General features: G+C 45.8%; 2 protein-coding genes across 2 annotated transcripts in view; one reads left to right on the top strand and one right to left on the bottom strand.

The window, feature by feature from the left end:
* Positions 1-5,487, bottom strand: part of LOC148479060 (serine/threonine-protein kinase PLK2-like) — a 6,253-nt gene extending 766 nt beyond the window's left edge. The window contains exons 1-7 of the mRNA XM_088455014.1: positions 5,341-5,487; positions 4,832-4,970; positions 4,032-4,112; positions 3,841-3,939; positions 2,405-2,485; positions 1,250-1,409; positions 1,035-1,164 (exon numbers count right to left, since the gene is read on the bottom strand). Of these exons, the coding sequence (XP_088311140.1) occupies positions 1,035-1,164; positions 1,250-1,409; positions 2,405-2,485; positions 3,841-3,939; positions 4,032-4,112; positions 4,832-4,970; positions 5,341-5,487 (837 nt within the window). The remainder of the gene's footprint in view (positions 1-1,034; positions 1,165-1,249; positions 1,410-2,404; positions 2,486-3,840; positions 3,940-4,031; positions 4,113-4,831; positions 4,971-5,340) is intronic.
* A 43,349-nt stretch (positions 5,488-48,836) lies between these two features.
* On the top strand, positions 48,837-110,343 carry LOC148479059 (protein kinase C delta type-like). The gene is made up of 9 exons (XM_088455013.1): positions 48,837-49,332; positions 60,696-60,796; positions 81,366-81,536; positions 86,041-86,132; positions 89,907-89,969; positions 92,541-92,679; positions 99,873-100,016; positions 106,566-106,694; positions 110,182-110,343. The coding sequence occupies exons 1-9, from the start codon at positions 48,837-48,839 to the stop codon at positions 110,341-110,343; spliced, it is 1,497 nt and encodes a 498-aa protein (XP_088311139.1).
* The last annotated feature ends 33,836 nt before the right edge of the window (positions 110,344-144,179 follow it).

Raw genomic sequence — 144,179 nt, 5'->3', positions numbered from 1 at the left:
TAATATGTATTATGGAAGGGACTGTAGACATGACATGTAGCCATTCATTTATCGGAATCAGTCTGTTTAGCCGCTGGTTCAAATCTCGACACAGGAGATCCCGACGCCATCTGGTGAGTACTCCTCTCCCCCCCTTAGAGGCGCCTAACCCTAAAACTCCTGAGGGTGCCTAACCCTAAGTCCCCCCCGGGGGAATGCCTAAACCTAACCCCCCCTTCCCGCACCCTAACCTAACTCTCACCGGGGGAATGCCTAACCCTAACCTTCCCCCCCAAAACCTAACCCCACCCCCGCAGCTAACGCTAAAGACGCCCCGGACTCACCTCATTCGGGTTGTCATCCTTCGGCGTTCCGCCGTCGGGATTCAGATAGGCGTCGGTATTTTGATGCCTGTGAAGTCCCCCGTCGGGCTTGTCGTGTCGGGATATAGACCGGCGGCATTTAGTCCGCCGGTCTATAAACGGCATCCCCATTTATCGTGTTATGTAAAGGGTGACAGCATTGATATAGTGAATAGCTTAATATTTACTCTAATTAAGTATCTAGCCTCTGCTGGTTCCAAATGGACATGCAGAATAGAATTATACTTCAGATCTTCTCACATAATCACTGACATATACTTGTTAAGGTGCATACACACGGGACGATTTGCTCCATGAACAATACCATCCCGTGTGTCCACGGCAGGGGTGTGATCAGTGTCGATAATGAACGATTATCGTTCAGTCCTGGGATACCTTTCTCATCCCCGAACATGTTCAACTTGACATTTTCGTCAGGTTGGAGAGGTTCGGGCGATGAACAATAACTACCAACTACAAGTGGGAGCGCACATTGGTAGTTATCGTTCATCGTTTTGGGGCAGAAGCTGAACGATTTTTTGACAACTGAACGATAACGACATCGTTATCATTCAATCGTCCAAAAAATTGCTGCGTGTGTACGCACCTTTACTCATACTTCTCATACAATGTGGAATAAAATAAAAATGTTACACAAACAACATGCTTCTCCTATGGCTGCTAAGTCCTCACCTCCAAGATATTTTCCTGCATGTACTCAGAGAAGAACCTCAATATCTTCATCTTTACATCCAACTTGCAGGGCGGACTCCATTCAGGGAATGTAATGTGCTCGTATAAGCTAGTAGAATAACAAACTTTTCTGAAAGAAAGAAGAGAGTGAAAGGATACATCTTAGCCACGCTAAAACCAAGTAATTAAAAATGGCAGTATATTGTTATACTTACTGCAAATGGGGGGAGAGAATAGTGTGTGTTCCGTCACTCAGAAGCACTCCGGTACAGTTGTCTGACAGCTGGTAACTAAAGCCATATTTATTACAGTAATCCACCCACTTGGTCACCCACAGGATGGGGCAAGTTACCTGGTCTCTGGGATCCAATTCACCTGCTTGATGGAAAATGAGAAATCAAAACTAGCAGAAGAAGATAAATATATTGATTATTTACTATTATTTTACGGGTCAGAGGATGAGACCACCACCTCAGCTCAAGCACCAAATCTTTGTTGGAATATGTCCTATTATAGCCCTTTACAAAATCCCATTTGCATAGTGCAAGGGATGAATTTCTTTTCTATGAAATCTCATTGCCTGATGCCCAAAGATGTGTTGGCGTTTGATCTTATGACCAGGCATTGTGACAGAAAAAGCCACACATGGCTCCATTGCGCATATATTGGCCACTGAAAATGTTCAAAAGACTTTTCGCTAATGTGATAAAACAGCGCCCTGGTCCAAAGTGATAGTGTTACATTACAATACACACAAGCAAATGGCCTAATAGGCCTTCCAACCAGATGGGTGTTGTAAGTTCAGCATTGTTTTGCACTAGAAGTGATGCCGGACTTCACTTACTATGTGTAAATGGCAAAGGCCCATCAGGAGAGAAGTAGTCTGTATCTGGCATCAGCACTGATGCATTGTGAGCGATATCTCTTCCTCAAGGCTGTGACACAACGCTGAACTTATATCCTCTATCTGGTACAAAGGCCTATTTGGCCATTTAGAACTTTATTTGTACTACTACTGCTCTATGTTTGAGCTTTTATCACATGTTTTTAGTATTGAATATGCAGAATATGTCTGTAAAATGTTTTATTAGTAATTGATCAGTTTTTATGATATTCTCTTTTGAGCAAATTATTCTGGGATAAAACTTACTCAGATTTATCTCTGAAAATATTTGCTTTATTTGTTAGATTTTAGAATTAGCTATTTATTACGTACAGTATCACACTATATTATTATTGTCTTCTCTTTTATGTTTGGAAACGCCTCTTTATTATTGAGAGAAATTATGCCACAAGAGAAGTATATGTACTCTTTCCTCACTCCCCTGTTTTAGCGCTAAGGGCTTTCATACTATTTCCATTGCTTTCACCTGGTATGATGTTGCAGAGACAGTTCTCTAATATAAGTGTGACACCTTCCACCACTCTCTCCGTGACGGTCTCTGTCTGCACTGCAAGAAAAGAATAGCACATAGAGCAAAGCCTGAGCTTCTGACAGAGCAAAGTGTTAAAACATAGCATGCTACAAAGTTATCAAAGTGGGAACTGTAACTGAATGTGGACATGGTGGAAGTAATCAGTTTTCCAATTGATCTTTAATAAAAAAATCTTAATTGTTCATGATCAATTCTTATTCCTAGTGTTGATTGTACCAAAACTTATTGCAGGTGTTATTGAAGGTGCAGGCAGCATATCTCAAAGCCATCACGTGATACTGTATCTTAGTCTGCTCAGGAGCTATTTATTTGGTACACACCTAAGTCATATCAGAATGACGAATGCATATAATGGAAAATGAGGATTGTATCCATGTACTAATAATAATTGATTATAAATAATCTGTCATTGTCAGGTAGCAGCCAATGGCCTCCAGCACTTGCCACAGAGCTTCTCTCTGGACATTAGCATAGCACCATGAAGGAGTTGCCAAGAGGATGGTCATAATAAGAATGGGGACTGTCCAAGGTAGATGCCCTGCAATCTCTGTGGATTGGCCAGACACATCTACAGAGATGGCACCTAATGGATTAAGAAGGGTACTGCTAAGAGGATGACTTATTCACACTGATAACATAGGAGACTATAGCAAAGGACAAGCCAAGGAAGGTAAGAAAATTGATATTCCTCTTAGCTTTCGCCTGCCCAACCTACATCATTATATCTATTTCACTTCTCACCAAAACCACCCTATGCACACAATGAGATGTGAGGTAGCGTTATCAAGAACATTCTATAAAATGATAGGTAGAAGCAAGGTGGCGAAAGCAATGCAGTGACAAACAGCTGTAATCTTAGATTATCAAAAATATAGTAGGGAAAGGTTTAAAACATGACACTTAGAAATACATGAGGAGAATAATTGATGGTATCCAGGATTGGATATCTAGGTACTTGATACATACCATTTCAGCTTTACAATCAGCTTAGTAGGAAACATTCTTGATTTCAGTGTTGTCAGAAAAATGCAATATATGATGTAATGTGTATTTACACCATAAATGGTATGTTGTGTATTGTGTTCTAATGTCTGGATTATATATGTGGGTGCATTACATTTCTGACTGGCCTATTTTTATACCTGTTGTTCATACATTTTATGTAAATAAAGTAATTTTCTATTAAAAATGAACAAACATATGCACATTTCTCTCTGTAACCAAACCTGATACCTTACACATTGCTCACAGTAACTTGCACAGTAGGAGATGAGATATAACTGTGAGTCTGTATAATGAAGTATATATAGCCAGCATGGTGTCATACAAGGCACTATTAGCATTATCCCACTTGTAAAACTGGCGCTCACTCTGGGAGGCCGACCTGCTCCTGTGGCTCATTCTTCCTTTCATGAGAATGTACAAAGATTCATGACCAGGTCTTGTTGTAACATCTCCTTTTTTTCTCCCTGACAAAAGACAGACAAGAGGTCTCTCCAAATGTGGAAAACTATGCCTGTAACACATGGCGTCTCCAGCTACCCTCTTCTTCATACCTCACACATCTTATCTGTACTGAGAGACATCAGACTCTGCGTTGGGACAATCATGGAGCTATTATGTCCCCCTGCTTCTGGAAACTCTGAGAAAGCATACAGATACATAGAGATTAATGAGGGCAAACACAAAGGATGGTTTTATCCAAATGTGATATTATGGCGTTGTATAATGTTATTATCATATATTTAGCAATGTTGTTAATTAGCAGGGAATGCATTAGTTTGATTATATTTGCTCCCTTCTTACTATAATATATTTAATGACCTGCACATATTACTGTATCCATTGTTATCATTTGATAATGAGACCTGAACTATACAATAAAAGTCTAATACATTTTAATAACTTTTCAGTAGTGCATAAATGTTAAGAGCTGAATAACTATACAATATATGTATTTTTTAAGTCAACCTTATAACGGATCTGAATTTTTTACTATATAATTGTGCTTAGGACAAACACATACATAGGCTAAGAACTACAGTAGTTTATTTATCTGATTGGTTAATTACCAGACAACTGCAGGTTGTTGTACTATTTCCCCCACCTCTTGGAGTGCTGCCCCCTCCATCAAAAAAGAGCAAGTTTGTTATATAATGCTCCAAGTGAATTAAGAGGAAATATTAGAAATGATCATTATTATTCATTATACAGAGAGGGCAAAGGTACTATTAATATAAACACTGTATGCTATAAAAAGAATGCCAGTTGCACTAACATTTCTAGCATAGCACAAGCATTTGTACAAGATGAAGTTAGTATGCTTAGCTATCTATAGCTGGAAGCTGACAAGTTATATACCTGTGCATAAGGATCTGTATAATACTCCTCTATATAAAACTTTAGCTGCCTTTCTGAAGAATCTGGTGAGGTGGATGGAAAGCGACAGGGTGGGAGCTGTGTGGCAGGTGGTAGATGAGAGCTTCTCGGGTGTGATTTCCTGAATACAAGAAAAGACTCAGTGATGATAAAAGACTCATTTTATGCTTGTCCTATGGCTTTCTATTAGGTTACATACAACTTAGTAAATACATCCCATTGCACGGGTGCAGCATTTACATGTAGCTGCTTATGACAGCCCTCCAAATATGTACTGTAAGGGGTATATTTACTAAAGTACGGATTTATACAAGAGGAGATGCTGCACATAGCAACCAATTAAATTCTATTTATCATTTATCTAGCACCTTCTAGAAGATAATAGCTAGAATCTGATTGGTTGCTATGGGCAACACCTAAACTTGTATAAATCCCCACTTAGGATAGTGAGTATACCCCTATCTCAGTACACCAGTGAGGCCGTTCTATACCTGGGTGAAGAAATCATGGGCCAGGATTTCCTCTATACATGGCCTATTGGTGGGGCAGCTCACAAGTAAAGAGATGATTAGTCTTCTGCCATTAGATGATATGTAAGACAGTACAGGAAAGAATCCTTCTCGGATGAAGTAATACATCTCTTTCTGTGACTGGGCTCTTAAAGGGGAATATTCACACAGCATTGTGTACCTGAATGTGACAGAGTAGAGCTGTAACTTCCCATAGCTTAGTATTGTGTAAGTACAACAGCACATACCCCCTCGCAGAGTCTGCACTCTATACAGAAACAACATAAGCCACCTGTGTACCAAATCCCATATTGGGTTGGTGTCAGATCTGTGTTTTGTAACCAGCAGTGTCAGTAAAAGCAGCAAATATCTATTGATCATCCCTATCACTACAGTCTATGGCATATGCTATTTGCTGGACCTCTAATGTTTCCAAAGCTTCTATAGCTTACTAAGGCTATATGTTGTGTTTTCCCCTAACAGATAAAACTGCTGAAGGTCCAGGACCACTGAAATGAATTATAAATGCTGCAGCCTATCAAACACAAGCTGTAAAAGAAAAAGCTGTTAAAAATGACTAAAGTACGGTGTGAAGTAACAATGTGTCCCCTAGCTGATCCAAAACACACAAACACATGACAATGCTGCTAAAGAGGTTTGTAAGCAGCACAAGTACACAACTTCTAACACACAAGTGTGAGGCCACCACGAGAATGAAATATGATGCTACTACTGTATGTCCATAAATATAGCTATAAGTGGGAATGCCGAATGCTTTATTTCATATATCACAAAGGTCCTGATTCAGAGCTACACGCAATGCTGAAGGTCACATACCTGAGCAACTTTTGATGCTGCGCGTGTGCGAATATCCCTGATATCTCCTATGGCACTTGTGTTACACACACTGGGCCTGATTCAGAGATGGACGCTAATGCGATTTTCATGCAGATCGAGTGATTGTTTACCATCGCGCATGCGTATAAGCCGCACTGTGAGTGACAGGCTGTCAGCATTTGGGGTTGGTGACGGGGGGTGGTCTGAGAAACACAGCCATCTGTACGTGTAAACACTATTACATGGGCGTGCATAAATTATCCACTGCGAGTGTATACGCAGCTCTACATGTCTGAAGAGCTCCCAAGGCAGCGGCTGGTCAGACCTGCCGCAAGGCCAAGATGGCTACTCGATGTGCGTTGATGTTACCGATATTTACACAGGTTTGCGTCGTTGCACGCAGGTAAGAAGGCAGCAGTGGGCGTCTATGCTCAGGAGATCTTTGCAGACATTAACATATTTTTGCAGCTGCAATCGTACAAGAACGCTGTTGCAATCACATTAGTGTCCATCTCTGAATCGGGACTAGCGAGGGTGGTTCTGGCGGAGCATGAGCTCCAGGTGCAAAAATGGACAGAGGGTGCCATCCGGGGTTCCGGATGTCATGGGTGCTACTCAGTATGACGGCCGCCTTGTTAGTTTTATCTCGGTTTGTTTGCTCTATATGCTAAATAAGTTACGGATCTGAGATCCGTTTCTACATTTCATGCTCTCTCAAGCTGCCCAGATTGCCTCCCATCCGGCCCTCCCTTCTCTGTGATTATCATCTGTCACCTCCCCTTTCCTGTCAGATTAATTACATTCACTTCTCACCTCTTTAATTCCCTCCCTTCTCTACCATGTGATTGGCTCTTTGCCCCTGTCCACTCCTTTCTTATTGGCTTCTGTCACCAACCCTCTCTTTTTCTTATTGGCTTCTGTCACCTCCCCTCTCAGATCGGCACTTTCCTCTCTCTTCTTTGATCCCCTCCATCCTCTCCTCATTCATTCATTGTGCTTCAATGGACTTAAAAGTGACGCATCTGAGGTAAAGTCCTAAACTTCAATTATAAGGTATTAGATTAAACAAAGGCACTGCTTTGCTATTTAAAGTAATTAGATGTTCCCAGGCATGACCACAAAGTGTTATTTGAAAGGTCTTTTAAAAAATATTAGGAGACCTGATATAATAATAATGGTGGCAGGCAGAACATGAATAGTAGTACACACATTAATATAGGTGCAATGTATATTTGCTAAGTAGTAGCATAGCTGAGAAGGGAGCTTCCCATAGGTGTTCCCACATCAGTGATAGCTGCTTGGGGCAGTAATAAGCTTTGCACCCTGTGACATTTCACTCTTGCACATATATTTTATCAATTTAAGTTAAATGATCAGAATATATAATACAATCTCCTCTATTGACTAATAACAATGATTCAAAGGAGATAAAAGTCAGAGCCTAGGTTCTATACATAAATAAAGCAGTGCCAAAGGAGCTACTCCTTAATGTCCGACAGTGCCTCACCAAAGCATTCCATTCCCCCAATGGTACCTCACTGCAAAGTGTCAAACTGCCACTGTTTGCTCTTTTTCTCTTCACTTCAGTATTCCCCTACAGGCTGGCCATGCCCAGCTGGCACATTTCAGCACAGGGAAGGGGGAGGCGGTATGACATGCACTTTCTCTGGGCGCCATGGATCCATGCTACTCCTCTGCTCTGAATCAGGCCCAGTGTTCACACAAAGGCGCTGTTGCTAATAGCTATGGAGATGCATGGTATCAGAAATGTTTTGGGGCACCATCTTATGGACGTGTTATGAGAGTGTTGTGGGTGTGTTGTGAAAGTGGTTGCGCACATAGGCGTTCAAATAGACGGCCATACACAGACGGAGAACCTGCCATACCACATGTGCAAGTTTCCATGGTGAAAGATGCACCATAGTAAGTGCTTAATAATAAGTGCTGGCTACCTGGCGCTACAAGCAGACAAAGGACATTAGCAAACATTATGTTGTTAGTGCAGGAAGAAGAAACGCATTGGTTGACATTTGTGAAGTATAGTGATTTTATCCAAAGGAGCACAGTAGAATTCATTAACTAATTAAAGAATTTACAGAATCTGACAGTAGGTGTCTCAGTCCTTGCACCTTCATACTCATGTACACCAGGAAAGGGCTTTGTGGTGGTATTTGCATAAAGTTGCAGATAGGTGGCCGCCAATAAACAGTTTCGGCTGTGTACACCCCTGTATCGGGATGTAGTCTGGAAGCCGACTGTCTAAATACCGACCGCTGGCTTCCAGACTCTCTAATCCTGGCATGGTACTAATGACAGGCGTCGAAAACTCGATGCCTGTCATTAACCATACGCCGGAAGACCGACGCCCGGCATACCGAATAAAGGCGCGGACAGCCGTGGGGGAGGGGGGTTAGGTTAAGGCCTCCCGGGGGGATTAAGGGTTAGGCAGCAGGGAAGAGGGGTTAGGTTTAAGCACTTGGGGGGGAGGTTAGGGTTAGGCACCCCTAAGGCAGGGTTAGGGGGTAGAATTAGGTTAGCGATACTTACCTTAGGGACGATTGGGATCTTCACCCTTGCCAGGCTGCCAGTGATTGGATTTGAACCGCTGGCCATGTGGCCCACGGTAATACTTACTACACCCCCTGTATCAGCCCCAAAGTGCAGAAGTGGATGTTTGCAACTCATTAAACCATTCTATTTTATTTGTTTACTCTTCATGCTTTAAGGAGTGCTGATCCTGTTTCCCATCAAAGGCTAAGGCTACTTTCTGTACAATAAATAGCATTTTGGTACTGCAAAACAAACTTTAGACACAAAGGTGTTATGATTTGATTGTTATGCTTTTAACACATTCTTAGGGGTAAATTTAGAGTGAGAGTTTTTAGAAGTGGAGATGTTGCCCATAGCAACCAATCAGATTCTACATATTATCTTCTAGAAGGTGCTAGCTAGTGCCGACGACCTGACTGTTGGAATTATAACTACATCTCGCCCTGGGACATTAAAGCCAGAGGCTACCACCCTTTTTCACACCTGTTAAAATAACAAGTCTAATTGAATTCCCCCTTATATCTGATGTTATGAGATGTATCAAACGTTCTAAGAGAGAAAAGTGCTGAAGTTGCCAATAGCAATCAATCAGATCTATATATCATTTTATCTATTATATTCTATGAAATCTGGTTGGTTGCTATGGGTAACTTCTCACCTGTCCTGATTAGAAAGTTTGATGCATCTCCCTTTATGTCCCAAAAGAGGTCTGGCCTCGTTCTTGCCCTTGGGTGCATATTTACAGCAATTAATCCTCTGAATCTCAGATATGTACATTGGGAATGAAGATTCTTGACCCTGCAAGGTCACATTCATATGACTTAATCAACAAACAGTATTTATTACAAAAACTGAATTGCTCGTCCCTGGATGGCTTATGATGGCACATGATAGACTATATGCTGCCGTTTTTCAGTTCTGTATACATAAATAGGATGGCGCTCTCAAGGTTTGTAGAGCTGCCAGAGAATTATAGAATGATATAAATACTTGGATTGTGGGCCTGGTGTGAGCAGAACCTACTATTCTAATGGTATTATCATGCTGACTATGTCATGTAATTTAATGCTATGTTGCTTCCTTGACATTTGTAGTACAGGGAAAGGAAACAGAAATCTCAGTACTTTATCATACATCTCTTACATTATGCATCCAAGAGCCCAGATGTCTGATTTGATAGAGTGACTATCCTTGGCCAGAACTTCAGGAGATAGGTAGTTTGGGGTGCCACATATGATGCTGGGGTGAAAAACACATCTGTCTGAGGATGCGGAAATCACAAGCATGCTTCAGCAGTTGGATAACATGGACGGTATCCTTACCCTGGGATCTTTTCACACTGCTCCACAGCCAATCCCAGGTCCCCAATTTTACAACCATGTTCTTGGCAATGAAAAAATTACCTACAACGAGATAATGAACTGTAAACCCTGAATACCAGAATTGGGTACCTCAGTTGTGGATAATGCATGCAGTAATATGTCATAATCCCTATACGTGCATGAGATTTATTTATTTTTTAAACAATATATTTTTATTTAAAACATTTTTCAATGCAGCAGCTGAAATCACTGAAACCACTTGCAATACAAGGTTATCTACACATTTTACATCTTCTCCACCTGCAGTGGTTTTACTAAGATACACAGGGCCTGATTCAGACTTGGGAATAGAGGGTCTGATTCAGAGCCGCTCGTAAGCTGCCGCTCGTTCGTTCCGAGCAATGTTCGCACATCTGCGCATACGTATGGGTTTTAGTACGCATGCGCGAACCAGTCAGTGTGGTCAGAAATCGTGTGCTCGCAATATAGCGAAAGCCTGCTAATTTGAGTGACAGGGTGAGGCGTTTGTGGGTGGTAACAGGGGAAGGTGCTTGAAAACGGGGAGAGGAGATCCGAACGCAGGCGTGCCAAACAGTCAAAACAGGCGTTTAATGGGAGTGCATAATTAACAAAGCAGCGTCATCGACCACGTCAGTTGGGTGTCTTTTAGCCAGAACTGCTCGCATGATTGCGGTAGGAAAATGCAACCACAAGAATAGCGAGCAGTTCATTCGCCTTTCGATGTACTCTATTAATCTAATAAATAGCGGAGATGACGTACGATGCGAGCGGCCAGGGGGCGTGTTTTACAAAAAAAGTCTGCATGTTTTGTTCGCTCGTTCAGACCTAGAGGCGTCAACAGACCGCAAAGAGCGAACGGTCAATTTAAATAGCCAGCCCCTTTTTCTGGACGAGCGAGCGCAAATAGCGTCCGGCTCTGAATCAGACCCAGAGAGCGATATCTCTCTCAACTGATCATCTTGGTGAAACCATGCTGCACTGCAGGTGGGGCAGATTTAAAATGTGCAGAGATTTAGATTTGGGATGGAGGTGTCCAAACTGACATCTGAATTGTAGAGTAATAATAAAGCTGTGCAGTATTTGTGGGCTACATGTAAAAGTAGCCAGTATTTACCCCACATGCAAACAAATGTATGTATTTACACCCCTTTCATTGCAATATGGTTTGTTTAGGTTCACAGTTAAGTGCTATGTCTCTCTCTATTCCCAACTCTGAATCAGGCCCACAGTTACTTGTTCTTTCTCTAATCAGGCCTATAAAGGTAATCTGCATACAACAAGAGAGACAGAACCTAATTATGGATTGGAGGAGGAATGGGATGGGTTAAAATGTTCGGTATAATATTCAAACAATGGGCTCCATTTAACTAAAGGTGAGACGGTAGATGTTGAATATTTCAAGCCTAAAGATTCCTTTTCATTATTTCTATGAGTATTAGCAATAATCTTAGAAAAGGGAGGGAGTTTCCAGAATTGTGTCTACGCCACCCTAGTAGCAATAAGGATATGGCCCATGACATAATATGATATGAGTTGAGGGGGATAATGGTGAAGAAGTGCAATAGTAGTGCCCCTATAGTAATGCTCCTGTATTAGTGCCCATATAGTAATGCCCCTGTAGTAGTGCCCATAAAGTAATGCCCCTGTAGTAGTTCCCATATGGTAATGACCCCATAATAATGCCCCTGTCGTAGTGCCCAAATGGTAATACCCCTGTAACAATGCCACCATAGTAATGCCCCTGTAGTGCTGCTTACACAAAACCAAAAAAACAATACTTACCTTAAACCCCGCTCCTGCGTCCGCCGCCGCCCGGTCCACCTGGTTGCTCCTTGGAACTATGGGAGAGATGTCATGACGTCTCTCCCATAGTGCCCGTGGGTAGAGCCGGAAGCTGGAGTTCAGGAGAGAACTCCAGCCTCCGGCTACCGCAGTGCTGCAGGGAAGGATCCAGGTGCCCGCTGGTGATAAAATAGCAGTGGGCATCTGGCTTGGAGCCTCCCTGCGGCGCCAGGCTGGAGGACACTGGCGCTGGGTGCAGCGTGCACCTCCAGCCCCCCCCCATAGTTGCAGCACTGCCTTAGTTACCTCACTCGCTCCTTCTTCTGTCTGTCTGCTCCAGCACATGCTCAGAGTTCTGACACCAACGGCGGCGGCTCCTCTCATTCAGCGTGCGTACCCGCAATAAAGTTTTTTTTAAGAGCACTGATGTTATGACGTAACGCCGCGCCGGATTCAGTGCTCACATGAAAAACTTTATTGTGGGCACGCCGGACAATGCGGCATAGGTAAGGTGGGATGTGGAGCAAGTCACTTGACTCACTATTATGCGGTGGAGGCGATTGCGCCGGGTGGGGTAAAAGTAGTGGGTGCTGGCAGCTGCAGCACATCGGCAGGAGTAGGCCCTGGGAGGGTCTGTCACTGGCATGTTGTCACAGTCTGCCACCATGGGCCAGGGAACGTAATAGTGGGCGGGCAGTAGGAGCAGGCTGGACCGCAAAATATGTATATTTGAGCCCTCGATGTCGGGGCAGCATAAAATGTACATTTGGGCCGCGAGTTTCACATGGCTGTTCTAGAAGATATTAGCTAGAATCTGATTGGTTGGTATGGGCAACAACTCCACTTCTAAAAACTGCACTTTAGTAAATATACCCCTATGTTTCACATCCTCTCTGAGACAGCCATTTCTCTCACTCCCACCTCCAAAACTTCTCCCATGCTGCTCCCTACTTATGGAACTTCCTACCCCGCCTGACCAGACTCACATGCAGCCTTAATCTTTCAAAAGCTCTCCTAAAACCTTCTAGTGCGTTTTATAAATGAGACCCCCTGTGTGTGCTGGCAACAGGTGCCCAGCAGAGGTTAATACTCTTTGTTCTGTAAAAGTAAAATGTCAATTAAATTGTACAGCCAAGAGCCCGAATGTTAATGGAGAATGGAAGAATGGGTACTTGTTGTGTCACTTTTCATCATTCCATCATGTAACAAAATGGGAAAAATTCCAAATGCGTGCGAATGTATTTCATTGTCACTGTTTGTGTAGATATGTGAATTTTCTTGTGTATGTGTCCAATATCTGTGTTAAATATGTCACTAAAGCATGGTATTGGTGCTTGCATGTCTGTACATTACGTGTTTGCAAACAGATTGCAAAACAGAAGCTGCTCCTTGAACTTGATTTGCAGACAGAGGAATTGGACATCACTAGAATAGATGCCATGTGTTCCTCTGAGGCTCCTGCCAGGAACGGCCATGCTAAGTAACTGTCTGAGTGTTACATTTGTAACTAGTATAATCTGTGACCTGTCTGGTGTGAGCACAAAGGGGTGGAGGGTCACTGGCAGGGTGACAGGACTGCAGAAAAGGGGTTTATTTCTAGCACATCCCATCACTTTTTGTTATTTAGAGCAACATCATCAACATTGTGTATCATTTATAATGTTTAACACAGCAGTAACCGACATGCCAATATGACCTTACATGAGGAAGATACAGTATGTGTCTAGTCTGGTCATTTCCAAATACATTTTGAGTAAATGAATCTGAACTCCATAAAACAATAGAATGCAAGGGGCTAATTTATTCAAAACATAAATATGTATCCATAAAGGCATGTCTCCATTAACAGATATTAAGCTCAGATGAGTAACATAAAATAACCAAACATAGAATGAAGGCTCTAGATGCTAAGAAAAAAAGCTATATACAAACAGCACGGGCATTGAAAAGCTATTCCATTTTTCCTTCCACTATTGTCAGCATGCCAGGTTCTGTGCGACTTGGCATGCACCAAGCATCTTTTTTGCATCTTTTTCACACTGATGTGCCCTTAGTCACAACATGGTGTGACAAAGCCGCTTCACGAGATTGCACTGATTAATTTGATATGTGACACTTGTATATCTGTTGGTAGGGTTTAGGGGAAAGGTTAGATTACCTACCTGCAGGAGTCAGGATTTTCACCATCAGGATTCCGGTGCCTGGATTCTGACCACCTGCATTGTGTGTGCTGGGATTGCATACCCAATCCTCTTGTGAGAGGGAAGGATCAGGATTTTAAGAGTTTCTGACATATAAAATACTTGTTGTTACCAATAAACCTGCAAACCTATTCAAGGACTCATGGTATGGACTAATCTCCTTTTCACATTCTGCTGGTTCCAATTGTAATGACGCAGGTTCTACACAAATAGGTAATTTCAATAACTTTCCCCTTCAGTTGAATGGTCCCATTGATATGAATTTATATGAACTGGAGAATCTCAATAAACTATATATAAAATTATGCTGTTTGTCTCCCCAAACATTCCTGAACCAGGCCCAGTGCTAGATAGCAATGGCCTCCTGCCTCTAAAGGAGAGGGAAACCGAGAGTGTTGTCCCACCGCTAGAGACAAAGCGTAGGGTCTCCTTGTCATAGCCAACCTATTCTTATCAGTGCAGGGCTGAAGTCTATCAATTGGGAAAGGGTGGTGTTGAAGGGTAGACTGTGCAGGATCCATCAATAAAGATTAACTGAATTTCTGTTGAGGTTGTTTTTTTTTACCAATGCTGTGCAGATTCATTCATATTAATAGCACATTCATTTATATTGCTCATTTATATAAATGGAGCTTGTTCATTTAGGAAACAACTGTATTGAAATGAATGGGCCATATGAATAAATAACCACTGACATGAACATAAAAATACAGCACGATTTTGATTGAACCACTTAATTTGACCCGGTTGTGGTGCCACCTGAAGCCCCCTTGAGTGGGTGGCGGAAGTCCTTTCCTTTATTGATCTTATGGTTTTCTTCTATCACATTCTTGGGTGTTGGAAATTTTGATGATCTGAATGGTTTGCAAACTACTAAAACGGTTTTCTTATCATTCCGGTACTTAAGAGTTTAGGATTTATGGTGTTAGTCGAGAGTGTGCAGGGTAGGTGGGGAGTCAAGCTGAGCATAGGGGGCAGAATGGGGAAGGTTGGGGTGGACAAGGTGATGTGTGTTATTAAATTTGCAATGATTTTGTTTTTTTATGTGTTTATGACGTATTGTTGTAAGTTTTTTAAATAAAACAAAGCCGATGACATACTTTGATCACACTAAAGTGGACCAAGCAGGATCCAAAAAAACGAGCCCCATTGTAAACGCATGTAGACACAAGTACGAATGCAAATGGGTATGCATTTTATATTTACATGTCATAAATTCATGTCAGGTGCAGCATATACACATCAGTGAATAAACATTCATAAAAAGTAATAAGTGCTTTGTTCAGTTCATACTGTAGTTTATGATGGGGAGGTTTATGAAGGGAGTTGCAGTACGCTAGAATCTGACTAGACAGCATGACAGACTTACATACATGATCTACTCAGCAGAAAACGGTCTTTTCTAATCATGCCAACTATTTTGCTGTCTATTGGTGATAATTTGCTCTTTATGGCAGGAAAATAAGCAGCTACTGCAATTTTTTTAATACAATTGACAATGTAGATATAAAATATGCTTTTTCTTTAATATTAATAAAGACACATATAGGCTGCTTCTGAGTCCTTTCATCTTTTGCCGCAGTCAGGTCTGTGACTTTATGCTAATGCTGCTACAATGCCCTTCCCTGGTGTACATCCGTATGTATAACTGTGCAAGGTATGAGACACCCACTATCAGCAACTTGGCCACGACATGCCTGTGACACTCCCATAATACGCAAAATCTCTGTGCATCCGTTTAGTCACACACCACTGTTGCCTCCCAGATGCTGCCCAGGAACACCCAACATATGTCAGCAGGGACGGATTGGGATGGAAAACCAGCCCGGGAAATTTATGAAAGCAGCCCAAATGGGGGCGGGGTTTGTCAAGGGGGCGAGACTGTCCTCAGTGTGTTTATGAGTATGACATAGTTGCGACCTTCTTTGTGTCATTTGCAACAGTTCTATCTGCGACTTTAAACTAATGCTGCTACAATGCCCTTCCCTGGTGTACATCGGCCCACTTTCAGTGTCTACAGATCATGCTCCGTGCGTCTTTAGGCGCCACCATCAGTCACATCATTGAAACTTTCACAAGCCCTATGCTAGGTGCAGATCATCCGTCTGAGTATGGCCTCCAGTATCAGTGATTCAGTGTCTCTATACGCAACCACTTTCAGCAACACACCCATACTACATTACATCAGAGTCTGATTAGTCATCCCCCTGTGAGAACCCAAAACATTTCTAATCTACTTCTTGCTGTGCGCATCTGAATCTGTACTGCAACTCTGTATGGAACGCATGCGTGGAGAAACTCAGACGCAAGCACGAGAAACATAGCACAAGCAAACACATTGGCCTCAATAGGAGAAAATAAAACACAATGGCCTCCACGGAAAAAACTAAAACACATCGGACCCCACAGGAAAAAAAAAAACCAAGCATTAGCACTGGGATACAGGGAGTATATGTCCCTATGGACATTAGGGGAGGCAGAGCAGTAGTGTTTGTTCCCAGGACTGAGGTGTAGAGTAGACCAGGAGGGGGGAAGATATAGCGGACAGTGTATTGTCTCTAGGACCAGGGAGGGGGCTGGTGGTGGTAGGGTGTATAATGTATGTCCCTGATCGGGGGGTTTGTGGTTTGGTGGCCAGGAGGTAGGGTGGGGAGTGTATGTCCCTGGGGACATAAGAGTATCGGGAGGGGGGGGGGTTTAGTGTATAGTGTATGTCCCTGGGTTTCGGGGACACTATGTCTAGGAGCTGAGAGGTAAGGTGGGGAGTATGTCATGGGATGGAGGGTGTTTAGTGTACAATGCTTTGCCTCTGCCTGCACACTAGCTTTACTCAAAAGAGGACCAAGGACAGTCTTAATAGAGAAATTGACATTTGTCTACTGTAACAAGAGAATCACAGTGCATACTCTTCCCTTGTTTGCTTCCTGCAGTTTAGAGTGACTGCACTGCTGCAAGTTGTTAACCCCCAGAAGTCTCACAAAATCGTCTCTAGTAACAAGGACCAGAAACTATATACATGGTCTAACTAGCAGGCATCCTGAGGCGGTGAGTACGAAGCGGCTAAATGCTGGGCACAGCTGGCTCGACTCTGCTGCCTTATAGTGTCCACTGCCACTGCCAAGTACCAGAGGGGAGAGGCACTGCTTCCGGAAGCTGCTGACGCCGGCTTGTCAGCAGGTTGAACAGGGGTCCCTGGTGCTGGATGCTATGTGCAGGATGAGACGCTGCCACTATGAAGGCAAAGGAGCAGCAGCGCTAACGCTATGCTGCTGCTCCCAGCTAACGGCACCCGGATGTGCCGGCTAGCCAGGAGCCGATGAGAACTTCCGGTTTGCATTCCACAGTGTGGAACGCAAATCCCGGAACTGTGGTAACCTGTCAGGCAGATACATAAATGAGCCCGGACTGTTGCGTCCTCTGTACAAACACCTACGGCACACATGTGCAGTGCAACTCAGACACATGTGATTACAAAAAACACTGTGTTCAACATCGCAGCTACATACAGCTCAGAACAGACCCATATTTTCAGTCTTAAAAGAATACATAACTCTCTATACACAGCCAGTCTCTAATTAGCATGTAGATATGAGCAAAACATTTGAGTGAATTTACATTTCTACACCTAGGGCCTATTCATCATCCCTTCATTTCTACACCTAGGGCCTATTCATCATCCCTTCATTTCTACACCTAGGGCCTATTTATCATCCCTTCATTTCTACACCTAGGGCCTATTCATCATCCCTTCATTTCTACACCTAGGGCCTATTCATCATCCCTTCATTTCTACAAAGGTAGGGGAAAATTAACATTTCCACCTTATTGTGTATAAATTAAGTTATAGGCTCCTTCATCATTACTGTAACCCAGGAGATAACACTGATATCCAGGGTCGGACTGGGGCATGAAGGGCCCACCAGGGGATTGCAATAGTAGGGGCCCACTGAAGGGGTGTAACCATCTGCCAAAGTGGGTGTACCCAGTGTATAGAAATGCGTGGCATTAATATGTATGTTCCGGCGTCGGGCTGAAGATAGGCGTCTTTATTTCAATGCCTATCTTAAGTCCCCTGTCAGGCTTCAGCCGTCGGTATTGAGACCGGCGGCATTGCGGCCGCCGATCTCATAATTACCTCCCGACCCAGGTATGGGCTCCTTTCGGAATACCTGTCCCTGCCTGTGTTTTTTTTTATACATTCAGGCATTAAATAATTTCTTATTACCGCAACTATCAATGATAATAAATTTCAATTATCAGGTCTAAAACCCAATACAGGTTGAGTCTCCCATATCCAAATATGCCAAAATACAGAATATTCCAAAATACGGAAGTTTTTTAGCATGACTGAGATAGTAAATCCTTTGCTTTCTGATGGTTTAATGTACACAAACTTTGTTTAAAGCACAAACTTATTATATATATTGCATAAAAATACCTTCAGGCTTTGTGTATAATGTGTATATGAAACATAAATGATTTTCATGTATGTAGACAAACTTTGGGGGTCATTCAGACCCACTCGCGAGCGGCAGTACGCTCGCAAGTGGGTCGATGTTCCCCACTGCGCATGCGCACGACGGAGGGAGCTCCGTCGTGCGCATGCGCGAGACCCGGGGAGCGACGGGCTTTCCCTCGCTCCGGGTCTCGCACCATAGGGGGCGTGCTGTCGATGTTGATTGACAGCACGCCCCCTTTGGTGGGCGTGCCGGCCAGACGGAAGCGTTCCCATGGGAACGCCTACCGTCTGAAGCCGGCCCCACTGACCTCAGCTGCTCCAATTTTTTCATAATTTTAGTGTCCACTGCAGTCTCAAACTGTCAGCTCATTTGAAGATGGATTACTGTGGGAAGTAAACGGTAGGAGCTTCGTGAACCCGCGAGTGGGCGGAGCTAAGTGCACCTGTGAGAGGGCGGAGCTTCGGGCACCTGCGAGTGGGTGGAGCTTTATTGGCCATGGGTGTCGCAAGCCTGCTGATATCTCCTGGTTACAATTCTCCCCCGAAAGTTTTCACAGTCCCCATACTTTAGTTATTCATCAAGTTCCAAAAAAAACATTTTTTTGGAACTTGTGAGTGATACTGTACCGCCATTCTGAGATGGCATACAGTCCCCGATACCCATCAGTATCGCACCGCAGTCAAGCTCAGAAAATATTGTGGAGTTTATGAATTTCTGTCTCCATACTAGTGTATGGGGACAGCGGGCCACATCGGGAGAGAAAGGTAAGCAGGAGATATCTGTAATATCTCCCGCTTTGCCTTTTTAATGAATGGCCCCAAAACTTAATTTCTACAAAAGCAGGTGAAAATGTTAAGTGACAATAAATAGACCCCTTGGAGAGATAGAGACATTGCTGCGATCAGAGCTGTTTTCGATCCCGAGTTACTTACAGTTTAGAGAATCTTTTTGTCTACAGAATTCTTTAGGTACCTACAAGTGCTGCACTATGTACAAAGTCTTCTTCTGTCTCATCTCTGAGTTTACAGCGGAGAGAGTCACTATCCTGCAGGGTCAAATTTAAAATCAGATTCCTTTATTCAAACCTTATGAATTCTGCTGGAGATGCAGTGTAGTCACAACTATGGTTGGCATAGTGTTGTAACTTCCCAAATCTTAATGACCTAGGAGTATATTTACTAAAGTGCGGGTTAGCAATCAATCAGATTCTACTTATCATTTATCTAGTACAGTGGTTCCCAAACTTTTTGCATCGCGACACCCTAGTGCATCACAATTGTTTAACGGCACCCCTAAGCCAAAAGTTTGTTAGAAATTCAGAAAAAATGTAGTGAAGTAGTAAAGTGAAGTAAATTAACTAAAAATACGGGGGAAAAACATGTAGGGTTCCCCCATATTTTAGGAACCAGCGCTGGGCTGCTGAGCCTGTCCTGGTTTTAAAAATAGGGGGATCCCTACGCAATTTTTTCCCCATATTTTTTAAACCAGGACAGGCTTAGCAGCCCAGTGCTGGTTCCTAAAATACGGGGAAACCCTACACGTTTTTTCCCCATATTTTTAGGAACCAGGACTGGCTGAGGTGTCCGAGGCTGGTCTTGCTGTTTTGGGGGGGACCCTACGTCATTTAAAGAAAAACAAAAAAAACACTTTACAGTAGGTAGTTAACATGCAGAAACATACACAAATCACACAGATCTGTGTATGTTTCTGCCAAACTCGCAGCTCAGGAGGTGGTCTATTTTTAGCTCCGAGTTTGCTACAATTATACCCATGATTTTAATCACAATTCTTAAATTCCCAAGTTGTATCTTTTTCATTGAAAGTACTTTAGAGTTTAATCGTGTTTGCAATCTCACCCAAGTTTTTCAGTGGAAATAGAGAAAACTCTCCCAAACTCACCCAAGTTTGTCTTTAGTAAATTTGCGAGTTGAAAAAAATGCCTAAACTCACCCGAGATTGTAATCTCGACCAAACACGATTCTTAGTAAAAATTACCCCTTACTGAGTTATATTATAATGTTGCCAAAATGCAGATGTGCATGGTGCTTCTTTTGCCCAATTGACCACTGTGCCCACCAACCTATTTCAATATAACTTTCTATTCCCCCTCACCTCCACAAAACACTTCTCACTGGTGTCTTATTTATTGAATATATTTATTTAATTTTTGTATTCCAAATATAAATAGCTCTTGATGGTGGAAAAGGAGTACCACTGAAAGCATAGACCAATTTTCCACCACCACCAAGGATGTGTAAATATACAGTAATTTTTCTGGGGGTTTAATGACTTTTAACAACCCACAAAAGGACAAATATGACCTGAGCACACAAGATCAACATTCACATAGAAACCATAGATATTTCCACTGCACTGGAGTCTAGATATTTTGATTCATTGCTTTACCTCCCATCAGACACGTCATAATATGATGGTGAATAATACTATTTATAGAGTCCAATAGAGAGGGGTGTTACCAAAGATTACATATAGATGCATAAACCTAACCAGGGAATGGGGAAAGTGGAAAAAGAATCTTAAAGCTAGGTGCACTCTGGCAATGTATCGAATGTTAAAATATAACTTTTATTTGATCATATAATAAAAAAAAATTTTTGATTGCAATTAGCACATGTGAAGCTAGCGAAATAAAAACAGACATAGAAAAGAATGTGAAGAGAAATAAACAAGTGTTTAAAATGTGATTCCGCTGATGTTTAAATAAACTAGCATTCAAGATATTTCTGTGCTTTCACCATGAAATAATAGTTAATTCAAGTTGAGGTAGTGCTGTTCTTAATATATTGTGTGCAGCTGTTTTATAATAGACCAGTGATATAACTCTTACAGAAATTCCTCCTTTGATTGTAACACTATTATGTTACAACTGTCACTTTAGTTGCCAAGTGTATTACTGGATGTTCATTGTATCCAGAAGCTGATGTTACAGCAACGTTCTGTTGCTCTTGGTATAACCACCTAACAAAATGATATTATACACTTATCCCACAGATAATATTACCCTTATACCATCATTGTTGGATGGTCATACATATGGATTGAACAACTCTTATATGGTCAGGCAATCCTATGTATATGTCAGTGAAGATTATGTTACACGGCTCCTATAATTACTGCCGTCAGGGACCTGACATCCAGCAGGATCAGTGTATCACTAGATATGGGTATTACAGTGTAGACATAGAGTGAGGTGGTCTTAGGGAGATTGTCTCTGTTTAACATGTCTAATAAACAGCTCTCGCATCTAACAGGATACACATACAAAATATATCTGGTCTCCCGCAGACCTGCAAACACCCCGCACTGCACTAGCTTGGCGGCTCCGTGTACGGAGTCAATCAGTGTCTATTTGCACAGTAATAAATAATTATACAGTGGTGCGCCCTTGAAGAAGTCCCTTGTGGATGAAACGCATTGGGAAGCTGCCTCTTGCCTCAATGAACTATTAAGATAAGCACCTGATAACAACATATCGCTTTTAGACTCTTGCTTTTACTTTTTACATGTTACATATACATTTTTAAAAAGTATTGTTTCTCCTGTGCCTACTTTTTACCAGACATTGTCTTATTTAATTGATATTAATTTTTTTATTCTCTATTTATTTCTATATCCCTTTGTCAATACCCCACATTTTATCATATGTATAAGGGGCATACTGCATTGTTTATGAATTTTGCACTTTATTACACGCATATTTTGCACAAGGGACCAGTGAGACCTGTGGGTCTATAACAGAGTCTGTTTGAGCATTTGAAAGTTCAATACTTGTATTTTATATTTTATGTTTCTTTTGTCAACTTTTCAATTTAATTAAATAAGAGAAAATTACTACGGTTTTTATGTTTATGGTAACTCTCTGCACTAGACACTTTATTGTATATATTACATTTTTCACAGTGTTAATACGCCAGTCGCTAAAAGACTCTGGGCCTGATTCAGAGCCGGACGCTATTTGCGCTCGCTCGTCCAGAAAAAGGGGCTGGCTATTTAAATTGAGCGCTCGCTCTTTGCGGCCTTTTGATGCCTCTATGTCTGAGCGAGCGTCCGAAACATGCGCTCGCTATTTTGTAAAGATGCCCCTTGGCCGTTCGCATCATACGTCATCTCCGCTATTTATTAGATCAATCGATTACATCGAAAGGCGAATGAACTGCTCGCTATTCTTGTGGTAGCATTTTCCTACTGCAATCATGCCAGCAGTTCAGGCTAAAAGACAACCAAGTGACGTGGTCGATGACGCTGCTTTGTTAATTATGCACTCCCATTAAATGCCCGTTTTGACCGTTTGGCACGCCTGCGTTCGGATCTCCTCTCCCCGTTTTCAAGCACCTTCCCCTGTAACCACCCACAAACGCCTCATCCTGTCACTCAAATTAGCAGGCATTCGATTTCCGACCGCACTGACTGGTTGGCTCATGCGCATTACGACCCATACGCATGCGCAGATGTGTGAACATTGCTCGGAGCGAACGAGCGGCCGCTTATGAGCGGCTCTGAATCAGGGCCTCTATACACTTACACATACCTTCACTAAGGAGCACACCCATTGCACCTATACATTTGGTCTAGCTGACACTCTGTAATATTTAGGGAGAGTATATTTTTAAGATTCTTTGGTATCTAAGTTGGCGCCGATACTCTCTCTCTCTCTCTATATATATATATATATATATATATATATATTATTTTGAGTGTAATAGTAATACAGTTTAGTGAAAATAACAAATCCATACATGGAATTAAAATCTATAATCCATGCTTAATAAAGTTAATACTATCACCGTGTGTGTGTCGTGTGGGTTATTTTGGACTATTTATTTAAAAGAAGGACTACAAGTAACAGCAGACCCATAATGCCTGGGTGTGCTGGTACTTGTGGTTCTACAAGTGTAAGCAAACGGGGCAGCCTTGGGATTTGTAGTCCCCATGTTAAAGACAATAGTCAAACTATTTATCAAAGCATTTATTTATCACCAGGGGTGTAGGTAATAGCTACTGGCTGTCATCCTGGGCCTGGGGTACCCTGGAAAGGGGGACCCCATTTAGCCGGTCCCTACCTCCCCAGAGATCCCCGCCCTAGGCTGACTAGCATGGGGTGATGAATACTTTGGCCGGGAGACCCCGCTAGAAATAGTCCGGTGCTAGTTGTGGATAATATGGGGGACCCGTACTCACCCCCCCCTGCTAGAGTCTAGTGCCAGTTGTGGATAATATGTGGGACCCCCTACTCCTTTTGTCTCCAATATTTCCACAACCAGGACTGGCTCACTGAGCCTGGTGCTGGTTGATGAAAATACGGGGGAACCCTACATTTTTTCCCCTGTATTTTACAAGGACTTGGTCAGAAAGGACTGGTGCTGGTTGTGCTTTCAGGGGGGACCCCACGTCTTTTTTTTTTACACTTTTCAGGGGGTTTTTCACACAGAAGCCTTCACGGGTCTCATTGATCTGTGAAGGCTTCTGTATAACTTGCATCATGTAATGAAAGTGGCATTGCGAGCTTACCGGCAGTTTAACTCATGGAGAATGGAGGAGAATGTGTTACTGCACAGCTGATGAAGGGAAATTGTTGAAAGTGTAGTGCGCCACTCGACAGACTCTATCTTACTGTCTCTCCAGGGAGGCTTCATTACCTGTACCAAGATGGCTGCCAGACTTCATGCTGCGCATACCATCTTGCCAATGTGTAGAATGACATGGTGGGAGAGAGATGTCTCCTACTTAGCTCCTAACAAGAGACCTGGTTATTACCTGCTATTATGCTGTTCCAGCATCCTGCACTGCTACCCGAAAGCATCATATGGCTGGTGAGCTGTATGAAATGCCGCATTGCTCAAGCTTTACTCTATCACCAGTGTGTATACCACAGTGAGTACAGCTGTTCCTGCTATAGCCAAATAAACCATCACCACTGGTTAAGTAACTGGGCTGTTCATAATCTGAGTCATCCACTGGTGTGTGCCTATATAACTCTGTAATATCACCACCTGCACACACATCATTTTTAACAGGTATGTGCAAATGCAGAGCTGATTGAGGGTAATGAGTTAATAAAGAGGTGGAGGTGAGGAGAATAGGTTACCAAGAAGGGGTGAGAGGTAGGGACAATGTGTTACTGCAAATATAAAATGTAGGGGTGCTGGGGATGGGGGGGATTTATTACTACAGAGGTTCTGGCCTTTGAATTGTTACTGCAGGTGCAAAGGACAAATGTGTTACTATAGTTGGGGGGAGTAAGTAAGGGAGAAGTGAGTGCGGAGAAATGTGATGCAGTGGAGGGGCATGGCTCCTATTGCATGTAGCCATACACATCTGTTCCCATGGGGCTTTAGAACAATAGATGGATAGCCTTAAAAAAGCTGCAGGCGAAACGCACATTGGCGTTTCCAATAGTACCGCTGATCACGATCATACTACCCGCCTCAATGTGTCTAAAACTATAACGGACTTAACAGGACTATGTACATTACAATGCACCGACAATTATAATGAAAGTAATAGTGGTCTAGCTTATACGTGAAGCCGCGCACAGCAGCACTAATACAATGACTGATAACACGGCTCTCCATGCTGGCGCTGACAATGTTATTAGAAGGGAGAGCGGTGCATAACATAACAGCATGGAAAGTTATCTAATGTATAAGATTACAGCCAAAGTGTAACCTGTGATGTAGCAAGATATATTGCATTTGTTACAAGTTATTATAACAATTTCTGACACAGCTATAGACAAAGTCACAGCTGTAATTAACAAAATACAGGTTTTATCTAACGTGCAGGAATAAAATCATTTAATTATTAAATAAACTGACATGAATATGTATCTAAACTAGAACAACTAGTAGCAATAATAGGAAAATATTAACTGGGAGAACATCTGTCATTATATCCCATTATTGAATAATCATATTGGAGAATACGTGTGGATATTTGTGTAATCTACAATACATCAGGTTGAGACACTGATACAAATCTATTGAAAGCTACTGTGTATTTGGTAACATTTATATATTGAAACTGCATCAGGCTTGAACAACACTGACTTATTCACTATATTAAGCAGTGCACAGGTTAGGTGGCCACCTGGGATTCATCTGGGTCTAGTGACAGGATATTCATGATACAGTAATAATAAGATAGATATACTTGTAACTAAATCACTATTATTTGAAATGTTGGGAGCATTAACAAATTGACACATTTGAAGAGAATAATAATACATATAACAGATCAGTGGTATATGGAACTTTCTTTTTACTACACTTTTCATATCTTTTTGCACGTAGGAATTCTATCATTTTAACAAACATTTTGCCCTAAATGTCCTGAACAATATATTTTAAGGAATACCAATAAAGATGTATTCATTTTTTATTTAAAATAATATTACAATCAGGGATTCTCATTGTGCCTCCACACACAACACCCCACTTTCTTCTTTTTTTGTGAAAGGCTTTAGAACAGGGATAGGGAACCTCAGCCCCGGGGGCCGTATAAGGCCCCCAGATTCATTTGGTTTGGCCCTCTGAGCTTCTTTCTGCTAGTCTCATCTGGCTAGCATGGTTCTTAGAATAGCGCCCTGCAGCCAAACTCTATGTAGCAGTGCCGCCTCAGACTGTCACACCGCTGCCCTTACAGCTCCCGGAGCATCCTCAGGATGCTCCGGGCATTGTTGTAATCATCGGCAATTGTGGCCCTGCCCCTGTGTGACATCACACGGAGGGGGCATAACCTGCACCAGGCCTGCGAATAATGTTATATCAAAATGGCCCTTGGCAGAAAAAAGGTTCCCCACCCCTGCTTTAGAACAATGTTAAGAGGTATGGCATACCTGCAAAAGAGATTTCTATTACCATTAGTAAATTGAATGTAACATGTTTAATTAAGTTACATTTTATTGCAGCCCATAGAGACTAGCCACCACATTTATCCAGCAGTGGGTTTATACACCCCATAGAGACTAGCCACCACATTTATCCAGCAGTGGGTTTTATACACCCCATAGAGACTAGCCACCACATTTATCCAACAGTGGGTTTTATACACCCCATAGAGACTAGCCACCACATTTATCCAGCAGTGGGTTTATACACCCCATAGAGACTAGCCATCACAGTTATCCAGCAGTGGGTTTATACACCCCATAGAGATTAGTCACCACATTTATCCAGCAGTGGGTTTTATACACCCCATAGAGACTAGCCACCACATTTATCCAGCAGTGAGTTTTATACACCCCAAAGAGACTAGCCATCACATTTATCCAGCAGTGGGTTTATACACCGCATAGAGACTAGCCACCATATTTATCCAGCAGTGGGTTTATACACCCCATAGAGACTAGCCAACACATTTATCCAGCAGTGGGTTTATATACCCCATAGAGACTAGCCATCACATTGATCCAGCAGTGGGTTTTATACACCCCATAGAGACTAGCCACCACATTTATCCAGCAGTGGTTTATACACCCCATAGAGACTAGCCACCACATTTATTCAGCAGTGGGTTTATACACCCCATAGAGACTAGCCACCACATTTATCCAGCAGTGGGTTTATACACCCCATAGAGACTAGCCACCATATTTATCCAGCAGTGGGTTTATACACCCCATAGAGACTAGCCATCACAGTTATCCAGCAGTGGGTTTATATACCCCATAGAGACTAGCCATCACATTTATCCAGCAGTGGGTTTATACACACCATAGAGACTAGCCATCACATTTATCCAGCAGTGGGTTTATACACACCATAGACACTAGCCATCACATTTATCCAGCAGTGGGTTTTATACACCCCATAGAGACTAGCCACCACATTTATCCAGCAGTGGGTTTTATACACCCCAAAGAGACTAGCCATCACATTTATCCAGCAGTGGGTTTATACACCCCATAGATACTAGCCACCACATTTATCCAGCAGTGTTTTATACACCCCATAGAAACTAGCCATCACATTTATCCAGCAGTGGGTTTATACACCTCATAGAGACTAGCCACCACATTTATCCAGCAGTGGGTTTTATACACCCCATAGAGACTAGCGATCACATTTATCCAGCATTGGGTTTATACACCCCATAGAGACTAGCCATCACATTTATCCAGCATTGGGTTTATACACCCCATAGAGACTAGCCACCACATTTATCCAGCAGTGTGTTTATACACCCCATAGAGACTAGCCATCACATTTATCCAGCAGTGGGTTTATACACCCCATAGAGACTAGCCACCACATTTAACCAGCAGTGGGTTTATACACTGCATAGAGACTAGCCATCACATTTATCCAGCATTGTGTTTATACACCCCATAGAGTCTAGCCACCACATTTATCCAGCAGTGGGTTTATACACCCCATAGAGACTAGCCATCACATTTATCCAGCATTGGGTTTATACACCCCATAGAGACTAGCCATCACATTTATCCAGCAGTGGGTTTATATACCCCATAGAGACTAGCCACCACATTTATCCAGCAGTGGGTTTTATACACCCCAAAGAGACTAGCCATCACATTTATCCAGCAGTGGGTTTATACACCCCATAGATACTAGCCACCATATTTATCCAGCAGTGGTTTATACACCCCATAGAGACTAGCCATCACATTTATCCAGCAGTGGGTTTATACACCCCATAGAGACTAGCCATCACATTTATCCAGCAGTGGGATTTATACACCCCATAGAGACTAGCGATCACATTTATCCAGCATTGGGTTTATACACCCCATAGAGACTAGCCACCACATTTATCCAGCAGTGGGTTTATACACCCCATAGAGACTAGCCATCACATTTATCCAGCAGTGGGTTTATACACCCCATAGAGACTAGCCACCACATTTAACCAGCAGTGGGTTTATACACTGCATAGAGACTAGCCATCACATTTATCCAGCATTGGGTTTATACACCCCATAGAGTCTAGCCACCACATTTATCCAGCAGTGGGTTTATACACCCCATAGAGACTAGCCATCACATTTATCCAGCATTGGGTTTATACACCCCATAGAGACTAGCCATCACATTTATCCAGCATTGGGTTTATACACCCCATAGAGACTAGCCATCACATTTATCCAGCATTGGGTTTATACACCCCATAGAGACTAGCCATCACATTTATCCAGCAGTGGGTTTATACACCCCATAGAGACTAGCCATCACATTTATCCAGCATTGGGTTTATACACCCCATAGAGACTAGCCATCACATTTATCCAGCAGTGGGTTTATACACCTCATAGAGACTAGCCACCACATTTATCCAGCAGTGGGTTTATACACCCCATAGAGACTAGCCACCACATTTAACCAGCAGTGGGTTTATACACCGCATAGAGACTAGCCATCACATTTATCCAGCATTGGGTTTATACACCCCATAGAGACTAGCCATCACATTTATCCAGCAGTGGGTTTATGCACCCCATAGAGACTAGCCACCACATGTATCCAGCAGTGGGTTTATACACCCCATAGAGACTAGCCACCACATTTATCCAGCAGTGGGTTTTATACACCCCATAGAGACTAGCCATCACATGTATCCAGCAGTGGGTTTATACACCCCATAGAGACTAGCCACCACATTTATCCAGCAGTGGGTTTATACACCCCATAGAGACTAGCCACCACATTTATCCAGCAGTGGGTTTATACACCCCATAGAGACTAGCCACCACATGTATCCAGCAGTGGGTTTATACACCCCATAGAGACTAGCCACCACATTTATCCAGCAGTGGGTTTTATACACCCCATAGAGACTAGCCATCACATTTATCCAGCAGTGGGTTTATACACCCCATAGAGACTAGCCACCACATGTATCCAGCAGTGGGTTTATACACCCCATAGAGACTAGCCACCACATTTATCCAGCAGTGGGTTTTATACACCCCATAGAGACTAGCCATCACATTTATCCAGCAGTGTGTTTATACACCCCATAGAGACTAGCCACCACATTTATCCAGCAGTGGGTTTGGAATCGGCCTGAAATACTACCAGAATAAAACACCACAATAGAGGTGGCTGTGAGCGCTATGCTGTTTCAGCTGTGTGACCAATAAATACATAATAATTATCTCATGGGGCTGATTTACCCAATGGTTTATGTACAACTCAGATGTCTGCAGATCTGCGCACATGTAGTTATGTATTGTGTGGGTCTCCTTCTACGACATTGCTCTCATCCTGATTCTAATTTGCATGCAAATGTCGATGTTCATATACTGTAGATTGAGCGATTGCTAGCCATTACCCATGTGTGTAAGCCGCACTGTGCATGTGCAGTGATCATATTGTGATTACACTCACACAGAGGATTCATATGGAAAGTGAGAGACAGGTTATCAGTGATTGTGGGAGGTAACAGGGGTGGCTAGAGAAATGTAGGCATGTTAGGTCCATTTAATAACTGTTTTCTGGGCGTACATAAATTAGCCACTGCGTTCTTGCTCACAGCAGGAGAGCCCTCTGTGTGTCTGGAGACCCGCTGTGTCTGCAGCAGCCTAGACATACTGAGAAGCTGCGTGGCTGCCAGATCTGCATCGATGTTACCGATGGTCACGCGCTGTTGCACGTTGTCGGATGGGTATGAGAAGGTAGCAGTGGGCATCCACATGCTGGGGTAAGTTGTGGAGACATTAGCACATTTTCGCAGTTGTGATCCGTGAGATATGGCAGCTGCGATGTCATTTGCATGCGGATCTCAATCAGGCCCTCAGTGTCCGGGCACCGCAACCTGATTGGGAGCAGAGCAGGCGAAGTGTCAGGCAGCTTCTAAGAGAACAGATGGGGGAGTGGTCGGCCCCATTATCTGGGCGTGTTTAAACCACTGGTTTCTGCTGCGTGAAAACACCGGCCATACTGAGTAACCGGAGGGTTCCTCAAATGGCCGGTGGTCACGCAGAGTGATCCATTGCTGCGTCCTCATGTAACAGTGGATCACAGAAAGTGGCAGGGTTGATTTGGATTCGCAGTGGCAGCAACCCTTGAGACTAGATACACAACGCCGCAATCATTCTGGTGCCAGATGCAAATCAGAGCTGCTAATTGGCTGCCGGTCCGCGAGCTCTGATTTTTTGACCGGTGCCACATTAGAAAATGGCGGCGCTGTGTCTATGGTCTCAATGGTTGCTGCGGGATGCTGGCTGTGAGTGCAACTCTCATATCAACACCCTGCCCCTGCGACCGGCCCCTAATTTGGCCTCCGGCACCCCCAAGCCACTGCAATGTCTGCGGGACCATTGTTATGCCACTGAGAACAACACTGCTCATCACAAGTATGAAATCCTATATCATACTATATATACTATGTATCATACATTTTATGGTCATTGTTTAAAATGTCTATTTTGAAATAAAATGTAGCAAATGTTTATACAGTGTTTTTATGCCTTAAACTTGTTATAGTAGATTAAAAACCAGACACTATGTGTAGTCCACCTTCATGATTTACGTACCCCAAAATCTTACTAAAACTTCAATATTTGGGGGGGCGCGGCCTGGACTTAAAGCTGAGCAGTCGCATCTGCAGAGAGCTCCTGCAAAATCAGCCCTAAAAGCCCTCACTGGAGGTACTATTGGGCTCCATTTCTCCATTGGACACCTATTCCTGCTCTCAGGACCCTGCTGTGCTGCCCGTGAGGTAGTTGCTGTTCCCGGAGGCAGTCAGCAGACCCCCGCTGGTTTGAGGCCTGGTTCACGCCAAGAAGCCGGGACCTAGAGTTGGTGAACCGCCCGACGGAGCCTGCGTTATACGCATTGAGGTACAGCCTCCCCTCTACCTAATAGCCCCTGGAAGACCCCAAACACTTACTGACTCCTCTCGTGCCCTGGTTGGAGACAGGCGGTGCTCCGGAAGCTCCTGGCGGCACACTTGCTGCGGGCGCTCCAGACCCCTGTGGTTGTATCGCGGGACGACGCGGGGCACAGCGGTGACCAAGCGGAGGCTGCCCTTATACACCCCTGTTACTGGTTCTCTGGCTCCATCTCCTATTTCTCCCAATCTATTGCCGGAAGGTGAGGCTGCTATCCTGGGAAGTACTGCATTGCTTCCATATGTGAGACAGCCCTCTGTGACATCCTCCTTACACATATGTTCCCTGACTCTGACCACTGAAGCTTCTGCAGGAGTTTACTGGTCCTATGCTCGGTCACTGAGACTACTGACTGTGTCATCTTGCTGTGAGGGGATATTAACATCTTTGCTGCTGTATTGCGGGGACTGTGATTGCCCACCATAAAGAAAGTGAACCAGTGGACAGTGCCCATTAAAAAGAATCGTGCCACTTTGTCGGATAACAGATATAGGCCCTCATTCAGACCCACTCGCAAGCGGGCGCACGTACGTTAGGCGTACGTACAAAAATATTTAAATTCAATGGCTCGCTCGTATTTTCGTTCGCATCTAAAATTCCTCCCTAAACTCTGACGACCCCTCCTCTAACTAACGAGCGTACGAAATAGCGAGCGTACATCCCCGAAATGGCTTGAAAGGAACGCACGCACAAGTATAAACAGGAAGTGGCCTTGTCAGATGTCGATTACCTGCTCCTTTATTCTGCCTACCTCCATCAATCGTATCATGCCAATCAATGTATCAATTAGCTTAATTGTTTGTTTTTTTTCAACACAATGCAAGAAACTTTACTCTTGTCCGTGTTTGTGTTTACCCGCAGAATACGTACGGATGAAACATTCGCTTTTATTGTTCAAAAAACATGTGAACCACAATTAAACAATTGTTCTATTGCTGTGGATCCCCGCATATTTCCCTGGGTTCATTTCTTTATTTAAATTTGCTTACGCATGTCACTGCATCAAGCCTATCATAACTCTCCAGAGATTTCTGGCCCTGTCGAACACATGACTCATACACTAACCAATAAAATTGCTCCTGTTAATTTCCAAAATACATTAGCCAATCAGAAAATTTTTACACACTTTATCAAAAATGATTTTTAAGAAAAACACCATTGCCATCATGAGAGCCTCCGCATTCACCAGGCGCGAGCTGCTGGTGCTTACGGAGGTCATGGATCGCCGGATCACCAGCCAACCTCAACCCATCACCAACCGGCAGAAGCGCTCCGCGTATGCGGAGGCACGGTCCCGCCTGCGGTCCTTCGGCTCACGCCGCAACATCGGGCAGCTGGAGCGCAGGTGGTCCGACCTGCAACGGCGAACGCCCCGCTTGCTGGCATGCTTTCGCATGCAGATCCTGGAAAGTAAGTGTTATGTATTGTGGTTTTAATGTTTGTGTTTGTGGGGCAAACTGCGTGTGCATGTTTTCCTGTCTGTCCTATTTATTATTTGTACTCATATCTGCGTGTGCATGTTTTCCCTCTATTTCTGATTTATTCATTCTACTCCTATTTGGCTTATTTTTTGGGTTGTTTTTTTTTTTTAGTTTTGGTCCCCGGATTTGTCCATAAACTAACCGCAATTTCTTTGACATATTTTAGGGGGACAGCCAAGACTCCGCCGTCACCGTCCATCCAGACGGCGTTCCCGGCCACTATCCCCAACCCCCAGCCAACACTCCACCCCAAATCTTTCCCCTATTCCCCACTCCTCCCCATCCTTCCCAGACCCTCTCCCGGAAATGTCGGGCCTCCTTCCCCTCCGTCCCACTTCCCCCTCTCCTCCACCCACCCCTCTTCCAATTACCCCCTCCCCGGAGTCCATCATAACTCCTCCCCATTCTTTGGGGAATGACGGATCCTCCGAGGAGGATCATGGAGGCATTTCCGGAGCTCCCGTTTTGGCTCCCGGTATGTTTTTATTTTGTTTTTTTTTAAAGCACAAACTGTTTGTATGTAATCATGTGTCGTGCCTTTCTTCGTGTTTTTGTGGCTTGACTTTTGGTGATTTTGCAGTTTGCCTTTACCTCTTCCTGGTGATTTCAACATACACATATCACACCTGTGGGAATTTGTACATAGGCCTTGTATTTTTGGCAGCACCCCCTTTTTTTTTTTTTTTTTAGGTTTAGGAGTGATTTCGTTGTGTTTTTGTTTTTTTAATGTGGATTCCCTATTGTTGTATTAACCCACACACTTTTCTCACCCACAGAGGAACAGAGGCGTCGGCAAGAGGTGGCGGATTGTGTTGGCCAGATGCGCCAACATGTAATTGGCATTCTGGTGGCCCTCGACCGGCTGTCTGGCCTCCTTCGCCAGTAGTTTTTTTATTTTTGTTAACGTTTCAAAATAAATTTATTCAGACAAATATACGTTCTGGCTCATTTTTTAAATCCAAAACCAAGATAGTTTAGCATGACATAAGTAGACTGTTCCTGCAAGGATTTCCCTTTTTTAAAAGTTAGATTGTGTTTTGTCTTTGTATGTCAAACAGACACAAGAAACACATAACAGTAACAATGTCATTTCCCTTTTTGGGTGTAGTGTCAATTACATATTTCTACATTTTACAGGTTCCTAGTTGGTGCGCAAGCTGCTTAGGCCAATCTTACAAATCCCAAGGTTGGGCCAGGCTTCCTTTTGGTGTGGGTTGGGAAGCTGAAAACATATTTCAGTTTAGCTCAACTGGCGTCAGTACTGGATTACCCCTTAGTCAAATGTAACTTGTGTTAACCTGGTTACACTTGCTGTTAACGTCCCAAAAAAGGAAGACCATTTCACTCTCCAAACATTTATTCACAACATAACAGAGAAAACAAAGTGGTCACTCCCAAAAAAAGAACACAGTGATAAATTCAAATACAACACATACCAAGAAATAATTAAATAAAAACAAAAAATCAAGAACTGGTTGACGAAGGACCATGCCAACATGATTCCACAAACATGGCGTTGCAATATGGGTTCCAGAATATATGCCCAAAAGGACCAGATCCAGGTTTGGTAAGGGTAGCAGGAAGTAGTGAGCGTTGGAGTGCCAAAGATTATGTGAACAAACAGAAGATGGTGAGAAAAAAAACACAAAATTAGATGTTCGCAAACAAACACAAACACATTAGGTATAAACACTGTAGTTTTGTTACAACTTACCTAAAAAATCTGGCCACCACATCATCGCGTATGGCCCCCCCACATACTGACCTCCGACCAACCTCGGGGGGGCCATCCTCAGGTAAGGCATCCTCTGGCTGCATTGGGACACCACTCCTTATGGCAATGTTGTGAAATATCCCACACAGGACCACAATTTTAGACACCATATCCGGCACATACATGAGCTCGCCACCAGAGCGGTGGAGGCATCTGAATCGGCCTTTTAAAAGGCCGATACAGCGCTCCACCACTTGCCTGGTGGCTGTAAGTGCGGAATTATACGCACTTTGTGGCCCTGGTGTGGGAGCCAAATAAGGAGTGAGCAGCCAGGACATGCAAGGGTATCCACTGTCTCCTGTGAAAAAAAATAGACAACATCAGGAACACTGTGTATCAAGCTTAACATTGTTATGTACTAAAGGTCTCCACTTACCCAGAAGCCACGCATCACCAGCTTGTAGGTTGGTTAATTTCTGCCATATCCCTGATTGCCGGATGACGAAGGAGTCATGAGCACTTCCTGGTAATTTAGCATTCAGGGACAGGATCTGGAGGGAGGCATCACATACCACCATTACATTCAGGGAGTGATAGTGTTTCCTGTTTCTAAATATTGCCTCCAGCCGTGCTGGAGGCTGAAGTGGTATGTGAGTACCATCCACAACCCCTATGATGTGTGGGAAGCCAGCTATTTGGTAAAAATTGGCCTTGGCCACACTAAGGGCACCCATATCCAAAGGCATTTTAATAAAATGATGGAGGTGCTTGAAAAGTGCCTCCATCACTGCCCTCAGGATCCGGGAAAAGGAGGATTGGGAGATGCCCGCCACTATTCCCACCGTTGTTTGAAACGATCCTGAGGCACAGAAATGTAACACCGCCATAAATTGCGTCAGTGGTGGTATTGCTGTTGGACTGTCAATTTGCCGCTCAAGATCACTTTCTATTAATGAGAGAGTGTCTATGATGATTTTGGGAGGTAGACGGTAGCGTCTTAAAACCTCATCATCGGGCATTCCAAAAAGGGTGACACGTGTTCGAAATATCTGGGGCCTTGCATGCCTACGATGCCTACGCCTGGGACGAGTTTGAGGTTGGTCGTCTTCCGGGAGCAGGGCCAGAACAATTCGCCCCAGATCTACCTGAAATTCAAAGTTTACAATGTAAGGCTTTTGAGCCACCCCAAAAGTAACATAAAACAACTTAGCTTTATGATACCATCCATAGCTGCTTACATGCCGGGGTATTGTCATGATACGTATAAACTGTAAAAAAGCCAAAAATGAGACATCAAAAATTTAGAGGGTGATTTTATGTTTGTCAAATTGGTGCAAGCCAACACATAAAATAGGCGAAACACACATTTGGCCATCGATGAAAACGACATTGCACACCGTACGTCAAATAGGGGTCAAATGGACCCCAAAAATGGAAAAGGGAAAAGCAAAACTGGTTTACATGATGAATAAGCCTCGAAAAATGCGTTAATTAGTTCGCAAATGCAAGTCACTACACCAACAGTCAAAAATGCGTTAATTAGTTCGCAAATGCAAGTCACTACACCAACAGTCAAAAATGCGTTAATTAGTTCGCAAATGCAAGTCACTACACCAACAGTCAAAAATGCGTTAATTAGTTCGCAAATGCAAGTCACTACACCAACAGTCAAAAATGCGTTAATTAGTTCGCAAATGCAAGAAAAATAATGGACTTACCAAAATCGAATATATAAGATTTCCAACAAAAAGGTCTTTGGGTCCGAAAGCCAAAACAAACTAAAATAGATGAAATTAGTGTAAAAAAAAATATATAAAACAAAAAACCAGAAGTAGACACCAATTGGCCACAAATTAGACTGCACAAAACTTACCAAATCAGGAAACGATGGCAAAAAATAAACCAAAAAAATGCGAACGGAAAACCAAAACAACTGTAGCAAAACAAAAAAAATACAAACACCGCCAAATCCTCCAACCGCAAACAACCAAATCCAACCAACTTAACCGCCAACAATCCAACAACGCAACCTCGACTCCACACACACCAAGCCATAAATAGTGTTTATTTTCCCGCACAAATTAAGGATGAATCATAGGGACGCACAATCAATGATGCGGCCGCAAACTAAGGACGCATGTATAAATACGTCACGAAATCACATTTAATTTCTGGTTGATTTCATTCTGGAAGCAGAGACATGGCTTCAGACCAGGGAAACAATGGCCAAAAATCCGGCGGTAAGGCCTTCATGCATTTTGTCTCAATGATTCTTTTAAAACATAATATTGTGCAAGTTGTGAAGTGGCTAAATCTGCATATTTACCCAAATAGGTGAGGAGGATGACATGGAAGAGACTGCTGGCCCCAGTCAACCCGCCAAAGCTGCCAAAAAAAAAAGGCAGCCACATTTCACAAGCAAGGAGATGGAGGTTTTGATCCAGAAGTGCGTTGACATCCTGCCCCAGGCAGCCAGGAATATGAGCCAAAGCCAGAAGTGGAGAATGTGGGAGGAGGTCGCCGTTGCTGTCAATAGGGTGGGTGATTATGTCCGTCTAGCCCGGGATGTCAAACGGCGGTAAGTAAACACTTTCCCATCCTATAAACAAACCCCATTGTAAAAAAAAGGATAATGGTTCCAATTTCATTCCACAGATGGGCAGACTTCAAATATCGTCTCAAGCAAAAACTTGCCGACAGGGCTAGGCATGCAAGGGGGACAGGTGGGGGTCCCACCCCTGTGTCATTGGAGTTGACAGACTTAGAAGAGCTGGCACAGGGGTGTGTGCAGGCTGTGGAGGTGTTTGGCGTGTCCAACATGGATACGGACATGCCAGACTTTGCGGCTCCTCATGTTGGCCAAGGTAAGTCTTGTGATGTCACCAACTCTGAAATGCTATTGTGCCAATATGTAGATTCTAATGTGAGTCTTTTCGCATTTTTCCTAACAGAGACAGAGGCGGATGAGTCTGCTCCAGAGGGGAGCCTTGGCCGCAGAATTTCTGCTGGCTCTGCAGGGGAGGAACCAGTACATCCGGCTGAGGACCCTGCAGAAGCCAGTCCAGGGCGTGCCCCCTCGCAGGCAGTGGGCCTCCTCACAGAACTCAATTTTAAATCGGATTTCCATATGGAGATTCTGCAGAGGATGGACGCCAGTCTGATACGGGTGGCTGAGGCCCTGGAGCAAAATGCTGCGGCCAACGTGACCATTGCTCAGGCCCTGGCGGAAAATACCAGGGCCAACATCCGCATCGCCGATGCCCTGGAGCAGCTCGTTCGCCAGCACATGGTGGAGCCGACCTCCCTTCCTGCCGGAACATCCGGATCCTCCACCTCTGGCACAACATCAGCCAATCCTCCAAATGTGCCTAGCCCTGTGCCTAGTCCAGAGGCCACAACATCTGCCTCTGGACAGGCCAGCCCGATGGCATCCCGGACCCGGTCTGGCGCCCACCCTCACCCAGCCAAACGGGCGAGAAAACGGTGACAGCAATGGCGACTTTTCCCACACTCCTTCTGTGCTTGGCTCATATTCCTTTCTGGTCAAAACTTCCCTCTCCTTTCTTGTGAAATTTTTTTAAATTTGGTATTTACGTTTATGTTACCAGTTATGGCTTTTTTTTTTTTTTTAACAAATATCTTTGCCACAAAAAAAAGGCAACAAAATATTAGGCCAATTTGTTTGTGTTTAAACAATAAATTTAAAACAAAAAACTGACATTGTATTGTGACATTATTGTACAAATGGGTTACATTTAATCCTGGCCCTAAAGGCAAAAACTGACCCTCTTAAAAAAAAAAAAAGGCCTCTTTAAGGAACGTTTAAAAAATCACATAGCGATGCAAATTCCACAGTAAACCAAAAAAAAGGGGAGCTAATTAAAACATGATGACATTATTGTTACAATAGGCCATAACCAACAAATTGTGGCCAAAATAAAACACCAAAAATGTACGCTAATTGATTGTGTAATCATGACATTAGCAGCTCTGATTTCCACCTGCGTACGCTTTTGTGCTATCCCAATAAACTGCTTTCCAAACACATACCAAGCCGGTTTTCAATCCAACACTAATTACTTTACTGACCAGCCGTGATTAATCGCAGCACCATCCTTGAGTCCCGGGACGGAGGAGAAGGCCATCGCCAATGTGGTCGAGTAATCCTGATCCTAAGCTGTGCGAGCATTTTGAAGGGAAAGCGGATGTTCCAGTGACGTATGAGACGGTCCGAACACATTTGACGTTCGCATCTGCTAATGTATGTACGCCCCAAAAACGCCTCGCCACGCCTGCGTTTTTTCATCTCCACCCCCGTCAACACCCAAAAACGCCCTGTTCTGTCAATCACATTTGACATGTCACTTCCTGTACGCTATTTTAGGAACGAGAGAAAAAAAACTCGCAATCTGCCGTACGCACATGCGCAGTGTAACACCGACGCATGCGCGGTTAGTCAACATCGGAACGCAACGAGCGTACTGTTGTTAACGTGCGGCTCTGAATGAGGGCCATAGTTCTTCTGCAAGCAAACTCTTATGTGTTTTTCTTTTCCTCCAATATATCCTTTCATTCCTATGAGTGTGTACTGATATTATAACATATTTGGGCTTGGAGCTCCCCCATGTGTCCACGCTTGTAACTTTACATCTACCTATTTATAAAAGTCCTTCTGTTTGATCTCAGAGCGGGTGTCTATAACATATTGTATTGCCTAATATTACTATTACATCTCCTATATTTCGTTGTGGAGGTAGATGTTGATTTCCATGGGCTGACAAGTACGCTGCGAGATGGCCATGACCCCCTGATTCACCCGTATACTATGGGGAGGAGTGCGTGGTGACCGCACCCTGGGAATATACCTGCTGAGGCTATACATGTATTAATATTTTTGTCCTACATATCTGCTGTGTTTGTTCTTTTCCCTTTCTCCATGTGTTTGTTTTCTTTCTTGTCTCTCTTGTCTCTATCTCTCTGATGGGAAAAACTAAGAGGACAGTGCGGACACCTAGTGCAAAGAGGACTGTGGATACATCATTGCAACCCAACTTATTCTGCTATCTTACCCCTGACGGTGGTGCTTTTGAAGATAACGCACGTTCTGATTCTAACCCATCTACGTCGTCTGATAATACTGGACTTATGGCGTCACCAATTCATACTGGTTCCGGAGATATATCGGATACCGCTATGGCTGAGGTTCTAACGCACTTACGTTCTCTCCCTACAAAACAAGACTTTCTAGATCTTGATAAGAAAATTGGGGCCACAGTCAAGGCGGAAATTGCTACTCTTCAGAAAGAAATTTCTCAGGTTGCCCACCGGGTGTCTGACATGGAGACACACATGGAGGAAGTTAGTTCTTTTCAACAAAAAGTTCGGGACATTGTCTCTACGCATGCACAAGAGATGAGAATTATGCAGCGGAGATTGGATGATCTCGATAACAGAGGGCGTCGCAATAATTTACGTATCCGAGGAATCCCAGAGGACGTCCAAGGTCCCGGTATCGTTGATGCACTAACCAAAATGTTCAATGAACTCACGGATGCAGAACCAGATAATATAATTCTTTTTGATCGTGCTCACCGGGCCCTACGACCAAAGGGTCTCCAATCTGAGCCTCCCGGAGACATTATTTGTCGACTTCACTACCATCATATTAAGGAAGAGATTCTCAGCAAAGCACGCAAACTGGATGGTATTGAGTTTAACGGCAGTAAAATTCAAATCTTCCCTGACCTCTCCTGGAATACACTCCATCAAAGGCGCCTTCTTAAGCCTCTTACTGACATTCTTAAACAGAAAGGTGTCCGTTTTCATTGGGGATTTCCTCTGAGTATTCAAGTCATGCATGATGGTCGCCAACTTGTCTTGCAGACACCAGAAGACCTGGATAATTTTTGTGACGCTCTCTCTATTTCAATACCTCCTCTCCAAGATTGGTTCCACCTGTTCTCACGTCTAGATCCACCCGTCTCACCTGTTGCAAAAGTTCCTTGGGCAACGGTGAGGGGACAGAGACATAATTCGACTTCTCCACGATTTGAGAGGACGGCCTCTGGCACCTGATCATCTAAGATATTTAAATGTGATGATCTTTTTGCTTCTTTGTTGAGCTTAGATAGGATGCATGTCCGGAATTGTATCCTTTTGATATTGTTGGGGATCAGCTCGCTCACTGATCATTTGATGATTATAGATTTTTATAATTGTCTTAGCTCTTGCCTGACAGTTTAATGCTTTATACTTGTCGTTTATACGAAAGGAAATAATTTATTTATGCTTTTTGTTCTCACTATACAGCAGATTTTGTAAGGTTGTGTTTGTTCTAGCAAGTTTCCTTCTTCTTTTTTTTTTTTACGAAATTCTTCTAGAATTGCTATATAGTTATGCCTCATACATTTACGATACTAATGTAGATGGTACTGTTATTATTATTATGTAGATGATTTGTTGATATTATCGTTTACAGGATATATGTTAGTTCTTTATTCCCGGGGGGGGGGTTTCTAGCTGCCTTACCCCAGTTGGGTCGTTCCGCATTTTTTGACCTTGGAGCATGGGCCGACTATCGTCTCCTGCCTGCTCCAATAGCGGAAATTTTTTCTCATGGATATATTTTCCTGTTTATTCTAATAAGACTATTTTCAGTTTTTTCTTATTACTTTATTTCTTTTTTCTTTATTATTTTTGTTTTTATTTTTTGTTTTTATTTTTTCCCTTTCTAGTCGCTATACCTCTGCTGCCCATGTACACCTTTATAAGATTCATATAATGCCTTACTCTCTATATATGATTACCCTTTCCCACAGTCACTGCCATAGCCCCTCTTAAGCCAGAAAATATAATATTATGTTCCTTTAATGTTAAAGGTCTTAATATTCCTGAGAAACGTTCCACATTACTACGAGAACTTCACCTAGAGAGGGTAGATGTGGCTTTTGTGCAAGAAACCCACTTTAAGCAGCTGGTTGCTCCTAAGCTTGGGAATTATTATTACCCTCATGTGTTTTGCAGTAATAACTCTCAGAGTAAGTCCCTGGGAGTGGCTATACTCCTTTCTCGTAAGCTCGCCGTTACAGATATATCTCATCATATCCTCGTGGAAGGCAGATGTCAGATATTGAAATGTAAGATATATAATCAAGTATACACTATTGTAAATGTTTATTCTCCGAGTCAGAAACAGAGGCAATTTTTTAATAAGGTCTTAAAACTTTTGGAACCATTGAGAGAGGGGTGTGTAAAAATAGGTGGAGATTTTAACTGGTCCTTAGATCCTGTGTTAGACTGTTCTTTGGGATCGCCCCGAGTCTCCTTGCGGGACCATCGTAGAGTACGTCAACTCTTTTCTGAGTACCAATTGATAGATTTATGGAGGACTCAACATCCAACGGTTAGGGATTATACGTTTTACTCGAACCCGCACTATGTATATTCACGTATTGATTACTTTCTTGTAGACCATAGAAACCTTCAATATTTCCCCCATAGTCAAATAGATCATATTACTTGGTCTGACCATGCCCCAATCTTTGCAAATATATGTTATCCCAACTCGATGCCCAGACCGTGGACATGGCGCTTTAATGAGATTTTGCTTAGTGATCCTCGTACTAAAAATTACCTTCTCAAAGCCATTACTGAGTATATCGATATTAATGACGCTCCAGATGTGTCTAAGATAACGGTGTGGGAGGCACACAAATGTGTGATTAGAGGACACTATATCCAGTTAGGCTCTAGATTAAAAAGGGAGAGGATGGCTCAAAGGCAACAACTTCTAGCCCGTATTAAATCCCTGGAAACATCCCATAAATCTTCTTTAGATGAAAATACATTGAGAGAACTTACTGAAGCAAGACAGGCTCTTAATAAGCTTCTTCACGATAAAACTAAATTGGATTTACAGAAATGCAGGCACAAATTTTATCAATGGGGTAACAAGCCTGGCAAAATGCTTGCTAGAGCTTTAAAAACTCAGAGGCTAAAATCTTACGTTTCTAATGTTCGGGATTCAGGGGGGAATGTTGTCCACACCTTTCCTCAGATTGCAGCTGCCTTTCAAAATTACTACATGAAACTTTATAATTTACGTAAGGAACAATCACCTACCCATTCATTAACGCATCAGGAAGTGATCAGAAATGACCTCTCCTCGGTTGATTTCCCACAACTCGATGAGAGTGATCTGACCTCTCTCGATCGCCCCTTTACTTACGAGGAACTAGATCTTGCTTTGTCAAATACTCCACTTGGGAAAAGCCCTGGCCCTGATGGTTTTCCTGTAAGTTATTATAAGTCGTTTAGATCTATGTTGTTACCACTTTTTTTGAAGGCCTGTAATGAAGTTTCAGATGGGCTGGGTTTCTCTCCTCAGACACTTGAAGCACATATTTCAATAATCCCCAAAGAGGGGAAGGATCCTGCCCAATGTGCAAGCTATAGACCTATTTCTTTATTAAATAATGATTTCAAATTGTATGCTAAAATGCTGGCAAATAGGTTGAGTTCTCTTCTCCCTGGCTTGATACACGAGGACCAAGTGGGATTTGTTCGAGGTAGAGAGGCTAAGGACAATACTTCTAAAATTATTGATATAATTCATTTTGTTAAAGGAACTAAGTCCCCTGTTGTCCTTCTCTCAACGGATGCAGATAAGGCCTTCGACAGGATTGATTGGCGGTTCATGGAAGGTCTTCTCAGATATATGGGGTTAGGCTCTCACTGTCTTCATCGTATTTTAGCCCTTTATAAATTTCCCATGGCCAGAGTACGGGTTAATGGGGCCTTTTCAGAGCCTTTTGCGATTAATAATGGTACACGTCAAGGATGCCCACTGTCTCCTCTTATATTTGTACTCTGCATGGAGGCATTGGCGAGGGCTATCCGGTGTAACGGGGATATTAAAGGTGTGCAGATTGGAGACCATGAGTATAAATTGGCACTATTTGCTGACGATCTCCTTGCTACCATCTCTTTGCCGGTGACCTCTCTCCCTGCCCTCATGCATGAGTTTGATAGGTTCAGTGGGATCTCTAATTTTAAAATCAATTTTTCCAAATCTGTTGCCATGAATGTATCAGCCTCTGACAGTACTGTGACAAGCCTTAGAAGTGCTTTTCCCTTTGTTTGGACTTCTTCTAGTCTTAAATATTTGGATGTTCTTCTATCCCCTTCAAATAATAATTTGTACCAATTAAATTTTCCCCCTCTTATTCAACAATTTAAGACAGATTTCCAGAGATGGTCTCTACTGAAGCTATCCAAGTTGGGTAAAGTCAACACGGTCAAGATGTCTATTTTACCTAAAGTCTTATATCTGATGCAAGTGTTGCCTATTACCATACCAGTTTCCTTTTTTAGGGAATTACAAAGCTTAGTGGACCATTTTGTTTGGGGCTCAGGTAGATCCAGACTATCACAGGCTGTATTAACGCAAAGTCGTTTGAAAGGTGGTCTGCAATTACCCCACTTTCTTACTTATTACTATGCAGTCCACTTGTCTAGGATTGTTGAAATGTCTAGACTATCTGCAGTCAAACAATGGACATGTATAGTAGGTCACACAGTAGGTAAACCACCCCATGTCCTTCCTTGGATTGTTAAATGTCCGTCTTTATCTCACCCGACACTAGGCCGCACCCTCCACTGTTGGAACAAATTTAGAAGCTCCCCCTCGTTTAGCCCAGGCGCTTCATTACCTACTCCACTGGTGGATAACCCAGATTTCCCCCCAGGTCTCATGGCGTCTAATTTATCTGATTGGTCCACAAAGGGTATTACATGTATATCCCACCTAGTTGCACCTAGTGGATTGCGATCCTTTACAGATCTCCGGCAAATATATAATCTCCCATCCCGTTCATTCTGGGTATATCTCCAATTAAGACACTATGTTAACTCTCTTAAGGCTAGTGATCCTCGCTGGACTCCAACTAAGTTTGAAGTTTTATGTATGGCAGTAGATCCACCAAGACACCTTATTTCTTCCTTATATCGAATGTGTCTTGAGTACTCTAACCCATCCTTACCGTCTTATGTCTCTGCTTGGCATAGTGAACTAGGAAGGGAACTAACTGAGGATCAGTGGTCACAAATATTTGATTTTACTTTTGCTAGTTCCTCATCACTCCAAGTTCTAGAAACCCAATATAAGATTTTGGCTAGATGGTATAGGTGCCCTGTTCACATTCATCGGATGTTTCCAAATTTATCTGATTTATGCTGGCGTTGTCAACAGGCTGTGGGCACCCCTTTTCATATTTGGTGGCAATGCCCAGTGTTAGCTGACTTCTGGAGGAAGGTTCGACACTTATCGGAATTGATCACTGGTCTTTCTTTATCTGATAAACCTGAATTTTGGTTGCTAAATTTGTCTGACCTTCCATTATCTATATATAAAAAATCCATGTTGCGTCATCTGATGAATGCTGCGAGGGCTACTGTACCATGTTATTGGAGGTCTTCGACTTGTCCTCCCATATCTCGATGGTTCCAAAGAATAGACCAGTATATGTATATGGAAGACCTCTCATTATCTAAACCAGCTCCCCTGAGATTTGCAGACACTTGGCATTGCTGGCTGAGTTTTAAAGAGACTACTGAGTACAAAGTACAATACTTAAATGCCTCTTAGGATATAGCGACATCCTCTTTTAATTTTCCCCATTCTTTTGCTATCTTTATATAATATTTTCTTTCTTAATTTTTATGTATTTTATTTTCTTACAGCACGTACAGAACCATGCGATCTGAGACTTACTCTTTCTTGTTCTTTCATTTCATGCCTCATGATTATATTTGTCCATTGAATTCTTATTGTTATTTGAATTTATTTGATGTTTCTGTAGGCCATTGCGGCCATATCTGTACCGTGCTGTTTTCGTTTGCAATAAAAACAGATTACATAAAAAAAATAAAAAAAAACTTCAATATTTAAATATTTGGATTTAAAATATCTTAATAAAATTACATATAGAAAAAAAAGCTTTATTTAAGTAAATCATTTCTTCATTCACTGTCTCTTGTTATCCCCATCCTGAAATGGAAATAATGAAATGAGCATTTTTTGCTATTAAGGGATGGGGGGCCCCAAAAACATGAGTGTTCTGGGCCCCAAGATTTCTTTTGCCAGGCCCGCCTGCCTATATGGGAGTCTCTTACTAGCAGAGGGTACTATATAGGGTTATATATTCATATGAGTCAGTTGAATATATTTTAATATTAATAATTATGGGAGCCTCCTACTAAGAATGACGCTTCCATTTATTATATATTTATTATGTTATCTGGGTGTGGGGGCACCTGAAGTCTGAGGAGGGTCCTGGGTGACACAGCCGCTAGCTGCAGTACAACCATGTCACTAATATGGTCACATTGCTGGCCCTGCTTGTTGTGTCTCAGGCTGTCATCTGTGACTCACGGAGCACAGCCACAGCTACACACAAGCAGTCTCCCCTGTAATACAGCCGCCAGTATCACAGCCTGTTCTGTAACTAACTTATAGTCTACATGGCTTCTGTCACTCTGCAGTAACAGAAAGATGTAGTAAGATCCGACAGGTGGATAACGGCTATATCAACCACTTGACCACCAGGGCGCTTACTGCAGAGAAGGCAGCCCAGGACTCTAGGTGATGGTGCGGCCTGGGGGGCACCTGGCCTCCTGCCCCCGCCCCTGCTTCTGTGTAATTATCACCTGAAAAAGTCATTTTTCAGTATTTTATGGCAATTTTTTTTTTATTGAAACAAAACTCTTAAGGACCTAAATTGCAATAGCTTAGCTCATCTCTAGTAGGAATATATCAGTTGTACTAGTAATATTACATCCAGCTAAGGGCTGTATTCAATTTGAGCCGAGCCGCAATACTTTTTCGCGGCCCGGACTTTCCGCCTACTCTGCCTGTTTTGTAGGCGGAAAAGTATCGCGCGCGTGCCTGCTTTACCCCGTATTCAATTTGAAAGCACGCGAAAACGGGACCCGGCGAAACTTAAACAGGTGGAAAGTGCTGTCAGATTTGGGGAAATCAGCCTGACACCCCCCAAAAGATGCACTGACATGGGGGTTCCCTATGGTACCCCCCGATTTGGCTTGCTGAAGGTATTTGGTGTTTTTAAACGGGCTTAATAGCTGCTAAATTGTATTTTTCTATACGTGATGCAGAAGAGTATTCAGGAATATTTTTTCCAGAAAATAAGTTATCCCATCAAATTTGGGGTACTTGAAAATGGGGGTTAGCATATTTATAAGTTGCTAAAGTGAAGTTGAAAAAATCATGAAAAAACCACCTGCCGCAAAAGCATGCAATCAAAAAAACACTTGGGGCATACTTGGGGACCCCCCAGAGTCAAGTTCGCTAGTTTTCAACTTTGTCCCCCAACATTTTTATTTTTTGCCCCCAAAATGAAAGTGATTTTTTTTTTAGGTGTCCTTAAGTGTTTTTTAAAAAATGTTGACACAGATTACCTTTGGGGGACTGTCTGAAGACTGCACGGGGGTTCCCGCAATATTGCACCCCAAAACCCCAATTCTGCACCTTTTCCGCCTCCCATTCATAGGCGAAACTTTTCTGCCTATTACATTGCATTTACTTTCCGCCTAGGTGGAAAGTCTTTCAAATTGAATACGGGGTAAAAGCCAAACAGGCAAAAATTACGTCATCGGCGATAAAGTATCGCGGATCCGGACTTTTCGCCTCAAATTGAATACAGGCCCAAGTTAAGACCATGATATCCCTGGCTTATAAAAGGTATAGAGAGACCATGAGACTGGATACAGTATGCAAATTGTAAGACACAGTGTAGGACAATGAGGAAAGTGACAGATTGTATCCCAGTAGGAATAATAGTATGTATGAGAAGTGACACGTCCATGGCTGACTACTGCACCTGTGTGTTTTGTGTTTATCTTGTCAATAACTATTTGGTACAGGCTGTCTCACATATCCAAAATGCTTGGGACCAGGGGTATTTTGGATATCGGAATATTCCGTATTTTGGAATAATTGCACACCATAATGAAATATCTTGGGAATGGGACCCAAATCTATACACAGAAAGCATTTATGATTTATATACACAGTATACACACAGCCTGCAGGTCATTTTATACAATATGTTCAATAATTTTGAGGCTCAAACAAAGTTTGTGTACATACATGAAATGTATATGTTTCATATACACCGTATACACACAGCCTAAAGGTAATTTTATACAATATTTTTAACAATGTTGTGCTTTAAACAAAGTTTGTGTACATTGATCCATCAAAAAACAAAGTTTTTACTATCTCAGTCATGCAAAAAAAAATCTGCATTTCGGAATATTTGGATATGGGAGACTCAACCTGTATTGCTATAAACTGTGAGCCCATGTGATAGGGAATACAGATTGTAAGCCAAACCTGCCGACATTGGAGTTTTCTTACCCAGGAGAAGCCTGGGGAGGAGAAGCAGGTGGGAGGAGTTGGGGATGGGTCGCATCATTAAGCCCCGCCCCCTCGCTGCAATTTGCCATGAACGGGGCATATTTAAAGAACACATCATAAGGTCATTAGGGCACGCCCCCTACTTGCTGACCCGCCGGTCTGCAAGAAAAATCTCCTTATTCTGCCCACTTCACTATGAAGTGGGAAGAATGTGGGAGAAGTGGCTACTCTTCCAGGGGTGCGGGGGGTTACCTGAAAAATCGGGAGCCTCTTGCGACTTCCGGGAGGGTAGGCATGTATGTTGTAAGATCCACTGGGGCAGGGATTAATGTCCATGTTTTTATTAGACAAGGACTGCCAGGGACTAATGTCAGTAACTGAAATGTTCTCTGGGAAGCACGGGCTAATATGTGTGTGCACTACATAAATAACTGGTAATACAGAATATATAAATAATACATTATAATTTTTTTTTTATAAAATAGTGACAAACATAATTCTATATGCACCTTAATATAGATACATTTTAATCAGATCAATCCACATTGATAAAATGACTCCCACCCCATAATTTAGGAAAACCCTATTTAATCCAGTGATAATCTCACACATGCCTCCCTATTCATGTTACATGCATATAGGCTCGCCCAGCATACACCATGTATGTAGCACAGGGATATGGGCAGGTAACTGCCACTGATGGCACATGCCACTTTTCAAAGCTGCAGCTGGTGTCAGGGCAGTTTACTTTCAAACCACTGGTGGAAGAGCGACCGTTGGAAGCCAGGGATGAAGAAGGCCACCATGGAGAGGAGCATCAATTCCAGCAAGAAGGGGAAGAAGAGGTGCAGGAAGATATCATCAAGCTCAGAGGAGTTAAGCAACAACGGACGTGACATGAAGAGGAGCATCATTTCCATCTCCTCCTCCGAGGAAGAGGTGAAGGTCTCCATCAAGAAGGGGAAGAAGAGATGGAGGAAACTATTATCCAGCTCAGAGGAGTTGAACCATACTGGACATGACAGCAAGAGGAGGATCCTATCTGACTCCTCCTCCGAGGAAGAGGTGAAGGTCTCCATCAAGAAGGGGAAGAAGAGATGGAGGAAGCTATCGTCCAGCGCAGAGGAGAGCAAGAACGGACATTACAGCAAGAGGAGGATTATTTCTAACCCCTCCGAGGAAGAGGTGAAGGTCTCCATCAAGAGACAGAAGAGATGCAGGCACTTGTCATCTTGCCCAGAGGAGAAGCCTGGAGATAAGAAGAAGAGCAAAGAACATCACGTAGATGCAGAGAGACAGGGTAAGGGAGACTCATACATACAAACTGTTATCATACAAACACCATGAATGACATTTTGGAGGCTGTGCTATAGTAGACAAGTGCTGAGGCCTCTATATCTATACCATTATTTGAAAATACATTTACATGTATTTATTTACATCATGCTGTTTCTTGCATCAAAATCTAATTTAGTGGTATTTGTCTTAATAGTAAATCCAAGAATGCTTATATATGACAATGTTTGTACTTATTACAGTAATAGGGGGTTGCACTATATCTGGGCTGAAATATTGTGCCCCATGGACTACAACCAAACTATTAAATATTGTGGAGAAATGTAACAAATCTTGGAGAGAGATAAAGGGGAGAGAGATAAAGTACCAACTAATCAACTCCTAACTTTATTTTTTCAAACACAGTCTGTAAAGTGACAGTTAGGAGCTGATTGGTTGGTACTTTATCTTTCTCCACTTTATCTCTCTCCAAGGTTTGATACATCTCCCCCAAGAGTATTGGTAATGTGTAAAGCACCATTTACACCACATGTATTACTGTGCAATTAAATGCGATGTACTCCAGGGTGCGAGTCATCATGACAACGGCTGCACTTGACGGCATCCCGAATTCGCATTAAGTGCTCACAGCCTCGTAGGGCTCCAAGCAAAATTATGTGAATCCAGGCTCAGAGCAGGCCGCGAGGGGTGCGAAATGCCGTGCCATTGCTGGTGTTTTAACGCCATGGCAACAGCGACATGCACCCTTCGCAGTCTTTTGGATTGACCCCTTAGTGTGTGGGTGATGTAATTGGATGTGTAGAGGCTAATGGGGAGCTACCAATGACAAGGCGGCTTCAGTCACTTGCAGTGTGGGTACTGGTAGTAATTGGATGTACTGATTAATGTGAATTAGAAGTAAAGATTATGGGCTAAGTGTAATAGCCTGTGGGTTGCAGGCAGCTGCAAGATTTGGTGACTTACCCACTAGAGTTAAAGCAGCAATAATTAGACATTATTCCCGCTTTAAATCTAAAAGCTAAATTGATATCTGTAAATAAAGCTTAATATTAACATTAGTGTCCAGTCATTTAGTAGTCATTATATCTATTGTAATTGTGATGATCACTATCTGTGAGTATGAAACCCATACACATATTTACATACATATTTGTAAAATACAGGATATAGAGACGCCACCTTAATCCTTATTGTGTTCACCTATAAAGCAGACGTCTGATGCAAGATTAAACAAACAAATAAAAATACTTTTTTAACTTCATTTTGCTATCCCCAGAACATGTGGCCCATTACATCTGGGAAATTAGAAGAATTACACTGTACTTTAGGGTCAAAAATGATTTGTGCAGCTCCGTTCCAATTTCCTGCCATACCAATCATGTCTCTTACATTATTTGTCAATAATCAATACCATGATTTACTAATGATCTCAGACTCCACCCAACCATATGATAAATCCTCTGACCACATAACGTACTCTGCCAGTAATTATCTGTTACACCTTCTCCCCATCTGAAGATGGAATTACTCAACTGGACCAAGCAGAGCTGGATTGAGGCTTTGAGGGGCCCGGAACTTAAGGCTGGGGGTCACTAAAGACCAATATTTGAGATACAAAGTTTTGGTCATTGGGCTTGTTTCAGAATTGTACGTCTGGAGGCTGAAAACTCTCACTGCCGGCATCCCAGCTCAGAGTGGTGCATCCAAAGACACAGCATCAAATCACCATCTAACAGCCACGGGCCATCTTATACCCCTTTCACTTTGGAATCTCAGACTGGCAGCATGACCCGGCTTATTGCAGGGTCAATTATGTCACTGGCGTCATGTGAGATCATCTCCAAGCGCCAGCTCTTCCTATGCTGCTAACGGGTCCCAAGTCACATCGACCCAGGTTATCCGTTCACACTGCACTGCGAGCCGGGATGAACCCGTGTTCAATCCTGCTCGTTACCCAGGTTGACATGCCGGGTCACTTGACCCAGGTTATTTCAACTGGGTCCTTCCACACTGCACAATAACCCGGGTTATTGCTTGCAGTGTGAAAGGGGTATAAGTAGCCTAAGTTTACTAACAATGGCCTATGGAACGCCTCTGCTGGGGCCAGGAAATCCGCATCAGAAGATGGAGATCCTGGCCTTGTTATGCCTACAAAATGGGGGCAACATGTCCCCATTTTGTAAATCAATCACTGTCACCACCCCCACCCCCAAATGGCCACAGCATGTCAATCATGCTGCAGCTTAGGGGATACTGCAAGCGATCTCATGGACACTTATCAGAAAATGAGCCGTACAGATCCTCTGCATGCGCCGATCACCCATCATCGAAGCTGTAAGCAAATGATCAGGTTTGTGTACAACTCTGAATCAGGCTCATAGTGTGTGAGCCTTCTGCATGCAAATAAATGGGGACATGGCCATACATCACACACCCATTTTTCTTCACACTGGGGGCGTACACATTGCTTCCACAGCTGCTGGGCTGCCCCCTATGCTCATGTGCACAGCAGGTCCCAGCAACATTGTGATGGTTGGGAGGACATGTATACATATATAGTCATACACATATACACATACAGATATACTGTCACACCCATCATATACACATACATACAGTCACACACATATACACTTACAGATATACTGTCACACACATCAAATACACATCAGACTTGCCTACCCTCCCGCATTCCGCTGGGGGCCTCACTCTATAAGCTGGGAGCTCCCGCTACCCCGGAAAGTATAGAGAATCCCCCGGTATTTCCCACTGACCTGTCAAAGCACCGCACTACGCATGCGCGAGTCGGATATGAAAGGGGAGGGGCCTGGCTTGAGGACATCACGACACGCAACGTCATTTACAGTAATGTAATATGATAGGCCGGCTACCACGGAGTTGTGAGTAACGTTGGCCGCCTAGGTGTCACTGCCTCCCGAGTCTGTCTGATCTCTGACTGCAGGGAGCGGGACTGGCGGCGGCTGCAGCGTCCTCTCCTCCTCCCCGGCTGCTGTCCCAAGTCTGCTCACCTCGTTAGTAAAAAAAATATAAGTAGAGGGTGAGCTGTGCAGGAAGGCATCTTCCCCCGGGCCGGCCTGGCCGGTACACTGTAAAGGATTTGGATCCGCGGCCGCGATGGCAGAAGCCAAGTAACATTGTCTGCAGCCTCATTGGTGGATGGAGCTGGCCATCCACCAATCACAGTGATAGGAGTATCTGAACACTGATTGGTGGATGGCTGGAGTATCTGAACGCTGATTGGTGGATGGCTGGTGGAAGGCTGCAAACGGCCATGCAGACTTTGAGAGAGAGCCGGAGATAGGAGGGACAACAGCAGCAGGAGACTGGTGAGTATTGGACTTCCCCCATTGATTTGAGGTCTTATTTTTAAAATGCATTTTCTTTTATCAGATTTAAGGCAGTTAGTAAATGATTTTTATTGAAGGTGAAGGGGGAGGGGGGCAGGGAAGGGAAGAACAGTTTTGGGCTTGCTATTAAGGGAGAAGGGGGGGTTGCCAGGTATGAGGGGGGTTACTTCTGGAACATGCTATTAAGGGAGAAGGGGGGGGGGTTGTCAGGTATGGGGTTTGTCACTTCTGGAACATGCTATTAATTGAGGGAGAATGGGGGGTTGTCAGGTATGAGGGGGGGTCACTTCTGGAACATTCTGTTAATTGAGGGAGAAGGGGGGGTTGTCAGGTATGAGGGGGGTTGTCACTTCTGGAACATGCTATTAATTGAGGGAGAAGGGGGGGTTGTCAGGTATGAGGGGGGGTCACTTCTGGAACATTCTGTTAATTGAGGGAGAAGGGGGGTTGTCACTTCTGGAACATGCTGTTAATTGAGGGAGAAGAGGGGGGTTGTCATGTATGAAGAAGGGGGCCACTTCTAAAATATGTTATTAATTAAGGGGGATAGGTTGTTAGGTCTGGGGGGCAGTTCTGGGATGTGATTTTAATTGAGGGAGTTGTCATGTTTGAGACTGATTATAGAGTACATTGAGAAAGGCCGGGAAGATAATCAGGACTGGGGTATGTTTCCAATTGAGGGAGGGGGTTTGTCAAGTGTGGGGTACCATATGATCATAATTGAGAGAGGCTGATGTGGGGTCTGATTTTAAACTATGGCGGAAGGGTGTATCAGATCTGTGAAATAATTTTTAATGAGGAGGGGAGGGGGCGTTTCTCAGACTTGAGATTACCACTTGCAGTGATTTAGGGTGTTCCATTTTCTAGAACCCCTTTTTCATATCTATTCTGCTGACTTTGGTTATGTATACAGTACACCCGAGTTCCTGGTAGTATAGACTGCAGGACAAATGGCAATCCAACCACTATCTAAAATCTCCCTGAAATTAGTTTTCAAAAGTAGGCAAGTATGATACACATACATACAGTCACACACATATACACTTACAGATATACTGTCACACACATCATATACACATACATACAGTCACACACATATACACATACAGATATACTGTCACACACATCATATACACATACATACAGTCACTCACAAATACACTTACAGATATACTGTCACACACATCATATACACATACATACAGTCACTCACATATACACTTACAGATATACTGTCACACACATATACACATACATACAGTCACTCACATATACACATACAGATATACTGTCACACACATCATATACACATACATACAGTCACTCACATATACACTTACAGATATACTGTCACACACATCATATACACATACATACAGTCACACACATATACACTTACAGATATACTTTCACACACATCATATACACATACATATAGTCACACACATATACACATACAGATATACAGTCACACACATCATATACACATACATACAGTCACACACATATACACATACATAGTCACTCACATATACACATACAGATATACTGTCACACACATCATATACACATACATACAGTCACACATATATACACTTACAGATATGCTGTCACACACATCATATACACATACATACAGTCACACACATATACACATACAGATATACTGTCATACACATTCATACAGTCACTCACATATACACTTACAGATATACTGTCACACACATCATATACACATACATACAGTCACTCACATATACACATACAGATATACTGTCACACACATATACACATACATACAGTCACTCACATATACACATACAGATATACTGTCACACACATCATATACACATACATACAGTCACACACATATACACATACAGATATACTGTCACACACATCATATACACATACATACAGTCACACACATATACATATATACTGTCACACACCTACATATGTAGTTACACGTACAGGGGTAGATTTACTAAGCCTTGGAGAGAGATAAAGTGGAGAGAGATAAAATACCAACCAATCAGCTCCTGTCATTTTATAGGCAATGTTTGAAAAATGACAGTTAAGAGCTGATTGGTTGGCACTTTGGGCCTGATTCACTATGGATCGCTATAGCTGCACGCAGATCTGCTGCGAAAATATGCTAATGTTTGCAATCGCAAAGCCAACATAGAGGCACCTACTACCGCTATCTCACCTTTGTAATACCTTGCAGACCTGCGTATACATCGGTACCATCAAGTAACATTGGACCCTCATGCAGAATTACAGCTACTCGGTCCTTACTCAGAAATTTTAGATGTCATCACACGTACTCAAGCTGCGTATGCCGTCTGGAGTGGCTTATTTATGCACGCCTTGGAAATAACATTCAAATAGACAGACAGGTCTGTGGTTCTCCAACCACTCCCCCGTCAGCACCCCCAAACGCTGATGTCCTGTCCCTCTGTCTGCGATGGCTTTATATCTGTATAAGTGATCACAGTACGATCGTAATGCTAATTCATGCACGTGCACTGCAGTGCATACAAGTGACTCAAGTCCTTTATCTCTCTCCAAAGCTAAGTACTACATCTGCCCTTATACACATACATACACACTGTCACACATACATACATGTAGTCAGAAACTTATACACACACATATATATCATACTGGTACACAAAGTCATACACATACATTCATTCATTTACACACATACAGATAATCACACACTTAGGGCGGGATGTACTAAGCATTGCATTAGCAATGCGGTACATCCCGCCTGTCTTCGTGTACACACTGCAGTTCATTACCGTGGTATGTACCTAGAATATCGCAAAGGACAGCTACCCCGATAAGAGCTGTCCTTTGCTATGCTGCCCGGCAGAGGGATTTCCGAGTTTAATACCCAGAAGTGCCTCAGGCGTCCTTCTACGCATGCCCAGACGGCCGCGGGGGCTCATGGGAGAGATCCGATCAGATCCCTCCCAACTAGGAGTGTCCTGAAAAGAAGCCCATAGGCTTCCATTGGGTAATGCCACCTAAAGGTGGCGTTACCCATCGGGTTGATGCTTGCCGGTGCTTTGTACATATGGAGAATGCGGTAAAAACCCTGAAATCTGCATTTTCTGGGGTTTTACAGCATTATCCTATTTAGTAAATCTTGGCCTTATTCATATATACATATAGATAGTGTTCCTCCTCATCCCTCTTACCTTACATCATCACTTGGCACACTGGACCTCATTCAGAGCCGCTCGCAAAATGTGAGCACTCGCTCTGAATGAGGGCGGCCGCTTCTATGTTCAAAGCCGGCCTCCTGGCCGTTCGCTATTCTGTGGGTGACCACCCATAGCTTTAGCGAGCGGCCAGGTTGATGGTCGCGATGGTCAAGACCATCGTGACCATCGGGGCTTGTGACGAGACCGTTGTGGTAGGGTCTCGTCTGCTGCAAGCCCCAGTGAGCTTTCAGCTCTAATAGAGCCGGAAGCTCACCACTGACATCATGAGTGATGTCAGTGGGGCCGCCCCCAAACGGCAGGCGTTCCGTCAGGAATGCCTCCATTTGGCCAGCCACCCCCCACCCTGCCTACAAAACAGTGCGAGCTGTCGATCACCATCGACAGCCGCCACTTTTGTAGTGAGCCCTGGAGCGAGAGAATCGACCCGCTTGAAAGCTAATAGGTGCTTGCGAGCGGGTCTGAATGAGACCCACTGTCTGTATCTGCTCCTGCTGCCTCTCCTCCCCTCCCCTCCTCTCCCCCATGCTGCTTCTACCACTGACTATCTGTATAGTGCCATGTAGCCCCGTCCCCCTGCTCAGTCCCCCCCTCCCCTCCTCTCCCCCATGCTGCTGCTAGCACTGACTGGTTGTATAGTGCCATGAAGCCCCGTCCCCCTGCTCAGTCCCCCCCTCCCCTCCTTTCCCCCATGCTGCTGCTAGCACTGACTGGCTGTATAGTGCCATGCAGCCCCATCCCCTGCTCAGACCCCCCCCTCCCCTCATCTCCCCCATGCTGCTGCTAGCACTGACTGGCTGTATAGTGCCATGTAACCCCGTCCCCCTACTCAGGCCCCCCCCTCCCCTCCTCTCCCCCATGCTGCTGCTAGCACTGACTGGTTGTATAGTGCAACGTAGCCCCGTCCCCCTGCTCAGTCCCCCCCCTCCCCTCATCTCCCCCATGCTGCTGCTAGCACGGACTGGCTGTATAGTGCCATGTAGCCCCGTCCCCCTGCTCAGTCTCCCCCCTCCCCTCATCTCCCCCATTCTGCTGCTAGCACTGACTGGCTGTATAGTGCCATGTAACCCCGTCCCCCTGCTCAGTCTCCACCCTCCTCATTTTCAACTTCTAGTTGTGGTGCTCTTTTGTACTGAAGCTGTAATCAAAGTTGGGGGGCACCCTGAGACAGGAGGGCAGAGGGAAACTTTAAACTGGATCTGGGGCCAAGATACGATTTGTGGAGCTTGTTAGCTATATCTCCTTCCAGAGCTTCACACTTGTGTATATGACAACTTCATCAATGCTCGGCAGAAACTGACTCGATTAAGGGAGGGGCGACAGGGGTGGTCGTCCAGGGGCCCCCACACAAAGCGACACCTGTTCCCGGGTTGAGGGTCTCATTCAGACCCACTCACAAGCGGAGCGCTCGCAAGCGGGTCGATGTTGAGGCCCTGCGCACGTGCAGCGTCCGCACTGCGAGTGTGCAAGCCCCGGAGCGAGAGAGAAATTCTCTCACTCTGGGGCTCACTACAAAAGGGGCGGCTGTCAATGGTGATCGACAACTTGCACCGTTTTGTAGGCAGGGTGGGGGGTGGCTGGCCAAACAGAGGCGTTCCCGAAGGAACGCCTGCCATCTGGGGGCGGCACCACTGACATCACTCATGATCATCAACCTGGCCGCTCGCTAAAGCTGTGGGTGGTCACCCACAGCTTAGCGAGCGGCCAGGAGGCCGGCTCATTACAGAGAAACCACCGCCCTCATTCAGAGAGAGCGCTCGCATTTTGCGGATGCAGGGGGGTTTCTGCGTACATAGAAACCCTCCCTGACACACAACATTGGGGGGCGGAGCCAATATGACAAGCCCCGCCCCATATACCCGCAAATCACTGCATTACATTGAGGGGGCGGGGCCTAATGGATCGAGGTGCTCGGTCTTGTTGCAACCAGGACTGGTCCTGTAGCAGCTGCTGCATTAAGTGAAGGTATGTTTGTGTAATGTTTCGGTTTGTGTGTATGTATGTATGTATGTATGTGATTCTATTCTATATGGATATATGTCATGGTGTATACAGTATGTTATGTGTATACTGTGTATGTGTTAGTGTGTATATGTATATATGTTCTAGTGTCCATGTGTTAATATGTATATATGTATTAGCGTGTGTATACTGTTTATGTGTGAGTGTATGATTTATATATATATATATATATATATATATATATATATAGTATCCAAAGTGTAGCGGCACTCACGGGACTTGTTTAGATCAAGAAATTATAAACTGCTGATAGCAGGCTTGAGTTCCAATGTTTCAGATATTTAATCTTTTTTCAAGGATATAGCACCGTGCTATATCCTTGAAAAAAGATTAAATATCTGAAACGTTGGAATTCAAGCCTGCTATCAGCAGTTTATAATTTCTTGATCTAAACAAGTCCCGTGAGTGCGGCTACACTTTGGATACTATTTGGACACAGATTTGGACTCGTGTGCGTAGAGGGCACCTGGGCAAGTACAAATTTTTATTATGAGTGCCGGATTCAAATGGGTTCTATATATATATATATATATAAATTTATTTTCAGGGCCCCCCCCCTCAAAAAAAATCCTACGTTTGTCCCTGTCTTCATGTGGCGGGGGTAGGCTCTGGGTGGGTCTTTCAGGGAGGGGGGTGGGCTCTGTGTGGTTTGGAGGGGCCCCCACAATTTAGTTGCCCTGGGGCCCCCACAAGCCTTAATTCGGCCCAGATAGTAGCAGTGCTGTCATGTGACCACACATTATAGGCAAATGTAATGCAAACACAAATGTTGCAGACAGTCCTGTTTGTCACAAAAGGAAATATTTAGTTCACATACTTTAGATTTCTGATGCTATTGGATTAACATAGTTGATGAGATTAGAAAAATTTGTGTGTATATACTGTTATTATGAGCAGAATTATATACTATAGGGGCAATTTAATTGTTTTGTGGGCAGCGATAATTAGTGGGCGCCAAGTGTTGCAATTTAATGGTTTTGGGTACCCATTAATTAGACTAGATGAGGGCTGCATAGGCATGAGGCTATATAAGAGTCCTCAGTTTTTGTGATTGGTCAGTAATAGGGAATTTGTTTGCTAGGCAGTTTTCTCCTTTTTGAGGCCCTTTTTTCATTAGTTGACAGTTAGCCAATTAGAGTTTCAAGGGGCTTGCATAATGAGTTTTTCTATTTAAGGCTAAATTTGAATAGGTTCAGCCTCTTTTTCAGTTGGAAGCCCCTCGCTCCCTACCCAAAACCGTGTGTTTGTCCTTTACTAAACAATTTTAAAGCAGTAGGCGGGAAGGCGATACTAACCAGCGGGCACATGTGGCATAAGTGGTTGCTGTGGGGCACTTGCCCCTTTGAAGGACAGGGAGTGTGTCCTACCTATACGGGGTGGACAATTGGGCGCTTTCTTTGCGGAAGTGTCTGGACTGTGCCATAGTAAGGGGTGGTGAGACTTTCACAGCATATTGAAAGGGGGGCATCTTAGTCATCCCCAGTTTTTGGTGAGAAGTATTTGGCTAGAGCTGGGTTGTGGTAGCGCCTTCGTTTGCCACCCTTTATTAAAATAAATTCATGCAATTAATAAATACATTAATTTGATTCGAACCAGCACTTGTTGTCAGAGTCATTATTTTAGAGTTAAGATTAGCATAAAATGGTTTTAATGTTTTTCACAATAAATGAATGGACGCCTTATTGCGGTCATCAGGCCTTATTAGACCAGGTTTAGACATGTAAAACGGATAAACCCATCTACAGTCCTGGTTAGGGCGCCCAAACTGCTGTTTGGACACTCTAACTACCGGTTTATTGCACATTTTTGCTCGCATCATCCAGAGGGTGCAAGCAGAAATGCTGGCGGCTATAATGCCCACGTGGAGCAACAATTGAATTGCTCCATCTGGTCCCAAAACATATAGCTGACCAAAAAACCCCTAATGGCCGGATTCCATGATCGGCGAAAAGCGTCCTGGAATTGAATAGGGCGATACTTCGTAAAGTGGCGAAAACCGCACATCGGTGAAAACTTTTTGGCGATCTCGGCTTTTCAACGCTAATTGAATATGGGCCTTAGATTGACTGCAATTGGCACACAGTAGGAAGTAGGATATATGAATGGAAATATTCATGTAACTTGGCTGTCCCTGGTTGTCTGCTGTAATAAATATGTGAGCTCAATTAGGCACTGCCACGATTATTAACACTTCATATCACGGCAGAATTTTTTTTATTTCAAATGAAAGTAGCCCCACTATGTACTAAACTGAACCCGCAAGGACAGCGGTAGTGATAACCGCTGTCCCTGTGAGTTATTTCCCCAGCATTTTGGAGCATTCTTTCACATTTGTGAAAAACTCCTCCAGGGGAATCTGACACTGCATTGGAAGATCTCTCTCCTGAGAGTAAAGCCTCCATAGACTTAAAGCGGTTTACACCATCTGAAAATGATGTAAACTAATGGGGCCAAACTCCAAAATGATTTGCCTTTCGGAATTTGGGACATAGGGGTCAGATCATAGTCCTCATTGATAATAATGGGGACTGCGATCTGCAGTGTTAATTAGCCTTCTGCAGGAGATTTCTATGAAATGCCATGCATTAGGCTATTAATACATAGCAACAATTCATAAAATTATGTAGAAACTGCAGTTTCTACATAATTATATGAAAATAAAAACATTTGATAATTAGGCCCCTTAATGTTCTATAATATATGGGAGTTATTGAAATGTTCTCATCTCACTTTTCCATTAGGAACCAGCAGTGCTCAGTCATCCTGCCTCAGCAATGAAGTCTCTCACACCATCCAGAGACTAACGTTCTTCCGTCAGCTAGGCCAGGGTGGCTTTGGAAAGGTAAGTAATGAGGTTTTATTTGTCACAGGGGAATTACTGTATGTCTGAATTTGGATGTTAGTACAGATGTACAGAGCTACAGCACAATTTCATTCAATGTTAGTTTTGATTTGTCACTCCACCTAATGTTATTCCACACTGTACTTGCTGCATTACATGTAATTTATAGTGCTGGGTCTGTGATAGTGTCAATTCATTGTGCGCTGTGGTGTTGTTGGTGTATTATTAGGAGACAGCATTTGGGGTTATAGAAAGCATCTAAAGATACTGTAGACACATAATGCAAAAGTGTAAAGTTTAACCTCATACCACTTTAAAATTACCCTGAAAGATATAAAGGGCCTATGGTCTGACTAGTGATGTCATGGATGTGACCTAGGGATGGCCATCGACCATTGATGATTCATAATCATTGATGGTTTATGGCTGATGTCGAATGCTTTTACCATCGATGGGGGAGAATCAGACGGTTTCCCTTCATCGATGGCACAGCATAAACTATTTATTTTTTTTACAAGGTGCCAGGACACGGAGCACAGCACCTCCCCTACACCTGCGAAGCCCTGTCCCCAGGTTCTGATTGGCCCACCATTGCATAGTTGGTAATATATATATATATATATATATATATATATACTACCATTCAAAAGTTTGGGGTCACTTAGAAATTTCCTTATTTTTGAAAGAAAAGCACTGTTTTTTTCAATGAAGATAACATTAAATTAATCAGAAATACACTCTATACATTGTTAATGTGGTAAATGACTATACTAGCTGCAAACTTCTGGTTGTTAAAGGAATATCTACATAGGTGTATAAAGGCCCATTTCCAGCAACCATCACTCCAGTGTTCTAATGGTACATTGTGTTTGCTAAGCGCGTTAGAAGACTAATGGATGATTAGGAAACCCTTGTACAATTATGTTAGCACAGCTGAAAATGGGTTTGCTTGTTAGAGAAGCTATAAAACTGGCCTTCCTTTGAGCTAGTTGAGTATCTGGAGCATCACATTTGTGGGTTCGATTATACTCTCCAAATGGCCAGAAAAAGAGAACTTTCATGTGAAACTCGACAGTCTATTCTTGTTCTTAGAAATTAAGGCTATTCCATGTGAGAAATTGGCAAGAAAACAAGAGATATGGTAAGAACTTACCTTTGTTATCTCTGTTTCTACGAAGTCCATAGGGTCCACAGGGTTGACCTTGGGGTATAGCTGGATCTGGATCCATGGGCACCACGCAGTTAAAGCTTTGCTGCTCCCAGGATGCACTTGGGTCCGTCCTCCTCTATACCCCGCCCCGGCCACAGGCACCTCAGTTGGTAAGCAGCTAAGGCCGGAGGAGGAGACTAAACAGAGAGAAGGAAGACTGGAACACACAAGAAACCATACTCACAGAAATGGGAGACGGAAAACCGGTGACCAGCCACACAGCCCATTTGAAGCCAGGTGAGTCAGGGCGGGCGCCCTGTGGACCCTATGGACTTCGTAGAAACAGAGATAACAAAGGTAAGTTCTTACCATATCTCTTGTTTTCTACTTCAGAGTCCATAGGGGGTCCACAAGGTTGACCTTGGGGATGTCCCAAAGCAGTTCAACTAAGGGCGGGGATGCTCCTGTGCTGAAAGGAGTACCCGGCGCCCGAAGGATGCATCCTGAGAGGCGAAGGTGTCAAACGCATAGAACCTCAAAAACGTTTGAATTGAAGACCAAGTGGCCGCCTTACACAGCGGAACAGCCGAGGAACCACGTCTAGCAGCCCAAGAGGGACCCACAGAACGAGTGGAATGAGCCTTAACAGAGGCTGGCACAGGTAAACCCTCCTGTGCATAAGCCTCACAAATAACGGAACGAAGCCAACGGGCTAACGTTTGCTTGTTGGCAGGCCAACCCCTCTTGTGAAAACCGAAGAGGACAAACAAAGAATCCGACTTCCTAACCGAAGCAGTCCGATCCACATAGATTCTAAGTGCCCGGACTACATCTAAGGAAGCCTCACCAGCTGAAAGATCAGGCGACTGAAAAGCTGGCACAACAAGTTCCTGATTAATGTGGAACTTCGAGACCACTTTGGGCAAAAACTCAGGACGAGTGCGGAGCACCGCTCTGTCCTGATGAAAAATCAGAAAAGGAGGGCGACAGGAAAGCGCCCCCAACTCTGACACCCTCCTGGCAGAAGCAATTGCTAGGAGAAAAACGGTCTTGAACGTCAGCCACTTGAGGTCCACCGCCTCAAGAGGCTCAAAAAGATGACCCTGCAAGACCCGTAGCACCACCGCCAAGTCCCAAGGAGCCACAGGAGGCACGAAGGGAGGCTGTATCCTGAGAACACCCTGGAAAAAGGTGTGAACATCCGGTAGTGTAGCAATCCGTCGCTGAAACCACACGGACAATGCAGACACATGAACCTTCAGAGAGGCCAGGCGTAAGCCGAGGTCCAAACCTGATTGAAGGAACTCCAAGATTCTGGAAACCCGGAACACCTGAGGATCATAGTTTCTGGATTCACACCACTGAAAGTAAGTGCGCCACACCCTGTGGTAAATCCGTGCGGAGGCAGGCTTGCGTGCCCTAAGCATGGTACCAATGACTGAACTGGAGAAACCCCTAGACCTCAAGACGGCTGTCTCAAGAGCCACGCCGTCAAAGACAGCCGACCCAGATCCGGGTAAAGGCAGGGCCCTTGAGACAACAGATCCCGACGCTGAGGAAGAAGGTACGGAGCGTCGATGGAGAGACACCTCAGATCGGAGTACCAAGGACGTCTGGGCCACGCCGGATCAACCAGCACGAGCGTGCCGCCGTCCTGCTTGAATTTCCGCAGAACCCGAGGAAGGATATCGGAGGAAACAGATACGCCAGGTGAAACGTCCATTTCACCGACAGCGCGTCTACCAGACTGGCGCCTGCGTCTCTTGTCCTTGACCCGTAAACGGGCAACTTGTGATTGTGACGGGAGGCCATCAAGTCTAGCTCCGGCAGCCCCCACCTGTCCATGAGTAGCTGAAACACCTCTGGGTGAAGCGACCATTCCCCGGGATGCACGTCGTGATGGCTGAGGAAGTCCGCCTCCCAATTGAGGACTCCGGGAATGAAGACTGCCGAGATCGCTGGAATGTGACACTCCGCCCAAGCAAGGATGCGAGACACCTCCGACATTGCTGCCCGACTTCGAGTTCCTCCTTGGTGGTTGATATACGCCACCGTGGTGGCGTTGTCGGACTGCACCTGAACCGGCCGTCCGTAAAGAGCGGGACCGGACGACTGCAGGGCCCGATAAACCGCCCGCAGTTCCAGAATGTTGATGGGAAGAAGAGCTTCTTCCGCAGACCAACGACCCTGAAGTGACAACGAGCCGGTCACTGCCCCCCAACCCCGAAGACTGGCATCCGTCGTGAGCAGGACCCAGTCCGGGATCCAAAAGGGACGCCCCTCGACCAGATGAGCTGTCTGAAGCCACCAAGCCCAAGACTGCCGAACCTCCGGGGACAACACCAGCAACTGAGAGCGGATCCGGTGAGGTAACCCGTTCCATTCCGATAGAATCAGCCCCTGCAGAGGCCGGGAATGGAACTGGGCAAATTCCACCATGTCGAATGTTGACACCATGGAGCCCAAAACCCTCATAGCCGAATGGACCGACAGGCGGCAACTGCTCAGGCAACTGTGTATCCTCAGCTGCAGGGAGGAGATCTTCTCCGGGGTCAGGAAGATCCTTTGCTGCCGAGAATCTAGCAGGGCTCCCAAATGAACCATCCGCTGAGATGGAATCAGGGAGGACTTTTTCCAATTTATCAGCCACCCGTGCGCTTGCAGGCAAGCGACCGTCAAGTGGAGATGATGAAGCAGTACCTCCGGGGAACTCGCCAGCAACAGGAGGTCATCCAGATACGGTAGTAGCCGTACATTCTGGTTCTGAAGATGTGCGGCCATGACCGCCATAATCTTCGTGAACACCCTCGGTGCCGTGGAGAGACCAAAGGGTAGCGCCCGGAACTGGTAATGGTGTTGAAGGATAGCGAACCTCAGATACCGCTGGTGCGAAGGTGCTATCGGAACATGGAGGTAGGCGTCCTGGATATCCAGGGACACCATGTAATCCCCCGGTTCCATCGCCAGAATGATGGAACATAACGTTTCCATCCTGAACTTGGGAACTCTGAGGAATTTGTTCAGAGACTTCAAGTTGAGGATAGGGCGATGAGAACCATTGGGTTTCCGCACCAGAAACAGAGAAGAATAGAACCCCGTCCCTCGTTGTAATTGAGGAACGGGAACAATGACCCCTGCTGTCAGCAAGGACTCTATAGCTTCCTGAATCTGTAAAGACTTTGTCGTATCCTGAGAAGGACTCGTGCAGAAAAACTGGTGGGGCGGTCTGTGCCGAAAAGACAGGGCGTACCCCTGGGAGACCACTTCTCGAACCCAGGCATCCGTGGTGGTATTGTGCCAGCACTGGGCAAATAGAAGAAGTCGGCCTCCCACTCTGGGGTCCCCCAGAGGGAGGCCCGTCCCATCAAAGCAGAAGGTTTATCTTCCTGCTTGGAAGAAGGGCGCCTGGCACTCCAGGGCTGCTTCTTGGGCTTAGAAGCGGCCTTGGTCGTCGACTGCCTCGGGAAGGACTGACCTTTTGCCTTGCCCTGAACCCGAAAGGACCGAAAAGCAGAGCTCCGTACCTTGGTAGGAGCAGAAGCCGAAGGGAGGAAGGCTGATTTAGACTTAGCCAGAGTGTCCACAATTTTGTCCAAGTCTGGACCAAAAAGCAACTCCCCATTAAAAGGTAAGGCCTCCAGTCCCTTTTTGGAGTCAGCGTCAGCTCTCCAAGACCTCAGCCACAAGGACCGACGCGCCGACACAGCTGCAGCCGACACCCGAGAGGTTAGCAGGCTTGCGTCTAACGATGCTTCCCCAATGTAGGAAGCCGCATCCCTCATTTGACCTATCAACGCTCTCTGGATCTCCGGAGCATCTTCCGGAAAGGTATCCTCCAAAGCATTGGCCCAGCTCTCGATGGCCTTAGCCACCCAAGAGATGGCCATGGACGGACGGGCCACCGCCCCCGAGAGAGAGTAAATAGACTTCAAACAAGTCTCCACCTTCCTGTCCGTGGGATCCTTCAGGGAGGAGATCGACGGCAAAGGCAGCGTAGCGCTTTTAATTAAGCGGGTAACGTGGGAATCCACCGCTGGAGGAGTTTCCCACTTCCTGCAATGAGCCTCCGGAAACGGATAGTTCGAAGCCAACCGCTTCTGCGGTTGGAACCTCTTGCTGGGCAACTGCCAGGCCCCTGCCATATGATCCGTCAATTGATCGGACAGGGGAAAAACCGTCGAAGCTACCTTGGCCTTTTTAAAATTTGGGTATTTTGACCTGGGGGCGGGCACACCTCCTCAATGTGAAGGATGGCCCGCACCGCCCTAACCAATGCCGGCACATTAATGGAAGACTTAGCCTCCATCTCCTGGGCCCCGGCATCCGAGTCAGAGTCTTCATGGATCTCCCCGTCATCCGAAGACACGTCCGTGTCCGTGAACTGAGCCGCCAGTGAAGCCGGAACGGAACGCTTGGACGCCCGTGGGGGCAAATCACTGTGCAACATATGTTGAAAAGCCGATGACGAAGCCGCCAGACTCTGAACAGAGCTGGAGAGGACGTCCACCCAAGGCGGGGGTACTGCCTGAGGATACCCCTGAAAAGGTACCATCGACTGCTGCGGCACTGTGGGGGTTTGCACATATACCGGCAAACCCGCATAAGGACCCACAGTCTGAGACCCGGGAGGAGACTGCACCAGACGAGTCACACCCGGGGAACGGGGCATGGTAGGCTGGGGCAACGCCCTAGAAGGGGCCGCAGTCGGGACCGCAAGTCGGTCCGCGATTGACGCCAGCACTTGCGTAAACATTGCCCACGGAGGATCCTGCGCCACCGGGGGTTTAGAGGGTCCAGGTACCAACTGGCACCGCCCGCACAGACCGTCCTCAGACAATTCTGCCCCGTCAACCCCTGCCGAACAGCGTCGGCAGGAAAACAACACAGGAGCCTCGGAGCGCTCATTCCCCTCATCAGACATGACACAAACTTTTTTGCAAAAAAAGTGTCTCACCGAAACGAGGTAAGGCGTATAACACCCACGCACTCCCAAGTATGCAACCCAAACAGCCCACAATATGGTACTGAGGAGCACACCGCAGTATGTGACGGACCTCACAAATACGTAGATTTATATAAGTGAGGTACACAGAAAGAACACCCCTCCCCCACGCACCTGCGGGCCGTAGGAGAAGGAAAGGGATAGGTAAAAAGCTGACAGTAAGTAGAAAATAAGCACAGACAGCAGCACTAGCAAAAGTCACATACCATGCAGAGAATTATACTCACTGCACCTTCTGCTACAATCAACCTCCCAGATTGAGTGTCTGGGAGGGCTATAGCGCTGCGAACACTGTCCTTTGCAGGGGGAGAGGTACGCAGGGGGACTGGTCCACTGGAAGCCCGCCTGGGAGCTCTGCTATGCTGCCTGAGGAAGATGGCCGCCGGGGAGCTCTGAGGAGGAGTGGCCGAGTGAGAACAGCCCAGCGACGCCAGCACACATGAGAGAAGGCGCGCTGGGCTGAGGGGAGGAGCGCTGAAGCAGGGAAGGCTGCCTCCCCTGCTAGTACTAAACCCCCGGGGAAGCCGGTTACCCGCCGGTACTTACACCCCGGGGGCCAGCGGACACGCGGGGTATTCCTGAAGAGGGGGAGCCCGCCGCCGCTACTAGCGCCGCCGGTCTGTCCCCATGAAGACTGCATTTTCCCCGTGTGCAGCGCTGACAGCGCTGCACGCGGCTTACCTGGCCCCTTCAGTCCGGCAGCAGTCCTTGGGTGGTCCCGAAGCCACGCTAGCACTGACTCCGGGGTCCCGCTGTGATCCCCGGATCAGTACCGGCATCGCAGCGCCAGCGGGGCTGTTGGAGCGGCAGCATAGACGCCCAGATGGACAGTCTGATGCTGCCGCTCTGAAGACAGTAAAAATAAAATAATAAAATCTTCTTTTTTTTTTTTTTTTTTTTAAAATAAAGAATAAAGCTTAGGGGCTGCTTATGCAGCCCCACTGCGCAAGGTGACCCGACTCCGGCCGGGCACCAACTAAAACTGAGGTGCCTGTGGCCGGGGCGGGGTATAGAGGAGGACGGACTCAAGTGCATCCTGGGAGCAGCAAAGCTTTAACTGCGTGGTGCCCATGGATCCAGATCCAGCTATACCCCAAGGTCAACCCTGTGGACCCCCTATGGACCCTGAAGTAGAAACTGAACATTTCCTACAACAGTATGTACTACTCCCTTCAGAGAACAGCACATACAGGCTCTAACCAGAGTAGAAAGAGAAGTGGGAGGCCCTGGTGCACAACTGTGCAAGAAGACAAGTACATTAGAGTCTCTAGTTTGAGAAATAGACGCCTCGCAAGTCCTCAACTGGCAGCTTCATTAAATGGTACACGCAAAACGCCAATGTCAACGCTCACAGTGAAGAGGCGACTCCGGGATGCTGGCCTTCTAGGCAGAGTGGCAAAGAAAAAGCCATATCTAAGACTGGCCAATAAAAGGAAAGATTAATATGGGCAAAAGAAAACAGACATTGGACAGAGAAAGATTGGAAAAAACTGTTATGGACAGACGAATCGAAGTTTGAGGTGTTTGGATCACACAGAAGAACATTTGTGAGATGCAGAACAAGAGAAAAGATGCTGGAAGAGTGCCGGATGCCATCTGTCAAGCATGGTGGAGGTAATGTGATGGTCTGGGGCTGCTTTGGTGCTGGTAAAGTGGGAGATTTGTACAAGGTAAAAGGGATTTTGAATAAGGAAGGCTATCACTCCATTTTGCAACGCCATGCCATACCCTGTGGACAGCACTTGATTGGAGCCAATTTCCTCCTACAACAGGACAATGACCCAAAGCACACCTCCAAATCATGCAAGAACTATTTAGGAAAGAAGCAGGCAGCTGGTATTCTGTCTGTAATGGAGTGGCCAAAGCAGTCACCAGATCTCAACCCCATTGAGCTGTTGTGGGAGCAGCTTGACCGTATGGTACAAACAAAAAAATGTCAGCTGCTCAATCAATCTGGTAGTACTTTTACAGGTGCATGAAAGGGAGGGGTCATACCAAGTAGAAAAGAGAGGGGGGTTTAACCCCCTATTGATCCTCAGCACACTAAACCATACCAGCAACAATATATGAAAACTATATGGTAGTAGAATTTCAGAGATATTAGTTGCATGCATTTGCAAATACATGGGATGCTGCTAGGCCTCGTCAAGGCTTCTCTGTCACTAGCAGTCCCTACACTAAACGGTTCACATCCGGGGCGCAGAGCACCCCAAATTAAGTCCAGCCCAGGACCCCCCAGGGCATCACACGAAAAATGGAAAAAGAATGACAGTGCGGTGTAAAGTATAGAAGTGTGCGAGTAATTACTAAGTGTTAAGGGGTTAAAATATATGTGAAAAATTACATGAATAATAAACAAACATAAAAAGGTGATGTGAAAAGTAACTATGAGTATTAAGTGGTGATGCCCTCAGGAGGCCCAGCCAGAGCAGCCTCGGGGTCCCTACGCCCCAAACGCTCACCCCAAATGTAATGTATGCCAATTAAAGCCTCATAATAAAGGCACATATATATTTTTTGGCAAATGTAAGGCCTCACGATAAAGGCACATACATAAATGCATCCGAATTGAGAGCCAGCTTACCTGGGAGTCACCCCTTTTTCCATTTTTCGTGTGATGCCCTGGGGGGGTCCTGGGCTGGACTTAAGTTGGGGTGCTCTGCCCCCCGGACGTGAACCGTTTAGTGTAGGGACTGCTAGTGACAGAGAAGCCTTGACGAGGCCTAGCAGTTTCCCATGTATTTGCAAATGCATGCAACTAATATCTCTGAAATTCTATTACCATATAGTGTTCATATATTGTTGCTGGTATGGTTCAGTGTGCTGAGGAACAATAGGTGGTTAAACCCCCCTCTCTTTTCTACTGACCGTATGGTACGCAAGAAGTGTTCATCAAGCCAATCCAACTTGTGGCAGGTGCTTCAGGAAGTGTGGGGTGAAATTTCTTCAGATTACCTCAACAAATGAACAGCTAGAATGCCAAAGGTCTGCAATGCTGTAATTGCTGCAAAAGGAGCATTCTTTGGAGAAAGCAAAGTTTGAAGGACAAAATTATTTCAAATAAAAATCATTATTTCTAACCTTGCCATTGTCACTTATGTGTCCATCACTCCTATTGCCCAGATGCAATCGGCACTCAGGGAACTGTTAAACAGATGAGTCAGCAGTAAACACTTGCATTCCAATCTCTCAGAGTGTAATTATCTCCTCAGGGAACAGTGGGCCTGATTGAGAGATGTACGCAAGCCCGATAGTTTACGTACATCTCCGATCTTTGTCATTCTGCACATGCGTAGGATCTGTACTGCGCATGTGCATATCTGTGTCTGTGACAATGGTCACAGTGCTCTCTAAACCGCAGTATGATTGACATTCTGGGCAAAATTTACTAAGCGGCGGGTTCTAACCTCCGGCGGTTTGGTGGCGGTTTTGCTATCCGCAGATTTACTAAGGCCAAAACCGCTGCAAAACCACCGTCATAACACATTTTAGAATAGAATAGAACAGGGCTGTCATTTAGAAACCGCCGCAAAACCGCCACCAAATTCCCGGCGTTTAGAACCCGCTGCTTAGTAAATTTTGCTCTTTGTGGTTGTTTGGGAAAGGGGAAGTGGTTTTTACAGAAAGTGGTGGCGTGTCAACCCCGTTTTTCTGGGCGTACCAAGGTTAGTGGCTGCATCCTTGGACGCAGCTCCACTGGCCCCGGAAGCGTGAAACTCACGGCCATCTTGGGTAACCTGAGGGTTACTTAGATGACCGATGTTCATGCAGGTGATGCCATGCAGCTGTGGATCACAAAAGCATCCTGCTACTTTTACATATTATCGCAGAGCAGCTGCGTCCAGAGACTGTGTACAACTCTGAATCAGGCCCAATGTACATCATAAAACACTAACCTTATATATTCAAATGTGAGTTTCTAGCATTGGACCGGCAGGCTACAATTGGCGGCTGTGTCCACCTCGGCACATCCTTTTCGGAGTTTGCTTGGTTACTATAGAAACAGAGTGTATACATAAATAGAAATAATCCCAAGTACATGCAAGTAGGTAATAGCACATATACAAACATAATGATACTGTGAGCATGATACACTAATCATAATAAGCCAATAAACCACATATATAATAAAGAGAATGTAACAACTGCATTAGAGACCTAATCATAGAAAATGTACAAATCAACTAGATCTAAAAAGAAAAAAGTCTCAATAAATCTGCAGCACATATAATTGGTACCCCTGAGCATCCATCTACATAATGTAATCCTGCATTATATTGTTAACATCCTGAATGTCGTCATTCAGAACATAATGCTGTCGACATTCTCACTGTTGACAAAATATATCACACCTATCAGCTCAGCAGGAGTATGCACAAAACTAAAAGAATAAAGCTCACCTTATATCCTATGACACCATGTCTGATTCCGAACGCTGCCCATCATCCTATCATGACTGCAGTACGCTGTGATGACATAGTAATAATATATATAATTATATGTATATATACACAATCATTTATGCCTGTACACACACACATATATACTTGCAGGTGTCCATCAAGTGAACCCACAATACAGATTCCAATGACAACGGCACTCATTAATAAATGATGCTTAACTGCAGAAAATATATACCAATGTTTCCATACTTTATTGCATCGTCTTCACGGTACCTTGAAGACAATACAATAAAGTATTGAAACGTTGGTTCCTACTGTCTGCAGTTAAGCATAGTTTTATTACCGAGTGTCACCATCATTGACATATATATGATCCGCCAAGATCTGTCCCATGTGATATATATATATAAAAATTCTTTAAAAAAAAATAAAATATATATATATGCAGATAGTAGGAATAGCGCACTCATGAGAATAGTATAAAAAGTATAATTTTACTTGTAATAATGCTCACATACATCAAGGCTAAGAACTATGGGGGCGATTAAATTCAACGCGATGTTGAATAGCCACGGGAGGGAGCTCCCACAGCCATTCAATTCACCGCACTGTTTGGGCTGCTAAAGGATTTCTTCTCGCACCCCCCTGGGGATGTGGAGAGAAATCCGACCAAAGTGCCGAGCACGCAGCTGTTTTTCTGCTTTGGAATTGAATCGCCACCTTTGTACACAGCCCATTAATCAGCTCTTCTCAGCTGGCAGATCTCTTAGTCGCCACCGCTATAGGAGCCTCCGGGTCAGCGCTGCTTCTGGAGATAGCAGAGGACCTCAACTTCTCACATCAGTTTAGACCACGCCCTACATATATAATAAAATTAATTAAAAGTCTAAAATTAATAGCATAGTCATAATGGGGGCAATTCAACTCAGCATGATGTTGAATAGCCCCAGTAAGGAGTTCCCAAAGCTATTCAATTCACTGTGTTGTTAAGTCATACTACAGGATATCTGCTCGCACCCTCCTGAGTTGCAAACAGAAATCCAACTTCAGTGCTGGCTGCAATGCTATTTTCTGGCTTAGCGCGGAGCTAACAGCCTCGCGGCCGGCACTTTAGTCAGAGAATGCCGGTTACCACGACTAAACACCAAGCTTATGGCGCCGTAACCCGCATTATTCAACTTAAGGCACACATCCACTAGCAGACCTCAAAACGACTGCAGGATTGCAACATTGTAATCGTGCACTCGTTTGACAGTATGTGCTGTGCCCACACTGAACGAGCAGTCGGTCAGTGTAGTCACATCAATCATCCCCTAACATGCTCAACCTGACCTTATTGTCAGGTTGTTCAGCATGTTTGCCCGATAGATGTCTAAAATGACCAGCGGGAGCGCGCATTGCTGGTCGTTTTAGACATTTTAATGAACGATTTGACAATGATTCATCGTTATTGTTCAATCGCTCATTTTAATCGTGTAGTGGATGTGCGCCATTTAGTGATTCTAGTTGGACCTAACAGCGTGGTCAATTGTATAGCTCTAGGAATTCCTTCCTAGGACTATTCAACATTGCGCTGAATGGAATTGCCCCCAATAAATGAGATAGAGACAGTAACAGGGAGTTACTAGTAGGCGGTAAATACAAGGAGCATTTCACACCAATTCCATCACATAAGAAAAACGTATGTAACATGTATGCATATACAGGGAGTCACACATGCAGCAGATCACATATGCAGTCACACATGCAGCAGATCACATATGCAGTCACACATGCAGCAGATCACCTATGCAGTCACACATGCAGCAGGTCACATATGCAGTCACACATGCAGCAGGTAACATATGCAGTCACACATGCAGCAGGTCACATATGTAGTCAGACATGCAGCAGGTCACATATTTAGTCACACATGCAGCAGGTCACATATGCAGTCACACATGCAGCAGATCACATATGCAGTCACACATGCAGCAGATCACATATGCAGTTACACATGCAGCAGATCACCTATGCAGTCACACATGCAGCAGATCACCTATGCAGTCACACATGCAGCAGATCACATATGCAGTCACACATGCAGCAGGTAACATATGCAGTCACACATGCAGCAGGTCACATATGTAGTCACACATGCAGCAGATCGCATATTTAGTCACACATGCAGCAGGTCACATATGCAGTCACACATGCAGCAGGTCACATATGCAGTCACACATGAAGCAGGTCACATATTTAGTCACACATGCAGCAGGTCACATATTTAGTCACACATGCAGCAGGTCACATATGCAGTCACACATGCAGCAGGTCACATATGCAGTCACACATGCAGCAGGTCACATATGCAGTCACACATGCAGCAGGTAACATATGCAGTCACACATAAAGCAGGTCACATATGCAGCAGATCACATATGCACTCACACATGCAGCAGGTCACATATGCAGTCACACATGCAGCAGGTCACATATTTAGTCACACATGCAGCAGGTCACATATGCAGTCACACATGCAGCAGGTCACGTATGTAGTCACATATGCAGCAGGTCACATATGCAGTCACACATGCAGCAGATCACATATGCAGTCACACATGCAGCAGATCTCATTTCTATGCAGATAAACATACAGGGTCACACATACAGAGCATCATACATGCACACATAGGACCTCATTCAGAGCTGCTCGCAAAAAGCGAGCGCTCGCTCTGAATGAGGGCGGCCGCTTTGTTTTTTCTTGCCGGCCTCCTGGCCACTCGCTAAGCTTTTAGCGAGTGACCAGGTGATGGTCGAGACCATCGTGACCATCTGGGCATGCGACGAGACCCTTGGGGTAGGGTCTCATCTAACGCAAGCCCCAGGTAGCTTCCTGCTCTAACAGAGCAGGAAGCTACCTACTGACATCACTGTTGATGTCAGTAGGGCCACCTACAAACGGCAGGCGTTCCTTCAGGAACGCCTCCGTTTGTCCGGCCACCCCCCTCCCCACCTACAAAATTAGACGAGCTGTCGATCAACATCGACAGCCGCCCCTTTTGTAGTGAGCCCCGGAGCAAGTGAATTTTGTCACTCGCTCCGGGGCTTGCGCACGAGCACATCGGCCGCTGCACATGCGCAGGTCCTCACCAACGACCCGCTTGCGAGTCACACATAGTTTGAGACACTTACACACACATACTTAAACAGTAGTTAAACTCTCTCTTATCTTGTAGGTCAGGTACTGGTTGTTCTAGTTGTCACAGATAAGCCCTCTGCTCCATGATACCAGAGCAGCCAGATAAGCAGGCAGGAGGCAGTACAATGGTCCATTTAGCCACGCCCCCTGTCCTCAGAACACACCCCCTCCCTCTGCTTATCCTACAGCACTAGCAGCAGCACTTCAATTTAAAGGTGCCCATCCACTAGCAGACATGAAAACGACTGCACAATTACGACATTGTAATCGTGCAGTCGTTTGTCAGTATGTGATGAGCCTGCACTGAACGAGCAGTCGTTCAGTACAGGCTCAATCATCATCTGCAAACATGCTCAACCTGACGTTATCGTCAGTTTGATCAGCATGTTTGCAAGATGATAGATGTCTAAACGACCAGTGGGCACGCACCTCGCTGGTTGTATTAGACACTTTTGCAAATGATTTGCAAACGATTGTTATCGTCCAATCGCTCAACTTAATCGTCTAGTGGATGGGCACCTGTAGTTAATGTCCCCCCACAGGCAGCACAAGGCAGCTGGCAGCCTGTGACAGGATTTTTTTTTTTTGTCAACACTACCAGCTAATCTTTTGGGTGGCGAGACAATTTTCACGATGGGCCTGCAGCTCCACCCGCCCCATTTATTAATCCGACCCTGGAATTACACCTTTTATTAAATTTAACATTTCCATTGTTTCGATAAATTTGCCACGCAACATAAGTTATGGTTTAAATTAATATTGCCTTTATTACATGTGGCACTTTTGTATGTGTGTGATGTTTGTCTTTACACTGTACAAGAAATGCTGTTTCACTGAAATGCAACCTGCAAGGTACAAATCTGTGGCATTAAAGGTATTACAAGAGTAAATGTACTAAACTGTGGATTAGAATGCAGTTTGCAAACAGAAATCAGATGAGGGGTTTAATATCTAAGCTTCCAGGCCTCTCCTTTTACCCCTGGCCATTGGATACCAGGATAGTACTATGAAAATATATTACAATAAATATTGCATCTATAAACGAATAATAACTATGGTCTAAACAAATAAAGTATGCTCTTGAGCCTAAAGATATAAAGCATGTCCCTGATTACAAAGAAATAAATCATGTCACTGATTATAAAGAAATAAATCATGTCACTGATTATAAAGAAATAAATCATGTCCCTGATTATAAAGAAATAAATCATGTCACTGATTATAAAGAAATAAATCATGTCCCTGATTATAAAGAAATAAATCATGTCACTGATTATAAAGAAATAAATCATGTCCCTGATTATAAAGAAATAAATCATGTCACTGATTATAAAGAAATAAATCATGTCACTGATTATAAAGAAATAAATCATGTCACTGATTATAAAGAAATAAATCATGTCACTGATTATAAAGAAATAAATCATGTCCCTGATTATAAAGAAATAAATCATGTCACTGATTATAAAGAAATAAATCATGTCACTGATTATAAAGAAATAAATCATGTCACTGATTATAAAGAAATAAATCATGTCACTGATTATAAAGAAATAAATCATGTCACTGATTATAAAGAAATAAATCATGTCACTGATTATAAAGAAATAAATCATGTCCCTGATTATAAAGAAATAAATCATGTCACTGATTATAAAGAAATAAATCATGTCCCTGATTATAAAGAAATAAATCATGTCACTGATTATAAAGAAATAAATCATGTCACTGATTATAAAGAAATAAATCATGTCACTGATTATAAAGAAATAAATCATGTCACTGATTATAAAGAAATAAATCATGTCCCTGATTATAAAGAAATAAATCATGTCACTGATTATAAAGAAATAAATCATGTCACTGATTATAAAGAAATAAATCATGTCACTGATTATAAAAAAAAGCATAACTAATAATTAGTTGTTCAAGAAAACAATGCTGCGCCCATAATAAATACCTACCTAGCATCTTCTTTCTTTCTTATGCTGGGGAATATGGTAATCCATATGGGAAAGAGAAAAAACATATGGGCCAGATGAAATTAGCCACAGATTGAGTCTTGCGGTCTGTCCCCCTACAAATGTGCTCAGAGCTATTCAATTACAAACCCACAAGCAGCCCAGGAACAGCAGCTAAAGCTTGTTTATACTTCCAGCATCCAGAGGTACAAGGAGAAATTAGCATTAACTGCCAGTACCTCTTGCTGTCTCCATAATAGGTCCAGGGTGCGCGGGGCACACCCTGCACCCATAGTATTATTTACCTACCGGAGTCCACGTCGGTGCAGGGATTCATCGTTGTAAAAACGACCGGAAAATGGCAGGCGCAGCCATTTTACAATCGTTTGCACAGTACAGAGAAAATGGCCACCGCGGCCGTTTTCCCGGTGACTAGCGCATACTCTATAGAGTCTGGGCCCAGAGTCTATAACTCCGGTGCTGACTGCACACAGCTCAGTACGCTGCCGGTCGCCGGACAGAGAGGAGGGGGCCCGTGTCGGAGACTGCACATGGGCCCCCTCCTCTCTAGAAATGCCCCTGGGTCCTGGGGGCAAATTAAAAGATACACATCCCCTCACACATCACTCAGAAAGAGGATGCTGGTGCTGCTCAGTGGGTGCGATCTCCAGAAATGTTACAGGGGAAGGGGGCAACCCTGGGCCCCTACCGGGTCCCTCACACAAGCCCAGGCCCCGGTAAACAGTACCCGCTCCCCCTTTTGGCACCACTGCTACCTGCTGGCTCTGAGCTGCTCAAGTGTCTATAATTGAATAGTTCCGGGTACTTTAGCTAACAAAACAAACTTAATGACTCACGGCTAATTGAATCTGCCCCTTCGAATGAATGGTTCACTCCCGAGAAGCACCTGACTGTCCCTACACCAAATGATTTAAGCTCCAGTGAGTAGGAAAAGGTAATAGGTAGCTAAGCAGGAGCGATCTCTTACACTGCTCAGCCAATCACATACAGTATGAGAGCAGCAGCAAATCCTTTGTTAAAATAAATAATAGATAATTCAAGTCTATATGTGCAAAGTGGGAAAACTAGGTACAATACTGCATCTAATGCACACTTAGGGCCTGATTCAGACCCGGTCGCAAGCGCTGAGCGCTCGCAACCGGGTCGATGGTGGCCCAAAGCACATGCGCAGGCCAGGGCCGGCTCAGTCATGCGCATGCGCGAGACCCGGATAGCGACGGGCACTCCGTCGCTCCGGGTCTCGTACCAAAGGGGGCGTGCTGTCGATGTTGAGTGACAGCACTCCCCCATTGGTGGGCGGGCCGGGGGGTGGCTGCCCAAACAGAGGCGTTCCCATATGAACGCCTACCGTTTGGGGCTGGGCCCCCCTGACATCACAAGTGATGTCAGTGGAGAGATTCCGGCTCTGTTAGAGCCGAAATCTCTCTGGGGCTTGCGGCAACGAGACCCTACCACAAGGATCTCATCGCAAGCCCAATGGTCGTGATGGTCTTGACCATCGCGACCATCTTCCTGGCCGCTCGCTATAGCTGTGGGTGGTCACCCACAGCTATGCGAGCGGCCAGGAGGCCGTTCTAAAAGCGCTCTGTCAGAGCGTCCGGCTCTGAATCAGGGCCTTAGCACAGACTGATTTACATTCATACAACTCCTCACATCAGTGGCTGCAAACTTTTTCTCCAGCAGACAGAGAAGCTGAGAGGGGGTGGAGGGAGGTACATATACAAAGTACCTGTCCCAGGTCCACTTGGAGCCTCATCCTCACGTCCGCGGCCTTAGCTAAATTGTATTATGGGTTGGGGAAAATGACAGTGCAGACCAAAAGCTTCTTATTGTTCTGTCTTATTTAATAAAATAGTAAAATCCTTGTTGGCAGTGGGGTAACTAGGGCAGGGTGAGCGGGCACGTGCCCTGGATGCCGTGGGACCCATGGCGCAGGGGGGCACCGCCAACCACGGTACCGACCTGCCCTAGATAGCCAGTGTAGCGCTGACCGCAGTGAGTGCGGTCACTGCTACACATTTACTCAGGACCGGTGCTAGGCTTCCATGCGCCCAGCACCGGTCCTGTGCTGCACACACAGCCGAGCCCCTTCCCTCCCCCTAAACGCCTACCCAATAGCGCCAGGCGGAGGGTGGGAGGCGGGCTCCGGCTGGTGTATTTACACACATATCGCCGCCAGCGCCAGTGGCGTAAGTTCATCCTAGACGCCCGGAGGCAAGTTATAATTTGGTGCCCCCCCGTCACAGCCGCTGACACTGTAATGTAGCAATTCTCATGCAGACAGGCTATAGATAGACTAAGACAGCAGCTGATGGTCTGACACGGAGTTCTCCACTAGTGTATGGTGGCTTATCAGGTGCCATGAAGGGCCATGATGGTACATAGTTACAGCCCTAAGTGGGGTGAATATGTTGTGGACAATGGAGGAGGTGCCCTCTTTAGAGCTGGAGCCCGGCGGCAGGCGCCTCCATTGTCTCCCATAGTTCTGCCCCTGTATCTGTCACTGTCCTATAGTATGTATCACAATACGTCCTGGCGCACCCAGAACAGTTATATTTGGTTCTCCAGTATAAAGATTAATCATAACCCTGCCCATGATATGTATATATATATAATCTCCGTGCCACACATATAATATATAGTAAGTATAGATCATCAGCCTGTCCTGCACATACAGTAGATAGCTATGTGTGCTGCTGCTGCTGCTGCCCGCCCTCTCATCTTCTCCTCCTCTCCAGCCTTTGATGGATTTTACACTACGCCACGGATACAATATTCCTTCCCTCGCAGAAAGGTGCTGTCCCACGTCCCCGGTGCAGGTAAACAGCTATTCCGGGCCGCCTCTCCATCCATCCTGTCTCCTACCGCCCCCTCCCAGGTTTAGGGGACGCATAGAGAGGAGAAGACAATTCCAATGGGGACTGCTGGTAGCTGCCAGGAGGGTGATGCAGGACTGTGACTGGCAAGAGGGTGCGAGGCAGGGGCTTGGCAATAGAGGGGGCTTCAGAAACTTATCATGGACTAGCAGAGAGAGGGGGCATTGCTAATATTCGAGGACATGCAAAAGCTGAGGTACAGGGTAATAGGAGTGGGCAACATGGCAGAACCCAAAGGGAGAGGGAGGTGATAGTTCTGGGGGGCAAAGGGAGGGGAGCTCTTACCTGTGGCTGAGCTCTCAGACAGCAGGGGCTGCCGGCTCCCGATCAGCCAGTTTTATTTCTCCGGGAGGTGGTCCACCACGCAGATCCTGTCTCCCGGGTCCCAGCCGCACTCTCCACAGACAGTGTCTCCACCACCACGGTCCGTCTGCACTCTGCAGTGTCGGGCGGCTCTTCAGAGGAGCACGGGGCAGGTGCAGGATGAGGTCGCGGGCGGTCACATGATACGTGGTGACGTCCGCGGCCCGCCGAGAGCACAGAGTGTGTAGTGGAGCCGGAGGAGGAGCGCCGCTGATGCTGATTGGCGCTCAGCTCAGCGGCTCCTCTCTCTGGCTTTCTTTTATTTACAGACTAGTGAAGCCGGCGGTAGCGGTATAGGGGTAGGTATAGATGCGGTGGAAGGAAGTGGAACGGCCGGGTCCCTGGAGACAATGGAGCCAGATGCCCCCTTCAGGGCTGGGCGCCCGGCGGCAACTGACTCCATTGTCTCCGGGAGTTCCGCCACTGGCCAGTGCGGCGGCGATGTGTGTGTTAACCAGCCAGCAGCCAATGAGTCAGACAGACTCTCATTGGCTGCTGCTGCTGCACACACATCGCCGCCGCCCGGCAGCAATGTGTGTGTTAATCACTAGCCAATGAGAGTCAGACAGACTCTCATTGGCTGCTGTGCCCGCTGCAAGAGCCGGGCTGGAGCTCACTCATGAGCTTGGTCTTCCGGCTCCTGCAGTGGCTAACGGGAGAGACGTCACAACGTCTCTCCCATAATGCAGAGCGCGAAAGCCCGGTGGTTTGGACGGCAGTGGGAGCAGGAGCCGGGATTAAGGTAAGTGGTTTTTCTTTAACTCGTGTGTTGCATCGGGGTGGGGGGGGGACCACTACTGGGGAGAGGGCTACTACTGGGGCACTGCATCGGGGGGAGGACCCACTACTGGGGGCACTACTGGGGAGGGGGCTACTCCTTTGGGCACTGCATGGGGGGACTACTGGGGGCATTGAATAGGGAGGACCACTACAGGGGGCACTGTGTAAGGGGCACTGGATAGGGGGATCACTACTGGGGGCCTGCAGAAGGGGGAACACTACTGGGTGTACTGTATAAGGGGCACTGGATAGGGGGATCACTACTGAGGGCCTGCATAAGGGGGACCACTACTGGGGGCACTGCATGGGGGGGACTATTGGGGGCATTGAATAGGGAGGACCACCTCAGGGGGCACTGTATAAGGGGCACTGGATAGGGGGATCACTACTGGGGGACTGCAGAAGGAGGAACACTACTGGGGGTACTGTATAAGGGGCACTGGATAGGGGGGATCACTACTGAGGGCCTGCATAAGGGGGACCACTACATGGGGCACTGCATAAGGGGGATCACTACTTGCATGCATACGGGAGACCACTACTGGGGGCACTGTATAAGGGGCACTACTGGGGGTGCATATGGAATGGAAAGGAATGTTCAGAGTGATGAGAGAGAGCTGTGTGTCATGTTGACATGCCCCATTTTTACGTGGCCATGCCCCTTGTGACCACGCCTCTCTTCTCTTCGCGCCACATAGGAGGGGGGGCTCCATTTTAAAATTTGCCCTGGGCTCCATATACCCTAGTTACGCCACTGCTTGTTGGACAACAACACATTTGCCTTCATGTTCCTGTGTTGTTTATGAGGCTGACACTGTGATATTTCCTCTAGGTCCTGTTGGCAGCAGACTCACGTAGCAGCCAGTTGTTGGCTGTCAAGGTCATCAAGAAGAGGGATCTGCTCGCCGAGGGCAAAGAACTCGCGTTTGTGGAACGGAGGGTGTTAGAAGTTGCACATGGGAGCGCCTTCCTCACACATGCCTACTTTGCTCTGCAGACCAAGGTACTGCTGTGATTGCTTCTTTATTGCTTAATATCCATACGTACCATATACAGTCAAGTGCATAAATATTGGGACATTGACAGAATTTTCATATTTTGGCCTCTATTCACCACCACAATGTCTTTGAAATGAAATAAACAAGATGTGCTTTAACTGCAGACTTTCAGATTTAATTTGAGGGTAATTACATCCAAATCAGGTGAACGGTGTAGGAATTATAACGGTTTCTATATGTGCCTCCCACTTTTTAAGGGGCCAAAAGTAATGGGGCAAACTAAACAATCCTAAATCTAACTTTCACTTTTTAATACTTTGTTGCAAATCCTTTGCAGGCAATTACAGCCTGAAGTCTGGAACACATAGACATCACCAGACGCTGGGTTTCATCCCTGGTGATGCTCTGCCAGGCCTCTACTGCAAATGTCTTCAGTTCCTGCTTGTTCTTGGGGCATTTTCCCTTCAGTTTTGTCTTCATCAAGTGAAATGCATGCTCAATCGGATTCAGGTCAGGGGAGTGACTTGGCCATTGCATAACATTCAACTTTTTAGCCTTAAAAAACTCTTTGGTTGCTTTTGCAGTATGCTTCGGGTCATTGTCCATCTACACTGTGAAGCACCGTCCAATGAGTTCTGAAGCATTTGACTGAATATGAGCATATGATATTGCCCGAAACACTTCAGAATTCATTCTGCTGCTTTTGTCAGCAGTCACATCATCAATAAATACAAGGAAACCAGTTCTATTGGCAGCCATACATGCCCACGCCATGACACTACCACCACTATGCTTCACTGATGAGGTGGTATGTTTTGGATCATGAGCAGTTCCTTTCCTTCTCCATACTCTTTTCTTCCCATCACTCTGGTACAAGTTGATCTTTGTCTCATCTGTCCATAGGATGATGTTCCAGAACTGTAGTGGCTTTTTTAGATGTTGTTTGGCAAACTCTAATCTGGTCTTCTTGTTTTTGTGGCTCACCAATGGTTTACATCTTGTGGTGAACCCTTTATATTCACTCTTGTGAAGTCTTCTCTTGATTGTTGACTTTGACACATATACACCTACCTCCTGGAGAGTGTTCTTGATTTGGCCAACTGTTGTGAAGGGGTTTTTCTTCACCAGGGAAATAATTCTTCTGTCATCCACCACAGTTGTTTTCCGTGGTCTTCCGGGTCTTTTGGTGTTGCTGAACTCTCCGGTGCGTTCTTTCTTTTTAAGAATGTTCCAAACAGTTGATTTGGCCACACCTAATGTTTTTGCTATCTCTCTGATGGGTTTGTGTTGATTTTTCAGCCTAATGATGGCTTGCTTCACTGATAGTGACAGCTCTTTGGATCTCATATTGAGAGTCGACAGCAACTGATTCCAAATGCAAATGTCACACCTAGAATCAACTCCAGACCTTTTACCTGCTTAATTGATAATGAAATAACGAGGGAATAGCCCACACCTGTCCATGAAATAGCTTTTGAGTTGATAGCCCCATTACTTTTGGCCCCTTAAAAAGTGGGAGGCACATATAGAAACCGTTGTAATTCCTACACCGTTCACCTGATTTGGATGTAATTACCCTCAAATTAAATCTGAAAGTCTGCAGTTAAAGCACATCTTGTTTGTTTCATTTCAATGCCATTGTGGTGGTGAATAGAGGCCAAAATATGAGAATTCTGTCAATGTCCCAATATTTATGCACCTGACTGTATGCTAATATTCTGCTGTGACTTTTCTTTTTAAAAATTAAATCTCATCTAGATGTAAAGCACAACAGAATATGCTGGCACCATATATATATATAATACATTTTCAAAACTGCTTGTAAACGGTATCTACATCACTTGGGGGTCTATTCATGACGTTAATTATTGGGGACCCCCGATAATTAACATTCTAACTTGCCGATTCAGCATTGCTCCGGTGCGGTGACAGGTGACCTGAAAATCAGCTTTACGGCGAGCGGCATCACTGCTCCTATCAGAGCCGTGAATCTTTTCACTACTCCTTTTGGAGCAGTGCTGCTAGTGCGCATGTGTAACCTATAGGTCACGCATGCGCACAGGAGCCCCGACATCTGACGGAAGGAGTGGACAGGGGCGGAGGGATACAAAAGGATCCTTCTTCGCAACCCAGACCTCCTTTCCATAGGGAAGGAGCAGGTTGTGATACACAAGATGGCGAATGCTCCCGCACTCAAGCTCCGAAAATAATGTATTTTTGGAGCTTGATGAATTCTGTCCCCATACTAGTGTATGGGGACAGCGGGCCATTCCGCCAGTGGAAGGTAAGTAGGAGATATCTGTGATATCTTGATGAATGGCCTGATAAATTAATTTTTACAATTACAGGTAAAAAATTTCATTTTCATTTGCTTTTGTAATAATTAAGCGACGATGAATAGGCCACTTGGTGATAAAGGGATTATTGAAGATAGAGAGGAAAACAGAAATGAATGCTGTACCTGAGTGTATGTCAGTAACATCTCTCCCATTGTGTGCTGCCTTCTGTATTACATTCATTTTTATTTATTTATTACCAGTTATTTATATAGCGCACACATATTCCACAGCGCTTTACAGAGAATATCTTACCATTCACATCTCCCAGTGGAGCTTACAATCTATATTCCCTACCACATGCTCACAAACATACACACTATGGTCAATTTTGCGGGGAGTCAATTAACCTACCAGTATATCATTACAGCAATATCTCCTGCCCCGTCTACTCCTCCACTGCTAGAACTGGGCTGTTTACTTGATTTAAATATAGCACAGATCTTAGCCGATGGTCATTTAATAGTGGGGTAATCTGAGGGGCGGCATTTACTGGACTAGTACATGGGAGTATATAGGAGGTCATGAGGATGGGATATCCTAACCTGGAAATACTGTTAAGAACTAGCTGGCCATAATTCCTTTTATCATATTGTTACTGATATACAGGGGTAGAAGTATAGGAGACAATGGAGGCGCCTGCCCCGGGCGCCAGGACTGAAGGGGCACCTCCTCCATCACCAATAATATATTCACCCCACTTAGGGCTGTAAATATGGGGGATAAGGGGGGCACTAAATGATATCTTGCCTCCAGGCATCTGGGATGAACTTCCGCCACTGCTGATATATGATTATAACACCATCACTGCTGTAAAATATTCCCCTCTAATCTCTGTAATATATTTACCCTCTCACCTGTAGTACAGTATTTCTTCCCCATCCCCCCACCTATACAGTAATACATTCCCCTACATATTACTTGTGTCATGTGCTCCGTGGATTGAGGATCAGCGCTACAGATAACAGCTTCTAGTGATAATACAGTTGTGCAGCTCTTTTGCAATTATTCATTATTTTTGTTTTAGATGCAAAAATTACTATTAATCTTTGCATGTAGGACAATTATAATATTCTGGTATAAAAATAAAAATGTTACTGGTGTTATGTAATAATAACTGGACTGTAATAACATTATAGAACATGTTCTATAAACTGTAATACTTATTTTTCCCCCTTGTGTCCCCTGCCCTCTCTCTGCTCTCATAGGGGCCTATTCATCATAACTTAAAATTCTCTGGAGGTAATTAGGTTTAGAACTCGCATGGAGTTCTACCTAATTACCGGAGAAATTCATCAGTCCTCCTCCCCATAATTATCTATTCCGAAAAGCTGTCATTTTTGCGATTTCTATTCTTTTGCAATTGCGAGAGTTTTCCCTCTCTACACTAACTTACCGCATCTGGAATCTGTGCTGCACATGCGCTGTTACATTCGTAAAACCAGTGCATGCACAGCACTACCTACAGCTGCGGTAATTTTGTGTGTCCCTCTTAACCCCCCTCCCCCTCCGCATACCTTCCCCATGTCCCACACTTACCTGCCCGCTGCAGCGCCTCTGGCTCCGGTGGCTGTTCAGACGTGTTCTCCCGGCAGAGCACTGTACAGTTTAGAAGAAAAAAAAAGTTTTTTTTTTTCTAAACTTTATTGTGTTCTGCTGGGAGAACAGTGTCCGAGCAGACACCGGAGCCAGAGGAGGGACCAAAGCGCCGGATGAAGATGCCGGGGGACCTGCCCATGCTGACACAGGTAAGTGTTACCTGCTATTTGCCACCTCACAGTGGCGGACAGTAACTCCATCAACTTTGATGAATACCATAATTTCTATATCCCCATACTATTGTACGGGGAGTGTGGAAATTAACGCAGGGGGACTTAACCAGGAGATATCAGTGATGTCTCCTGTGTTAAGATACTTCATGAATACTAAAATAACGGTATTTAAGGAAAATGTCCTTAAAAACATTATTTTAGTGTTGATGAATAGGCCCCTTTGTCTTCCCCATGACCATCCATTATATTCCCATGAAGAGAAAATAACCGAAGGACAGTTTTTATGAATTAATAATGTATATAATTTATCTTTACTTATTTATGGTCTAAAGATGACATTCCCCATGTCCTCCTGGCCTCTCTGACATGTATACTGATACTATTGCTTCTACCATACACAGGAGCATTTACTACTCGGCATGGAGTATGCATGTGGCGGAGATTTCCATCGTCTCCTGCAGAGGAAAGGCCGCCTTACCATCCCCAGTGCAAGGTGAGGATATGGGAGAATATCTTGTTAGAGACACTGGTTAGAGGAAGGACTTTATGATATGTGATATATTATAATGATCTATTGTATTCAGTGGAAAGGGTTCTCCTGATGTATAGAAATAGATAACACAGTATGTAATAGCATGGACTATATGCAGCAGCAGCTCCTCCCCTCTTGCCTGAGGGGGCTGCCGCTGCTGCTGGCCTGGGTCCCGGCGCCTGCTCATTGAATCAGGACCTGCGCATGCGCATAAGCGGTGGTGGCGTCGCGCATGCGCATATCACCAGTTTCTCGGGGCTGCATTGGTGGCAGCCTCAATAAGCCCTGTAGGGCTGCCCAAAAGGCAGAGCATCGGCTTCCACTGCAAGCAGCTCTCTGCTGATCGCAGCACGGACCGGCAGTCCCAGGGGGAGGAGACACCTTCCCCTGGGGCTGCCTGTCTTTAGCGTGACTGGCAGGAGGCACCTCTAATAGGAAGCCACCTCCAGTCACAGTGAAGTCAGTACAGTCACGGAGTGCACTGGCTCATTGAAGTTGCTGATTTTACTGGGGGGGCGCAGCCTCGCAGCCCCTAGGTAACATCTGCCACTGAGTATAAGTCTTATACTGTAGCTTAGGATTGGGATATCAATAGTATTAGCAGTGACATACATTAGTTGTAACAGAATTGTGCAGCTGCTTTCATCAAAGTGGGCAAACACATCGCCGGTCACAGCTGGGTATTCTATACATATAATGGTCAGTGACATGAAGGTGGACTTTTACAAAGGGGCAGTTTTGTATGTGGTTGGGAAACCGCCACACATCAAATGTGATTTTTAGATCCAACCCATTTACTAATCTGTGTTTTGAAACAATTTGCATCCAGATTTGTGGTGGTTTTCAAACTCTTAAATTGCATTAGGTCCTTATATTCTGTAAGAGCCCAGCCTACACAGGATTGGGCCCTGTCCTCTAAGGGGGAACTTGAAAAACTGGTCTTAAACGTGTTACTATTTCTTTTATTTCCCCTAGAGACGCTACTTTTTACTTTATTTATCACAGGGTACTACTCTTTATTAATTATGGGGTACTACTCTTTATTAATTACGGGGGTACTACTCTTTATTAATTACGGGGGCACTACTCTTTATTAATTACGGGAGTACTACTCTTTATTAATTACGGGGGCACTACACTTTATTTTGTTAATTACGGTGGCACTACTCTTTATTTTTGCTTATAATAGGGGCATTACTCTATTTTATTTATTGCATTGCTCTACTAATTTATTTTTTATGGGGGTGCTACTCATTAATTATTATAGGGGCTCTCTTCTTTAGTTTATATACTATAGTGGTGCTACTTTTTATTCATTACAGGGCACTGCTCTTTTTATTTTATGGGGGCACAACTATTTCATTTAGTGCAGGGTAATACTTTTTATTTTATTTGTTACGGGGACATCTGTAGAGCACCAACTGTGCATACTGTTGCTTATAGTTCTACAAGAGTTTCCATAATGTTATAGTATTTTCCTGGCCCCTAATGTTGTGGAGCCCATTGTCCCTAGGACGGTACTCTTAACTTGCGGGGGCCTGATCATTTTTTCTCCATTTTTTTTTTCAGTCTACAGACAAAATAGCACAAATGGCCTGGGGTCTAGCCTCTGTCAGAGACACCTTTCTTTTTTATGACTAGTCTTGATTGGCTATATGGTTTGAGCTGCTTAATACTAGCCTAATCTATATGGTTATTATTTGTAAATATTAGGGTTATAGTTTCAGATTGGGCAGATTGATGTCTGGTTTGGGGAATGGGTTCGATTCCCGTCAGCGGCAGGCCGACATCAGCAGAGTTCCGAGCAGCGGAAGCCCGACAGCGCTGGAAATCCCGATCGTGGATAGGTGAGTATCTACTAACCTAACCTAACCCTCCTTAGGGGTGCCTAACCCTAACTTCCCCCCCAAGTGCCTAACCCTAACCACCCCCTTCCCCGCTGCCTAAACCTAAGTCCCCCGGGGGGGTGCCTAACCCTAAGTCCCCCCCGGGGGTGATTAACCCCAACCCTCCCTCCCTCTAGCCTAACCCTAAGTCCCCCCCGGGAGCCCTAAACCTAACCCTCCCCCCCGCGGCTACCGCTCGCGGCGCCCGGCATCACTACGATCGGGATGCCGGGCGCCGGTCTCCCGGCATCGGGGAAATGCGGGCGTCTACATCTAGATGCCCGGCATTTCACCCTTGCCGGGATATGACAGTCGGGAAGCCGGCTGCCGGTATTTAGGCAGTCGGCTTCCCGATTGCTTCCCCTGGATTTGAGTTAAGGAGAAGAAATATTGGGTTTAACACCAGAAACTTAGGATAGAGCTGCAGTGGAGATGAATTTCTATGAAGGTGCTGTTTTCCTGTGCACATACAAGCTCACCTATCTAATTGAGAGATGAACACCATTAGATTAGTGATAGAGCTTGGTAAAAGAAATTGATTCCATACGTTGCCTTCCATTCTGATAAATAAAGGTGACTGTAATAAAGGTGAGTGTTATAAGAAAATGACTTTCTGAGCATCATCTTGCTGGCATCAGTATAGATTGTAAGCTTGCGAGCAGGGTCCTCTTACCTTTATGTCTGTCTCTTACAACCCAGTCTTTTTTCTATTAATGTTGTCTCAAATTGTAAAGCGCAACGGAATACGCTGCGCCATATAAGAAACTGTTAATAAATAATAAACATAAATAAATAATACTCCTCTTAATATACTCCGGGTACACACTGAGCGATGTGTACCCAGCTGCTATGTCGGTCTGACGGGCCGACGTATCGGATCATGGGTACACATCAGAACGAGGTAATGAAGGACGGAGCAATACCTAGTTCTGTCCTTCATTAGCTGCAACGGAGCTGCTTGCGATATCGTCCGGTTGAACATGCAGCACACCAACCGGACAGTGTAGCAAGTGGGCGCAGGAGCGCACATATTGGCCATACACACTGAGCGATGTGGCCGATATGTTAATCCGATTTGCACAAAATAGTCATATCGTGCCGACATCGCTCCTGTGTGTACCCGCCGTTATAAGCTATATTCAATATATAGTAATTTGCAACAATGCACAGAGGCCCTGATTCAGAGTCGGACGCTCGCTCTGAATCAGGGCCGTCCCTCCTCCTTTTTGGAGCGGCCTCCTGGCCGCTCGCATAGCTGTGGGTGACCACCCACAGCTATAGCGAGCGGCCAAAATGATGGTCGCGATGGTCAAGACCATCGGGCTTGCGACGAGACCCTTGCGGTAGGGTCTCGCTGCCGCAAGCCCTGGAGTGCTTTTGGCTCTATCAGAGGCAAACGCACTCCCAATGACATCACTAGTGATGTCAGTGGGGCCGGCCCCAGACCGTAGGCGTTCCCATGGGAACGCCTCCGTCTGGGCAGCCACGCCCCCGGCACGCCCACCAAAGGGGACATGCTGTCAATCACCATCGACAGCACTCCCCCTTTGGTGCGAGACCTATAACAACGGCTTGGCCGTTGTTATTCGGGTCTCGCGCATGCGCACGACGGAGCCGCCTCCGTCGTGCGCATGCGCACTTGGGTAACATCGACCCACTTGCGAGCGCTCAGCGCTCGTGAGCGGGTCTGAATCAGGCCCAGAGACAGAAACATCATATTAGGCAGTTGGCAAATATGAAACAAAGAATGGGGACATTTGCACAAATTGTGGGGACTGTTGGCTGGAAATCATTCATCCATTATTTAAATGTCCCAACAATGTAACTTTACTTATTTTCTATCCACCAGGTTCTACAGTGCAGAAATTGTATGTGGTTTGCAATTCCTCCATGCTAAGGGCATAGTCCATCGGTAATTATATAGTTACAATTTAGCAACAGTATAATACAGTGATATTAGTATAGAGTCTAATATACAGAATGTAATATTCTTATCATGCCTGTTCCCAACTTTCTATGTGCAGGGGTGCCCGAGGGAAGGGGGCAGTGGGTACTAATTGCTAAGGCCCAGGCTGTTGGAGGAGCCCAGTGGGGATCCAGGTCCACCACCCTCCCAGCCCCCTCTTACATATCAGCGCTGCCGCTGAGCTGTAGTCTCCTCGGCCTGCACCTAATGTGGAGGTAGGGGAGGAGCAATCAAACTGACCATGCCCCTCTCCTTGATCTGCCCCTGGCAGAGGGGCGCACTGCACCCCGCTGTGTGGCACACAGCACCACTTTGACACACCACAAATAATATTTTGCATAGTTTGTTGTAGGGGACATGGCTGCTCCTGCACATTTAGGCCCCTACAGTAACAGGGCCCACCACCGCTCTCTATGGCCCTGTCTATGTGTTATACTTTTATCATTGGCACATATTCCCACTTATATCTTACACACGCCCTCCCTTCTGCAGTGTTTTATTAGTTTCATATCATTTTTGGGTGAGGAGAGTTTTAAAAATTTGTACTTTTCTGTGCTACTAGCAGCTCAGTTCTCTGCCAACAACTGTGGGAAAAGTGGGCTGAGAAACCTCCCACCTGGTCCTGGAGGAGCTACCAGCATCTGTGATCACTGACTGATAGAGCTTTCTCTATGAAACTAGACTTGGGGGCCTATTCATCATAACTTAAAATTCAATGGAGGTAATTAAGTATAGAACTGGCATGGAGTTCTACCTAATTACTGGAGGAATTCATCATTCCTCTCTCCATAACTATCTATTCCGAAAAGCTGTCATATTTGCGATGACAGCTTTTTGGGAAATAGATAGTTTTCCCTCTCTACACTAACTTACCGTAGCTGGAATCCATGCTGCGCATGTGCTGTTACATTCGTAAACCCAGCGCATGTGCAGCACTACCTACAGCTACGTTAATTTTGTGTATCCCCCAACCCCACCTCCCCCCCGTCCCGCACTTACCTGCCCGCGCAGAAGCCTCCGGCTACGTCCTGCTGGTCTGACACGTGGTCTCCCAGCAGACCACAGTACAGTTTAGAAATAAAACTTTTTTTTTCTTTCTAAACTTTATTCATTGTGTTCTGCTGGGAGACCACAGTTGTCCGATCAACCACCAGAGCCAGAGGAGGGAACAGAGCGCCGGAGGAAGACGCCGGGGGACCTCTCCAGCTGGAAGCAGGTAAGTCTCACCTGCTATTCACCACTTCACAGTGGCGGATACAGTACCTCCATCAAATTCCAAAAATACATAATTTTCGGAATTTGATGAATACCATAATTTCCACATAGTGTGGAAATTAATGCAGGGGGACTTAGCAAGAAGATATCAGTGATATCTCCTGTGTTAAGATACTTCATGTATACTAAAATAACATTAATTAAGGAAAATGTCCTTAAAAACGTTATTTTAGTGTTGATGAATAGGCCTCTTGGGCATACCAATATAGGATAGAAAACTAACCATTAAATACAATGAGCTAATAGTGCTATATTTCTTTTCCTGAACTAAAGACCAAACTGGTACCAAGTCTCTGTAAGGTATTAGAAAAGAAAATGCTCTGAGCCAAAAAAACAGAGGCTGATAGCAGCTATAAGATGCAGTGAATACATCTGTGAGTTAGAACAGTATACACTGGCCAGCAAGGTGGCCAAGGGCAGAAGATTTACAAGGTCAGCAGGCTGGCCACTGTTATAATCACATTTTTTCACATAAGTGCTAAGGCACACATACCAACACCATTAAAATGCATAAAACATGTATGTGTTATACAGATGGGATTAGAGCCTATAGATATGATAATGAGAATATGTGGCCAAGAGGATGGGAAAATAAACCCTGTACACTAGTAACAGGACAGGCTCTACTGGTTATATATTATGTGGGGTCACTGTTTAGGGATAATGTACTGGGAACACTTCTGGTATAATGTGTGGGGACACTACTGAGTTAATGTATAGGAGTAGGAACAATAATGATGGGAATAGTAAATTGGGCTTGCTGAGGGCATGGCAGAGGCATGCTACTAAATTTGTGCCAAAACAGCTTTTGCCACCTCTGCTTGCAGCAATAAATGGAATCCTGTGCAGGGCACAAAGGCTCTGTAACCCCATCACTGCTGAGCATAGTTTGGTACTCTTTGGGCTGCTTATATTAAACTGTTAATATCAGTAATTATTCATGCAGTACCCACACAAATTAGCATTGCAAATGTTAATGGTCTAAGTAGGGCTCTACTTATTAAATAACATTGAATGCTGCTGAACACATACCAATGTACATGAAATAGTGGGATCACAAGGACACTAACCTAACACTGAATACAATAGGAGCTGACACTCTAGTCCCTGCTTCTAACTATAAATTCAAAATTACAGATATTTAGAAAATACACATATAAAGTATAATATAATTCTATATATAAAAGTAAATCATGTTTATATAAAAGCATAGTGCATACAAAGATTTGATTTTCTTTACAGAGACCTCAAGCCAGAGAACATCTTAGTGGCTGAAACGGGCAACATCAAGATCGCCGACTTCGGTCTCGCTATTGAGAACATGCACGGAGACCGGAGAGCCACTGGCTGTGTTGGGACACGTGGCTACATCGCTCCTGAGGTGAGGTGCACATGGGTTTCCTACTGGTTACTACACACGTTGGGCCTGATTCTAATGCTGGGCACACACTTTTCGATATATCGTTGTGTTCAATCAATGAACGATATATCGCGAGTGCATCGGCAGGTTGGACACCAGATATGTCTGTGGACGATGTAATTCACAGGCATATCAGGTCAAACCTGCAGCTGACTGTCCATTCGCTTGCTGCAAGGACCGCTAACACTGACATCTCAACTGGATGGGCAAATTTAAATGCCCACCCAGTTGTGAAAGCAGCCCAGATATGTTGAGCTGCCAATTGGTAAGTGTGTATAGGTTACCAATCGGCAGCTCTGATGGCAGATCGGTTTGTTCACTGACCCGTCATCTCAGTGTGTACCCAGCATAAGTTACATGTAACCCCATATGTGGCCGCATCTAGCCAAATTGAGCAAACTGGGCATGCACTGTAGTACACAATTACATCTTTGCGTAGTTATGGGTGATTTTGTATCTTATTGATGTCGGCCATTTCTCTCCATACAAGAATGAGTGTATCTGGGTGATAACTGGGTGGAAGCACAGAAGAGGACTGGCTTATGGGAGAGTCATGGGAGAGTCATGCAAATGCCTGAGGGACACCTATTTTACACCGATCTGTTGCTCTAAGCATAGGGTACAGTAGGTGCAAGTGGCAACACTGATGATGACAGCTACTCAAGCAGACAGAACACAGGGCCTGATTCAGAGCCAGACGCTATTTGCGCTCGCTCGTTCAGAAAAAGGGGCCGGCTATTTAAATTGAGCGCTCGCTCTTTGCGGTCTGTTGACGCCTCTATGTCTGAGCGAACGAACGAAACATGCGCTCGCTATTTTGTAAAGACGCCCCCTGGCCGCTCGCATCCTACGTCATCTCCGCTATTTATTTGATTAATCGAGTACATCGAAAGGCGTCTGAACTGCTCGCAGTGCTTGTGGTAGGATTTTTCTACCGCAATCATGCGTACAGTTCAGGCTAAGAGACAACCAAGTGACGTGGCCGATGACGCTGCTTTGTTAATTATGCACACCCTTAAAACGCCCGTTTTGACCATTTGGCACGCCTGCGTTCGGATCTCCACTCCCCGTTTTCAAGCACCTTCCCCTGTTACCACCCACAAACGCCTCATCCTGTCACTCAAATTAGCAGGCACTCGCTATTTTGCGAACACACGATTTCCGACCACACTGACTGGTTGGCGCATGCGCATTACGACCCATACGCATGCGCAGATGTGCGAACATCGCTCGGAGCGAACGAGCGGCCGCTTACGAGTGGCTCTGAATGAGGCCCACGTGGCTCTGAATGAGGCCCACAGTGTGGTGGCGTGATGCATAAGCATGAAGACACGCATGTAATTGCATTAGCTTTCCGTTATATCATTAGGAATGCAGCCGTCATTCAGCTGCTATTACCACCCAGGCTTACACAGTCTGGGGAGGAGAGTACGCTTTCTTTGTGTCACCTACTAACTGAAAGACACAAAGCAAAGTACATATATAGATTTCCATACATATTCTGGCAATATATTCTTTAAGCACACACAATACACATCAGAATTTTAGTGTAACAGAACATAGAGATCTGTAAGACTTTAATTGTGTAATTACAATACATAAAATTAAGATATAATACAATCTTTTTGGATAAAGCATTATTACCTAATCCAATTAGATTGATCGATGTAACCATCTACATTAGAATGCATTTAATCTATTATTTTCACCACACTCTTGAATCTTTAACAATCCTATAACAACTAAGTAGATGAAATGATTGGATTGGCTTGTGACATGTTTGTCCAACTTTAGTCCAATAGCTGAATTAATGAATTCTGAATTCTTGTATGGAGAGAAATAGCCGACATTCATCAGACTCGGAATTAATTAACTTTATTGTTCATGTATTATTTTTATATTATTTAGCAACTTTTTTATTTGCCAACTTTCAATAAATTCCAATATTAATAAAAATAAACAATTTAAGTAATGCATGGAGCCAAAATATAAGCCAGGATACATTCCCTGGAATGTGACATATTAAAGTTTATAGATTTTAGATATTAAGGCGAAAGAGTAACTAGAAGAGGAAAGGACGATGAGCCCTTCTAGAACTCAGATACAAGGGATTAGCAGGTTGTAGCTTTCATTCCTTAAACAAATGGAGGATTTAGTAACATTATCCATACTTACCTACTCTAACACAAGGTACGGGAGGCTCCCTATTATTCGTGTAGTACCCTGCACCCCCTGAAGAGTGGCCGGATCTCCCGCATGCCCCCATTTCCTAGTGAAGTGGGCAGTATAACGGGAATCACTGGTCTGTACAGGGCCAGTGCAAGGTTTCTTGGCACCCTCGGCAAAGCTTTAGCCTGGCCCTCTTTGACAGTATTATTTATTTATTTATTAACAGTTTGTTATATAGCGCAGCAAGTTCCGTTGCACTTTACAATTTGAATCAACATTAACATTATACTGGGTTGTAAAAGACAGACATACATTCATATACATAAGGGTAAGAGGGCCCTGCTCGCAAGCTTAAGGGTCCAAAGTGCACATGACTGTGCATAGTCACTTTTACACATGTTCATTTTCACAGCATACACAGTGTAACTTCACACAACATATTCTAAACAGGTGCACATTCAACACCGCATCAGCACCATAGTTCATACTGAATATTAGATTGATCATGAAGTTATGATCCATCCAATGTTCAATACAACTTTTGTTGTATTGAACGTTTTTTGTATTGTTTCTAAAAACTCTCACTTTAGTAAATATACCCCATGATGTGGAATAGTATTATTACAAAAGTTGTATTGAACATTGGATGGATCATAACTTCATGATCAATCTAATATTCAGTATGAACTATGGTGCTGATGCGGTGTTGAATGTGCACCTGTTTAGAATATGTTGTGTGAATTTACACTGTGTATGTATGTATGTAAATGAGAGTTTTTAGAAATGGAAATGTTACCCATAGCAACCAATCAGATTCTAGTTAACATTTAACTAGCACCCTCTAGAAGATACTAGCTAGAATTTGATTAGTTGCTATGGGAAACATCTCCATTTCTAAAAACTCTTACTTTAGTAAATATAACCCCATGTGTGAGCTGCCCCAGAAAGTGTCTGACTGTAGTTTGGGCTGAATATACCACAAATGGTTATAAATACCCCAGGTCACCTATGTACTTTCAAAGAGGGGGAGAGGGGAAGAGGATAGACACTGCTACCTGCCTGCAATGCTGAACCAGCCAGGCATGTTATACATGAATAGAAGAAAAGGGGGAAAGTACGGGTGCAGCAGCTGTCTATATAATCTGCTTCTGCTGTCAGTACTAAGTAACAAAAGGGTGTCTCTTTTAGAGACTTCTATCATGTTTGTGCTAGTGACCTCAGTCACCTCAGCGGCGCCCCTCAGGAGCCGGAGCCCTTAGGCAGCCTTAGGCAGCCCTGGGTCTGTAGGAAGATGACTGGGATAAAATGACAGGATTGTGTAATTTTAGCTCCACCCCCTCCCCACAGACCCGCGATTTGTAGCATTTTGGGCAGCTGCGTCTCCTCTCCCTGCTTCTCCCCCAGACAAAGCCTTCACATTAGACAAATATTACTCGTTATCAGGAATTCTTAGTTACGATTCAGGTTCAGACATGGTAATACCTTCTTATAAATGTACCGTTGTTTTATATTTTTTAAGACCACTGGTGACCCAGCACCATACTTGCCTGCACACTGCGGGGGGCGTGGCCAGACACTGATGCCAGATTGGGGCGGAGCCAAGGTTGGGGCCGCACGATCGCATCATCATGACCCCGCCCCCCTCTTCACAATGCCAACATTAAAGGTATTGTGAAGCAGGGGGCTGGGCTGCGATGACTCGATTCAGCGCGAATCGCGTCATTGCCCCCTGCCGCTGCGGGGATTTCTATTAGTGGACGGGGGGCAGACAGCAGCCGGGAGGCTTGCCTGGCTTTCCGGGGGTCCGGAGCGGCACCCAATATTCGGGAGGCTCACGACCAAATCGGAGAGTAGGTAAGCCTGCCCAGCACTGGAGAGAGCTAGTCTCCATACCCAGTCACCCTGCTTTAACAGCACCAAGCACTGGCTATAGCACTGGCACTGGTTACATATTTGTTATCTATTTAGCTTTTCAGCATGAAGTGATTTATTATGTTAGGTCTTAAGATGTCACTAAATAAATATTAAGAAATGTCGAGCAAGGTAGGAGACCAAGACAGTAACTATTATTATATTCCCTAATATTCCAGGCAGGGCCGGCCCTAGCCCAAATTTTTTGGTAAGCAAATATATTTTTGGGCAACCCTAAGCATATTGTTGCGCGCACCCAAAATAATTTAGGGGCTGTGGTCTCATGGGAAAAGCCATACCCACAAGCCACCCCCCATTCTTGTCACACTTGATGCATGCCCAGCACTCCGGGATCTGCTGGACATGCCCCCAGTCCCTATCTCCAGTGATTAGATGCGGCGCGCATGTGTACTGTATTTATTCACAGCTTGCTCAAAGCAGCTACCCGCCTTTTCATTTTACTATGCAGGTGTATAGAGGTCACCCATTGTCACACACACCAGTCAGACGTTGTCTAGTATACCCACAGCAGTCACCAATTGTCTCACATGCGCACACACACACAGCAGCCAGATATTGTCACATACACAGCAGCCATTGTCACACACACAGCACCCAGACATTGTCACATACACAGCACCCAGACATTGTCACATACACAGCTGCCAGACATTGTCACACACACAGCAGCCAGATATTGTCACATACACAGCAGCCATTGTCACACACACAGCACCCAGACATTGTCACATACCCAGCAGCCATTGTCACACACACAGCACCCAGACATTGTCATACACACAGCAGCCAGACATTGTCACACACACAGCACCCAGACATTGTCACACACACAGCAGCCAGACATTGTCACACACACAGCACCCAGACATTGTCACATACACAGCAGCCATTGTCACATACACAGCAGCCGGACATTGTCATACACACAGCACCCAGACATTGTCACACACAGCACCCAGACATTGTCACATACACAGCAGCCATTGTAACACACACAGCAGCCAGACATTGTCATACACACAGCAGCCAGACATTGTCACACACACAGCAGCCAGACATTGTCACATACACAGCAGTTACCCATTCTCTCTCTCACACACACACACAGGTTTACATATAGAGACATACAGGGTTACATAGAGACATACACACACACAGGGTTACATATAGAGACATACAGGGTTACATAGAGACACACACACATATCCAGGCAGGGTCACACACAGAGAGTGGAGGACATAAGCAATATGCCCCTGTAGTCTCACCCCCTCTCACCTTGATGTGGAGCTTCTAGTAGTTCCTCCAGGCTGCCTGAAGCCCTGGACTAAAGGTGCATACACACTAGACGATATGCTCCCTGAGCGATATCGTCTAGTGTGTCCCCGGCAGGCTGTGCTCAATGTCGTTCATGACATTGAGCACAGCCGCTGAACGATATCATTAGCGATATCATTCAGCGCCGGGCTCTCTCACCCATTCCCTGACATACAGCAACCTGACGAGGTCGTCAGGTTGGCCTGCATGTCAGCCCGATGAACGAGGATGACGAACGACCCGCGGGAACGCGCGTCGTCGTCATCGTTCATCTTTTTTGTGTTAAAAATGGACGATAAAGTGGACGACTGAACGATATCGTTATCGTTCAGTCGTCCACTTTAATCGCCCAGTGTGTACGCACCATAAGGAGTTGAAGAACAAGACGGTGTAGCTCCGCCCCTGCCCGAGTCATGTGTACATGGCTCCTCCAATCAGGGCTCACCACACAACCCTCTGACCCCCGGGGTGTCTTACCATAGAGAGAAGCAGCAGGAAGGAGCTGCCTCATGTGAGTAAAGTATGCCAGGGCACCGTTATCGCTCCTTCCCTAACAGAAAGGTATACGCAGACCTGGCCCCCTAGAACTTTGCGCCTGCCGGCCACCCCGTCACATCCACTGTCGGGCTGCGTGATGGCAGCGCCCTCGTCACTGTGGCGCTCTTCGCGGCCGCATACCCTGAGTAATGGTTGGGCCGGCCCTGATTCCAGGCCAGGGAAATGTCCACGCTTTACAAATAATAATGAAATAAAGTCCTTAATAATTATAGTAACACTAAGGTAATATACATGTAGTCTTCCCCAGGAAACACAGCATATGCCAATATGATTACAAGGCGGCACAAAGCCACACATCAGTGTCCTGAATTGACACATTACATTGTATCAAAGACGTGCGGTCGGGGTAGGCAGGGGAGGCAGTGCCTCCCCTGTCATACTCCCTCCCCTATCATACTCCCTGTCATGCTCCAGAGTTTTAATATAAAAACTGAGTTTTTAGACATGTGTGCTTCCCCAGCCATTGACCTCACCGCACATCACTGCATTGTTTTATGATTCTACTTTTGTGTGTTCGGGGGGTTATTCAGACCCGCTCGCGAGTGCAGGACGCTCGCAAGCGGGTCGATGTTGCCCCACTGCGCATGCGCACGACTAAGGGAGCTCCGTCGTGCGCATGCGCGACACCCGACTAGCGACGGGCTCTCCGTCGCTCCGAGTCTCGCACCAAAGGGGGCGTGCTGTCGATGGTGAGTGACAGCACGCCCCCTTTGGTGGGCGTGCCGGGGGCGTGGATGCCAGACGGAGGCGTTCCCATGGGAACGCCTACCGTCTGAAGCCGGCCCCACTGACATCACTAGTGATGTCAGTGGGAGTGATTGTGGCTCTGATAGAGCCAAAATCACTCCAGGGCTTGCGGCAGCGAGACCCTACCGCAGGGTCTCCATCGCAAGCCCGATGGTCGCGATGGTCTTGACCATCGCGACCATCATCATGGACTCTCGCATAAGCTGTGGGTGGTAACCCACAGCTATGCGAGCGTCCATAAGGCCGCTCCATTTTCATGTAGGAGGGCCGTGATTCAGAGCGAGAGCTCTGGTCAGAGCGTCCGGCTCTGAATCAGGCCCTCTGTCTCCACATAAACACATATTATACAGAGCGATGGACTTGGTCAATTAAAAAAAGATAAAATGGAAAAATTATTGGTAACAACCTGATAATGAATATCTCTCTTCTGGTAGGTGCGTTCTGGTGAGGAGTATAATGCCAGTGCAGACTGGTATTCATTTGGAGTTATTTTAACTCAAATGATTACTGGAAGTCTTACATACAATCCCAAAAGACTTTCTGCATCAGGCACTGCGGTCAAAGACATCATTGAACAGGTAAATAAGATTACATTTATACATTGTAACTGTAAAGTATGTGATATTAATGGCTATAGATAACTTTGTATGATATTGTACACAGCAAAAGGGAAATGATAGATACACATCTATATAATAAGCAAAACAGTGTGCCTGTCTGTTTTTCCTTTATGCACAGCCAGAGTTTTGTACCTAGCTCCACCAAACTTGGCATGATGGTGTAGTTTGACCAGCAATAGGTTTTTTCCTAGGTTTGAACATCATCAGAGCCATACACTGTCACAGAATCCAACAAAACTGAGATACTCTTTAATTACACAGGTTCTGGGGCTGATGGGCTGGCTTCATACACACACAGTACCTGGCAGGCTTATGAGCAGCTCAGCACTCAAGATTTTTAGACTGTGGCAAACAGCATAATCAATCCACAATCTTTGATCCTGGCAAGGCTTAGCATACAGAGATTACAAACAGCAGGGGAGATTGATCGCAGCCATACAGTGCCACTGCGAGCGAGCCCCCTTCTGTCTGGGAATGGGACTCCAGTCCCGGCATTCCAGGGATGGCAGCACTGCTAGACATGGTCTTCAATGTTGGACTGCACAGTGATTTCAAGTGGTGATTCAGCTGCAGACACAGTGACAGGGATCAAGCAGAGTCCTGATTATTGTAGATAATTCGATGCTGTGTCCTTGGATGCAGCTGGGTTCAGTAACGTATGCAGGAGGCATAACACCTCCTGCTGCATTATCATATTACAGATATCGCAGCTGTTAACATGTTAGCAGCTGCAAAAGCATATCCATCCATAGCTGAATCACCCCCTCTGTTCTGCAGTGATTTCTGTAACTAAAGTGATTTTGGAAGCTATAGCTGTTCTGTAAGTCAGTCTGCTTCTGATATACCCCATTCCAAAAGGTATGATAATACACCCGCCTGCACTGTCATTTACTCCTAATTTGCATAGTTATCCAGGTTATAGGTAAGGACAATGTAACAAAATGAAGGCTGCAGGTTACTTCACAGTCCAGCCTTCAACCAGAGCAATGCTTGGTATCCCAGCTAGTATAGAATATAATGTAAATGTCCATGAGATCAGGGGAGGCCAGACTGGTTCCTCCTCTCTCCTTGTTATGGCTCTCATCCCGGCAGCTGCCGATGTACTATAATGAGTCAGTCTGACTCATTAATAACACCTGGCTGGCCTGCTGATAATGCTGTCTGGCAACAGCGGGCTCCCTTCATTATGGTGGGCCCCAGTGCTATGCACCACTGCTAGTTTCACCCCTGCTGTTGTTATTATTATTATTATCCTTTATTATCCTTTATTTATATGGCGCCACAAAGGTTCCGCAGCGCCTTACACAGTACATAAATGAGCACACAAGAAAAACAGTTAATAGTAATACAAAACAATGCAGGACAAGGACAAGGTTATAAACTCAGCTGCAAAACACAAGCAGCAGGACATGAGCAACCAGGTGTTAGGTGCCATTGTGGGGAGTTAGGAGTAAATTATACTATAAGTAGGGGGAGGAGAAGCACGTGAGGATGAGGGCCCTGCTCGTGAGAGCTTACATTCTAAAGGGGAAGGGCAGACAGACAGGGGTGACACAGATGGGGTAGATAGTGAAGAAGGAGCATGGAGCAGTGGGTTAGGATATGTGCTGCGGAATGTGTGTGTATAAGATGACCTGATGTTATGTAAAAATTAAGTCCTTCATTCATCTGTCTCTATGATAGAAAATAGATTGTTTGTGTTATTTACATGAGAGATGTACAAAGTAAAGTAGAAGCACTTTAATTTGTGTTACATTTTAGCATCTATATACAGCCTGACAAGAAATGCAGCTATTATGGGACTGTCCCGCCATCCTAATACAGTAGTGACTACTTTAGTTCCAGCTGCTGGGTGCTATGCCATGCTCCTGTGAGTGGGTGCATCTCACATGCTAGACCCACTCACAAATGGGTGCAGCCATACATGATGTGGTCCCACAGGATGTTGCAGTACCCGGGCCCAGAATTTCTCTTGGCAGCCCTGGAGGTGACAGACAGAACGAGGAGGGAATGGGGCTTAGTAGTGGGGTAACAAGACCATGGAGGGAGGTGGTTGAGAGTGGAGGTATAGGAGAGGTGGGGGAAAGAAGCAGAGGGTTGGAAGCAGACTGATGAGAGAAAAAAAGGAAGAACAGCAAGTGGAGGAAACAGGAGGGGGAAGAGAGGGATGGATAAAGTAGAGGATTATGTGGACATAGAATATGGGGGTTGTGTGAAGTAAGTGTGTTCATGCTGTGGACAAGGTAATAATTGAGATGTAAACTGGAGTGGAGGCTGTGAGATATAGAGTCAGTGTGGATTAAAGTTGTTAAATGTTCAAAAATACATGTAAAGAACAGTGCTGCTAATGTATGAGCGCAGCTCCAAAAGTGATATATAAAGGAGAGGTATGTGAGTAGTGGGTGCAGGAATTAGTTTATAAACAAATGATTAAAGTGGATAGATGTGGCGCAATTGGAAAAGGCAATACAAAATGAATGAGGACAAAATTACAATGTACCCGAGCTGATCCAGTCCAAAGTGTTCTGATCAACAAAGATCAATCAACAAGAGCAGTACACAGACAGGGGAGCACTTGCAGTGTCCAAGCAGTGAGTGCAGTAAGTAGTTGCCTGGATATGCATACAGCAGAAGATGTTGATTTTGTTCATTCACATAAGTATGTTGCTTCTTGTTGTTCAGAAAGTGATCTGGTTTTGAGTTTCTTTTCCCTCAGTTTTCCTCCAGTTTATCTCCAGCGTAACTCCGACTTAGTTATCAAATTGTATTTACACTTATAATCAGAACACTTTGAATCTTAACACCGGCTATGCAGCCTGTGGGAGCAGTAATATCTAAAGTTACAAACATGTGTCTCTGTGCTCACTGATTGGGACCCCACCCCGAAAGCTCTAACACACACTAAATTGGGATGCAATAAAGTCTAAGATAAACAATTTGTGAGAAGGGGGGAGGCCAACACAGATTCACAATAAATTCCTAACTTCCTTTAGATAAATTGCTCTTAGTATAGCAGTAGTTGTAATTTACCTGTGGAATGCAGAGAAGAAGTCACATCAGTCTTTGCATGGTGCGCCTTAATAAATATGCTAGACAGCCCTCCAACCCTGTGCCACTCTCCTACATGTTCTAGGTTATGTATAAAGTAATAGTTATGGCTATGTCCTATGGCTGTGTAATGGGGTTAGCAAAGGCACACTTTTATACTGTCCCCCAGGAGAACTACAGGATACACTGCACCAGGACATAAATACATGAAGGGCTCAGCTCTGGTTTCCCAAAGGTGGAACTAAGGAGGAGATGTAAGAAGATTTGGTAAATGTTAAATGCACTATAACCAGCGCTATTTGACACTTACAATGAACATCGGTATGTATGAAAGCAGATAACAGAGAGAAAATTACTCTTCTGTAGGTTATATGCAAATATGTAACGATTTTACTGTAGGCAGAAAATCATTCAGATGTTATTAAAAACAATAAGTGCTCTTTTGTGGCTTATCATTATTCCTTCTATTGGCAGAATTACCTGCTGGTATGGATTCTGTGGAAGTCCGGCTGTGCACGAGATCTCACAATGTTTGGGAAATCTCAGGCACGCAGAGTGATACTTATCAGCAAGCCGTGATAGGGATATTTTAATCCCTCCTTTTTGTTGCATTAGAAAGACAGTATTGATGCAATTTATTAATGCAATATCACCTGGTCAGTGATACTCAGATGCTTCTCAGTACTGGACAGGAGCTGTAAGGCTTATCTTACTTCTTCTCTGGGCCAGTCTCCGCGGCTAGCTGGCTCACACAGGATGCAGTCAATAGACCGGCGGATGAGTTGCCGCTGGTCTATATCCCGACTGCACAAGCCCGGCATGGGACTTAAGATAGGTGTCGAAATACCAATGACTATCTAAATCCTGACGCTGGAAGCCCGACCCCCACCATCCCTATCATCAACAGCTGGGTAAGTATACTACTTAACCTGGGGATGGGGGGGGTTAGGTTATGGCAACCCTGGGGAAAATTAGGGTTAGGCACCCCCTGGGGGGGTTAGGTGTATGCGGCACTGGGGGGAGGTTAGAGTTAGGCACCCCCCGGAGAACTTAGGGTTAGGCACCACCCTGGGAGTTTTAGGGTTAGGCTCCGCTAAGGCAGAGATGGGGGCGGTTCCATTGAGATATGGCTTTTCTCATTTGATAAATATACTTAATAAATATAAAGTGCATTTCAGTGCAAAACATACACAGCTACCTGCATCATCCAACTGTTTTCTCTGCAATCAGAAATACAATTATTACATAAGTAATGGAAGACTTTTGTATAGTGAGACAATTGGAAACATTACAGATAATTGCAGGTATGGTTCTTACAAAGCCCAATAAATATATACTTCTAGTGATCACAGGTGAGGTCATAGAAAAGCTCTGGCAGTGCCCACCTGGCATAGTACACCATCATGCTGCTTATAATTCATATGCTTTGTTTAATAAGAAGTATAGAAGTAATATTCTAATGTCCAAAAAACCCTGAGCACCAGGAGTGGTGTAAGAGAGGAGGGGCCCATGTGCTGACTCCGTATGGCTCCTCCCCTCTCTCTCCGTCAAATTTGCAGAGTAGCCTCTGGGACTGTGCCAGTGTCTACTGTGCGAATGCAGTACTCCGGGAACACAGCGATGGTGCCATATTCCCAGTGATTTCTCTACTGCACATGTGCAGATCTTCGGGAAAATGCAGCAGCACCTTTTTCCCAGTGATTTCTGTGAGGCCGATGCCAGAATACTGTATGGGTGCAGAGTGTGTGGTGTGAGGCTCCCTGGATGCAGGGGCCAGTGCACACTGTACACCCTGCACCCATTATAGAAACACCCATACTGACCTCCCATTGTTACACCCAGGGGCCAGTACTCACTGTACACCCTGCACCCATTATAGAAACACCCATACTGACCTCCCATTGTTACACCCAGGGGCCAGTACTCACTGTACACCCTGCACCTATTATAAAAAAAACACCCATACTGACCACCCATTGTTACACCCATGGACCAGTACTCGCTGTACACCCTGCACCCATTATAGAAACACCCATACTGACCTCCCATTGTTACACCCAGGGACCAGTGCTCGCTGTACACCCTGCAACCATTATAGAAACACCCATACTGACCACCCATTGTTACACCCAGGGGCCAGTGCTCGCTGTACACTCTGCACCCATTATAGAAACACCTATACTGACCACCCATTGTTACACCCAGGGGCCAGTACTCGCTGTACACCCTGCACCCATTATAGAAACACCCATACTGACCTCCCATTGTTACACCCAGGGGCCAGTGCTCGCTGTGCACCCTGCACCCATTATAGAAACACCCATACTGACCTCCCATTGTTACACCCAGGGGCCAGTGCTCACTGTACACTCTGCACCCATTATAGAAACACCCATACTGACCTCCCATTGTTACACCCAGGGGCCAGTACTCACTGTACACCCTGCACCCATTATAGAAACACCCATACTGACCACCCATTGTTACACCCAGGGGCCAGTGCTCGCTGTACACTCTGCACCCATTATAGAAACACCTATACTGACCACCCATTGTTACACCCAGGGGCCAGTACTCACTGTACACCCTGCACCCATTATAGAAACACCCATACTGACCTCCCATTGTTACACCCAGGGGCCAGTGCTCACTGTACACTCTGCACCCATTATAGAAATAACCATACTGACCTCCCATTGTTACACCCAGGGGCCAGTGCTCGCTGTGCACCCTGCACCCATTATAGAAACACCCATACTGACCTCCCATTGTTACACCCAGGGGCCAGTGCTCACTGTACACTCTGCACCCATTATAGAAATACCCATACTAACCTCCCATTGTTACACCCAGGGGCCAGTACTCGCTGTACACCCTGCATCCATTATAGAAACACCCATACTGACCACCCATTGTTACACCCAGAGGCCAGTGCTCGCTGTACACCCTGCACCCATTATAGAAACACCCGTACTGACCACCCATTGTTACACCAAGGGGCCAGTACTCACTGTACACCCTGCACCCATTATAGAAACACCCGTACTGACCACCCATTGTTACACCCAGAGGCAGTGCTCGCTGTACACCCTGCACCCATTATAGGAACACCCGTACTGACCATCCATTGTTAGACCCAGGGGCCAGTGCTCACTGTACACCCTGCACCCATTATAGAAACACCCATACTAACCTCCCATTGTTACACAGATAACCAAATTAGGAGCAATATGAGAAGAAATGGCTTGGTGGGTAGATGTTCTTTGAATGGAGAATGATAATGGGAGACATACTACATACCCCAGATAGAATGTCAGTATAACATGCTGTGGCCATGGACAAATCACTTTATATTCCTCTGTGCCGGGCAGCAGAAATGTTTGTAAAATGATTGTATTGAGCTACTATTATGTATGTCTGTATGTAAGCCATTAAATTAAATGCAAATAATTTTTTCAGCTCCTCCATAAAGACCAAGCCAGACGACTCGGAGTTAATGGTAACATACGCCGTGATCCCTTCTTTCAGCCAATCGACTGGGTCGCCATTGAAGCCCTTAGCACCGCACCCCCATACATACCTGCACCAGTAAGTATAGCACAGAAGTTCCATGAGCTACTGGACAACCTGTCACTAAATGCTGGTCAGCAGATAATACATACATGTCAGACACATGGAGCTAAGGAGATGTGCAAATGTGCATGTATGGTCCAGGCTATAGCTGCCACTCAACCTATTATTGACATTTATTATTGTTTATGGGTTGGATACGGAATCCCAGCAGTTGGGATGCCGGTGGTCAGAATACCGACAGTGCCATCCAGACAGTCAGAATCTCGACCCAATTAGACAAGTGTTCTAACCCTATCTCACCTTTCCCGCAGCCTAACCATAACCCTCCCCGTGCAGCTTAACCCTAACCCTCCCCCCCACAGCCTAACCATAACCCTCCCCTCGCAGCTTAAACCTTCTCCCCATAGCCGAAATCTAACTCGCCCCCTGCAGCCTAACCTTCCCTCCTGCAGCCTAACCCCTCAGCTTATCCTTAACCCTCCCTCCCCGTAACCTAACCCTCCCCATAGTGTCTTACCCTTACCCCCCCCCTCCTAACCCTAATACTTACCATCAGGATGCCAGCGGTTGTTATTTTGGTGTTGGGATTCCAATTGCTGAACGCCGACATCCCGAGCACCAGCATGGTAACTACATCCCTTGTTTACTTATATAATGCCACCAGTTATGCAGAACTATATAGATAAAAGTTATCATTCACATAATTAGGACTATTTGTGCATGCTCAGTACCAAATAATCACAACTGTGCAAACATTGACACTGCGTCCACCTCTGACTCAAACCCTAAGTCCTGTCTACTTCTATGTGTACACAGACACCGCTGTTACTTCTATGTGTATGCAGACACCTCTGTTACATCTATGTGTACACAGACACCGCTGTTACATCTATGTGTACGCAGACACCGCTGTTACTTCTATGTGTACACAGACACCGCTGTTACTTCTATGTGTATGCAGACACCGCTGTTACATCTATGTGTACGCAGACACCGCTGTTACTTCTATGTGTACACAGACACCGCTGTTACTTCTATGTGTATGCAGACACCGCTGTTACATCTATGTGTACGCAGACACCGCTGTTACTTCTATGTGTACGCAGACACTGCTGTTACTTCTATGTGTACACAGACACCGCTGTTACTTCTATGTGTACACAGACACCGCTGTTACTTCTATGTGTACACAGACACCGCTGTTACTTCTATGTGTATGCAGACACCTCTGTTGCATATGGTATCGCATCCATTTGAGCTGGCGTCAGAAAGCCATAGGTATTCCTGGGCGGTTACCGGGAGATGGCCTAAAGTGAACACAAAAAAAGGCTGTCTCAAGGTGTCACAGGCGTGTTATAGAAAGTCACAGGTGTGTTATGGAGAGTCACAGGTGTGTTATGGAAAGTCATAGGCATGTTATGGAGAGTCAGGGGCATGTCAGTGAATGAGGCAGCATTCTCAAAAGCAGATCCACAACCATAGAGGCCATGTTTAGGAGATGTTCAGAAGGAAGCACTGTGCTGCCATAGGCTGTCATTTCGATATTGCAAGTTATGGTGCGTTAATGGTGGAGTGTATACAACCCCTGGCACAAGCAAGGAAAGTGGGCATCTCAGAGCTTGCAGAGTCCGTCATACGCTTGTACACAAGAGGGAAGCTGAAACTAGCATTTGCACAGTACTGCCGCTGTGACTGCAATAACTTGACGCATGCATTAGCCTCCACCTCTGTATATGGGATGTGGTCATAATACTAACTGCAGGGATTCTGGTGGTCAGCTGTTCTATCCCATTATAATTATGGGAAAGGCGATTTGCTTACTAAAAATATGTGATAATTAGGGTTTGGAGTAGAATTTTTCCGAATTCTACTCCAATCGTCCTTTAGAAAATTTATGTGAAACTAAAATAATGTGAAAAGAGTGTGAAAGCCCCTTACTTCACTTTATTTTTAATAAAAATAATGTTAATAAATAGAGCCCTCAGAGTGATACAGTAATTTGGCAATGAGGTAAAGGGGTAGACATGGTACATTTCTTGCTGACCTAAGGGGCCATTGCTGCTGTATAATAAGATGTGACCATTGCACCAGCACCCAGGTGATAGTCTTTGGGTCTTGTCCTACACTGTTATTGGGGCTCCTCTTAGCCTTCATATGGCACATCAGTGGAGAAAGGCATTCCTAGCGTTACTACCATGTGGCACCATACATAATACAGTATTTAAGGAAGGAAACTGTAATTATTTATGTTAATAAATGGGTGTAAATAAAGTGGTTGGAGGTTGGACTTTAATACTCAGTTTACTCTTTTCCATAGTTATCCTCTAGAAATGAATTCTCCTCTATGCACATCAAGGTGCACTTCTAGGTTACATAGACTTCTCCTGAGAGCATAGAGTATGCCAACACCTTTAGTCGCACCAGAGCAATCTCACATCTACTCAGTGCTCAAAGTGGGAATTCAGAGGAGGGGGTATGAAAAATGTAATCCACCCCTCCTCTACTCCCCCCCACACACACACACACCCCACACCCACGCAGCACACTACAGCCACTTCCCTGCCAGACCTGTGACCTGAGGACTGTCCTTCAGGGTCTCCTCAATGGGTAGCTTGTCTGTCCTGAGAATGGCTGAGGCTACTCTAAGGGAAGCAAGAACCGACAGCAGATGTCCACAATCCAACCCCTAAACCAGCTGTCAGAGAGGGAATAGGGATCCGCGATGCCGGTTACCAGCGGGGACGCGTGACTCAGTCAAAAGAAGGAGAGTCTTTTTAAATCCAGCACCGGCCGTGAGCCAATGAGAAAGCCACTTTGCTGCTTCTCATTGGCTGGCGGTCTGCAAGCCGCTATTGGCTAGCAGAAGGTACCAGATTAAAAAATCTGTCCCTTCTTTTGACTGGTAGCTGGTCTGCGAGCCAGGATTGGCTGGCAGCCACTGCTAGCTGTAAACAGCAGTGCAACCAGGAGCTGATGCTCCCGGCTCCATCACAATGGACACATCTCCACACAATGCCACAGCTGTTCCAGCGCTGGTACATTCTCTACTGTATCAAAAATTAAGTGGCAGCAGGAAGTGGCGATATGTCATACCGCTGTATACCGCCCCACTTCGAGCACTGCATCTACTGCAATACTGTTATATATGGTCTGACTGACAGTTCTTTGTGCAACATTTATGCCACTTCCTTCAGCTTTATATAGACATCTTTGGGTATATTTACTAAAGTGCAGGTTTTTAGAAGTGGAGTTGTTGCCCATAGCAACCAATCAGATTCTACTTATCATTTATCTAGCATCTTCTAGAAGATAAAATCTAGAATCTGATTGGTTGCTATGGGCAACAACTCCACTTCTAAAAACCTGTACCTTAGTAAATGTACCTCCTTGTAAGCACCTAGTATTTAAACTATTGTGCAAAATCTGTAAATGCCTCTTTTTCTACCTTACAAATAAAAGATGCAATAGTCATTGGTATAAATGTTATTTCTTCTTTCTTTAGCCAACCGTTCCACCGCCTGCCTCCAAAACTAAACATCTGGAAAGAATGGAGGCAGCAGAAGCCCGTAAACTGCCTCTTACAGCCGAGGAGCAGGAAGGATTTGCAGGGTTCTCATTCGTCACCTCCACCTGGAGAACCCTGCCAAAGCCACCTGGCCTGTAAGAACATAGAGCTGAGGCTTCAGCACTGCTGGGTGCCAGAATGGGAACCTCTGCATGTATGTACATTATATATTTATTATTTTTTAAACATGTTTGATTGAAGATTTCAATTTTAAACCAGGGAAAGATGAAGAAAGAAAAAGGGAGATAGAGCTGGGCATAATAGTAATTTGAGGATCAATAATAATCAGTTTTCATATTGGACAATAAGCTTCTTGCAAGATGAAATGCAGAAATAATTGCAGGCTGGGGATTATTACATAAACAGATATAGCTTAAGAGATATAAAAATAATAGCGGGGGAAATGGAGGAGAAGGGGCATGTCAGGGATGTGAGCAGAGGAAGAACAATGGAGGCAGGGAGGGGTAGGAGGAGTGAGCTGTACCTGCTGCATGCACAGAAAAAGCAATAGAACCAAACATAGGGCCTGATTTAGCACGGATCGCAATCTCAGCTGCGTAATCGTAAGCAAAGTTGCATTGAGAATATGCGAATGCCGGCCACCGCTCAGCCAGCATAGGGACGCCCACTACTGCTTTCTCATATCTCTAATACTTTGCATTCTGAAGCAGGGGGCAGGGCCAAAATGATGCAATTCAGCATGAATCACGTCATGGACCACTCCCGCTGCGGGGGAATCTCTGATAACCGCACGGAGAGGAGGAGTCAGTTTGCCTGCCTTTACGGGGGGCCGGGAGCGGCACCCAATTTCCGAGAGGCTCTCGGCCGAATCAGGAGGGTAGGCAAGTGTGCCTTAAGCCCAGCCTTTGGTGGGTGCACGTGTTTGACAAAGTAAATATGCCTACTATTAAATGTGATCACTCTGTTCGTTAGTTTCCCATATTCCCCTTTTAATAGGAGCATCACGTGACATTAATCATGGGTGAGGAGACTGTGAGGGCTGTGGACTGTCTTTACTGTATGTTTCCATGTTATATATTGTGCTTTTATTACAGAAAGTATTTGTGCACCATGCAAGACACTTATATAAAAGGTGTCTGGGTGATACAAAAGCTGTCCTACTAAAAGTATAGAGCAATTCCCAATTACCGACATCCTCTGGGAACCTGTAAAAGATCCTATAGCAGGGAAGAGACTCTGCGACCACCCGCTAACCAGAGAATGCCTCTGATTCTCAGTCTCCACCCCTTCAGTCTCATTTACATATTTTATCCTGTAAGTGCTAACAACCAATAATTAGCTACAGACACTGTGTTATATCCATCTTCTCCCACCAAGATGTTGCACCACACCACAGAAGTCGCCCCATTGATGTACAGGTCCAGGTGCTTACTGTATAAATGATCGCATTAGTGCAAAAAGAAATGTCACAAAGCAGCTTATGCTCTGTGGACTCATAATGTTACACTAGTAAATAATCCAAAGGTTTTAAAAAGTCTATATTTTTTCTACATAGAAACAAAAATGTATATTATGTTATATATATTTTGTTATAAATGATACTAAGTGCACATGGTGTAATCGGTACAATGTACTAATATTGTTTTCTAATTATACAGGACATGGAAGACACGTGCAAGATCAGACGTGTGGAAAGAGGACATTAGATCCTGTAGTATTTTGATAATTTATGATAAATGTTGATATAGATAGGAAAATATATTTTTTAAGTGTTACTTTTTTTATATTTACTATGTTAGAATAGTTTGATTTTAATCAGATAACATCAAAAATAGAAAGGTGTGTGATGGCCGGCTGGAAGGGGAGGTTGGAGGCCGGATAGCTTTAAAGCTATTTCTATTTTTACATTTTCTGCATTTCCATTTAAATATTTACTATGTTAGAATAATTTAGTTTTAATAAGAAAATAACATCACAATAGAAAGGTGAGTGATTGGCCGGCTGGAAGGGGAGGTTGGAGGCCGGATAGCTAAAATGCTATTTATGTTTTTACTTTTTCTAGGTTAGGTTAGTTCCCTATATGAGTTGTTAGAGTGTCACATTCCTATGTCTATATTTTGATACCTGTGCTTCCTGCACTGTTATTACTTTAGGTGCGAAGTCCAGGCGGCAGCCGAGTACCTACGAACAAGTGTGTGTTCCGGGAAAGGGGGTTGTTATTGGTGAAGGGCACTTTGTTTAGGTTTTGACAGTGCAGGAGTTCATCAGGTATCATAACAGGTGGAGGCCGAAAAGCAATAGGTCTATTCATGATTTTTACTTTTTCTGCATTTACATTTTAATATTTGCTATGTTAGAATAGTTTGGTTTTAATAAGATAATAACATCAAAATAGAAAGCTGTGTGATTGGCCGGCTAGAAGGGGAGGTTGGAGGCCGGATAGCTATAATGCTATTTATGTTTTTTTCACTTTTTCTACATTTACATTTAATATTTAGTATGGTAGTATAGTTTCATTTTCAGAAGACAGTAATAACACAATAGAAATAGAGAGTGAGAAGCTAAGGAGTAAGAGCTTGGGTTTATTCCTAGATGGAAGACCTCCTGATAATCTAGGTGTAGTTCCCAATATGAAGTCTTAGAGTGTCACATTTCTATGTATATATTTTGATACCTGTGCTTCCTGCACTGTTATTACTTTAAGTGCGAAGTCCAGGCGGCAGCCGAGTACCTACGAACAAGTGTGTGTTCCGGGAAAGGGGGTTGTTATTGGTGAAGGGCACTTTGTTTAGGTTTTGACAGTGCAGGAGTTCATCAGGTATCATAACAGGTGGAGGCCGAAAAGCAATAGGCCTATTCATGATTTTTACTTTTTCTACATTTACATTTTAATATTTGCTATGTTAGAATAGTTTGGTTTTAATAAGATAATAACATCAAAATAGAAAGGTGAGTGATTGGCCGGCTAGAAGGGGAGGTTGGAGGCCGGATAGCTATAATGCTATTTATGTTTTTTTCACTTTTTCTACATTTACATTTAATATTTAGTATGGTAGTATAGTTTCATTTTCAGAAGACAGTAATAACACAATAGAAAGCTGTGTGATTGGCCGGCTAGAAGGGGAGGTTGGAGGCCGGATAGCTATAATGCTATTTATGGTTTTTTTTCACTTTTTCTACAATTACATTTAATATTTAGTATGTTAGTATAGTTTCATTTTCAGAAGACAGTAATAACACAATAGAAATAGAGAGTGAGAAGCTAAGGAGTAAGAGCTTGGGTTTATTCCTAGATGGAAGACCTCCTGATAATCTAGGTGTAGTTCCCAATATGAAGTCTTAGAGTGTCACATTCCTATGTATATATTTTGATACCTGTGCTTCCTGCACTGTTATTACTTTAAGTGCGAAGTCCAGGCGGCAGCCGAGTACCTACGAACAAGTGTGTGTTCCGGGAAAGGGGGTTGTTATTGGTGAAGGGCACTTTGTTTAGGTTTTGACAGTGCAGGAGTTCATCAGGTATCATAACAGATGGAGGCCGGATATAAATAATTCTATTTATGATTTTAAAGTTTTCTACATTTAAATTTTAATATTTACTATGTTAGTATAGTTGAATTTTTACAAGACAATAACAACACAATAGAAAGGTGTGTGATTGGCCGTCTAGAAGGGCAGGTTGGGGGCCGGATAGCTATAATACTATTTAGATTTTTTAAATTTTCTACATGTACATTTTAATATTTAGTATGTTAGAATAGTTTAATCTTAATAACAACAAAATAGAAAGGTGTGTGATTTGCCAGCTAGAAGGGAAAGTGGTGTTATATCTGTACTCGGCTGGTTGAGTCTAGACTGAATCCTTGGATAGGTTGCTGACTTGTTTACCAGTTATGATTATGTCAGCCTACGCATTGGCCTGGTCGACTGTGATTGGTTACCAGCAGTTTTAGTCAGGTGCTGGCTCTTGGGCCTGTGTGGGTTGTTCTGTTCTGGCTGTGTCTCCCACAAGATTCTGGACCTGACTCATACCTGCTCGCTAGTATGCGCTCGCTCGTTGCTGGCCAATTTTTGCATTCTGCGCATGCGTATGCATCACATTGCGCGTATGGGAACCACTGCGATAGACCGGGAATCACTCGCTTGCTCAGCATAGACAGCCCAGTTGATTGAGTGACAGAAGAGGCCATTTGTGGGTGGTAACAGGGGCAGGCCACTAGAAACGGGGGAGTGGAGGTGCGAACGCAGGCGTGCCTATGTTTTTCAACGTAGTTTCCTCGGCGTGCATAATTAAGAGGCATTGTCATAGTACACGTCACCTGCCTGTTTTGTACACTGAAGTCCTCACAGAGCTTGCGGTAAGGTAAGGCAACCACAAGCGCTGCGAGCCCTTCCGATGGTCCTCGATGTACCAATATTTTAATACACTTCCTGGAGATGATGGGCGCTAATGGGAGTCTCTACATACGCTAATGGGCATCTATAGACACAAAGTGATCGCTCGCCAACACAAAGTGGGGTGCTTATGCCTTTCTGAGCGAGCGCCTGCCATGCCGTCACTTAGCCGAATTTGCATACACTGGGTGCGAGCGATCCCCTCGAGCGAGCGGCTCTGAATGAGCTCCCTAGTTCGAAATCACTTTGGGGTAGGTTCCGAGACAATTCAAGTTACGATTCGGTTCTGTAGTCAGTTTGGAAATCAGATTTAAAAACCGACCTCGGGTTTTGAACTGCATGTAAGCAGGTCCAAATTACATGATTTATGAATTTTTTTTATAGATTTGCATTGATATTTAAGGGATCCAAAACCGTATCCGAACAAAAACACTTAAGAGCAGAGCCGTAGCTAGCGCTCTGAGCGCCCCGTGCCGGCCTCGTCCCTTTTGCACATGACGTCATGACGTCTCGCATAAAGGGGCGGGGCCGCCGTCATCTTAAACTCAAGCAGTGCTGGAAGCGTCTTCAAGACTCGCCCACATTTTTGCTGCCACTCCCTGTAATCCTCACTGCTGAGGTATCTTGGTGCTTGCGTAGTGCGACCATGAGACATGCGCCGTCGGACGATAATTGCTCAACTGCGTAAATATCAGCATTGTGTCCACATCTGAATCAGGCCCAATATATGATAATGGTATCGCTGCATATATACCTGATGTTATATATCTTATTAGGACAGCATTTAGGCCTTCGTTCAGAGGCGGCCGTACGGTCTACGACCGCACAGCCGCCTCGATGTTTGTCAAGTGCGCATGTGCACGAGGGAGCCGGCTCCTTCGTGCGCATGCGTGAGACCCGCTACGACCGACAGCGCCGGTCGTAGCGGGTCTCTTTCCAAAGGGGGCGAGCTGTCGATGTTGATTGACAGCTCGCCCCGTTTGGAAGGCGGGCAGGGGGGGTGGCAGCCCAAACGGAGGCGTTCCCATGGGAACGCCTACCGTTTGGGGGAGGCCCCACTGACATCACTAGTGATGTCAGTGGAGAGCTTCCGGCTCTGACAGAGCCAGAAGCTCTCCGGGGCTTACGACAAGTGAGACCCTACCCTAGGGTCTCGTCGTCAGAGACCATCGCGACCATCACCCTAGCGGTCGTTAGAGCTGTGGGTGTAAACCCACAGCCTAACAACCGAAACAGAGGCGGGCGGTCAGGATGCAAGCGGCCGCCCAGTTTCTGAGCGATCGCTTGCATCCTCCGACCGCCTCTGAATGAGGCCCTTAGTTCTGTTCTCATTTGTTATTGCCATTGTTTGTATCGTTACCTTGCTGTGTTACTGTATCAGAGTTACATTGTCTACCTCTGCTTGTACCTTGTATGCCTTTTACTATATGTTCAATAAAAGAAAATGATTTATAAAAAGCAGATGTTCTGGATTCATTTATTTGAGTGTTATTTAGATATTTATTACATGGAAAATAATAGGAAGCATTCTACAGGTCATCATAGTAACCATGGCCACACGAGGTGCTGCTCTATAGGAAGCACTGTGGGATGATTACCAAGCTTATCCTTCCAGGACCTTCCATCGTGGGTGGAAACCAGAGCCCCTTGAGGAAACCCACAGAAGCATAGGGAAAATATACAAACTCCACACAGATAACAGCCTAGATATATTACTTGTTACTTTATTTTGGAAACCTTGGATATCTTAGCTGGCTATAGATATATCAGTCCCGTAATGGAGGCGTTTTCCCTTCTGGCACTTAAACCAGATTTGAAAGGCATTAAACTTTTCCAAATTGAAGTGTCAACTGGTCATTAACCATTACCAGATATACAATTTATCCAATTATCAGTGTGGGGCTAAAGACAGCAGCAGAAATCTCCCAATAAGTTTTCTCTTCAAACTACCTAAAAATTGTCAAGTTTGAGAACTTTTAATTCTTAAGAGGAAATCATATACAACACAGAGGTTGTATACTATGGATCAATGTCATTTTCATATATTATTTTCAATAAACATGCTACTACATGTATACTGCATACATGTTTCTTCTCAAAATAAAGGTACATTTATACTTGGTTTTCAAAGTTCCTAAGAAACAACAGAATATGACTAAACTACAAAGACTATGAAGAAGATGGAGAATCCTAACTCTGAGATACAAAAAGTCACTCCTGCCATTGTGCCAGGGGCGGAACTACCGGTGGTGCAGCTGGTGAATTGCACTGCGGCCCGCCGAAATAAAGGGACCCGCAGCTGGCTGGATTATAATGAGTCAGATTGACTCAATATACGCCACCATGTGCCGCCAACCCGCCCCAGTGGTAACATCATGGAATGATGAGCTGTGGTTGTGGATGTAATCCGGCTGGAGGAGGCTGGGCCCTCCTCTCCTCCCCTCATAGCCTCCCTCCTACCTGCTCCTCCCCATCCCGCCCTGCTTCTCCCCGACTGGCCTGGCTCTTCCTCTGAGGTAGTCCTTACCACTGCCACCAACAGATGTCATGATCTTGTGACTGTCCCCGACATTAAAACCCAAGGAGGATCAAATGAGCTGCAGTTCTGGGACCACGTAACTAAACAGTAATATATTTGTCACCCTCTCCCTGCCACCCACTGTCTGTCACCTCTCTCTTTCACCCACTGTGTCACCTCTCCCTGTCACCCACTGCCCGTCACCCACTGCCCGTCACCCACTGCCCGTCACCCTCTCCCTGTCACCCTCTCCCTGTCACACTCTCCCTGTCACACTCTCCCTGTCACACTCTCCCTGTCACCCTCTCCCTGTCAGCCACTCCGTCAGCCACTCCGTCAGCCACTCCGTCAGCCACTCCGTCAGCCACTGCCTGCCACCCTCTCCCAGTCACCTACTGCTTCTCCCTGTCACCCAGTACCTATCACCCTCTCCTTGTAACCCTCTTGCCTCTCCCTTTCACCCTCTACCTCTCCATGTCACTATGAACTTGGGGTGGGGCAGAGGAGGAGGGCCCAAAACATATTTCAGCACATGGGCCCACTAGTCACAAGTTCTGCCACTGCTATTGTCATTTCTGGGCTACTATTACAGTCCAGCATATAAACCTGTGCAAGTCTCTACAATATAATGTAGCTTAATTATCGATTGTTTAATGTACAAATGATTTTGAATATTACTACACTTGTAGTGCAACATTAGTCTTCTGTGGAATCGGTATGTTTAAGTCCAGCGGTTCAAATCCCGACGCCGGTAGACCGGCATGACAAGATCCCGACAGGTAAGTATTTTTTACTATACCTAGCCCTCTCTCCCCCCCTAACCCTCCTTTCGGGGTGCCTAACCCTAACCTCCCCCCCTAGTGCCTAACCCTTTCCTCCCCCAGCAAGGGCCTAAACCTAACCCCCCTCCCCGTACCCTAAACCTCCCAGGGGGGGAGGGTGCCTGACCCTAACCTCCCCCTGGGGGTGCCTAACTCTAACCCCCCTTCCCCTAGCCTGACCCTAACTCTCCCGGGGGGGCGCCTCACCAGATTCTTCTTGCATATAAAAAGGCTGCTATTTATTACTCACATATAGGCAGAGGTAATACACTGCTCAAACGTTTTCGGACTCCAATGAGCCCTTCATCAGGAAACACAGCCAACACAGCGCAGCATGAACAAAAAGCCCAAAACACCTACAGAGAGGACATTCAGCCCCCTTGGTTATATAAATACCCATACAACACCTATAGCATAATAACACTAATTAAGTAATCAAGTAAGGAACACACCATAACATATCACCATCGCCGAGTATAAGCTAAAAGTATGCACTAGAAACATCAGAAAACCGCGATCTCACCGGTAAAGGCTCAGAGCGCATCACATGTATAATCATACTTGCAGCGTGTACCACACGCTACAACCCAGAGTGCGTTCCAGCCAGGGAGCAGAAACTCACTTCTGCCCCAAGATTACACCAACTTCCGCGTTCCACCGAACCGGAAGTAGCGGGTGCAGCAGACAAATATGTCTGGAATAAGGATATGTTAGGCTGTGTTCCACATGCAAAGAGAAACTTCTAAGTCCAATCAGGTGGGGCAAATATCGATAGGCACAAGCTCATTACATCAAAGGGTACTAAGACCAGGGTTTCAGGTGAATAGAGAAAAGAAAACAAATACAGACATGTTAAAATTATATTAAAATACACACCCATATACTTAAATGAATACCCAGAAAAAAATATATACATAAATATTAACATACACAAGACACCAATAACATAAAGCACAAAACAAATATACAATATACACACAAATATACCCCAAAAAATAAATATGCATACAAATTGTATCGCAAAGAAAAAACATACACACACTGCACAGGTGCATCAAAATCATGATGCCGAAAAGCCTATCAGCGCAAAAACACATTTCAAGTACTATATTCATTCAATCCGTGGAGTGACATGGTCCCAAGTCTAAATATCCACTTGGCTTCAAGTTTCTTCAGAAGCAATGCCCGATCACCTCCACAATAAGGTTTCGGTATTCAGTCTATGATCCTGCATTTAAGCATAGCGACCTGGTGGCCCGCATCCAGAAAGTGTTTCGCAACCGGTTTGTCGGACACATCCATCAGCAATGCCTGATGAATAGAGCTACGGTGATTAGCCATACGCTCGTGAAAGCGTATAGTAGTCATCCCTACATATGACAAGCTATGATTAAACCGTAAGGTACATCAGCATCTGAATAGATAGGATAGTTAATTTAAGATAAGTTCCACTAATATCTTTTAGTAGTTATACTGCCCAAGTGCATTTTAAGTAACACTATACAACATATGGGGGCTTATGTAATAGATTCCTAGATCACAGAACAGGCGTGATTTCATCGACTTCACAGCTAAATATAAAGCGGCAATGAGTTATATGGCAAAAACAAATTTAGCCGCGAATCTGCCAAAATCACGTAGATTCCATATTCTCAGGACCTATTTCATAACCCTACAACATAAATCGTTCTGACGCCCCTGACAGCCAGTAATTAACCAAGCAAAGCAACATTACATAATTATTTGATGTGCACTTTCAGTGCGCCTAACACAATACAAGCCGCAGTGTATGGAAAACAGGATTTTGGTACTTATCGATAAATCCCTTTCTCCGATTCCATAGGGGACACTGGAGGCTTCAGACATTAGGGGGTATAGACGTTTGCTAAGTGGGAGCTGGCACTTTACAATTTTAAGTGCGACTAGCTCCTCCCCCTTTATACCCCCCTACAAGCCCAGTCTTAGGAAACTGTGCCCGAGGGGAGCTGAGAAAAAGACAAACGGAAGACGAGGAGACAAGCAAGTACACAGAACATTTTAGAAGGTTGAAATAACAGTAACACAACAAGAGAAAAGACGTCAAACAGTTCTTTAACAGTCATAACATAAAATTACCACAACCCTGGCAGGAAGGAACAGCGCAGAATCAGAGAAAGGTATGTATCGGTAAGTACCAAAATCCTGTTTTCTCCTTCATCCACTAGGGGATACTGGAGGCTTTAGACAGTGGGGACATCCCAGAGCTCCCATCATTGGCGGGAGAGCGCTGAGAACCCTGCAAAACAGACCAGCCATACTGCGCTGCAGAGGCCACAATGTTAAATCTATAATAACGAATAAACGTATGCCAGCCAGACCAAGTAGCCGCCCAGCAAAGTAACTCCATGGAAACCCCGCGAGCAGCCACCCACGAGGAACCCATTGAGCGAGTGGAATGCGCTGTAAGAGAAGGCAGAGGCTCCCTAAATTAGGCCATATACGCCTATCTGATGGTCAGACAAATCCAGCGGGCCAGCTACTGTTTGGAAGCTGGCCAACCAGGACAAGCAGCATCCTACAACACAAATAGAGTGTTTGTTCTACTTATGGCTACAGTCCTCTCTACATACATACAAAGAACCCTAACAACATCCAAGGATCTTGACGAAGGTGAATCCTGTGGAAGAAACAGGCACCACACTAGGTTGGTTGATGTGGAAAGCCGAAACCACCTTAGAAAATCCATTCTTGTACGGAGGTCGGCTCTATCCTCATGAAACACCAAGTATGGAGGATAGCAGGATAGAGCTCCCAGTTCTGACACCCTCCTGGCTGAGGCCAGCGCGAGAAGAAGTGTTACTGTCTACGAAAGAAATCTTAACTCTATAGACTCCAAAGATTCGAAAAGAGAAGACTACAAGTTGAATGATGGAATATACCAAGCTCTGCGAGGCCAATCCGTAACCACCAATAAAACATTGGCCTTCTCCCTTTTGATGTGTAGAATCCAGGGAGAAGAGGGAACGGAGGGAACAGATAGACAAATTGGAACTGCCACAGCGATGACAGTGTATCCACTGCCACTGCCGCGTCGAAGAGCAGTAGAGAGGCAGTTGATGATTTCATCTGGATGCCATGAGGTCGACCTGCAGAAGACCCCCACCGTTGGACAAGCTGGTGAAAAACCTGAAGATGTAGTACCCATTCCCCTGGCTGCACATCCTGCCGATCGCAAACATTTCCGCCCAGATTAGAATCCGGCTTACTTCTTTCATAGCCGGCCAACTTCTGGTTTGTTTATGTATTCCACTGTAGCGTTGTCTGACTGGACCCTGACTGCTCGGCCCCACAACAGGTGATCTGCTGTCTGAATAGCGTAGAACACTGTCTTTAATTTCAATATGTTCATCTGCAGACTCGCTTCCTGTGATGTCCGGTGGCCTTGGAAGTGAAGTTCCTAAATGATAGCCCCCCAGCCCCTCCCACACTCCGAATCTCTTTTCCTCCATTTAGGTGTACCGAGTTCAACCACCAGAGAAAGGATATCAGAGTTCTGGGACTTAACCTTACCTGTTGTTGAAGGAAAAGATGGGATCCTGTCCACTTTGAGAAGAGGGCAAGCTGAAAGGTCCTTCCGTAAGGAATGGCCGCGAATGCTGCAACCATCTTCCCCAGGAGTTGAATGCAAACATGCATCGATACCTGATGATGTCGAAGGACAATCCTCACCATCTCCTGCATAGAAGTTGCCTCTTCCTGAGGGAGGAACATCTGTTGACATAATGTCCATGATCATTCCCAGAAACTGTAGCCTCTGCGTCAGTTGCAGATGGACTAGGGAAAGATCAGGATCCACCCTTGATGAATGAGAGGGCTGTGAGTCACTGTGATGTGCAGTAATTTGTCCCTGGAATGGGTCTTCAGAAGGAGATTGTCCAGGTGAAGGATAATAGTGATCCCTTGTTTTTCGAAGGAGACTCATCATCACAGCCATGACCCTTGTGAACACCCTGGGTGCTGATGATAAGCCGAAGGGAAAGGCCGGAAACTGGAAATGTGAATTTCGAACTGCGAATCTCAGAAACACTTGGTGAGGCGGCCAGATAGGAATGTGAGGGGAGGCGTCCTTGATATCTCGAGATACCATGAATTCGCCTTCCTCTAGGCCCGCAATCACCGACTAAAGGAACTCCATCCTGAACTTGAAAATCCTTAGGTATGGCTTGAGATCCATCAAGTTCAGAATAGGTCTCATCGAGCTGTCCGTCCGGAAGCACAAAGAGACTGGAGTAAAAACCCTTTCCGGTCTGATTTCTGGGAACCTGGATCCCCACTCTTGTGGATAGAAGCCTGTCTATTGCTTCTTGTAAAACGACACTCCTGTCATTGGAGACTGGTAAACCTGGTAAAAAAACCTAAGTGGAGGTTGAAGCTGAAAAATGAGCTTGCATCCCCGAGTGATTAGTCCATACTTTTTTGAAGTCCCAAAGATGCGCTCCCACTCTGTGGATTCCCAGGTGAGAGGGAAGCCCATCCTGCCCGAGGCTTGGTAGTGGACTTAACCTCCTATTGATCAAATGTTGTTGTGGCTTTGCCATGTCCTCTGGAACCACGGGAAGTTGATGGTCCTCGTCTGAAGCGACCACGTGAACGTCCCGGAGCACGAAAGGACCAAAACTAAGGTCCCGAGTAAGATCTTCTAGAGGGAGGAGCCGCAGACAGAAGAAAAGTGTATTTACCCCCAGTAGCTTGAGAAATCCATTTATCTAATTCCCAAAAAATACACTTCCCGTGAATGAAAGTGCTTTCACAGCTTTCTTCTATCTTGCATTCGCCTGCCATTGTTTAAGCCACAGCGCCCTATGCGCCGAAAACGCCAGAGATGAATATATTGCAAACGTCTTTGGACGACGTCAACCAATTTCTCCAAGGTAAGTCGCAGCTTCCCCTATATTGCTAACAGAATAAGCTTCCAGCAGCTTACAATCGCAGGACGCAGAGGCCTGCAGCTGTTTAAAGGGACTTGATAGTATTCTCTTTTAAAGCTGTTGCCTCAGGAACTGGTAGCATAGTCTTCCTAGACAGACTACTGTAGGGGGAGTAAACTAACAAAGTGGCATGCTGTCCCAGACTGGCTTTCGATCCTGGGACCTTTCTGTTACTGGTGTAATCGCCTTATCAGGTGAGCCACTTGAGCTCCTCACCAGATTTTCTACTATCTGTAGGATAAAAGGATAACAACCGCTGGGACATCTGAATTTTTTTTTAAATGGATGTTCCTAATCTGACATCAAAAGAGAATCCCACTCTACTGAATGCAAAAGCTTGTCTTTGTTTCTTTAGAAAGAAAGACTGTCGTGTAATTACTATACCTGGCGGATTGCAGAAAGTAAAGCCTCTATCCGGACATCGGCTCAGGCTCCTACTGGATTTCCTTAGGCGAATTTGGGGCATATTTGCCCTTGGAAAACTGGCATATTCTCCTCCTCCAATTGGAGGACTGAGGGCAACAGTCTCTTTGAGACCTGTGGAGAGGATCCAGTTGTGTACGGGAAATAGTCACGCTTTTGAGATCCCATCCCTGGATTCAGCTAAGGACCTTGCCCATGCTGGTTTTTCTAGAGCCGCTGACCTGGAGACCTCTTCTTCTTTCCGAGAAGCCTCCATCTCGTCAGAGAGATGGGACATAAAATTACATTTGCCACAGGTGAGTGAACTCACAACCTCGGTATTGCTCAACCGATACTATCTTATAAGTACAGCACGCTGAACGATTGCGCCACTGGAGCACATTGTAACCTGCGCCATTCAAGACAGCGGAAATGACATCCCTGAAGATTGTTATTCAGGATTGCATGGTCACACATTAGTAGGGAGTTAGATGACTGCCCCTGTACATTTTTTCTGCACACTTTTTGCAGGTAAACAACTTTTGGGACGCCTTAGCATCCCTTTCAGTTATGATACATACAGACCCCACACAAACAACAGTAAAGTGTAGTGAAAAAGGTCAAAAGAAGAATCTGAGATACAGAGAGGCAGGAGAAAGCCACACTTGCCCTAATAGAGCTCCTAGCAGTGCCAGAAAACGCTAGGCAAAGAAGGAAGTAACCACTAAGTAGTTTTGCCTTAAATACTCTCCTGACCAGCCTAAACCCACTGTTTACTTACAGTCCAGGTTAGACTTACAGTCCATGCAGCAGCATTTAACTTATGTAGCGGAATGTCCCTCCGTGTAATGGTCGCCAGCACCCTCGAGGGAAGCGCGGATGGACGCTGGGAGGAAGGAGCAGGACTCTTGAGCTAGGCTCCCCCCCCCCCCCCCACTATTGCGCTTAAATTGGGTTATAAGCGCGCTATGTCTGCTGCACGAGGAGGATGTGCTAGTGATATGTTTGGCTGCCCCGCTAGTCGGAGCAGCCTGCTCCTGTATATGCCGCTCTTAATGTTGACCTGGCTACCCCGCTAGACGGGGAGCCAGGGCATACTCACAACGCTGCTCCGCTGACTAATGGAGGACCGCTATGCGCACTGCGAGCAGCGGCATGCGAGACCTCCAATATGGAGACTGTAGTCTCTGTAGTCGGGGACCCCAGGCGAACTGCGTGCAGTTGCGAGCGGGTACCCCTGGCAGCTCGATCGATGCAGAGAGGCAGCACAGCTGCTGCCTGTCTGTTCCTCAATGTAGATATTGTTTAGCTTCAGCGCAGCAACCCTCTATTTAAATACCCTGAAAATGTGAATAACTAAGACTGGGCTTGTAGGCGGGTATAGAGGGGGAGGAGCTAGTCACACTTAAAAATTTAAAGTGGCAGCTCCCACTTGGCACACGTCTATACCCCATACTGTCTGAAGCCTCCAGTGTCCCCTAGTGCATGAAGGAGAAAGGGTGGAATTTAAAATCTGATTGTTCTCCTGGCAGGAGAACAATCTGTTAACTGCTAGGAGGAAGATTCTCCTGAATGACAGGGATATAATGCACTGACCCAGAAGGGGAGGGGAGGGGAGGGGAGGGGGGGGATTTATTCTCAAAATTCTTATTTTGATGGACATCACCTCTAAGCAGCTGGGAATCCTTAACATAGAAAGAGACAAGTTCCCATAACATGAAGATCACCATGTATAGCTAATGTACAGAAGTTACTTACCTTGGGTGCAGCGCTCACTGGTTACCGCCACCATCTCTTACCTCTCTGCTATGTATCTAAGTGATGGACAGTGCTACACAGGCAGTAGTGTCACAAGGGATAGGCATTGCCGACTTTTCCATTCCACATGAGTGGGAATATCACAGAGGAGGGGCAATGACAACACCAAGGCCTGCCTAATACAGACTGATGAAGTAGCATAGAGCAGTACTGAACCCACACTGGTCAGGAGCAGCCCAGACAAGTAAAACCCTGTGTATTAGCCTAACATAGTGATCTGGTGTAACAGAACCACCCTGTTATGGAAGAGAAGAAATGTCACCAGGGATATCACCTTCCTGGCAAATACTGGTCAGCAACTCACAATAACTCTTTCCAGTCACACCAGGCTTCATCTTCCTCCCCCCAGCACTGAGGCAGTCATAGGCAGCGCTTAGGTTGTTGTTAAAAGCAGACCTGTAAGAGACAACAATTAAGTATTAAAACCCATTTTTACCTCTACAGTATTTGTTAAACAGCATTTAATAAGCACCTGCAAACATGTATAACAGCACATCTGCCCCAATGACTCCACACTGGAAAGCATCATTCTTGTACCAATGTGGAAATTAGACATGAAACTGTCAAAGAGAAATGGAGTTAAAATACAAAACTAGGGTCTATTTTCTAAGCAATGTTAGGAGACAGAGTGAAATGAGATAAGGTACCAGCCAATCTGCTCCTAAATGCCATCTCACAGGCTGTTTGAAAAATGACAGGTGGGAGCTGATTGGCTGGCACCTTATCACTTTTCACTCTGTCCTAACACTGCTTAGTAAATAGACCCCTAGGTTTTCCCCTGACTCTGCATTACAGCTTTGTTATACAGTAAATTGATTCACCAAAAGATTCTAAAAATCTAAACCAGGCGCAAAAATATTAAACATGAACTGAAGATGTATCCTACTTAGCAGCTCCCAAGAGTATTTCTGGAGATACTCAGTACTGAACAAAACTAAAAAAACAATAAAGGCACATAGGGAGCGCTTACATGCTCCCTATGTGCCTTTATTGGTTTATTAGTTTTGTTATACAGTAGTATAGTGTGAGAATTTCCTCTTCAGTCACATAACAGGGAAACACAGCTTGAAGTGGCTAAATAGCTGGTGAGAAACAAGCTGGAGAGAGAGAGAGAGGGAGAGAGAGGGAGAGGGCAATGGAGAGACGGAGAGGAGGGGGAGAGGGGCAATGGGGAGAGACAGGAAGAGGAGGGGGGAGAGGGGCAATGGGGAGAGACAGGGAGAGGAGGGGGGAGAGGGGCAATGGGGAGAGACAGGGAGAGGAGGGGGGAGAGGGAGAGGGGCAATGGGGAGAGACAGAGAGAGGAGAGGGGCAATGGGGAGAGACAGAGAGAGGAGAGGCAATGGGGAGATACAGGGAGAGGGGCAATGGGGAGAGACAGAGAGAGGAGGGAGGAGAAGGAGAGTTGGGGAGAGACAGGGAAATGGGGAAGAGATGGAGAGAAAAGTAAAACAGCACAGCCAGCCAGGGATGACTCCTAGTACACAATAAGGTATACTGTATGATGTAGCTGACCCCCACTGTGAAAGGGAGCAGCTCTGGGTGTCCAAACCTAGCTGTGCTGCGGGTCCATGTAGAATTTCCCATGCTGATGTCACTGGCAGGAGCTCCACCTCCCTGTGACATCCTGTCTGATCAACCAACCGGAATACCCAGCAGGCAGCAGTGCACAGTGGTCCAGCCCTGCATTAGACACTGAATGCTCCGTCCCCCAGACAGAAGGCTCCGCCCCCACATTGAAGGCTCCGCCCCCTCCGAGTACCTGGACTCTCATCAAGTCAATATAACTGTTTAATAAAGTGCAAAGAAAAATAAATAAAATATTAATTAATTGATTACAGGCTGTGGGTGGCCTCAGCCTCTCATGATTTATGTTAGAGGACTCCAGTGGAAAATGCAGGATTTCTAGAAGGGGGTTTCCAAATGCTTGATTTTAGAGCGAGTGTGGCCAGTCCATGAAGAGGGCATAATTAGCACTAATCCAGCTTTAATATGCATCATACAAAGTGTATTGTGTGTCATAATTCCAGCATATACAGGATCACAGGAAGTCATTAGATGCAGCAGTAGTGCCATCCTGCCTGAGTTGAATGTTTTTATTTTAGATGTGGACACCATTCCAGAGCATTGGAGCAAGTCTGGGAGCCTGGAGGAGCAGCAGAAGAACCCAGCACTGCCCTGGACATATATGTACATATTGGGCTCTATAGCAGTGCATGTTTTCCAGATCTCCTAGTTGGTGCACAGGTTATTTATTACTGGCTGATACATGTTAAAAGATCCACAGGTGGTGCTAATTATTTCATTTGTGATACTAAGAACTATTATGTTACTATTTCTACTGTGGTCATGGTGTGGGCTGGGTACGGGGGTTTCCAGGCAGACGGAAACCCTCCCTGCGTTTGCCTATGTACTCCCGTTGCAGAAAGCAGCAGCGCCATAGGCCCCGCCCCCCCCCACATTAGAGGACGGGTCTCTGAGACAGTGGCCCATTTGGGAATACCTCAAGGGACGTGGCTAAACAAGTTTCTTGGCTCCTAAGCTGTTTCTTCAGAAGAAAACTGCTGCTGCTCGGCTGGACTGGCCCATCTGGCCATCAGCCCTTCTGGCATGTGCTAGAACTGCTATATGGCCAGTTCAGCCATGACTGCAACTGTGATTAAAGTATGGGGGCCCCGGAAAAAGGGGAGCCCAGGGGGATGTGCTATCAGTCCCCCTCCCCCCAAATCCAGGTCTGTGGCTGCAGACTGGAAGGCAGGTAGAGAATACTGCCTGCCCAATCTGATTGTGTGCAAATCACAGGCACAGCAGCCAGGGAGCATCTTTCTCTGCCTGTCTTTCAGCCAGCTGCCCTATGGACGGAGCGAGTGGCCAAACACTCCATGAAGATACCCCCTGGCCCAACCTGCCCCTGCTTAAAGGCCCCTAGAATTGTGGGGCCCTGGGCAGCTGCCTGGATGTGCTTATAAGCTAAGATGGCTCCTCCTAGGGATAGGATAGGAAAACATCATCTATGACATTGGCTTTTGCACATGGTCAGTAGACCGCGCATGCGCAGGAGTCCGGAAAATTTAAATGTGACCTCTGATGCAATCAATTCACTCCTAACACACCGCTGGAATGGGCTCCATCACACTCTTCCTCTTTCCTCTCCTCAGGCTCACCCAGTCTGACCATGTGGTTCTTCTCTCCAGCCCCTAAGCGACAGTACGCTAACCTGCTTCCTCTCTCACCCAGCGATTACTGTTTAGAGTTGCATCTACTAACCCCACCTGTCCTTGCTCCCCAACGGCGCAAATTGGTGTCTTAAAAGGACTGGAATGGAGAACATTGCTGATGAGTGGTCAGAGCTGCTCCAGGTGCCAGGGACTTGAGGCTGCATTTACTAGGAAGGAGGAACTGGAAGCGATTGTTGGTGATTGACAGGTAATGTGATAAATGAGAGGGGAGTTCATGATTATCCTGATTTCCAGTTTGTTAGTACGAAAATGCAGCATCCAGAGGAAACCCACACAAACACAGGGAGAACATAAAGACTCCATACAGAAAAAGCCTTGGTCAGGCATTGGATTTACGACCTCAGCGCTGAAGCAGTAATGCTAAACCCTACACTCACTGAGCTGTCCTTTCATTTTGCTCATAAAAAATATATTGTTAATTATGGGCCTAATTCAATTAGAAGCGAAAAGTCAGTCGGCTGAATTTTCGCCATCATCTGAGCTTTTGGGTGCGAAAAAGTATCGTGCTCGTCCCCGCTTATCCCCGTATTCAATTCCAAATCAGCAAAAACGGTACCCAGCGAAACTGAAATCAGCTAAAAGTTCTGTCATTTTTGGGGAAATCAGACTGACACCCCCCAAAAGATGCTCTGACATGGGGGGGGATCATTCTGGGTACCCCCGAATAGCCCTGCCTGCAAGTATTTGGGGTTTTCAAATGGTATATAGCGTTTTCACAGATGTGGCGAAGAATAGCATTTTGGAGTTTTTTTGGGGGAAAATAACTACTCCCATCAAATTTGGGGTACATGAAAATGGGTACTAGCATATCTTGAAGTTGCTAATATGAAGTTTAAAAAAACTTGAAAAATGCACCTGACGCAACTACTTGCAATCAAAAAAACACCTGGGGCTTACTTGGGGACCCCCCCCCCCCCCGAGTCTATTTCGCTAGTTTTCAAGTCTGTCCCCCAACTTTGATTTTTTTTTTTTTTCCACCCCTAAAATGAAAGTACTTTTTTGGGGTGTCCTAAGGTACTTTAAAAAACATTTGACACAGATTACCTTTAGTGAACTGTCCAAAGGGTGCTGGGTGGTTTCGGGAAGTCTGCACCCCAAAACCCCAATTCTGCACTTTTTCTCGCCACCTATTCATAGGTGATGCTATTTCGCCAGGTCTAATGCATTGACATTTCGCACTGGCGAAAAGTCGGAATAATTGAATACGGGGATAAGTTCAAACCGGCGAAAATTACATCATTGGCGAAAAAGTATCACGGAAACGGACTTTTCTTGAATATGACCCAGTATGTTATAACACCAAAGGAACACACTTGAGTGAATTATTATTATTAGTGGTCAGCCATAATGATTAAATACAAGTGGCACTATCTATGGTACCCTATAAGAAATAGACCCAAGAGTTTCTTTTAGATTTGATTCAACAGTCCAAGATAGGCACATGCCCATTTTGGGGGAGGATTCCTACTGACCGGAAACTGATTAGCTTCAGCGCATATTAATCTTCCCATACCAATGCTATTTCCATCAAGATCCATGGCAACTGCATCATATGCAACACATTTAAACAGTCATGCGCTGCATATTACTCTCTTCATGTGAGGAGCAGACCGCTATTGATGACAGGGACTTCAGCTTCCAGGAACTGGTAAAGCTGTTCATCTGTGCCAATTGCTCCTTTATAATATAATGTATTAAGGGCCTGATTCATTAAGGATCACTATTGCAATTGCAGCTCCTTAATCGCACGCAGGTCTGCTGCGAAAATATGCTAATGACTGCAATCGTAATACCGTCACACTGCCAGCATAGAGACGCCCACTGCCTCCCACTACCGCTATCTCACATCCGTAATACCTTGCAAACCTTAAACATCGGTAACATCAAGTACCATCGGCCCCTCACGCAAAATTAAAGCAGCCCTGACCCTAATTACAAATTGCTAACCTAGTTGCACGCAGTAAGTACTCAAGCTGCGTATGCAAGCTCACTGGCTAATGTATGCACGCCCAGGCAATGGATTCAAACGGACAGACCACCCCCCGTCACCACCCCCAAACGCTCACTGCCTGTCAATCACTGTGTGGTGCCTTCACGCGCTGCGAAGCATACGCATGCACAGTACGCAATCATCGCCCGTCTGCATATGCTTTAGCAGTTGCACTGTACACACAATGGACCTCATTCAGAGTCGGTCGTTGCGGCCGCATGGTCGTACGCCAACGATGTTCGATATACTGCGCATGCATAAAGTTCGCAATGCGCGTGTGCAAACTTGCCGCTACGATCAGAAATTTCTCTCTCCTTGAACACAGCCAGGTCGGTAGCTTCAGTGACAGATGGAGGCGTTTGTGGGTGGTAACAGGGGAAGGTGCTTGAAAACGGGGGAGTGGAGATCCGAACGCAGGCGTGCCTCATTATGCGAACGGCCTTTTATGGGAGTGCATACGGATTATGGGAGTGCATAATTAACAAAGTAGCATCATGGCACATGTGACATGGGAGGTTTTTACACTGACATGATCGTAGAGCTTAAGAGAGGGTAAGGTCAACCTTAAGCTCTACGACCAGTTCCGATGGTCCCCGATGGTCTCGATTAATCCTTATATGCCTGGAATTGACGTGCAATGCGTACGAGAAGGGGCCGTATTTTTTTGTCCTCCAACCGCTTCCTCCCCTTGGTCGGCCAGCTACCGATCCGAACTTAGGGACGCAACTTACGAGGTAATCATTTGAATATCCGGCCCCTTTTCCCGTACGACCGTGCGGCCGCTTCGACCGACTCTGAATGAGGTCCAATATATCTGTGAACAGGGCCGGACAGGGACTGAAAATCAGCCCTGGCATTTGAAGCACACAGGCACTCCTGCTGTGCACTTTATGCACAAAAACATGCCAGTGCTAGTAAAATGTGGGCTATCACTAGTGTTCACTCTAGGGCCCTGATTCAGAGGCGCTCGCTATTTGCGAGTGCTCGCTCTAAATCAGGGCGGGACGGCTTTTTCTTTTGCCCGGCCTCCAGGCCACTCGTTAAGCTGTGGGTGACCACCCACAGCTTTAGCGGGCGGCCTGGCGATGGTTGCGTTTATGGCGACCATCGGGCTTGCGAGGAGGCCCTTGTCTTAGGGTCTCAGGTCTCGCAAGCCCGAGTGGACTCCCTGCTCTAATAGAGCAGGAAGTCCACTAGTGACATCACGAATGATGTCAGTATTGCTGCCCACAAACGGCAGGCGTTCCTTCGGGAACGCCTCAGTTTGTGCAGCCACCCCCCCCCTCCCGCCTACAAACGGGGCGAGCTGTCGATCAACATCGACAACCGCCCCGTTTTGTAGCGAGCCCCGGAGCGAGTGAAGTTCTCACTCGCTCCGGGGCTCGCGCACGCCACTGGCCGACCATCGATAGCGCTCGCGAGCGTGTCTGAATCAGGCCCTAGGTCCGGCAGCAGGCAGGGTGCCGGATCAAGAGACAGGGCACTTCTGCGCGCTCCTTTGGCACGCGCGGCCGAAAAGGGTGCATGACCAAAGAAAAGGGGGCGTGTCTTTATTGCACACCCCCTGTTCATCACTCCTGGGGGCGTGGCCGGCACTTACGGACATGCCGGGCAGCCCCCAAGCGCTAGGGTCACTGTGAATGGATGCCGGGTGCATGCACCCAGTGTGCGCGATTTATTTAAAGAGCATATATTTTATCACTCTGCCATGTTAAATTATTTAACATGACAGAGTGATAAAATATATATCTTTAAATATATCACCCCCCTTACACGACAGTGATAAGACAGGGGCAGGAGGACTATGGGAGACAATGAAGGCGCTGGGCGCCAGCACTGAAGGGGCTCCACCTCAAATCACCCACAATATATTCACCACAATTAGTGCCTGATTCAGAGCCGAACGCTCTGACCAGAGCGCTCGCTCTGAATCAGTGCCCTCCTCCATGAAAATGGAGCGGCCTCCTGGTGATGTCAGTGGGGCCGGCTTCAGACGGAAGGCGTTCCCATGGGAACGCCTCTATCTGGCAGGCACGCCCCCGGCACGCCCACCAAAGGGGGCGTGCTGTCAATCAACATCGACAGCACGCTCCCTTTGGTGCGATACCCGGAGCGATGGAGAGCCCGTCGCTCGCCGGGTCTCGCGCATGCGCACGACGGAGCTCCCTCCGTCATGCGCATGCGCAGTGGGGGAACATCGACCCGCTTGCAAGAATGGGGGGAGGCACCAAATGATAGAATGGAGAATGGGGGGGGCACCAAATGATAACTTGCCTCCGGGCGTCTGTGATGAACTGACAGGGAGAGGCAGTGGGTGACATAACGGATGATGGGGAGAGGCAGTGGGTGACATAAAAGATGATGGGGAGAGGCAGTGGGTGACATAGCGGATGACGGGGAGAGGCAGTGGGTGACAGAGGATGACGGGGAGAGGCAGTGGGTGAAAGAGGATGACGGGGAGAGGCAGTGGTTGAAAGAGGATGACGGGGAGAGGCAGTGGGTGACATAGCGGATGACGGGGAGAGGCAGTGGGTGACATAGCGGATGACGGGGAGAGGCAGTGGGTGACATAGCGGATGACGGGGAGAGGCAGTGGGTGACATAGCGGATGACGGGGAGAGGCAGTGGGTGACATAGCGGATGATGGGGAGAGGCAGTGGGTGACATAGTGGATGACGGGGAGAGGCAGTGGGTGACATAAAAGATGACAGGGAGAAGCAGTGGGTGACATAGCGGATGACGGGGAGAGGCAGTGAGTGACAGAGGATGACAGGGAGAGGCAGTGGGTGACAGAGGATGACGGGAAGAGGCAGTGGGTGACATAGCGGATGACGGGGAGAGGCAGTGGGTGACATAAAAGATGACAGGGAGAAGCAGTGGGTGACATAGCGGATGACAGGAAGAGGCAGTGGGTGACATAGCGGATGACGGGGAGAGGCAGTGGGTGACATAGCGGATGACGGGGAGAGGCAGTGGGTGACATAAAAGATGACGGGGAGAGGCAGTGGGTGACAGAGGATGACGGGGAGAGGCAGTGGGTGACAGAGGATGACGGGAGAGGCAGTGGGTGACATAGCGGATGACAGGGAGAGGCAGTGGGTGACAGAGGATGACAGGGAGAGGCAGTGGATGACATAAAAGATGACGGGGAGAGGCAGTGGGTGACATAAAAGATGACGGGGAGAGGCAGTGGGTGACATAGCGGATGACGGGGAGAAGCAGTGGGTGACATAGCGGATGACGGGGAGAGGCAGTGGGTGACATAGCGGATGACGGGGAGAGGCAGTGGGTGACATAGCGGATGACGGGGAGAGGCAGTGGGTGACATAGCAGATGACGGGGAGAGGCAGTGGGTGACATAGCGGATGATGGGGAGAGGCAGTGGGTGACATAAAAGATGACAGGGAGAGGCAGTGGGTGACAGAGGATGAAAGGGAGAGGCAGTGGCTGATGGAGTGAGAGAGAGGCAGTGGGTGATGTAAGGTAGAGGGTCACAGGGAGAGTGTGACGGGGAGATAGTGACTCCGAGAAGAGGCAGAGGGTGACAGGGCGAGGCAGTGGGTGACATAGCGGATGATGGGGAGAGGCAGTGGGTGACATAGCGGATGACGGGGAGAGGCAGTGGGTGACATGGCGGATGATGGGGAGAGGCAGTGGGTGACATGGCGGATGACGGGGAGAGGCAGTGGGTGACATGGCGGATGATGGGGAGAGGCAGTGGGTGACATGGCGGATGACGGGGAGAGGCAGTGAGTGACAGAGGATGACAGGGAGAGGCAGTGGGTGACAGAGGATGACAGAAAGAGGCAATGGGGGACATAAAAGATGACAGGGAGAGGCAGTGGGAGACAGAGGATGATGGGAAGAGGCAGTGGGTGACATAGCGGATGTGGGGAGAGGCAGTGGGTGACATAAAAGATGACGGGGAGAGGCAGTGGGTGACATAGCGGATGACGGGGAGAGGCAGTGGGTGACAGAGGATGACGGGGAGAGGCAGTGGGTGACAGAGGATGATGGGAAGAGGCAGTGGGTGACATAACGGATGACGGGGAGAGGCAGTGGGTGACATAAAAGATGACGGGGAGAGGCAGTGGGTGACAGAGGATGACGGGGAGAGGCAGTGGGTGACATAGCGGATGACAGGGAGAGGCAGTGGGTGACATAAAAGATGACAGGGAGAGGCAGTGGGTGACATAGCGGATGACAGGGAGAGGCAGTGGGTGACATAGCGGATGACGGGGAGAGGCAGTGGGTGACAGAGGATGACAGGGAGAGGCAGTGGGTGACATAAAAGACGACGGGGAGAGGCAGTGGGTGACATAGAAGATGACAGGGAGAGGCAGTGGGTGACAGAGGATGACAGGGAGAGGCAGTGGGTGACATAGCGGATGACGGGGAGAGGCAGTGGGTGACAGAGGATGATGGGGAGAGGCAGTGGGTGACAGAGGATGACGGGAAGAGGCAGTGGGTGACATAACGGATGACGGGGAGAGGCAGTGGGTGACATAAAAGATGACGGGGAGAGGCAGTGGGTGACAGAGGATGACGGGGAGAGGCAGTGGGTAACATAGCGGATGACAGGGAGAGGCAGTGGGTGACATAAAAGATGACAGGGAGAGGCAGTGGGTGACATAGCGGATGACAGGGAGAGGCAGTGGGTGACAGAGGATGACAGGGAGAGGCAGTGGGTGACATAAAAGATGACGGGGAGAGGCAGTGGGTGACATAGCAGATGACAGGGAGAGGCAGTGGGTGACAGAGGATGACAGGGAGAGGCAGTGGGTGACATAGCGGATGACTGGGAGAGGCAGTTGGTGACAGAGGATGACAGGGAGAGGCAGTGGGTGACATAGCGGATAATGGGGAGAGGCAGTGGGTGACATAAAAGATGATGGGGAGAGGCAGTGGGTGACATAGCGGATGACGGGGAGAAGCAGTGGGTGACATAAAAGATGATGGGGAGAGGCAGTGGGTGACATAGCGGATTACGGGGAGAGGCAGTGGGTGAATAGCGGATGACGGGGAGAGGCAGTGGGTGACAAAAAAGATGACGGGGAGAGGCAGTGGGTGACATAGCGGATGACTGGAAGAGGCAGTGGGTGACATAAAAGATGACAGGGAGAAGCAGTGGGTGACATAGCGGATGACGGGGAGAGGCAGTGGGTGACAGAGTGAGAGAGAGGCAGTGGGTGACAGAGGATGACAGGGAGAGGCAGTGGGTGACAGAGAATGACAGGGAGAGGCAGTGAGTGATAGCGGATGACAGGGAGAGGCAGTGGGTGACATAGCGGATGACGGGGAGTGGCAGTGGGTGACAGAGGATGACAGGGAGAGGCAGTGGGTGACATGGCGGATGGCAGGGAGAGGCAGTGGGTGACATAGCGGATGACGGGGAGAGGCAGTGGGTGACGGAGTGAGAGAGAGGCAGTGGGTGATGTTAGGTAGAGGGTCACAGGGAGAGTGTGACGGGGAGATAGTGACTCCGAGAAGAGGCAGAGGGTGACAGCGGATGACAGGGAGAGGCAGTGGGTGACATAGCGGATGACAGGGAAAGGCAGTGGATGACAGAGAGAGGCAGTGGGTGACGGAGTGAGAGGCAGTGGGTGATGTAATGTAGAGGGTCACAGGGAGAGTGTGACGGGGAGATAGTGACTCCGAGAAGAGGCAGAGAGTGACAGGGAGAGGCAGTGGGTGATGTAAGGTAGAGGGTCACAGGGAGAGTGTGACGGGGAGATAGTGACTCCGAGAAGAGGCAGAGGGTGACAGGCAAAGGGTGAGGCAGCGGCTGATAGAAAAAGATAGTGGGAGGTGGTGACGCAGTTCAGTGACAGGGAGAAGGTAACAGGTAGAGGCAGTGGTCGATGTGGGGAGATGCAAAGGGTGACAGGGAGAAGGTAATGGTGAGAGGCAATAAGTGATGGAGAGAGGCAATGGGCGACACCATGAAATGGGTGACAGAGGGGAGGCAGTAGATGACAGAGTATGATGGTGAAAGGCAGTGTGTGACAGGGAGAGGTAGTGGGTGACGCCTGGTAGAGGGTGAAAGGCAGTGGGTGATGGGGAGAGGCTGTGGGTGATATATAGGAGGGCACTGGGCTAGATGGAAAGGGGGCAGTGAGATGGTGGTGGTAAGGAGGGGGACACTAGGCTGGAAAAGGCAGTACACTGGACTGAATGAGGGGGGGGCACTGACTGGACAGTCTGGGTATTCTTGCTGAGGGGAAGTTAGATGGGACAGTGGGCTGACTGGGGAGCGAAGGGGAGAGACAATGAGCTGGCAGGGTGGGAGTCACTGCAATGAGGTGTCCATTGGTTAGGGGGACTGGGCAGGATGGGAAAGGGCAGAGAGATGAGGTTGGTAGGTGGGAACACAAGGCTGAATGAAGGGGGTCACTGTGACTGGCTTGGGGGTTCTAGGTGGGGAGCAGTGAGATGGGTGCAGTGGGATGGTTGGGGAGGGAAGGTGGGAGACACTGGGATGGGGGGTCAGTTATGGTGGGGAACACTTGTTTGGAGAAAGGGTAAACACTGGCATGGGAGCACTAACCTGCTGCTGTTCCATTTCTGCCTGGCCCCGCACACTTGCTGCAGCACTGAGCGCTCACACGGCAGCCTCCTGAGCAGCCCTTTAGCTCCAACCACTGCTGCTGAGATGTGGGAGACTGGATCTCATCTGGTGTGCCCATGGCTTCCTTTCCCTTGTGGTGCGGTACACAGATTTTTGAAACTCCACCCGCTGAATTGAGTGACAGAGGGGAGCTAATGGCGTTGATAACCCCTGGCCCTGAGCCCCGCATCCTCAAACCCGGCAGCGTCTCATTACGTCATGACGCAGCAGCGTAATGACGCGCCCGCACATAACATTGGGCAGTGTAGCAAGTTGCCAGCTCATAGGAGCTGGCTAAATAGCCTCCAGACGCACAGGTTCACATGACCGCCTGCCGCGTAATGACGTCATGACGCGGCCGTGTATTGACGTCATTACACAGTGATGCAGCCGCAGTGAATGTAAAAAAAAACAGGGTGAATACTGCAGTGCCGGCGGTAAGCCTGACCTCAGCCGCATCGGCCCTTCTGGCATTTGTCAGCTTCAGACAGAACAGCAAAGATGCACGCAATCAGAATCAGATTCTGCTTAACATTTATCCATAGTGCTCCAGATTTTTAATTTAGCCTCCCGCTGCCCCGCAATGTATGCTTCAACTCCCGCGAGTCCAGAATGGGACGGAGGGCGGGGTCTGCGAAGGGCACATCATGACTTAAAGTCCGGCCACCGCGGGGTTGTGGATAGCGGTGGCCGGTCTAGCAAGCAGCAGGGCTGGAATAACGGCGGGGCAATGGTCCCCCACACAAGCTCAGTTTCAGCCTCCGATGCCTGAGAGCAGGTACCGCCCCCGACCATCACAAGCCCAGCGCTTGGATTCTACTTCTGAATGCATAGTGCATACAGAGCGGCTCCCGAGACCCTTATGTTTCACATGACTTCCGTGATACATAAGGTGCTCAGAAGCTGCTCTGTATGCACTATGCATTCAGAAGTAGCGGCAGCATGTTCGGGACGCCGGGCTATCATCAGGAGAGGAGCCCGCCACAAAAGGTAAGTACTCTGTCATATTAATTCTGATGGAGCATACATTTTAATACTGGGGGCATAATATTAATGTTAGAGTGCACTGTGGGGTATAATGTTAATACTTAAGGGCATACTATTCATACTTTGGGTAATATGCGGCATACTGGGGGCATTGTGAGGCATAATATTTACTACTGGGCATAAAATTCTGGAGGGGACACTGTTAGGGATAATATTTAATGTTGGGGCACTGCGGAGCAAAATATTCTGAAGGGGCACTCGGGCATAATATTTAATAGTGGGGCACATAATTTAATTCTGTAGGGGGCACTGTGGCATAATATTTAATATTGAGTGACAATAGACACACCCATAGGCGGAACTAGACACGCCCATTTAGGTGGAACATGACACGTCCCCTGAGCGGCGCGCAGCACATTCTGCTGCCACCTACCATCTCCCTGAAACTAGTTTTCAAAAGTAGGCAAGTATGCATTTATCTAGCACCTTCTAGAAGATAAAAGCTAGATTCTGATTGGTTGCTATGGGCAACATTTCCACTTCTAAAAACCCACACTTTAGTAATTATACCCCTAAGACTCTCCTCAGTATTTGTCATTTCTGATAACGTGAGTACCATAATATAAGCATTACAACTGGGTGGGTTTGAACACATACCATGTTTTGCACACACAATAAACTTGCTGGTTTAGAATTTGGCCAGCAACATTTCTTGGCATCTTTGGCATTCAGCAACCGTATGTAAAATATTGCAGCCACAGTTCAATCTGCCATTCCACCAACTGTAGCCAGAGGCAGTAACCAGGTAGAATTCCACCCTTTTAGTGTTTAGTGGATAACAAGTGCCACATCCATCACATTTCTATGTCTATTTCATATTTCTCCTAATTGTCATGGAAGACTAATTTCTATTTCTCATGAATGTGGGCAAATGTTGACAGGAATTACTAACTGAAGCATTATTGCGGCTGCAACCAGGGATATATTAAAGAACTGCCAGCTATAACTTTTATACGATACATAATCACCGGCACTCAGTCAGACTGATTTAGTGTTTGGGTTCACAGCTTCTGAAAAATATTCTCTGCATACTGTGCAATGTGTATTGGACCTATATTATGCATGATTATGTATAAATCTTTATATCTTTTTTATCATTTAGATTCATTATTTTGCATTGATTGGTTTATTAATGGCACATATGCATTTTTATATTTATTTTCACTGATTTGACTTATGTATTAATTTATTGTAGTGATGTGTACAGTGGATTAGTTACACACCCATTAATAAGGGATTAAGAGATTCTCCCCAGCGCTGTGTGTTTTGGATATGGATTTGGGTCTTTTGCTGGCAACTTTTATCACAGCAGCTAGGTGTATCTGTCCCTCTATTTTGTATTTGTAATTTAAACCTCATTATTGTTACATATTGGTTTCCATAGCACCATAGGTTATTTTCTTTCTTTTGTTGTTATGGCCATTTATTAGGACTGAGAAGAATTAGAGATGTGCGGTTCGGTTTTACTTGGATTTACTCGGATATGTTCGGATCTCAAAAACAACATCATATTTGCTATCCGCCTGTCACGTGTTTTGGATAGCCAATAAAATAAACCCTAACTAATCCGAACTTGTGATTATTTTTTTCGTTAAGAACCGAATAAAACCGAACCCGCACATCTCTAATAAGAATATCCCTTAGCATTACTCACAATTTAAATTGTTTTAAGCTTATTAAAAATCTAAAAAGCTGGCTAGTAAAAATGAGGCTGATCTAAGAATGTAGATCAGCCTCAATACTATCTCTCGGAATGGGATTGAAATTCCGGCGGCGGTTCAAATCCCGACAGCGGATGCCCGACATGAAGAGATCCCGACTGGGGTAGGTAAGTAACCATATCCCTCCCTTAGTGGTGGCTGGCGGCCTCTGCGTTCCGGCGTCGGGATTAACATAGGCGTCGGTATTTCGATGCCTATGTTACATCCCTTGCTGGGATTCCGCTGTCGGCATTGAGACCAGCGGCCGCATCACTACATACTCTATCGCTCTACAGGCCTGGGTTCATATGGGTGCATGACTTGCCCATGTGTGTGCAGGTAGCCAGCTCACGCAGTGGAACTGAAATCCCAGGATTGGGCTTTTGAATTCTGCTAAATGACAACAAATAAATAGTTTAATACTAGATAAAAAATATGAGATATGGTAAGAACTTACCTTTGTTATCTCTATTTCTACGAAGTACATAGGGTTCCACAGGATACCTTGGGGTATAGGTGATGACGTCAGGCATCGGGCACCATAGAGTTACGTTTTCAGCCTCCCAAGATGCACTAGGGTCCCCCTCCTATACCCCGCACCCCGAGCCAAGGCATCTCAGTTACGTACCAAGCCATAGGCCGGAGGAAGATAAGGAAGAGAGAGAAAAAAGATCTGGATACACACAAGAATCACATTCTCACCAGAGGGAGACGGAAAAACCGGTGACCACAGTAAAGCCCATCTGCAGCACAGGTGCGACAGGGCGGGAGTCCTGCGGAACCCTATGGACTTCATAGAAATAGAGATAACAAAGGTAAGTTGTTACCATATCTCATATTTTCTACATCAGGGTACATAGGGTATCCACAGGATACCTTGGGGATGTCCCAAAGCAGTATCCTTTAAGGGTGGGGACGCTCCTGTGCTGAAAGGAGAATCCGCCGCCCGAAGGAAGCATCCTGAGAGGCAAAGGTGTCAAACGCGTAATACCTCACAAAGGTATGGACCGAGGACCATGTGGCAGCCTTGCAGATCTGGACTGCAGAGGCACCACGTCGAGCAGCCCACAAAGGACCCACAGACCTAGTGGAATGAGCCCTCACACAGGAAGGAACCGGAAGGCCTTCATGAAGGTAAGCTTCTGAAATGGCCAATACGAATCCAGCCTGCCAAACTTTGCTTTGAAGCAGGCCAACCCTTTTTACGGAAGCCATAGAGGACAAACAAGGCGTCCGACTTCCTAAACGAAGAAGTGCTGTCAACATAAATCCTTAAGGCCCGCACAACGTCCAAAGTGGCCTCACCCACTGAAAGATCAGGTGAGTTAAAAGCCAGCACAACAATTTCCTCGTTGATGTGAAAACTGGCAACAACTTTAGGAAGTAAACCAGGACGAATGCGCAGCACCGCCCTGTTCCTATAAAAAATCAGAAAAGGGGGTCTACAGGAGAGAGCCCCTAAGTCAGAAACACGTCTGGCCGAAGCAATGGCCAGAAGGAAAATTGTTTTAGCTGTCAGCCATTTGAGGTCCACTGAGCCCAGTGGTTCAAACGGCGGTCCCTGGAGAGCCCTCAGGACCACAGCTTAATCCCAAGGCGCCACCGGTGTAACAAAAGGTGGCTGAATTCTGAGAACACCTTGCATAAAGGTGCGCTCATCAGGGATTGCAGCAATCCTACGATGGAACCAGACGGACAGGGCAGACACCTGCACCTTCAGAGACGCAAGGCGAAGCCCATGGTCCAGTCCTGCCTGTAGGAAAGCTAACACTCTAGACAGATGGAACTCCCGAGGAGCATAACCTCTCGGCCGACACCTCTGGAAGAACGTATGCCACACACGATGGTATATCCTTGCAGAGGACGGTTTCTGAGCCCTTAGCATTGTTTGCACTACAGAGCTGGAAAACCCCCTGGACCTTAACATGGCCGTCTCAACAGCCACGCCGTCAAAGACAGCCGAGTCAGGTCCGGGTGAAGACAAGGATCCTGTGACAGGAGGTCCGGGCGTAACGGCAACCGCAGAGGAATGTCCACAGACAGTCCCTGGAGGTCTGGGAACCAGTGCCTCCGGGGCCACGCGGGAGCTATCAACAGGAGCATTCCTCCTTCCTGTTTGAATTTCCGGATTACCCGTGGAAGAAGGGAAAACGGAGGAAACAGATAAGCAAACCGGAACGTCCACCGGACGGACAGAGCATCCACCAGAGACGCCTTATCGTCTCTTGTGCGAGACCCATACACCGGCAACTTGTTGTTGTGCCGTGACGCCATGAGGTCGATCTCTGGAAGACCCCACCCGTCCACCAGACGTTGAAAGATGTCCTGGTGCAGAGACCATTCCCCCGGATGAACGTCCTGGCGACTGAGAAAGTCTGCCTCCCAGTTTAGGACTCCCGGGATGAATAGTGCTGATATGGCCGGGAGATTGCGCTCCGCCCAAACCAGGATTCGGGACACCTCTACGAGAGCCGTCCGACTTCAGGTTCCTCCTTGCCGATTTATGTAGGCCACGGTGGTAGCGTTGTCCGACTGGACCTGCACTGGGTGACCTTGGAGAACCCCTGCTGGAGAGCATTGAAAACCGCACGGAGCTCCAAGATGTTTATTGGAAGCTCTGCCTCCGCCCGAGTCCACCTGCCCTGGAACAAGTGTGGACCCGTGACTGCTCCCCAGCCCCGAAGACTGGCGACAGGACCCAATTCGCCACCCAGAACGGACGACCCTTGTTGAGATGGGTCGTCTGCAACCACTAGGCTAGGGACAGGCGAACCTCCGGAGTGAGCACCATCGTCTGGGATTTTAGACACTGGGGCAGTCCATTCCATTTGGACAGGATCAATTGCTGCAGAGGTCTGGAGTGAAACTGGGCATATTCCACCATGTCGAATACTGACACCATGGAGCCCAGTAACCTCATCGCCGAGTGCAGAGACACACGGCGATTCTGCAGACAACTGCGCACCCTCAACTGCAAGGCAGAGATCTTTTCCCCCGTCACAAAGATCCTTTGCTGTCCGGAGTCCAATAAGGCTCCGAGGTGCAGAATCCTCTGAGACGGGATCAGGGTGGACTTCTGCCCATTTATCAACCAGCCGTGCCATTGCAGTACCACAATGGTCAGGTCCAAGTGGCGTAGAAGGAGCTCTGGAGATCCTGCCACCAACAGAAGGTCATCCAAGTACGGTAACATACGGACTCCCTGCAGCCGCAGGGAAGCCGCCATGACCACCATCACCTTGGTGAATACACGTGGTGCTGTCGCCAGCCCAAAAGGTATCGCCCGGAACTGAAAGTGGTCGTTGCGGATTGCAAACCTGAGGAACTGTTGATGGCGTAAAAGAATAGGGACATGCAGGTAAGCGTCCTGTATGTCCAACGACACCATGTAATCCCCAGGTTCCAGCGCTAGAATGATGGACCGTAGGGTCTCCATCCGAAACCTCGGCACCCGCAAAGACTTGTTGAGTGCTTTGAGGTTGAGGATCGGACGATACGACCCATTGGGTTTCTGCACCAAAAACAGATTGGAATAGAAACCCTGGCCCCTCTGGGAGAATGGAACAGGCACTATAACTCCAGCCTGGAGCATAGTGTGCAAAACCTTCCGCAATTCCATGGCTTTGTGCCAGTCTGATGGAAGACCCGTGGTGAAGAATCGAGACGGGGGCTTGTCATCTGGCTTAGGGGCCGGACGTCTGGTACTCCAGGCCTGTTTCCGGGGCTTGGCCGATTTTTTGGGGCCAGCCTGTCTGGGAAAGGACTGTGTCTTAGGCCTACCCTGGGCCCTGTAAGGCCGAAAGGACGACGTACCTGAACCGGAAGGAGCCGCAGCAGACGGAAGACATGCCGATTTGGCTGCCGCCAGCGTGGCTACGATTTTGTCCAGATCCGGACCAAATAGGACTTCACCATTAAAAGGCAAAGCTTCTAAGCCCTTCTTGGAATCAGCGTACGCCTTCCAAGATCACAACCATAAGGTGCGACGAGCAGCTACAGCTGCCGAAGAAATCCGAGATGCCAGGGTACTGATATCCAAGGCCGCTTCATTGATATAAGTGGCCGAATCCCGGAGATTGCCTATCAACTCAGTCTGTTCAGCCGAACAGTCGGAATTGAAAGACGCCTCCAAACTATCAGCCCAGCGCTCCATAGCTCTGGCTACCCAACAAACGGCCATAGCCGGCCTAGCTGCCCCCCCCCCCCAAACGGACTTTAGGCAGATCTCCACCTTACAGTCCGTAGCATCCTTCAAGGAAGACATGGAGGGCATGGGCAATGTGGCACTACGGACTAGGCGTGTCACATGAGAATCCACCTGTGGAGGGGATTCCCACTTAGAAAAATAATTATCCGCAAACGGATAACCCACCGCCAAGCGCCTCTGAGGCTGATACTGTTTGCCAGGATGTTTCCACGCCTCCTCTAAATGGTCCACTAACTGACCAGAAAGAGGAAACACTGTGGCGT

Source organism: Taudactylus pleione, unplaced genomic scaffold (assembly GCF_031769625.1).
Source record: "Taudactylus pleione unplaced genomic scaffold, aTauple2 ptg000641l, whole genome shotgun sequence".
NCBI classification, from domain to species: Eukaryota; Metazoa; Chordata; class Amphibia; order Anura; family Myobatrachidae; genus Taudactylus; species Taudactylus pleione.
Note: the sequence above shows the minus strand (reverse complement) of the source record. Positions and strands in the feature narration are given on the sequence as shown.

Coding starts and splice junctions, on each gene's coding strand:
- LOC148479059 (XM_088455013.1), top strand. CDS start 48,837: ATGGAGAGGAGCATCAATTCCAGCAAGAAGGGGAAGAAGAGGTGCAGG. Junction 81,537..86,040: donor ACTTTGCTCTGCAGACCAAG/GTACTGCTGTGA, acceptor TACCATACACAG/GAGCATTTACTACTCGGCAT. Junction 100,017..106,565: donor TCAAAGACATCATTGAACAG/GTAAATAAGATT, acceptor TAATTTTTTCAG/CTCCTCCATAAAGACCAAGC.